This window comes from Myotis myotis, unplaced genomic scaffold (genome assembly GCF_014108235.1).
Source record: "Myotis myotis isolate mMyoMyo1 unplaced genomic scaffold, mMyoMyo1.p scaffold_m19_p_12, whole genome shotgun sequence".
NCBI classification, from domain to species: Eukaryota; Metazoa; Chordata; class Mammalia; order Chiroptera; family Vespertilionidae; genus Myotis; species Myotis myotis.
Genome location: NW_023416316.1, coordinates 26262469 through 26403783, shown reverse-complemented (window position 1 = coordinate 26403783; position 141315 = coordinate 26262469). Strand labels below are relative to the sequence as shown.

General features: G+C 47.7%; 5 protein-coding genes, 2 long non-coding RNA genes and 1 pseudogene across 15 annotated transcripts; 4 read left to right on the top strand and 4 right to left on the bottom strand.

Annotated features, from left to right (window-relative positions):
- The first annotated feature begins 12033 nt into the window (after window positions 1-12033).
- LOC118666888 lies at window positions 12034-13024 on the top strand. The gene is made up of 3 exons (XR_004971094.1): window positions 12034-12130; window positions 12765-12861; window positions 12955-13024. It is a non-coding gene; the product is annotated as an uncharacterized LOC118666888 (long non-coding RNA).
- A 25571-nt stretch (window positions 13025-38595) lies between these two features.
- GRHPR (glyoxylate and hydroxypyruvate reductase) lies at window positions 38596-50578 on the top strand. Its single transcript, XM_036330361.1, has 9 exons — window positions 38596-38750; window positions 40647-40777; window positions 41166-41238; window positions 43693-43809; window positions 45045-45133; window positions 46199-46303; window positions 47078-47213; window positions 48498-48628; window positions 50246-50578. Exons 1-9 carry the CDS (start codon window positions 38668-38670, stop codon window positions 50365-50367), a joined length of 987 nt encoding a protein of 328 aa, XP_036186254.1. The 5' UTR covers window positions 38596-38667; the 3' UTR covers window positions 50368-50578.
- Window positions 50335-51607, bottom strand: LOC118667308 (annotated as a pseudogene).
- A 425-nt stretch (window positions 51608-52032) lies between these two features.
- Window positions 52033-76560, bottom strand: ZBTB5 (zinc finger and BTB domain containing 5). 4 transcript variants are annotated; one of them, XM_036330358.1, is made up of 3 exons: window positions 76348-76470; window positions 58549-58719; window positions 52033-56517 (listed from the first exon to the last, which is right to left on the bottom strand). In XM_036330358.1, exon 3 carries the CDS (start codon window positions 56511-56513, stop codon window positions 54483-54485), a length of 2031 nt encoding a protein of 676 aa, XP_036186251.1. In that variant the 5' UTR covers window positions 56514-56517; window positions 58549-58719; window positions 76348-76470; the 3' UTR covers window positions 52033-54482. The 4 variants fall into 4 exon arrangements, with proteins under 4 accessions (XP_036186251.1, XP_036186252.1, XP_036186250.1 ...); XM_036330359.1 differs by lacking the exons at window positions 58549-58719; window positions 76348-76470 and adding an exon at window positions 76540-76560; XM_036330357.1 differs by lacking the exon at window positions 58549-58719 and having other exon boundaries at window positions 76348-76475.
- Window positions 76561-79997: 3437 nt separating this feature from the next.
- Window positions 79998-93491, top strand: POLR1E (RNA polymerase I subunit E). Its single transcript, XM_036330356.1, has 12 exons — window positions 79998-80159; window positions 80776-80879; window positions 82105-82181; window positions 83332-83417; window positions 84297-84355; window positions 85403-85547; window positions 87254-87361; window positions 87984-88080; window positions 88510-88643; window positions 89512-89593; window positions 90345-90476; window positions 91429-93491. Exons 1-12 carry the CDS (start codon window positions 80084-80086, stop codon window positions 91586-91588), a joined length of 1260 nt encoding a protein of 419 aa, XP_036186249.1. The 5' UTR covers window positions 79998-80083; the 3' UTR covers window positions 91589-93491.
- Window positions 93492-95161: 1670 nt separating this feature from the next.
- FBXO10 (F-box protein 10) lies at window positions 95162-125944 on the bottom strand. Of its 4 annotated transcripts, none has more exons than XM_036330351.1 (12): window positions 125825-125944; window positions 122779-122897; window positions 110863-111453; window positions 108871-109704; window positions 107735-107884; window positions 105670-105806; window positions 104489-104559; window positions 102964-103116; window positions 101701-101970; window positions 99441-99754; window positions 98284-98465; window positions 95162-97047 (listed from the first exon to the last, which is right to left on the bottom strand). In XM_036330351.1, exons 2-12 carry the CDS (start codon window positions 122851-122853, stop codon window positions 96873-96875), a joined length of 2952 nt encoding a protein of 983 aa, XP_036186244.1. In that variant the 5' UTR covers window positions 122854-122897; window positions 125825-125944; the 3' UTR covers window positions 95162-96872. The 4 variants fall into 4 exon arrangements, with proteins under 4 accessions (XP_036186244.1, XP_036186245.1, XP_036186247.1 ...); XM_036330352.1 differs by lacking the exon at window positions 125825-125944 and adding an exon at window positions 125617-125784; XM_036330354.1 differs by lacking the exon at window positions 122779-122897.
- LOC118667304 lies at window positions 96452-100278 on the top strand. Of its 3 annotated transcripts, XR_004971223.1 has the most exons (3): window positions 96452-96592; window positions 96879-97004; window positions 97319-100278. It is a non-coding gene; the product is annotated as an uncharacterized LOC118667304 (long non-coding RNA). The 3 variants fall into 3 exon arrangements; XR_004971224.1 differs by lacking the exon at window positions 96452-96592 and having other exon boundaries at window positions 96865-97004; window positions 97372-100278; XR_004971222.1 differs by lacking the exon at window positions 96452-96592 and having other exon boundaries at window positions 96867-97004.
- Window positions 125945-136155: 10211 nt separating the features above from the next.
- TOMM5 (translocase of outer mitochondrial membrane 5) lies at window positions 136156-140955 on the bottom strand. Its single transcript, XM_036330350.1, has 2 exons — window positions 140746-140955; window positions 136156-136666 (listed from the first exon to the last, which is right to left on the bottom strand). The coding sequence occupies exons 1-2, from the start codon at window positions 140864-140866 to the stop codon at window positions 136632-136634; spliced, it is 156 nt and encodes a 51-aa protein (XP_036186243.1). The 5' UTR covers window positions 140867-140955; the 3' UTR covers window positions 136156-136631.
- Between the last annotated feature and the right edge of the window lie 360 nt (window positions 140956-141315).

The following is a 141315-nucleotide window of genomic DNA, read 5'->3' as shown; positions in this document are numbered from 1 at the left end:
ACAGATACGCTCCCGTTAAACATTTCATGAACGTGGGGAACCTCAGTGAGATTTGGGGGCTAGGGGAGGTGTTACCTTTCACAGAGCACAGCTCCCCGCCATCCTTGCAGTCCCCTCTGCCCACTCTCCTTCTTCCCTCCATCCCTCTAGCACTGCCCACCCCACTGTCAAGTCTTGTCCCTCTCTTTTCTAAAGCCATTCTGCTGTGGGGGGGGAGGTTGGGGGTTAATGGGGGGGGGATGAGGACACATTTGTAATACCTTAAATAAAAATAAAAAAAAAATAAAAATAAAAAAAAAAAAAAAAAAAAAAAAAAAAATTGAACATAAAAAAAAAAAAAAAGCCATTCTGCTGCCCGCTCTGGAGCTGGGGACAGCCCACACCTGTGTCGGTAGATCCCAACCCACTAAGTAGAGCAGCGGTTCTCAACCTGTGGGTCGCGACCCCTTTGGCAGTTGAACGACCCTTTCACAGGGGTCGCCTAAGACCATCCTGCATATCAGATATTTACATTACGATTCACAACAGTAGCAACATTACAGTTATGAAGTAGCAAAGAAAATAATTTTATGGTTGGATCACAACATGAGGAACTGTACTTAAAGGGCCAGAAGGTTGAGAACCACTGAAGTAGAGTCTTTCTCCAAGAGTCATTAGAATCACAAGCCTTGCCATCAAATACTGTTACGAATAAATGGATGGCTGTAACAAAAGACGCTTGTCTACGCTCCCCTTTCCATCCTAAACTAACAGGATTCAGTGACAAGCACCATGTTTAAGCCCCTTTCCGTTGCACAGCACTGCATCCAGTATTACAAATAAACACTACTGTCCCCAAAAGAGCACCCGCCTGTGGGCAAGCACAGATGCCTGAACAAGTAATGACAAGTGGAGGGGGTGAGTAAGGCCATCCCTGGAGGCAAATACTCCCCCGCTGCGATGTGAAGGATGGCCCAACTCCAGGTGAACAAGACTGAGAGGGCAATCTCAGCAGGAAGGACAGCACGTGCACAGGTGACATTTTGTGCCAGGTGTAAGGCTGAAGGTAGAGAAGCAGTGTGGAGGCGTGGAGAGAGCGAGCAGAGGCCAGACGCCGCCAGGGCCCAGGGTCGGGGGCCCTGACTCCATCCTGCCCAGGGTGGCCCTGGACCACCCGTGAAAGCCCTGGTTTGAAGAGGATCCAGTATCACAGACATCTTCCCCAGAACCTGAGCCATGAGTCCCTCTCTGTCCATCACCAAGGCCCCAGGAAAATATTTATTCAGGACCTCACTCTCCAACAAACAAACACACGTCGGAGGCCACCATTTCGGAGGCTGTCACTGTAGGGCAGTTTCACCTGAACTTGAGCATCATGTAAATGGGATCATCCAGTAAGGACTCTCGTGTCTCTGGTGTCTGTGGCTCAGTGTGTCTGTGAGGTACACCCGTGTGCAGGATCTTTTAAAGTTTTGTTTCAAATACTGGAAGTTGTGGCACAAAACTTGGAGGAGCCCGAACTTAACCCAACAGTGTCCTAATCACCCGACCACAGAAGCAGGGCTCTCATGAAAATTAGTTTTTATCCTCTTCTGTTAAAAGCTTACACAGAACATAAGCCTCAGGGACCACAATGTATAGCAAACTCCCCCACCCGCAACTCCAGTCCCCAATTTAAGAGACTCTATTAAACCCAGGGTGGATTTTCTATGCCCTGTGGTTTTCCATTTTGTCTTTTAATTTTTATTTTAAGGACTTAATTTTAACAAAAGAGCCAAATTACCGCCACACTTTAAAATAAACTTGTTTAGGGGAGTTAAAAACAGGCTTTAGAATATGGAACTTTAATTAACTTTGGAAAACGGTAATTAAGCAGCCCCTGTGCCCTGTCTTATGCTTTGCAAAGGCAAAGAAGAGAGATCAGAGACTAGAAGTTCACACCTTGGCCAAAAAGGGAACCACCTGAAGAGTTGTAAGGTTTCTCCTGCCCAGGCTGCACCCCCAGACCAATGACATCAGAATCTGTTAGGTGGGGACCCAAACACTAGGGTAGTGTTTTAAGCTCTCAGGCAATTCCAATGAGCATTGAAGGTTGACAATTTCTAATTTAGGTTGATTGGCAGCTGTCAACAGTGATGCCATAAGAGACAGGAAGGAAGGGAGACAGGTGAGGCTGAGAGACACAGAGATCTTCACACCAAAATCCATCTCAGCTTTGGAAGGAGCCAAGGAGACCGCAACCAAGTCAAGTGACACCAAGGGACATTTCCAACCTTTAAGAAAAAGTTCTGTTATGGGCTGAACTGTATTCCCCCCCAGTTCCACACGTTGCAGTCCTAATCCCCTCAGGGTTTGGCTATATTTGGAGATCAGGACTTTAAGGAGATAATCGAGTTACCATGAGGTCACTAGGATGGGCCTAATGCAGTCTGATTGGTGTCCTTATGGAAGAGGAGATTATGACAAAGAGACACCATAGGGTACATGTCCAGAGGAATGGACCCTGTGAAGAGGCAGGAAGAAGGAGAGAAGGAGAGGGCCTCAGAGGAATCCAACCCTGCCAGCACCTTGATTTGTGGCTTCCAGCTTCCAGAACGATGACAAAATCAATGTCTGTTGCTTATGCCTCCCAGTGTGTGGCATTTTGTTATGGCAGCCTGAGCTTAATCCAAGTTCTATTTCAGCTCTTTGGCCTTATGTGTAGAGTCTTATAAGGGCTACTCCTCTAGCCAATTCTTTACTTCTAGGACTTTACCCTAAAAACTAACCAACAATGTCCTAGAAGAATTACCTACAAAGGTGTCCATTGAGTATTCCTTTTGTTGTTGTTAATTCTCAACTGATGATATTTTTTTTTCCCATTGATTTTTTAGAAAGAGGGTAAGGGAGGGAGGGAGGAAGAGAGAGAAACATCAATTGGTTGCCTCGCACACATGCCCCAGCTGGGGCTGGGGAGCAAACCTGCAACCCAAGTATATGCCCTTGACCATGAATCAAATCCATGACCCTTTGGTGTGCGGGCCAATGCTCTAACCACTGATCAACACCAACCAGGGTTCTTTATAATGGTAGCTATAGGAAATGTTTGACAGTGGGAGAACGGAAAAGCCAATGATAGTGACCAATTCAACTGAGCCTACAGAAGCCATTAAGCTATCAAAAGTTTTAAAGCTGCACATTCAGCATGGCCTCCCACCTGTGCACAAATGCACTGATCTTGATCTTGATCAAGAACCTTATCCTGAGATCTCCTAACCCCAACCTAGGATGCTCGACATGTGTCTACTTTCTTTGGCCTCCAATTTCTACAGGTAGCACCCTCTCCCCAAGGCACACAGACTGACAAGAGTCTTTTAGCCTTTCAGTTTGTGCCTCAGTTTGTCCCATCTGTATCTCAAACTCATGCATGGATGTATAAATATGGAAAAACGTATTGAGCTGTAACTGCACTTTATGCAAGTTATATGTCTTTTTTTAAGTACTTTTAAATGCAGTGTTACAAAGCTATACGTTAATATGGCACATACACAGGTGACTGGTACAAAGTCTGTGGAGCCGGGTGGTGTCTCTTACATAAGGCTCAAAGGTGAACACAAAATGAATGGGGGAGAAAGAGCATCTCAGACATGCTCATCTAAAGGCTCAGAGGATGTGTTCTAGGCCAGTGGAGGATGCATTCAGGTGGAGAGACTGGCCAGACTGGGCCTGGAGTGTGGTGGGGGAGGTAGCGGGACAGGGCGAGGGCATTGGGCTGCAGATGGAGTTGTCTCTTGTGCTGTTTCCAGGAACAATCCTAGTGTGGTGGTTAAGGGTGGCCTGTGTTGTCAATGACCTCCAAGGGGATCAGGCAGCCATGTCAGCTGGAGTGCGGGGGAGAGCAGTGGGGTGGATATGGAGCTCAAGAGTTCAGATGATGTGGCTAAGGTCCCAAGTTCTTGGGATAAAGATGGGAAGGCCAGGCACAGACTAGAGAGCTGGGCTGTGTGTGTGTGTGTGTGTGTGTAGGGAAGGGGGTACCAATAGGTCATTTAAACTTGGGGCACCTAAGAAGGTAGACACAATGTCCCGGGATGGGGTGAGGGGATCTCAGGACAAGATCGTGGGTTACACCTTGAACCCAGAGGGGGCCTTAGCTGCTCTGTTTTCTTCTTATTTGTGTTTTAAGATCAGATTGGGAAGGATACTTGGAGGTTACTCTCCTCATCTTATTTTAGTTTGCTGGACACCCCACCACCACCACCACCACCACCAACCCTTACCCCAGTTTACAGAGAGCAACACAGAGACCCAGAGAGGAGAGGAGGGTTGAGAGGGAGGGGGAATGTGGGTGGTTAGTGATGTGAACCAAGCACATAAGGAGCCTGGCAGGTGACTGGGCTTGGCCTGGGGTGGGCAGGCCATTCGGGCTCACTGCAGGGCAGCTGGGAGGAGGCCTTTGGGGGGGGCCGGTGTACCCCCGGAGAGATGCACAGGCCAGTCATTTCAGAGGTAGGACTGGAATGAGACGCAGATAGGCACCTGGCGTATTTGCACAGATGAGCAGCAGTTCCTTCTGAATTTCTGTGGGGTATTTTGGTTGGGTTTTTTTATTATTATTATCTAGATTAGCACAAGGTGAATTCCCGTGTTTAAAGGGTCCCCTTTCTACGAGACTAGCTGTCAAAGTGGAAGTGGATGCCAGCTGGGTTTGCCCACTTCCCCCTGTCTTCATTGGGAGGGGACAGTGGAACCCCCAAACTCCCTTCAGCTTTTCACAACTTAATTTCTCCTCACTAAGCACCACAAGCTTAATGCAACTCTCTCCTTGATGTTTAAGTACAGCACTTGCTTTCATAATGAGCCGGGGCCCCAATCACCAGCCCTCCCTCCCCCTGGGCCCACTCTGATTCCCAGTGCAGGAGGGTCTGCAGGGGTGGGTTTGGGGTCACTGGCGGGGGCAGGGGAAGCTTTGGGAGGGAGACAGGGAAGAAGGATGTGTTGTGAATCAGGACATGGGGACGTGGGTCTGTGCATGAGCTTGACAATAATGTGGGAGAGGGGTGAGCCACAGAGGGGTCACCCCCCCATTCCTTAACCTCTCGTCCCTTACCACTGGCATTGCTGTCACCCACCTCTCTGCCCAGCGAAACCCTGCCATGGTCAGCAGCCGCTCAGTGAAGCTGGCTGGGTGAGCGGACAGCACAGAACTCAGGCCCCCAGGCAGGGCAGCCCCCTCAGGACCACTGTCAGGACTCCACTTTCGGGCCACAACCAGGGCCACCTCCTTCGGGCACCAGTCCCTCGTCCTCTGTGGTCCCTCAGAACTTTGCACATTTTTGTGCTTTGTTTCAGAACAATAAGCATTAACGTTGCAGAACTAATGCACACTAAGATCCATTTTTTTAATAAAAATTAAATTGCCATTTTTATAGACGTGCATATAGATGGTTGGGAATGTGTGCATATTCATAAAGAATATGTCCTTGTATATTCATCAAAAGGACACACGCCACACCGTTCCTCTTGCTTATCTCTAAGTGGTTTGCTGTGAGACAGTCTTGTTTGAATCTATCACAAACATGCATTATGCTTCTAAGCTTTTAACCACTCTTTCTGACGAAGAGAAGTTTCCTGGGTTTGCATCTGTCTTCTCCCTACCTTCGTAATTATATTCTGGGGGGCCATACAGATGCTTGGGAACCTTAGGTCCATGTCCCAGGAGCAGAGGAGACATGAGCAGGGCCACAAACTACTCATGCGATAAGGAGCTCACACCAGAGAGGAAGTGAGCACACCGCTTCCTCCCGACAAAGTCTCGCTATGAGAAAAAGTCAGCTGAACTGAACTGTGTGCTTGGCCCTGGACAGTGGTGTACATTCTGGTTGCAGGCTCCTGGATCTTTCATGGAAGTATGACAGGGAAGTTGCAGACCGGCACTGGCCTGCAGGTCATGCTTTGAGTAGCCCTTATCTATGCAATTTCATTAAGCACGGGCGGTTACTGCGGTTACATCTGGGTAGATTTGGGGTTGGGTTTTGGAAGAGCATAACGGTCCCTCCCATGAGCCTGGCGCTGTACTTGGCCTTCCTCCCGCAGCCCGGTCCTGCTGCTCCAGCTCCGAGCGCTTCCTGGGCGCCCAGGCCTGTGCAGGTTGCAGATCTCCCGTGCACTGCTGTACACAGGCACAAACAGCCCCTAGAAGCAGGAGAGCCAGGGCAACTCAACCAAAGGGGCCTCCGTGACAGCTGGCACATTTCATAGGACCCTTAGTATATTGTTAAAGACAGAGCTTTTACAATGGAATTCCAGTTGTTCTCAGAAAAGGAAATAAGACCACCATGCTAAGGGAGGATTTTAAGCTGCACCATGACATGGGCAGGTCTGCATGTTAGAAGGAACAAACTGCGCTGTGGAGAATAGATCAAAGAGGGTGAGACCAGAGGTGGGGATGCTCAGGAAATGGTCAGGACCAGAGCACTAGCCTTCACCCACGGTACCCTCCGTGCAAACTGGCTGCGGCCTCAGCGCAGAGGGGTGTACTCTCCTAGCCCTGGGCTCTGGACTTGGTCTTGTGACTTTGGTCGATGAAATGAGGCAGAAGCAACTGGATGCCAGACTTGAGACTTGACTGTAAGAGGCCTCACATGTTTCTTATGCGTCTGCCATCACCAGAAAAACATGTCCGGTCCTCCCGTGTTCTTGGAGGAAGAGAGACGTGGAACAGAGCTTCCCTCCTACCTGCACGCTCATGAGCCAGCCCAGCTGAGGCCAGCAGGGCAGCAGAGCCATGAGAAAGAACTGCTTGTGGCTGTAAGCTGAGATTTGGGGCTGTTTGTTAGGCAGCAGTGCCCCAGCAGTAGGTAACTGATGCAGTGGGGCTGGAAAGAAGTGAACAAAGCCCAGGAGAACCTAGGAAAGCAGATGGAGTTGGTGGTTAGCTGGGTGTGTAGGTGTGACTGGCAGGGAGTCTGGAGGACTCCAGTTTGGGCCCGGGTCCTGGGAGGTGGAAGGTGCAGTGCGTGGATGGAGGGCACAGCAAGAGGAGGACAGAAGTGACCTCCCACATTACACTTACATCAGCAGCTCTCTCTCCTTTCCTCTGGCTCGCTAGGACCTGCGTCTGTCAGGATAAATTCCTTGGGGGCTGAACCTCTGAGCGGGGGTTTCATGTGTCCCCGCCACACTCAGCACCCCCACAGGCCTCTGGCTCTGCCCGGCCATCTCCTCCATTACAGGCCCATTGGGAGAAGCCCTGATTCAGACAACAGGCTGAACCAGACTGCCCAGCCACAGGGCAGAGGCCAGCCTATTCTCATTACCCCCATGTACTTAAAATACCTGCCTTCGCAGCAGTGAAACCGCCCAAAATATTCACTTCTTTATTTCCAGCCAGACAGTTGAGCTAATTTGCATTGGATAATTATTTTCCATTAAGTGATAACAATCCTGTTCCATTCAAAAATAATCTTGTCCAAAGGCCAAACAGTTTATCCTTTCCAAGGCACAAGGGGGCCGAGACAGGAGGAGACCTGTCAGCATGCCCTCCCCGGGGGTGGAGGGATGTCCCAGCCAAGTCCCTCGTGGGGCACCTGTGCCCCGGTGGGCCAGGTGGGACCAATGGCCTGGTCTGCCCTCTGGCTCCCCTGCCTACAGCCACTCTTTCCTGCTTTGAGCTAAGAAGGGCGAGTCTTCTGACAGCTGCCAGGTTCAAAGCTGCTGATGCAAAGAAGGGCCCAGGACAGAGGCAGGAGCTGAGTTCTGGACTCAGGATACCGCTCAGTACGGGAGCAGTGAAGTGAGACAGATGGGACTGCTCCGGCTCAGATGTTCTGTTTTGTGCTTCTGTCCCGGTCATCTAGAGCGACCTAGGTCTAAAGCCAGGTTGTCTGTAGAGCAGCGGTTCTCAACCTGTGGGCCGCGACCCCTTTGGGGGTCAAACGACCCTTTCACAGGGGTCGTCTAAGACCATCGGAAAACACAAATATAATTACATATTGTTTTTGTGATTAATCACTATGCTTCAATGATGTTCAATTTGTAACAATGAAATTGGGGGTCACCACAACATGAAGAACTGTATTAAAGGGTCGCGGCATTAGGAAGGTTGAGAACCACTGCTGTAGAGGAACCGGCCCATCAGCCAAGCCCTACTTCCCTGGTATTCTGTGTGCTGGTGAGATGGAGCTTCAGCAGAGGGAGCAGGGGCCCAAAGGTGGGGGATCTGAGAGCTTAGACTGGGGCCTTGCTGCCCTGCCCCCACCCTATGCGTGTGCGCGCGCGCGCGCGCACACACACACACACACACACACACACACACACTCAGCACTGGGCAGAGGCAGAGGGTGGAGATGGCCACATGGAGTGTTTCAGCAAGCCACCAGGACAGCCTTATAAGTGGAGCAAGAGAGCCACAGACGCAGTGTGCCCAGGAGGGTGCCCAGGCTCTTTGCCAGTCCCACACCACACCCCACTGTCCCTCTGCTGTTCTAGCTGTAGCTGGCGCTCCTCACAGCTCGGATCTGCCCTGAGTGGCGCAGGATGGGGAAGGGCAGCAAGGCCACCGGGGCTGTCGCTGCCCCCTGAGAAGGGCTCTGTGCTGGGTGCTTTCGTGTGTTCCCTGGGGTGCAGCTCTCCTACAACCCTAGGAACCAACCCTCTTGTCACTCACAGCTGAGGAGACGGAGGCTCAGAGAGGTTATGTCATTTGCTTAAGTAACACAAGGTGGAATGCAGACTGTGGTCTGATGTTTTGTTGATTTCAACTGACTTCAGCCCCAGGGTTCTTTTCTCTGTTCAGTGGAGACAGAAAGAACCGAGATGGCCCTGCCCGGTGTGTGCCCTCGGCTGGGCCTGGGGCCGTGAAGGGGACAGGAGGAGGGCAAGGAGAAGCCACCAGAGCTGCCATATCTCTCAAGTACAGTTTGCTATATTCAAATTAGATGGCGCAATCTCCATGAATACAATTACAGTTCCCAAAGGGATCACGCCCAATTTATATGTATAAGAGGCCAGGGGGGCAGGCGGGCTGGCTATTAGAACTGAACTCCAGTGCCATTTCTGGTGGGGTTCTGATACCATGTGAGCGGCACTGGGGGCGATAGAGGTGTCCTCACTATCCCCCACATGGCCTGGGTCCTCCGGCTGGCTGGGTGCTGAGGACCAGGTGCCCAAGAAGCTCTGGCCTGCTCTCCTGAGGTCAGCCAGACACCCTCCCCTAACCCCAGCCCCCCTGCTATTTAGCTGAGTAACCTTGACCAACGCTGAAGGTGGGGTTCCTGCTCATTTGAGGGGGGAGGTCAAAGTGTGAAGAAACATTTGTTTGCCTTTGGTCAATAGCTGGTCTCTGACCATAGCAGGGGCTTGTTCTGGTGCTGGCTCCCAGGTTTGGGTGGAGTCCATGGGCCCTGGCCGCCTCCAGCATGAGCGTCCTGAGTGCGACCAGCCTGCACTTCGTTTTATGAAAAGGCATTTCTATAAAAGTCACATAAGACCATCCCAGGGAATTTGCAAAAGAGGAAAAATAGTTACCCTCATCCATCCCTTCGTACCACCCAGATGTCGGTGTGTTTCCACCCGGTGTTTTCCACAGTGCAGTAGGCGAGGTCTGCTGCTCTGTCTCTTAGCTTCAGCTCACGTGGTAGTGATCATCCTGTCCCTTCACATTTTTATCCCGCTTTTCCCACTATTTCCCTGGCCCCTCAACAATACCTGTGAATCCATCCGCTATTGCTGAACAATAATCCAACTCAGAATTCATGGTCGAGAGCAATACTGATCATTGCTTGTGAGTCTGTGTCAAGTGGACAGTTCTCCTGGTCAGGGCAGGCTCAACTGGTCTTGATTGGGGTTGTTTAAGCATCTGTGGTCAGCTGGGTAGTCTGAAATGGGCTCATTCACGTGTTTTGTGGCTGGTGATCACCTGGTGATAGGAGGGAGGGGCACTGTGCCACGTGTCTCACTTCCGTGACATTCTGTTGGTCAAAGTAAGTGACAAGACCAGCCCAGAGTCAGAGTGGAAGGGACTACAAATTTCAGGGTAAAGGGCGTGAGTACAGGGAGGCCAGTAATTGCAGCATCTGTTACACCATCAGTCCACCATACTTCTGGTTGACATAGCTGTCACTTTTGATAGCAGCAGTTTTTCATAGATGTACCACTTTTCATAGATGTACCATTAAGTGGGGATGAACTACATTTAATTTGTTTAAAGTTTTCCTCTAATAACAACTTTGTAGAGCCTTAATCTCTGAAGTCAAGAAAAGCAATGTCTCCACCCTTAATCAGAAACCCAAGGTCAAGGGAGATTGAACCAAAGTGTTCCTGAGCCCCTTAGAAGCAGCGCCACCTGCAGGCCTTCTTATCTTCCTCATCTCACTAAATCCAAAATGTCTGACCAGGGTTCTCTGACAAGTCCTGGCTGTTGAAATCACTTTCAAAAGTCCCTTTCCCCAGCAAAGCCATCATTTAGAATTGAAGGTCAGATAAAGAGCTTCAGAGACAAGAAAAAGCTAAAGGAGTTCATCACCACCAAACTAGTATTACATGAGATGTTGATGGATATTCTAGAAGGAGAAGGAGAAGGGGAAGGGGAAGAAAAAGAAAAGAAGAAAAAGAGATAAAAAATATGAACAATAAAATGGCAATGAATACATATCTATCAACAATTGAGTCTAAAAAAAAAACGAACAAGGAATCTAATGAACAAAATAAACTGATGAATAAAGTAGAACCAGAGGCATGGAAACATGGAACAGATTGATGAATCCCAGAGGGAAGGGGGTCGGGGGCAGGAAGAGATTAACCAAAGAACTTATATGCATGTATGCATTACCTATGGACACAGACAATAGTGTGGTGAAGGCCTGGGACAGGGTGGGATCCAGGTGGAGCGGGGGTAAGGGGGGGGGAAGGGACACATCTGTAATACTCTCAACAATAAAGATTTTAAAAAGTAGCAAAGGGAATATAGTCAATAGCATTGTGATAATTATGTATGCTGTGAGATGTATACTAAATTTATCAGGGTGATCACTTCCTAAGTTATATAAATGTCTAATCACTATGTTGTAGATCTAAAACTAATATAATATTGTAAGTCAACTGTAACTTAAAAAACCCCAAACATTTAAAAAAAAAAAAAGCGTCCCTTTCCATATCTGGGCCTCAGTTTCCCCATCTGTATAACTAGAGGGTTGGACTAAATGCTTGCGGGGTGGGGGGTGGACCAAAACAATGTTTCTCAAATGGTGTCACTCAGGTCTTACAGCCAAAAAGATGCCAGTGACATCCTCACACGGATTTTTTAATATATGAGAAACACAGGCACACCCGCACCGTTCTCCCGCCTGCGGTGACCCGCCTCTAGGAGGGGGTGTCCTGTGCAGAGCAGAGGGGCCAGAGAGGTGGCCACCGGCATGTGCGGGCGATGTCAGATGCGTATCCAGGCCGGGCAGGCGTCACAAGGCTGCCGACGGTTGCGGGTTTCTGCTCAGTGTCTTGTCTTGTGATCTGAGCATGTATTTGTGACCTTGCTCGATGCTCATTGTCTGTTAAATACACTACCAACTTTAATCCCGTGGTGTGTGGCTGAGCGAGGGAGCTTTGACAAGAGAGGTATGGGCATTCTAGCTCATGAGCTCTTCTCACTTTTTAAGACTTTATTTTTCTAAAGCAGTATTAGATTCTCAACAAAATTGAGAAAAAAGTACAGAGATTTCCCATGTACCCCTTCCCCATAGGTGCACAGCCTCCCTCCTAGCCCGCCTCCTGCGCCAGAGTGCATCATTTTTAACCAAGGACAGACCAACTATGACACGTCGCAGTCGCCAAAGTCTGTAGTTTACATTAGGGTTTGCTCTCGGGGGTGTAATGACATGTATCCACCATATACTCTAATAGGGTATCTCCGCTGCCTCACACCCTGTGTTCCCCACCTGTCCACTGACTTCGTAACTTTAGCAATTACTGAATTGTCATCTCTCGAAAAGAGCATCCACTGAGTGGAAACTCAGTCCAAGGAGCAGCGCTCAGTACTAAGGGCAAAGGAGGTGTCACACAGCCCTGAACTCTTGCTTTAGGTTATAAAAGAGAACATTTGCAGAGCTCTCCTGAACTCACCCCTTCCGCCTATAAGAGCTAGGCCCTGGCCTGGACCCATCCAGGAGGCAGCTAGGTGAGTCTCTCCTCTGGGAGGTCAGGGGAAAGAAGGCAGGGACACAGTTCCCATACAACTGCGGGAGGAAGCGAGCATGGGGGTCTGGTGCAGCCAGAGGAGGGGGAGCGGGATCTGGAACCGGCTGGGCCCGTTGGGCACTGACAGTGCAGGTAAGGGCGAACATGAGCAAAGACGGAGGCTGGGCGGTACAGGTGACCCACAGGAATCAGCTAGGATTCTGTAGGGCTGAACCAGGACACAGGAAGCGGGCATTGGTGGGTGGGGCTGGAGAGGTGAGCTGGGTGGGGGGGACCGGGTGCAAGAGAAAAGCAGCTGGGCTCAGCCACCTTGCCTAGGACACCCCGCGGGCTCTGGGCCCCACTGTGGACCCTGCCTTTATTATTAATCTCTCTTGTGAATTCAGGTGGGAAAGGTCTGCTGAGAGTCATGCCAGAATTCACAGGAGAAAGATTCTGTAATTTCTTTGAGCTCTGTGACTCTGGACAAAGTATTCAGTATTAATGCAGCTGACCATGACGTCTTCTGTGTGTGCGACTGACAGACCAAATTACCTTTTCTTATCTCCTCGGAAGAAAAAAGGACCATTTATTTGACATATTTCATAATCATTTCACCTGCTTGCCCCCTACAGAGAGCACCCGCGACCCGCTCCCTCCCCTCCCACACGATGCAGGAGCCTGTCGGCTAATAAAGCCCTGTTTCTAAAGAATGTTTTTAATCTTGGAACAGTGAGTGTGATTGTCGATTGTTCTTTTAATTCTTTTTCTATATTTTAAAAGCCCACATTTCTATTCTCTCTCATTTTCCTCTTGCCTCATCAGATGGGGAGGGAGCTCGGACATCGCACGCTTCCCTCTCCTTGGTATCTGACAGGAGGAGAAGAAAGCAGGTAAGGACCACCCCTCCTCCGCCCCCCATCCCCTACCCCCACTGAGAGGCCAGGGAGCAAGCTGGGGCCTCAGGGCTCTGGGCCTTCAGAACCACTAGGCACAGTTCTCTAAGTGGCGGCATGGAAGTCCCCAGCCTTGGCAACTACAACACCCCAGAGACATGTTTTTAAATTGCGGTTAACACATAACACAACGTTTACCAGCCATTTTTAAGTGTACAGCTCAGTGGCATTAAGTGCGTTCATGTTGTGCAGCCATCACCACCACCTGCCTCCAGAACCCTTTTTTCTTATAAAACTGAAATTCCATGCCCATTCATAAATACATCTCATTGCCCCCACCCCCAAACCCTGGCAACGACCATTCTACTTTCTTTCTTTTTTTAAAAAATCCTCACCTGAGAATATTTTTCTATTGATTTTTAGAGAGAGTAGAAGGGAAAGAGACACAGAGAGAGAGAAACATCGGTGTGAGTGAGACACATCGATTGGTTGCCTTCGCACACACCCTGCCCAGGGCGGGGGATCGAGCCTGCAACATAGGTACATGCCCTTGACCGGAATCGAACCCGAGACCCTTCAGTCCGAGGGCCAATGCTCTTTCCACTGAGCCAGACCAGCTAGGGCCATTCTACTTTCTATCTCCATGTATCTGACTACTCCAGGTGCCTCATACAAGTGCAGTCATTCAGCGTTTGTCTTTTTGTGATTATTTTGGTGAGTATAATATCCTCAAGGTTCATCCATGTCATAGAATGTATAGAATTTCCTTCCTTTTTAAGGCTGAATAATATTCCACTGCAGGTATATCCGTCCATCCACTAAGGGACATTGGCAGCAAAAGACAATTCAAAAGAGTCAGAAGACAGATTAGGAGAAAAGGACTGATAAAGGACAGCTATTCAAAATATGCAAATGACTCTGAAAACTGAACAATAAGAAGATAAACTACCCGGTTAAAAATGGGCCTAAGACGATCAGACAGAGAGCTCACCAAGGAAAACATACAAATTGCAAATAAGCACATGGAAAGACGCTCCACATTACATGTCACCAGGAAAATGCAAATTAAAACGAGTGACCACTGCACACTCGTTAGGAGGCCAAAATCCAGAGCACGGCAACACCAAGTGCTGACAGGAGTGTGGAGCAGCGGGAACTCCCGTTCATGGCTGCTGCGAATGCAAAGTGACGAGTGATGCAGCCACTTTGGAAGTCTGGCTGTTTGGCAGTTGCTTAGAAAACTGAATATATTCTCAGCATAGGATCCAGCAATTGCACTCCTCGGGACTTACCCCAACAAGCTGAAAACTGAGGTGAACACAAAAACCTGCACACCGATGTTTATAGCAGCTTTATTCACCATGGCCAAGACTTGGAAGTAACCAGGATGTCCTTCAGTAGGCTAATGGATAATATACGGTAGTAATCCAAGACAATGGGATATTATTCAGCACTGAAAAAGAAGTGAGCTGCCAAGCCATAAAAAGACATGGGAGAAACTTAAATGCATATTACTAAGTGAAAGAAGCCATTCTGACAAGACTACATACTGTATGATTCCAACCCTATGACATTCTGGAAAAGGCAAACTATAGAGTCAGTAAAAATATCACTGACAGCCCTAGCTGGTTTGGCTCAGTAGATAGAGCATCGGCCTGCAGACTGAAGGGTGCCGGGTTTGATTCCGGTCATGGGCACATGCCTGGGTCACCGGCTTGATCCCCAGTGGGGGGTGTGCAGGAGGCAGCCCCTCAATGATTCTCTCTCATCATTGATGTTTCTTTCTCTCCCTCTCCCTTCCTCTCTGAAATCAATTATATATATATATATATATATATATATATATTTTTTTTTTTTTTTTTTTTTTTTTTTTTTAAAGATCACTGCCAAGGAAGGGCAAGAGGAGGTGTGGAGAGATGAATATATGGAGGGAAGAGCTGTGAAACTACTTTGCATGATACTGTAATGGTAGATATATGCCATTATACATTTGTCCAAACCCATAGAATATATAACACCAAGAGCAAACGCTAATGTAAACCATGGATTTGGGTGATAGTGACGTGTAAATGCAGGTTCATCCTTGGTTAAAAATGCGCGTGCTGGTGGGGATGTTGATAATGGGGGAGGCTATCTGGGCGGGGGCAGGCAGGAGCTATATGGGAAAACTCTGTACCTTCTTCTCAATTTTGTTGTAAATCTAAAAGTGCTCTAAAAATATAAACACTTAAAAATTAATTTTAAAAAGAAAAAAAAGGAAAGCTTGTTCAAGCTCTACTCTTGCAAAAGGGTACAGGCAGTTCTCAGATGAATCTTGTCAAAGTATCACATAGTTCATGCCTGTGCTGTTTAACCTTTCCAGAGTTTAGGGGAAAGTTTAAATGTTTCCAATTAATTTTAAACACTTAGAACAACTCTAATATCAAGACTTGATATGCCTCCCCCCCGTGCCCCCCCCCCCCTCGCCCGCCCAAAAAAGCAAAGTGCACAAGATAAAGTACTGCCCATGTGGCCTTTCAGGGACACAGACTCCTGCCTTTGGCTCTGCCAGCACCTATGATGTCTGCTAGGTCCTCTGACAGCGGCCAGAAGAGAGGCGAGGGTGGAATGGGAGGTTTTATGGGCCAAGCAGGGAAGCCCCATTCGTCCCTCCCACCCACAGTCCAATCACTAGGCCTCAGTCACACAGCCACACCTAACTGCCTGCAGGGGAGGCTGGAAAGTGTAGTCTAGCTTTGTGCCCAAGAGGAAAAAGAAACAGGCGATAATGCAGCATTTCGTAACGAGTGCCCCACTGTTGCCTCCTGGACGTTTTTACAAGTTGCCGATGCTTTCTGCACATTTTTATGTGTGTAAGGCAGACAATGCCGACCCACTGAGCACCAGCGACTGTAAACACATTACAATTTCAGAGCTTATAATGTGAAACACTTGGCATAAGTGAATACTAGACAAACTCATCAGAAAGGCTGTGTTTGAAAAAGCCTGTGGACGAGCAAGGGCTTTTCAGACAGAAAGCATAAAAGATAGACTTTGCTACATAAAAATGAGAAATCCTTCACATCAAAAAAGAAAATTAAAAGCAGAAGGACCCATGGAGGGGGAAATATTTGTAACATGTATGATAGACAAAGAATTAGTAGGCTTACTATTTTAAGAGGTCTTTACACAAATCAACAGTGAAAAAGATTAACCTCCAAGATAAAAATGGACAAAGAACTGTAACAGGAAATTCATCAAAGAAGAACTAAAGATGGTTAAATATACTAACTATGTAAAACTATTTGGCGGTCAAAGAAATGAAAACCACAATATGATACCTTTTTTAAATCATCAAACTGGCAGAGATCTGAGAACGGATCATGGTGTTTTGCAAGGCCTGGCAATGAGAAGGGGTCACCGGGTGGTGAGATTGGTGTACTCCTCAGAACTACGGCTGTGGGAGCGTCAAGATTGCCCATTGACCCAGCAAGCCCCCCTCTGGAATTTATTCTAGGAAAACAAGTTTTAAAATCTTAAAGATATACATATGAGGCTGCTGATCACAGGGTTTTGTCTTTGTTTTCCTTTTTCAGTTACAGTTGACATTCAGTATTATATGAGTTTCAGGTGTTTGCCATAGTGATTAGACATTTATATAACTTAGAAAGTGATGCACCCAGTAGGTCTAGTACCCACCTGGCACCATATGGAGTTATTCAATAGTATTGACTATATTCCCTTTAAATCCCCGTTGCTATTTTATAACTACCAATTTGTGCATCTTAATCCCTTACTCCCTCCCCCGTTTTTTGTAAATAAATTTTTAATGATTTCAGAGAGGAAGGGAAAGGGAGAGATAGATAGAAACATCAATGATGAGAGAGAATCCTTGATCAGCTGCCTTCCGCACGCTCCACACTGGGGATTGAGCCTGCCACCCGGGCATGTGCCCTGACCGGGAATCGAACCGTGACCTCCAGGTTCACAGGTCGACACTCAACCACTGAGCCATGCTGGCAGGGCTATCCCATCCCCCTTTTCACACAGCCCTCCAAGCCCCCTCCCATCTGAAACCATCAGTTTATTTTCTGTATCTATGAGTCACAGGGGTTTTTGTATATTGTGTGTGTGTGTGTGTGTGTGTGTTTAACCAAAGTTATACATATGCCCCATAATTAAAAAAACATTTAAGTTGGAAAATTCTACATGGTTTGTTATGAAAATCAGCAATTCCCTGAGGCTCCTCCTCCCCCACCCCCTCCTCTTTCTCAATCCCAGAGAAACTGCTTTCAATCCTTCTGGTATTTACTGTACTTTCTCTAAATAACGTGCTTATAATGCTACTTCTTCATTTTTGAGGTTTGGGCATTCTCTAGTGATTTCTCATCATGGAAAGAGAGGATAAACTTTCTCATCAACCCAATCCTCCCCCCAACACACCCCGAAAAACACATATGAGTACTCTACCCTCCCCACTCTCCCTTCCCATATGTAACCACTATTCATCAACCTCCCAGTATAGATATTTGTCATTTTGATTAGATCAATATTCATTATGGGCCTTTTTTAAATTTTTTTTTACTGTAAATCTACCATCAAATGAGCTGTATAGGCTACTACCATGTTTTCCTGTACATTTCATTTGCCTTGGAGTTAATAATTGACTTGTTTCTGTCATTGGCTTTGTCTGCTCATTTTTATCACCAGTTTAACTACAAACTCTTTTTTCAGAACATATCACTCCGTTGTGTTCTGGCTCCCACTGGTGCTATTAAAAAATCCAAGGTCATTCTGAGCCATAATCTTTTGTCTACAATCTATTCTTCCTCTACAAACTTGAAGGGCCTTTTCTCTGTCCACCCAGTTAACCAGATACTTGGCAAGCCTGGTTCTGGGTCTCTTCAAGGTTCAGGCTTCTTTTCCAAGTTTGGATTTGGCTTTCCTGGGCCTATTAAATCCTTCTTCATTTCAGCTTACAAAATGCTGATGACTCCTGTAGTATTCTCTTCTTCCTTATGGGTTTTTTCTTGTTTTATATCAGTTTACAAGAGTTTAGAGAGAAAGCAACATTGCTCCAAGCTTAGGCCTTTGGAGTCCTGCTTAGTGTAAAGGGTGTCCAATTAGACTCCCCCCACATCCCCGCATTGGGTTCTGGGCCTCCACCTCCACCCCCCTCAGCCCCACATTCACTCAAAACAGCTACTGTTCAGCTCAGTTCAGACGGGAGGCAAATACCCTCTGAAAGGGCGAGTCGTCGCGGGGCCTACATGGGCCCGCTGCCGGGCCCCATGAGGCACAGCCTGACCACGCTGCTGGCGGCCTCAGGCACCGACTCCCCAGCCCACAGCGGGAGACCGGCGCAGGCCGTCACCCACCCACCGCCCCCGGACCGGACCCGTGTGGCAGCAGTGGCGGCGGGGCAGGGCGCGTGCCCTCGCCCGAGGAGGTGGAGGAGGAGGCGATGGCCAGTGCCCCCGGGAACGAGAAGGAGGACGTGGACTTCCTGTCTGGGCTGGAACTGGTCGATATGCTGGACCCCCGGCAACCGGACCGGCCCCTGGAGCCCGGGCTCAGCTCGCCCTGGGCAGGGGCTAGGACTGCGCCCTCCATCTTGCCCTGGGTTCTCCATTTTTGGGGCAGCCGCCATGTGCTCAGGAGAGTACCTTCTTCCCGGAAGCCCAGGCCCCTGCTGGCCACGCCCGGGATTTACCCGACTCGCGCCTGGCCAATCTGCGGGGCCCACAGTCCCCTCCCCTGCCCTTACTATAAAACCCACAATCCCATCAGGCCTCTCTCTCTCTCAGCCACTGGGCTTACCGTTGCATCGGTGAGTGTGGTCGGGGAGCTGAACTAGTTCGAAATGAAGGACTCTTTGCTTTTGCATCGGACTGGCTGGCTCCCTGGTGGGCTTTTTGGGAACCTTGAAATCTGGGCACAACACCCTCAGGTCAAATTAGTGACCTATAAGTGTTCCAATCTAAGACTTTTTTAAAAAATGCAATAACCCACCCCCCTCCCCCCCCCCCCCGAAAAAAAAAATAGAAAGAAAAAGATGAGCCGTAGCAGGTTTGGCTCAGTGGATAGAGCGTCGGCCTGTGGACTGAAGGGTCCCGGGTTCAATTCCAGTCAAGGGCATGTACCTTGGTTGCGGGCACATCCCCAGTAGGAAGTGTGCAGGAGGCAGCTGGTCAATGTTTCTTTCTCGTCGATGTTTCTAGCTCTCTCTCCCTTCCTCTCTGTAAAAAATCAATAAATTATATTTTAAAGGAAAAGATGATAAACAAAATGGAATTCAATGAAACAGAAAACAAAAATGCAATAAGAAAGACCAACAAAACCAAGAGTTAATTATTTGGGGGGAAAAAGGGCAAATCTCTGGGAAGATCAATCAAGGGAATAAAAGATACAAGTAAATGACATCATACATAAAAAGAACAACATAACTACAGTTAAAACAGAGATTTAAAAGATAGTAACACAAAGATAGCCAACTGCCTGGAGATTGTATCTTTTCATGTGGCTACATTTGCAAATGAAAGATTACTAAGAAAACAATAGCAAGAGATGGGGGAAGGTCAATGGGGGAAAAAAGGAGACATATGTACTACTATTTGTAATACTTTAAACAAAACTTAAATTAAAAAAAATAGCAAGAGAATGCCATCAAAACCTCTATGCCAACAAATTTTAAGTCTTAGTAAAAATTTCTACCAGAACTAGAAAACAATAGATATTCTGAATAGTCCTAAAACTTTTAAAGAAATTGAAACAATAACTGAAAACATTCCCACAAAGGGGAGTCAAGGCCGAGATGGTCTTATAGGTAAATTCTACTAACATTTCAAGGAATGGATAATCCCAATCTTATATAAATTCTCCCAGGGAATAAAAAAAAATAAGGGATACTCCCAAATTCATTCTTGAAGCTAGTATAACTTCCTAGCAAAATTAGACAATGAAAGCATGAGAATGAAAAATTACAGGCCCATTTCACACAAGAGCATAGAGGTAAGAATCCTAAATAACATATTATTAAAATAAAGCAACTGTGTGTAAAAAAGATAATGTATCATAACCAAGTTGAGTTTATCCCAGCAATACAAAATTGACTTAATGTCAGAAAAATCTATAAAGGTAATTTACCACATTAATAGATTAAAGAATAAGAAAAGTAGATGCAGAAAAGGTATTTGACAAAAGTATGCACTAACTGATGATCAAACTCTAAACAGATTGGAAATAGAAGGGAATTTCCTTAACATGATAAAAGTTATCTATTAAAAAAATTTAGACAAAACATTACTTGATATGTAAACAATAGAAATACTTCCTTTAAAATCAGGAAAAAGTAAGGATGCCCCTGTTACCTTTTTTATTCAGCATTGTACTTTTGAATTTATTTTTCTTAAATATTAAAATCAATACATTTAATGGCAGAAGTTTTTACATAAAGTAATAAAATAAAGAAAATATTAATGGCATACATTTGAAAAGAAAGAAATAAAGTGTCATTATTTGCAGATAATTTATTTATTATTATTATTTATTTAGAAAACCCAAAGAAATCTACAGACCAATTATTAGTCCCCAAGATTAGCAGAGATGAAATCAATAGGCCAAAGTCAATGAAATTTCTAGTCATTAAAGAAGAAACACAAATGGTAGATAGACATATGCAAAAATGCTCTCTCCTGAGTGTGTGCAAAGAGAGATTTACAAGAATGCGTATGGCAATATTGTCTATGACGACCAAAAAACCTTAAGTATTTATTGACAAGGGAATGAGATGGTGCTTTCATAAGAAAGAAAAATATAATCGTGAGTAAATAAGCAAGATACAGAAGGATATGGTGGAACTTAAAATTGCAACATCCCACCTCCACATCTCCGACTTTATTTTTCCCCTTTGCATCTCCCACTCTAACATATTACATGATTTATCTATAATCCATACATTTTGCTTATCATTTGGCTCACCCACAGGGATGTACACACCACAAACACAGTGACCTTATCGGTGCTGCTCACCAATATTCCCCGAGCTTAGAAGGGTGCCTCACGTATAGTGGGTGCTCCATAAATATTTTTGAGTGAATTTGTGGAATAAATACAAGACAGTATGAAACCACTGAAAGTTTAAAAGCATGCAAAACAACCCGACTGGACATTCATGGACAAACGCCTGCTCTGGCCTGGTCACCTCTGTGACGGGCGGGGAGCGGGCTTGGGAAGGGACACCAGGAGCCTGCAGTTCCCTGCATGTGTTTCTTCCCTAAGCGGGGCCTGGAGGTGAGCGTTTGTTACGTCATTACCAGTTTTGGCACGATGGGAAATTTTCACATTACAACTTAGTTTCTTAATAGTAGGAACAACAAGCACCTGCATCGGGTGCTAGAGTGTCTGAGGGTTTTCCCACATGGTGTCATGGGTGTAGATGGGGCTTCCTAGAAGCCCAGCTCAGAAGAAGGTGGGGCCAGGGACTGGGCATCTTCCAAATCTCCCAGGGACGGGGTGGGGTGGGGCGGGGTGGGGGAACCCCAGCCTGAGAGAGAGGAAGGGCCAGCCCAGGGGCCACTTCCGCTGGATGAGACAGGGAGGGTGGGTGAGGACAGGGCTTTGTCTTGCACTGTCCTCGTTCGGGAGGTGGGGGCTGCCCCAGCTGAGAGGATCTCTCTTCCCGGCTCCGGGCTCTGGGGCTGGCTGCTGGGTCCCCATGTCAGGGTCAGGCCGGCTCCACGTTAGGAGACCCGGGAGCGGTCCTAGTTCCCAATCTGAGTCCCTGTGGCTTCTCACTGCTCAGTTTGGTTTCCTCCCTGGATCCTGGGAGACTGAACCAGGACCCTGCTGTGTCTGTGTCAAGGGGCTGTTGTGAGCATCAAACAGGGAGGAAAGAAAATGGCCCCGAGAGCAGAGACTGGAGTCTCAGTGCATTTCCCCTTTGACAGGAAACCTTTGAACGTAAGTATTACCTACGTTGTCTCTCCAAAATGACCATTTTGCTGGCTGACGAGCCAAGGTTGCAAGCATCACTCACTCTGTGGTCTCCATTGTTACGGCTGAGTGTGCTCGCCCTCCTCCCCCGCTGTGACCAGCACGGCCATCAGCATCCTATGGGCTTCCATTTCTGCTTTGCTTTGCTTCACGAGGACAAACTTCAAAGGAAACAGCTGGTCAAAGTGTACAGATGGTTTCTATGGCTCTTGATATGTTCTGTCAGATCGCTGTCTACCAAGGGGTTGGCCCTCGTGACATGCAGGTGTGTCAGGATCTTGCGCCTCCCACCAGGAATATTGCTAAACTCAGGTCTGCCCTTTCATTCATTTTCCAAAAACCTGAGCACCAATATCCTGCTGAGGAATAGATGGAATCCAAGATAATCCTGCCCTGGCCATGGGACTAAGTGGTTAGAGCATCAGCCCACCGGCACGGTCTTGGGTTCAATTCCCGGTCAAGGGCAGGTACCTGGTTGCAGGTTTGATCCCTACCCTGGGGCACATGTGGGACGCAACCAATGGATGTGTCTCTCTCTCACATCGATGTTTCTCTCTCTCTCTCTCTCTCTCTCTCTCTCTCTCTCTCTCTCTCTCTCTCTCTCTCTCTCTCTCTCTCTCTCTCTCTCTCTCCCTCCCTCCCTCCCTCCCTCTCTCCCTCTCTCCATCCCTGCTGGGGTCCAGCCCAGCAGGTCCAGGGGTCCCCAAAGGTGTGGATGGAGTCATTGAAGAAGGAATGACATGGAAACAGCGTTCAGTTGATCAGCAGCCTAGCCAGGATCTCTAGCCAAGTTCTGGTTTGGATCTCCAGCCAAGTTCTGGTTAGGATCTCCAGCCAGGTTCGGTCGCCAGATTCTGTAGCCAGGTTCTTCAGCCAGGTTCTGTCTAGGTTCTCCAGCCAAGTTCTGTAGCCAGGTTTTGTCTAGGATCTTTTGCCATGTTCTCTCGATAGGTTCTGTCTCTAGGTTCTGTGTGTTGTTGTCTTGTTACATCTGTATTTATACCAGTTGATTCCAATCCTATCAATCTCTATTCCAAAGGTTAGGGCGTTTCTTATCTCCATTCCAGGGAGTAAAGATTATGTAGCATAAGGGTGATTGTTCGTAGTTAAAGTGATTAACTACCCGCCTGGCAGTTAAGGGGTTTTATTCCCTCCCTAACTTCAGGGGAAAATCCCAACCTGGGGAAACAGCCTTTCTCAGAAAGGTGACCTTGGTTAAAACACGTAGCGCCAAGAAGGTGAGCAGACATATTAAGAACAGTATGCCATATATGCCAGGTCCCTTGAAACATATGCTGTGCAGATGTTTCTTCCCTGCAGCGACTGTGTCAAGCAGCAAGGATGGACCAGCTTCCGGCACATCCCTTTCACTCTCTCTTTAAAAATCAATGGAAAAATATCCTGGGGCAAGGAGTAACAATAACAAAAAAAGACTAATCCTGAAAAAGGACAGGAGGAGATACTTATATTTATTTACCAATTTTTAAAACACCCTATTTAGCAGTATTGTAAATCCAGTTTGTAGCTCACTTAAATGGACAGCTTTGAAATTATTTGTTTCTTGACATACATTTTAAAAGTTACGAGAGTTCAGATAAAATGAGAATGTATTAATATTTAACATTTGATAAAATATTTACCTGGCATGTTTAAAATGCTCACAAAATGCTGCCACACTGTGCTGGTTTTGCCACAACATCTCCTCCACTGAGCACTGTTATTATTACTTTTTTTCCTAAACAAATAGGTCTCTTCTAATGACCAAGTTTGCATTCCAGGCCTGGGAGATGCATTTATAAGGCAGGGAAGGAGGAAGCAATGTCATATATAAATATAAAATATATATACAGGGTGTCCCAATTATTATATATATATATATATATATATATATATATATATATACACATACATATATAGAATACTTGCAAAGGTGGTGTTTAATTAAAATACATTTCATTTTCAAAATGTAATAGAATCAGTTGATATATATATGCCTTTCCTGGAGCCAGTTAGTAATTATATGCTTCACTTTCTATTCTGCCAGGCACTTTTCTTGTACTATCTCATTTAATCATGGATCCTTTGACAGGCACAATTACCCCGACTTTACAGATGAGGAAGCTGAGACAGGTCCTAGGGATATAGCCATTATGAATGTAGTAGGCAGAGAACAAAGGTAGGACTGATGTCAAGAGGCAGGGGGCCCTGGTCCCAGCTCTGTTCCTAATTTCTGGCTCATAGTTCAACCCTTCTAGGACCAGGGATGGGCATGGTCATGTGACTTCCTCACATCCCACAGGTGGGTCCCTGGGACTCTGGAAGGGCGACTGCCTTTTCTTTCTCCGCACAGAACACCAGCGAAGCCGCGATCTCCCGGGCAGCTGAGCATGGATGGGCCACACAGATCATCCGGCAGCGACTGGCACATGCTGTGATTACAGCGTCTCCACCGCTCCCTCTGGAGTACTCAGGTATGCCCTTTCGTTCATTCACCAAAAACCTGAGCATCGACTGTGAACACAGCTGTGCTGCCATGAGGCCCGGGAGGCCACCTTGTGATGCCAGCCTCTGACCGCAGTTTCCTCATCTGTAAGATGGGGACAGTAATGACTACCTCAGATGGTTGTTGTGAGGCTTAACTAAGGAAAGGGGCGTGGCTGAGGCCACAGGGGCCGGAGCAGGTCTCCAGGTGTTCTCTGGGCATGACTCAGGGCCGCAGGGGAGCTCACAGACACCCAGTACAGATCTCAGGAGGACTGTGTCGGGCAAGGAGGGGCAGGACGGACTTTCCCTAACGGCTGGTAAGGCTCTGGGAGGGCTCCCAGGAAGAGGTGGTGTATGCACAAAAGGAAAACCAGCCCTGCTGAGTGACCAGAGCTGCCAGCTGTGCCGGAACATCCGAACCTGGACAGCAGATTCCACGCAGGAGGAAACGTGGGGCTGGCTCCACGGCTCCCAAGGGGACACCCCAGAACCTCTTGGGGAGTTCTGCCCACTGTCTCTGTCAAATGACAGGTGCACTTCATTCATTCATTCATTCATTCATTCATTCATTCATTCGATAAGTGTTTCTTGAGCCAGGCATTGCTGTCCATACTGAAGATGTCAGCAAACAGAACAAATCTTTGTCTCTTAGAGCTCACATTCTAGATCAGCGGTTCTCAACCTGTGGGTCGCGACCCCTTTGGAGGTCGAATGATCCTTTCACAGGGGTTGCCTAAGACCATCGGAAAACACATATATAATTACATATTGTTTTTGTGATTAATCACTATTATTTAATTATGTTCAATTTGTAACAATAAAATTGGGGGTCACCACAACATGGGGAACTGTATTAAAGGGTCGCGGCATTAGGAAGGTTGAGAACCACTGTTCTAGAGGGAAACTAGACACTGAACTACCTAAGTAAGTAAATAAAGATGAGGCTGTATCGGCTGGTGTGAGTGCTGAGGGTATAAACAAGGCAGGATGAGGGGAGTAGAGAATGCAGGTGGGGACGGGGTCGTGCAGCCAGGAAGTCTGTGAAGGGCTGATTTCTGGGTGGGATGTGTGGGAAGTGAGGACGCTTGTTCCAGGCAGAGGGTGCTGGGGTCCTGCCCCAGCAGGTCCAGGGGTCCCCAAAGGTGTGGACGGAGTCAGCGAAGAAGGAATGACACGGAGACAGCATTCAGTTGATCAGCAGCCTAGCCAGGATCTCTAGCCAGAATCTCCAGCCAAGTTCTGGTCTGGATCTCCAGCGAAGTTCTGGTTCAGGATCTCCAGCCAGGCTCTGTGTCCATGTTCTCTTGCTAGGTTCTGTCTCTAGGTTCTGAGGCCAGTTTCTGTCCAGGATCTTTTGCCATGTTCTCTCCAGCGAAGTTCTTCTGTCGCTAGAGAACATTCTGTGTAGGTTCTGTGCCTAGGTTCTATCTCTCTTGGTTCTGTCTTCTTACATCTGTATTTATACCAGTTGATTCCAATCCTATCAATCTCTATTTCAAAGGTTAGGGCGTTTCTTATCTCCATTCCAGGGAGTAAAGATTATGTAGCTTAAGCATGATTGTTCGTAGTTAAAGTGATTAATTACCCACCTGGCACTTAGTTAAGAGGTTTTATTCCCTCCCTAACTTCAGGGGAAAATCCCTACCTGGGGAAACAAACTTTCTCAGAGAGGAGACCTTGGTTAAAACACATAGTGCCAAGAAGGTGAGCAAACATATTAAGAACAGTATGCCATATATGCCAGGTCCCTTGAAACAGCAAGCATGGACCGGCTCCCGGCAAGAGGGAACAGCAAGTGCAGGAGCCCTGCGTGCTCTCCTGGTGAAGTATACACAGCAAGGACCCCGGGGAAGAGTGTGCACGGCAAGGACCCCGGGGAAGCAGGAGGGGCAGGGAGAGAGATCAGGGCATCTTGTGGGTGTGATGGGCTGAGGCAGGACACCTGCTCCCCTCGAGGGTGATGGGAGCCCAAGGAGCTCCTCAGAGGAGAGCTGTGCAGGGCCCTGGCCGCCTGGAGAAGAGGCTGATGAAACGGGGCCCGGCAGGAGCAGGGAGATGCCAGGAAGCCGCTGCAGAGGGGACAGCAGCTCAGACCTGAGCGGAGGCAGAGGCGGTAGCAGGAGGAGTCGGATTCTGGGAGCTTGAAGGCAGAGCCCAGAAGACTTTCTGATGCACTAGACCAGTGGTTGGCAAACTCATTAGCCAACAGAGCCAAATATCAACAGTACAACGATTGAAATTTCTTTTAAGAGCCAAATTTTTTAAACTTAAACTATATAGGTAGATACATTGTTATTAACTTAATTAGGGTACTCCTAAGGCTTAGGAAGAGCCACACTCAAGGGGCCAAAGAGCCACATGTGGCTCGCGAGCCGCAGTTTGCCGACCATGGCACTAGACTGTCGCCTCCCACCCCAGCCTCCGGGTGCAAGGTTCCCTGACCTCACAGCACCACCGGGGAGTCTCCTCATTCCCCAGGCGATTGGGAGTGAGGCCTGCGTGCTTCACTTTGGGCTTTTTGCTGAAATAAACCCCGTGTAATCACTGTAAGGAAAGTCCACCCCAGGGGCGCGCTCCCTCGCGTGGGGTGGAGGCAGGATTAGGTGAGGTTTGCAGGACTGTGTTGACTCGCATTTAGACGCTTCCCTGCATGAGTTCCAGAGGCAAAGTTGGAGACAAGGCTGGCGGTCCCGGACACGGGGCTGCAGGCCCTGGACGCTGCTGGGGCTATGGTTTCTGCCCAAGGTTTGCTGCTCTCAGCCGCTGCGGGCTCATCCCAGGAGGACTTGGGAGAGCATTGGGGTTTAGGGCCTTTGCTTGAAGGCAAGGGGGAGCCGTGGGAGCTGGCAGGCAGGGCAGGGACAGGACCAGCTTTGCTTTTTGGGGTCCTGAGCTTCTGTTAGTGCAGCTTCTTGGGGCCCAGATCAGGCCAGTGACTCATTTCTGACGGGTTGTAGCTGAAATAGACAGTTCTATCTTGCACCTGAGTTATTTGTCCCTCCTCGTCACAGTTCAAGGTTTTGGCCCCAAACAGCGGCACATGAGAAAAGGTTTCCGGTGGTTTCTGGGACTTTTGCTGAAATAGCTGAGTGAACTTCACCTGCAGCCGACAGGGCTCATGCTCCTCCTGGGCCCATCCTGCATCAGGCCTGGGCCTCGATCCCCTTCCAGATAGGAAATGCCAATTGTGTCCTTCCCCAGTGTGTGCCTGAGCTCCTCCCCGGGGCCTGCAGGCTCAGTCACCACACAGCACTCGGCAAGGACATGCCTCCTCCCCCAGGAAGCGGCCCAGACCTCCCTGCATGGTCCTGGGAGTAGGGAAGCCCAGCTCCGTACCCTGGGGTTTCGACAACCCTTCACTTCAGAGACCCCCCACAGAATCAGACCAAAGCCACCCTCTGCAGGACTCAGCCAGAAGTGGGGTCATTGTCCTCCCCCCTCCTCCTCTCCTGCTTCTGCTCCTCCCTGGCTGGTTCTGGGAGCACCTCCTGAGTAAGGCACTTGCACGGGAATCTGAGCCTTGGACTTGGGAACCGGCCCAGGACATGCTTTCCTCCATGCTTTCCTCCTGCTGTGCCCTTGTCTGACACCAGCCCCTTTACAAACTAGCATGATGCCTGCCAGGCCCCACACACCCTCTCCTTCTGAGTTCGGTGGGAATGGCCCCACCCTGACCTCCCCCGGTTGCTTTTGGCCAGCCCGGGTCCTGACGGCAGCTCCTCCCCTTGGCTCTGCCCTGCTGCACCCACAGGCCAGCCTGCATGTGGAATGGGGCTGCCCTGTAGGTCTGTGGGTCCATCTGCATAGCAGAGGTGCTGGGCTCGGCTGGTGTGAGCACTTCAGTTTCAGTCCTGGATCCCGGCCCCCTGCTCCCCCTGAAATATCTGAGCAAAGAAGAGCTGGCTCATTTAAGAATGAACAGTTGTTCCCTGCTCACAGACCCAGTTCTCCAGCTCTTACAGCTCATTACGGAATCTCAGCCATGCCCTGAGCAGGATTAAGGACCGGCTCTGGTGAAATCCCCAGCAGGAATAACGCCGTAGAAACCTGACCACGGTCATCTCCTGGCCTGCACATCCGGGGTTTGCACGCCAGCTGGGCCAGCCGCATCCGGCGCCCGCCTCTGCCTGGTTGGCAACAAACAGCCAAGGGTCCGGCCTTTGGGTGCACGGTCAGGCCTTCAGCTGCACAGCCCGCAGAGGGAGCCGGAGTCCCGACAGCAGGAGGCCGGGGGGCGCTGCTCTGCCTGGAGCTGCTGGTGACTCAGGCCGGTCAGTGTCCCCCCGACCTTCAGTTTTCCCCTTTGGAAAATGGGGGTGGTATCTGCCTTTGCAGGAGTTCCCTCGCAGAGAAGACGTGTGCTGTGTGTGCACCCTGGCGGGGTGCTGAGGCCCCAGAAAAGCCTTGGACCCTCCTTGTCCGGTGAGGTTGCTGGTTCAGGGGCAAGATGGACAGGGAAGGGAAGTGGTGAGGGTCAGAGGAGAGATGGGGTGTGTGGTGGGGACCATGTGAGCACAAAACTAGAGGCTTGCAGCCAGCACCCCAGGTGTCAGGGCAGCAGCGGACGCTCCAGGAGCTGCCCAACGTCAGAGGCCGTGAATGAACCACCAGCTGCAGGTGTGGCTGTGGTTTGTGGTCAAAAGCTTTGGGGTCACAGTGACCTGGGTTTGAGGCCCAGCTCAAACTTGGTGACCTTGGCAGGTCCTTCTCTGAGCATCCACTTTTCCTATCTGAAGGTGGGAATCAGCAGTGCCCACGCTGGGGTGTGGGTGGTGGTGAAGGTCGCAGAGTGAAGCCTGACACAGCTGGGCTCAGTCTGGTAGAGGCGGCTCCCCGTGCCCGTGGGGCCCCCAGAAGAGCGGGCCTCCCCGGCTGGGTGCAGGGCTATGGCAGGGATGCAAGTATAAGCGCTGTCCAGGGCCACTGCTGAGCTGGGGAAACTGGGAGGCACCCCTCCCTCTGCCCTGGTGAGTCTGGCCTCCAGAAAGCCTGTGGGGCAGGTCCAGCTAAGCCTGTCTTCCTTCCTCACGGAGGCCTTGGCCCCTCAGCCTGAGTCCACACACCCCATCCCCGGGGACACACCTCACTGGGAACCCAACTCAAACACATTTCTCTGGGGCCTGGCTGGCCAGTGGGGCCCAAATGGGCTCTCTGCTGATCCTTGTGGCCAGGGCTCAGGCCCCTTGTATGGCAGCATCAGCTTCCAGCTGCGAGCCCGGGCAAGGGCCAGGATGAAAGCCACATTGAGCCTCGCTTTGTGTCCATCACCAGGAAAGTTCTTTCCCCTCTCAGGGCCTCAGTTTCATGTCTGTATAATGGGCGAGTAACAGATCTCTGAGGTCCCTTTATAAGTCATTATAGCCATTGTGTTCTGTGGCCCAGAAAAGTGAAGGGAGCCCAGGCATCTGCTACCCAGGCTGGGGCTCTATGACCATTAGGGCGAGCAGAGAACCCCGAGTACGTGCTGTCAGGCCTGAGACTGTGAGGAGGAGCCAAGAACTCGGGCTCTGGGGTGCAGCCCCTTGCTTCCTGCATATGCTCCACCAACACGCCTCCCCTCCAAGCACAAACAGGGCTGGGCACTCCGATCAAGGAGTAGAGGACCAGTCAGATAATCTAGATCAAATCTACTCCTACCCCTTATCAGCTCTGTGACCTCAGGCCAGTCACTTGACTCATCTGTGGGCCAGTTTCCTCATCTGTAAAATGGGGGCCCTAGCCCTGGCCAGGGTGCTTAGTGGTTAGAGCGCCAGCCCTTGGACCAAAGGGTTTCAGGTTCGATTCCTGGTCAAGGGTATGTACCTGGGTTATAGGTTGGATTCTGGGCTCAGTCAACACATGCCAGAGGCAACCAATCGATGTGTCTCTCTCGCATCGATGTTTCTCTCTCTCTCTCTCTCTCTCTCTCTCTCTCTCTCTCTCTCTCCTCCTCCTCCTCCTCCTCCTCCTCTCTAAAAATCAATGGAAAAAAATATCCTCAGATGAGGATTAGCAAAAAAAAATAAAAAATAAAAATCTTATCTAATAAGGAGGGAATATGCAAATTGACTTTCACGCCATTCTGATCAAGATGGCTGCGCCCACAGCGGAGGCTGAGTTCCTGTAATGAGCCTTAACGATCAATCAGCAGGGACCTGAGGCTGCATGGTGCTGGGCCGGGGCACCTCAGTCCATGGCACCTCAGGATGTGCCCCCCACCCTGGCGCTGGGCTGGGGGACCTGAGGCCATGCCCTCAGCCCAGCGGGGCTTGACGGGGACCTCAAGGCATGCCCCGCCCCAGTGCCAGGCCGGGGCACCTGAGGGTGCAGTAGGGGACCTGAGGCTGCACCTCCCACCCGGCGGGGGTTGACAAGGGTGGGGCTGGCCTGATCCAGATCTCACCCAATGGGGATGCGCCTGGATTTTGAGGCACTGCAGGTGGGCAGGCACTAGACTCTGGGTCCCGCAGCGTGCCCCAGACTATGACAGGAGGGAGATTTTCATACACATTTTACTAATTTTTTTTCATCTCTGACACTTCTATTATAGAGAAAGGGCAAATAGCAATATTAAAATATTTCCTCTAATTAATCCCCTTTTAATGTGCATGAATTTCATGCACCGGGTCACTAGTATAAAATAAAACGGTGGCCCTAAACTCTGCGTCACTGGGCTTTGCAGGAGCAAGATGAACTCCTCTGTGTGTGAAGTGCTGGCACGGATCAAACACTCTCTAAGATCAAATACTCATTCCCTTTCCTTGGGCCTCTTCCCTTCCTCCTATGTCATTATCTGGCCTCATTTTCCACTGGCCATTCCAGCTGCTTCTACTTCTCTTCCCTTTGACACATGCCCATGCTTTCCTGCCTTCAGACCTTTGCTTATGCTGTTCATTCTGCCAGAAATGCCTCTTCTCCCTCTCCCATTTCCGCCTTTCCCAACCTCTCTGCCTGCGTTGTTCGGCTCAATGTCACCTCCTCAGGAAGCTCTTGGCCAAGGAGCGCTGGGCCCCAGATAAGAGCACAAACAACAGGGCCACCACCAGGGGCCGCTCTCCACCCGCAGTGGCCTCCTCTACCTTCAGACTCAAAACAAGTAGAGCATTTTTCTCTCCCACTTCGCAGTACATAATAGTGCCCACTAGGTGGGGATAAAGTGACACATTCCCCGTGGGGATGAGCAATGAGGGCAGCCAACCCCTGCCTCATTCATTCATTTCTTCAACAAATATTTACTGAGCACCTGCCCTGTGCCAGACTTTAGCACAAAGAAGGTCCGGGATCTCAAGGAGCTTATGTTCTAGAGGGGAAGAGGGGAAGGGAGGGGCAGATAAGGAAATAAATAAAGCAAGAAAAGCATGAGACAGAAGTGAAGTCCGTAAGAAGATGCTGGGGCCTGCTTGCATCCGGACCTTTGAGTGAACAGCGGGATCAGTGAACAGCGGGATCGATCACTGAGGCATAACCTGAAGGATCTCAGACACTGGCCGAGTTGGATCTCAGAGTGCAGTCCACGGACCAAAGCGTCAGCATCAGTAAAGGCTGATTCAGAACTGGGGGCACCTGCACGGGCCCAGCTCTGGCCGGCACTTTTCTGTATCTTGCCTCTTGCAGCCCTTCCGTGGCCTGGAGGCGGCCATACTCCCACCTGCAGCTGCCTCCTGGCGGTTGGATCTTCAGGTGTCTCCGGGCCTCTTGGCCGGGCTGAGTCATTCTGTGCGGAGTAGGTGTGGTGAGGGGCTAGGTTACAAGGCCAGCCTCGGGGTGCTGTGCTGGGACTCTAGCCAGGGCTGGGGAGCAGTGGGGAGGAGCGTGAGGCAGGTCTCTGGGGCCGCTGACTGGGCTCAGAAAGGTCGCGGGGCTGGCTCAGGCGCTTCAGGTTCCAGGCTCCGGAAGGCGGGTGTGGGGATCAGGCAGAAGCCAGATGCCTAAGGGCCAAGGAGGCCCCTCTGTCAGGCTGCCCTGGGTCAAGACCACTGAACTCCACACCCCCTGACCAAGGGCAGGAGGGGGCCAGGGCCTGGAGCAGGGGCGGTGGAGGGGGGGTGGGCAGTTCAGGGAGCAAGTACCACAGTGGTGGGGAGGGAAGCCAGTGAGGACGGGGAGGCAGGCAGTGCCCACGTGGACATGATTGGGCCCTGTTCCTTCCTGTGGCCAAAGGAGTGAGGTCGTTATTGTTCCCTAGGTACCACCGAGGCCCACCCTGCGCTCAGCGCATACCAACCACCACGACACCCGAGCTTGTCCCCCTTCTGTAGTTTGGAAACCAACAGTCCGGTCCGACAGAAGAGGCGCTTTGCCTGGCCGTGTTGTGGCTAAGGCGGAGCTTCTGAGCCAGCCTTGTTCTCACGGAGCCTCAGATGTGACACAAGCCACAGCTCCTACCTTTCTGCTTCACCAGGGGCCTCAGCGGTGTCCTCACTGTGTGAGTGCACTATTGCTGCATAGCAGGCGACCACACACGTGGTGGCTTAAAGCAACGCCCCTTTCCTGCCTCACACGACCAGTCACATATGACTAGGTAGATGGCGCACCAGAGCAGAACAGAATGCAAAGTTCAGAAATGGACCCCAGTAGACCCAAAGTTAGTATATGATGGCAGTAGAATTTCAAATCAGTGGGGGAAAGATGGATTGTTTCATAAAAGGTATTGAACAACTTGCTGGCTATTGGGGGGAAAAAAGAGAGGGAGATCAAAATCTCAGTAAAAATATAAACCATACAAGTACCAAGCCTAGAAAGCACGAGAGAGAGATTTTTAAAAAAACTAATCCCGGCCCTGGCAGGTGTGACTCCGCTGGCTGAGCGGCGTTTCGTGCACCGAACGGTTCCGGTCCCATTCCCAGTCAGGGCACACGCTCAGGTTGCGGGCTGTGGGCTTGGTCCCCTGTGGGGGGCATACAGGAGGCACCAATGTTTCTCTCTCCCTCTCCCTTTCTCTCTCTCTCTAAAAATCAATCAAAAAAATACCCCCCTCCCTTTTACTCTCTTGAAAAAGTCAATGGAAAAAATGTCCTTGACTGAGGATTTAAAAATAAACAAAAAAAACCTTGGGCCGGGGGTCAGGGTGCCAGGCTTGAATCCAAGCTCTGCCTCTTACTAGTTGTGTAACTTTAATTAAGCAAATGATTTCACCTTTCTTGTCCTCAGCTTCCTCATCTGTGAAGTGGAAAGAGTAACGGTATGTGCTTTACAGGGTGCTGAGACGTTTAAATCGTAGTGAGTTATTACGTATAGTTCTTAGTGCAGTGCCTGGAACTTGCTAAGAGCTCCACACATCTTAGCTATGTATTAGATCAGTGGTTCTAAGCCTGTGGGTCGAGACCCCTTTGGGGGTTGCCTAAGACCATCGGAAAACACATATATAATTACATATTGTTTTTGTGATTAATCACTATGCTTTAATTATGTTCAATTTGTAACAATGAAAATACATCCCGCATATCAGATATTTACATGATGATTCATAACAGTAGCAAAATTACAGTTATGAAGTAGCAACGAAAATAATTTTATGGTTGGGGGTCACCACAACATGAGGAGCTGCATTAAAGGGCCACGGCATTAGGAGGGTTGAGAACCACTGGGTTAGATGATCAGTTTTACCCAGTGAAACCCAGGTCAGACCTCCGATCAGATCTCCAACCACTTCATCCATCTCCTCTCGGGTCCTCAGCTGGCTCTGCACCCATCAAGCCAGCTGGGTGCTTTGCCCTGGGGGAGGAGACCCATTGACCTGTCGCGCCTTCTGCCCCTGGTGGACAAGCTGCCCAGTGTCCTCGCCTGTCCTGTGTGGGAGGAGCTGGGCCCAGGTGTCACCCCAATTAGCAGAGGTTAGAGCCACAGGACTATGCTGTCCCCCTGAGGTTCTGGCTTGGGGGACAGAAAAACATCTTGTGTCAATGTTTGAGGTATTTCAAAAAGTGTCCCTGAGGTGGCCTGGCAGTGCAGATAACGGTGTGTGGCTAAGATACTTATTAATGTGTCACTTAAGAGAGGGGGATGGCAGGGTGTGTACTGGCCAGGGATCCAGGCCTGCGCGCCAGCTCTGTTCCCTCTTGAGACTTGCCGTGTGGCCCTAAGCTGAGAGGTGACCTCTGTGCCTGTCCCTGTTTCAGATAAAATGAGCAGAGAAGAGAGCACAGGCAGGACTTCTGCCCTTTGGGTGCTCCCAGGCCCGTACAAGTACATGCACAGCCTCTGGCAGAGATAAGGCAACGGAGCTGAGGGGCAGGCCTGGGCCCTCTTACTTGTCCTGGGATTGGCTTCAGAATCTGCATCTCTGGCCAATGCCCGGCCCTGGGCACCAGCGTGTGGGTTTGTTGGGATGTGTTTCTAGTTGTTAAGCACCCACTAGGTGTGTTACATGCTGTCGCAACCACTGTGCTAGGTGTACCAGTTAATAATGCGGATTTTTTCCCCAGTAGATGGAGCTACACATATGTTGATATATATGCGATTTGATACGTATGCTACTTTGTTGTATTGACAACAACCTTCAAAACTTCACATGTCAAATTTTCTGAAGGTGTTAACATCATTGATACTTTTACGCTTAAAAATGTTGAATTTCGTGCCAAAAAAAAGAGCATTTGCTCTAGCCGGTTTGGCTTAGTGGATAGAGCGTCGGCCTGCGGACTCAAGGGTCCCAGGTTCGATTCCGGTCAAGGGCATGTACCTTGGTTGCGGGCACATACCTAGTAGGGAGTGTGCAAGAGGCAGCTGAATCGATGTTTCTCTCTCATCGATGTTTCTGGCTCTCTGTCCCTCTCCCTTCCTCTCTGTAAAAAATCAATAAAATATATTTTTAAAAAAAAAAGAGCAATTGAGGGAAATTTTAATTCATTATTTTAGTTTGAAGAAAAGTGCTGCTGAAAGTTATCGTATACTTCCGGAAGCTTACGGTGAACATGCTCCATCTCAAGATACTTGTGAACGCTGGTTTACACGCTTTAAAAGTGGTGATTTCGATGTGAGAGACAAAGAACGTCCAGGTCAACCGAAAAAGTTTGAAGACCAACAATTACAAGCATTATTGGATGAAGATGCATGTCAAACTCAGAAACAACTTGCAGGAAGATTAAACATCTTCCAATTTCCAATTGTTTGCAAGCAATGGGAAAGATTTTAAAGGAAGGAAAACGGGTGCCACATCAACTGAACGAAAGAAAGACAAATGGAAAACCGAAAAGTCATCAGTAAAATGTTGCTTCAACAGCACGAAAGGAAGTCTTGTTTGCATCAAATTGTGACTGGCGATGAAAAGTGGATTTATTTTGAGAATCCCAAAAGCACAAAATCATGGGTTGACCCAGGTCGACCATCAACATCAACTACAAGGCCAAATCGCTTTGGAAAGAAGCCAAAGCTCTGCATTTGGTGGGATCAGGAAGGTGTGGTGTACTATGAGCTTCTAAAACCAGGTGAAACCGTTAATACTGATTGCTACCGATAACAAATAATCAATTTGAACCATGCTTTGATCATGAAACCACCAGAATGGGCCAGAAGACACGGCAAAGTAATTTTGCTTCATGATGACGCACCATCACACACTTCAAAACCAGGGAAAGACACGTTAAAAGATCTTGCCTGGGAAGTATTAACCCACCCGCTGCATTCACCAGACCTTGCTCCTTCAGATTACCACTTGTTCTGATCGATGGCACACGCACTTTCTGAGCAGCACTTCAAAACGTACGAAGAAGTGGAAAATTGAGTCTCTGAATGGTCTGCCTCAAAACAAGAAAAGTTCTATTGGGACGGTATTCACAAATTCCCTGAAAATGGGGGAAATGTGTAGCTAGTGATAGACATTTCATTGAATAAAGCACTTCTGATGTTTCTCTTGAAATTATTGTGTTTTCTTTGATTACAAAATCCACATTATTAACCGGTAAAGGGTCAATTTGCATTTTTATCCAGTGGTTAACCGGCCCATTCTGGTGGTTTTATGATCAAAGTGTGGTTCAAATTGATTATTTGTTGTTGGTAGTGATCAGTATTAACAGTTTCTCCTGCTTTTAGAAGCTCACAATACACCACACCTTCCTGATCCCACCAAATGCAGAGCTTTGGCTTCTTTCCAAAGCGATTTGGCCTTGTAGTTGATGTTGATGGTCGACCTGGGTCAACCCATGATTTTGTGCTTTTGGGATTCTCAAAATAAATCCACTTTTCATCGCCAGTCACAATTTGATGCAAACAAGACTTCCTTTCGTGCTGTTGAAGCAACATTTTACTGATGACTTTTCGGTTTTTCATTTGTCTTTCGTTCAGTTGATGTGGCACCCATTTCCTTCTTTTTTTTTTTTTTTAAATATATATATATATTTTTAATATATTTTATTGATTTTTTACAGAGAGGAAGGGAGAGAGATAGAGAGTTAGAAACATCGATGAGAGAGGAACATCAATCAGCTGCCTCCTGCACATCTCCCACTGGGGATGTGCCCGCAACCCAGGTACATGCCCTTGACTGGAATCGAACCCGGGACCTCTCAGTCCGCAGGCCGACGCTCTATCCACTGAGCCAAACCAGTTTCAGCCCCATTTCCTCCTTTTAAAATCTTTCCCATTGCTTGCAAACAATTGGAAATTGGAAGATGTTTAATCTTCCTGCAAGTTGTTTCTGAGTTTGACATGCATCTTCATCCAATAATGCTTGTAATTGTTGGTCTTCAAACTTTTTCGGTTGACCTGGACGTTCTTTGTCTCTCACATCGAAATCACCACTTTTAAAGCGTGTAAACCAGCGTTCACAAGTATCTTGAGATGGAGCATGTTCACCATAAGCTTCCCGAAGTATATGATAACTTTCAGCAGCACTTTTCTTCAAACTAAAATAATGAATTAAAACTTCCCTCAAATGCTCTTTGTTTTGGCACGAATTTCGACATTTTTAAGCGTGAAAGTATCTATGATGTTAACACCTTCAGAAAAGTTGACGTATGAAGTTTTGAAGTTTGTTGTCAATACAACAAAGTAGCATACGTATCAAATCGCATATATATCAACATATGTGTAACTCCATCTACTGAAAAAAATCCGCATTAACCAGTACACCTAGTACATAGTTCATCCTCTCAACAAGCCCTGAGACAGGCAGGCACTACCCATTTTACAGATGAGGAAACTGAGTCACACAGACGGTTAGTGACTTGGTGCTGGTACATGGCAGAGCTGGGATTTCAGTCCAGGCAGTCTGAGCCCAGAGCCTGACCTCCTTTCCTCTCTCCTCCATGGCTTCTGTGTTTGATGAACACCCTACATAGTCCAGGATCCATGCAAATGTTGCTTGTTTAATAATCACAATACAATTACAATCTCGCAAAAGTAAGTGCTCATAACCCCATTTTGTAGCTGAAGAAACTGAGGCTTAGGAAGATGATGTGAACTGACCAGGACCACACAACGTGTAAATGGACTGGGATTCAGACCCAGTTCCATTTGACTGCAAACTCTTGGTCTGCCCATCACCCCACAAGGCCCCATCCATCACCTTGACCCTTGTCCTATACATGACCTGCCAGTCAGCAGGTGTCAGACAAGCTGGGGGGCCTATGACCAATTACCCGCCCCCCACAAAGGTGGGCTTCCTATAAGGAATTGCACCAAGTATTAAAGAGGCCATTCCTGGACTCAATGCCCTGGGCCAGCCTCCTGTGTTTACACAATAGGCCAGGCTCAGAGCCCAGGCCGTGTGACCATGATGGAACGACCTAGCGAGGACGGTGAGGGCACTGGGGCCCTGGGGATGGGGATGGTGCCTGACAGCATCCCCCACTCCTGGAGCAGACGCACTGACAGCCGTAGGCGCCCTGGCAGACAGCCCCACACACTCACACAGGACTCTGGGTCCCTTTACCCAGCTCAGCCTCCAGACACCCCGTCAGTCCCTGAGCCCCCGGGGCAGCGGGTGGTCACAGGGAGGCCATGGGGGCCCAAGGGCCAAGGCACCAGCCTGGCCGCATCACCCGGAACCAGCCCCCGTTCCATGAGGGCTCGATCACACACCCACAGCTGCGCGGGGCGCACACGTGGTGCCCCCGACACAGACACACTGTCAGTGCCTAACGCGCCGTTCCAGTCCCGCACGCCCCGCCCACCGGAGGCCCCGCCCCTCCCACCCGAGGCCACGCCCCCCACGCCGCGTCCCGCTTCCGGCCGGCGGCGTCCAGGTCAGTGTCCAGCGGCAGCGGGTTGGATGCGGCCAGCGCGACTCATGAAGGTGTTCGTCACCCGCAGGATCCCCCCCGAGGGCCGGGCAGTGCTCGCCGGGGCCGCAGAGTAAGAGCCGCCCCGCGCGCCCAGCTCTCGGCCGCCCCCCCCCTCCCCGGGCGCGGGGCCGGAAGGGGCTGCGACGCCCCGGGCTCCCCCCCACCCCCGGCCTCGGGCACCCCGCACGCTGGGTGACTCAAGTCTCCAGGAGCTACTTTGGGGGCGCCCGGGGCTGCGCCTGGGCGGCTGGGGGCGGCCTCCAGAGGCCCTCCTTATTTTGGGGGGAGAACCGGGCGGTCCTAGGGGCCCCGAGAACCGGACTTTCCCACCTGCGCGCGGCCGGGACGGTCTTGGAGTTTGGGGGAGGCTTAGGGAAAGTTCCCGGGGCCCAGCTTTCTCCAGGCCGTAGGGGTGGCGCCTGGACTGCACCTCCCGCACCTGCAGTGGGTGAGGGGAGGGCGGCTGGAGCCGTTCCCAGGGATGGGCCGTGGAGCAGGAACCTCGCGCATGATGCAAGGACCAGGCTGTTAATCCTTTACCTTCCAAGGTCGCTTGGCAAAGTCAGGGACCTCCCAGTCACTGATCCGGTGCTTCGGGCAGTTGGCAGGGCCTTTGGTGACACTTCCTCAATTGAACCCTGCATGCCAACCTTGCCAAACGCTTCGTGTGCATAAACTCTTTTAATCCTTGTAACACTTCGAGGTTGTGATTCCCATTTTACAGATGAGAAAACTGAGACTGGGAGAGGTTAAGTACCTTGCCCAAAGTCACACAGCTCTGCATGTGGCAGGGCTGGGATTTGAACTCAGCTCGCTCTGGCTGCAGTCGGAACACTGCATGATACAGGTCTGCACTGCCTACCCCAAGCAGGAGATGGGGGAGCCCCGCCTCAGAAACCCGTGCCCGGGGGAATGAGATTTGTTCATGTTTGTTCAGTGCAGCAGAAGCTTTGCTGAGGCTCACCGTGATGTGCCCGGCATTGAGGAGGAGGGAAAGGCAGAAGCCACAGCAGTGGTGGCCGTGGCTCGTGTGCTGCAGCACCACGCCATGCCCGTGGAAAGGAGGTGCCAGCGGCCGTCCTGTGTCCGGCACATGTAGATGCCCCATGCAGGTTGGCTGCAGTGAATTAAATGGCCAGGGCTGAGGGGCTGGGCAGCACCCTGGGAACATGCCCAGAACCCGTAAGTGCACCATCCATGCTGCATTGCTTTGGCCGTGTCCTTCTGGACAAAGTCCAAGTAAGGGCTTCCCATATCCTGGACTCACAGGACAGGACATGTACCTGGACATGGAATCCAATCCCATTTGATGCAGGAACCTCCCCCTCTCCCCCCCCCCCCCAGCCCCCTCCCCCCACACACTGGCCTTGCCAACACTGACCACCTGGGGCCAGGGAGCTCACGACCTGTGAGGCCTCCTCTGAGGGTGAAAACCTCTTCCCGTGTTGAGCTGAGAGCTGTCACTATGACTTTTTCTTTTTAAATGTGTCTTTCTTGACTTCAGAGAGGAAGGGAGAGAGAGAGAGAAACATCAGTGATGAGAGAGCATCATTGATCATCTGCCTCCTGCACGCCCCTTACTGGGTTTCAAGCCTGCAAAGTGGGCATGTGTCCTGACAGGAGCTGAACTGTGACCTCCTGGTTCATAGATGAATGCTCAGCCGCTGAGCCACTCCAGCCGGGCCCCATGACTTTCTACTTTCCGGTTAGGCTCTAGTCAGCCCTCCCTGCTCTGTGAAGCCCCTCACCCTTCAGCCACCCGCTCAGGACGGTTCTGAAGTCGCCCATACATGACCCCGAATCCTTCAGCCGGCTTCAGGCAGTCTGAGGCCAGAGCAAGCAGAAGGCACTGTTTCCTACTCTGAGACGGGGCTGCAGATGTGGCGGGGGGGGGGGGGGGGCTTTGGGAGCCCGGGAGTATCTGCGGGGTCCCCCTGCTTCTGAGTGGTCTCTCCTTCGCCCTCAGCTGTGAGGTGGAGCAGTGGGATTCAGATGAGCCCATCCCCAGGAAGGAGCTGGAGCGAGGCGTGGCCGGGGCACACGGCCTGCTTTGCCTCCTCACGGAGCAGGTGGACAGAACGCTGCTGGACGCCGCAGGTGTGTGCCCTGGGCAGGGCTGGGAGGGCCCCAGGCTCTCGGCCCGTCAGCTGCTGCTGCAGGTTCCCCCAGCAGGTGTGCAGTGGCCTCTGGGCTCTGAGGATGTGGCTGCAGTCGTTGGCCAGAGGGAGCGGTTGTGTGCAGCCGACCTCAGGCACACGCGTTGCTCCTCTCCGGCCTGTGAATCCTGGAGGGAGACCCAGGAAGGCAGGTCCTGTGCGGAGGCAGCAGGGTGTGGGGAGCATTCCAAGGCCCGGCCCTCGTCCAGCCCTGCCACAGCCTTGCTTTATGACCTCCAGCAAGGCCCTGCCCCTCTGGACCCATCCGGAATGTGCAGGAGGGTTTGAATCCTGAGGAAAGATAAAAACGATGCTTTTCTGCCCAATAGGAGCCAATCTCAAAGTCATCAGCACAATGTCTGTGGGCGTCGACCACTTGGCTTTGGATGAAATCAAGAAGCGGTAAGTGCAGCCTGGGTTCTGCAAGGGGCCTGGGAGGTGAAGGGTGACTACCAGACAGGGAGGAAGAGGAGCTGTGTGTTTGTTTTTATTTCGTATTTCTAACCACTGAGTGAGACTGAGGTGGCTGATGATGAAGTCTGTCTATGAGCACAGGCCAGTTAAAATAAGCCAGGGAGTTAGAAACAGGGGGTAAATATCTGACCAAGTACACCCTTTTACATCCGTTGTCTTTTTTTTTTTTTTTTTTTTTTTTAATTAAATCTTTATTGTTCAGATTATTACATTTGTTCCTCTTTTTTTTCCCCCCATAACTCCCCTCCTCCCAGTTCCCGCCCCACCCTCCGCCCTCACTCCCCACCCACTGTCCTCATCCATAGGTGCACGATTTTTGTCCAGTCTCTTCCCGCATCTCCCACACCCCTTTCCCCCGCAGGAATAGTCAGTCCATGCCCTTTCTATGTCCCTGATTCTATTATAATCACCAGTTCATTCTGTTCATCAGATTATTTATTCACTTGATTCTTAGATTCACTTGTTGATAGATGCATATTTGTTGTTCATAATTTGTATCTTTACCTTTATCTTCCTCTTCCTCTTCTTAAAGGATACCTTTCAGCATTTCATATAATCCTGGTTTGGTGGTGATGAACTCCTTTAGCTTTTCCTTATCTGTGAAGCTCTTTATCTGACCTTCAATTCTGAATGATAGCTTTGCTGGATAAAGTAATCTTGGTTGTAGGTTCTTGGTATTCATCACTTTGAATATTTCTTGCCACTCCCTTCTGGCCTGCAAAGTTTCTGTTGAGAAATCAGCTGACAGTCGTATGGGTACTCCCTTGTAGGTAACTGAGTTTCTTTCTCTTGCTGTTTTTAAGATTCTCTCTTTATCTTTTGCTCTTGGCATTTTAATTATGATGTGTCTTGGTGTGGTCCTCTTTGGATTCCTTTTGTTTGGGGTTCTCCGCGCTTCTTGGACCTGTAAGTCCATTTCTTTCACCAGGTGGGGGAAGTTTTCTGTCATTATTTCTTCAAATAGGTTTTCAATATCTTGCTCTCTCTCATCTTCTGGCACCCCTATAATTCTGATGTTGGTACGCTTGAAGCTGTCCCAGAGGCTCCTTACACTATCCTCGCATTTTTGGATTCTTTTTTCATTTTGCTTTTCCGGTTGGGTGTTTTTTGCTTCCTCGCATTTCAAATCATTGACTTGATTCTTGCGCTCCTCTGGTCTGCTGTCGGGAGTCTGTATAATATTCGTTATTTCAGTCCGTGTATGCTTAATTTCTAGTTGGTTCCCCAATATAAGATCGAGGGTCTTATTAGTTTTCTTGTAGATCTCATTAAGTTTATCGGCGGCTTCTAAACAGTTCTTGAGAGACCTTAAAAGTGTGGTTCTGAACTCTATATCTTCCATTGACAATTTTGTCCTGTTTCTTTGTCTCCGCATTTTGTTATGCTTCCTTGGTGCACCCCCTAGTGGTCTTTGTTCGAAGTCTTATAGTTAAATCTTGATTGTTGTAGCTAATTCCAGGGAGGGTTTGACCTCCAGGCCAAGTGGCTATGAGAATCAGCTGTGTCAGCAGTGAGAGAACTTCTGTCCTCTAGGGAGGTGCTAATCTGGCGTTTGCCTGAGGCTATCCGGCAAATGCCTGTGTGCAGGGCTTGGGCGGGGCGGGTCACACAGGATCAACAGGGTGGGCCAGAGAGAGCAGTTATGGCGGCTCTCAGTCCTGTCCCCAGGGGCTCTGCCTCTCTGAGTCCCAGCACCCGCTGCAAAGCTCAGAGAGAAAGCTGCACTCGCTCTGACCGAAGCCAGACAGTCCCGCTTCTCCCGTTTGAGTCTGGGTCCCTAAAGACTCGCCCGGATCTGGAGCTCAGAGTCTGCGACTCCCTCCCGATTGAAAACGCCAACCGCGCCCTCCGCCGCCAGCCCGCTCCGCACCTCAGAATTTGACTTCAGCACTGCGCCTCCTCTGAGTGTCCGTATGCGTTTCTCTTTCCTCCTAGTTGTAGGACTTCCACTCAGCCAGCGTTCCTGTGGTTCTGGGTGCTGTCCCTTCTGTTTTTTGGTTTCACTTTTGAAGTAGTTGATCAAAGCAGCAAACTCCGGCGTTAACCTATGCCGCCATCTTGGTTCTCCCCGTTGTCTTTTTTGACCCCCACAATAACCCCTTGATGTAGAAAGATTAAGTGTTGTTATTTCTCTGTTTAGATGAGGAAATTCAGAAAGGTTAAGTAGTTACTTGCCCAGACTTTGGCCCTGACCTCCCATCTTCATATCCTTCCCACAGAGGGAGATGATTAAAATGGAATAACGGGATGATGACCGTTCCTGCATGCTCATTTGCAGCTCTGAGCTCCCCGACAGGCAGCGCCAAGAGGGAACAGAGCAGCAGCATAGGAACTGGCGAGGGTGCTGGAGGCCGGTGTTACCACCAGATGTTTGATTTGTAGTGGGATCCGTGTGGGCTACACCCCAGATGTCCTGACAGATGCCACCGCAGAACTCGCTGTCTCCCTGCTGCTCACCACCAGTCGCCGGCTGCCGGAGGCCATTGAGGAAGTGAAGAAGTGAGTGGACACCTGGGTCACCTGGTGGGAAAGTTGGATCTGCTCAGTAGCTGGCTCCTGAGCACCCAGGGACACCCTGGCCCAGATGTGATCCCTGTCCCCAGATGTGCCCCATCTAGTGAAGAAGGGGGTAGACTAACCCAAAGTACTAAAGTACAAGCCAGAGCTGAAATAAACAGGGCCTGAAGGAAAATTGTGAGAGAAGAGGATAAGGGAGGTGGGGAGGTGAGGGGAGGAGTGTGGATCAGGGAAGACTTCCTGGAGGAAGCAGCAGGTGGGCGTCTTCTAGAGTGTGCAGAGCAGGTCTGCCACTCCTCATTCACAGTCAGAAATGCAAAAGCTCTGAAAACTGAAGGTTGTCTCATAAGTCTTTTGGCAGCAAAGTTTGACTGGAACTAACAGGAGGCTGCTCGTGGCTTCAGTTCCTCCTAGTCAGTGTGAACGTGCATGTTTTGCTGCAGATAGACAGGGTGCTTGCCACAGTGTGCTGCCCGCTGAGGTGGGCACGTAAAGTATAGCGTATGCACCAGGCTACCTTGCTGAAACCTGGGAAATTCTGAAATCTGGCCTGAGGGTTTCAGATCAGGGGTTTGAGTCTGTATATCCCGAGTGGGGAAGGCAGCCAGGTGCAGGGACCGGCCTGAGCAGATGCAGGCCCTCGGAGAATGGACGGGGAGCGTGGCTCCAGGCAGGGATGTGATGGGGCAGAGCTGGACAGCACCGGGGCTGATTAGGCCCAGTGCTGAAAATGCCACTTGCCCTTCTGTCTAGGGAGTCCATGTCTACAATGGAGATGACCCAAGACAGGCACAGTACCCGTCCACCCAGGGCAGTGGGGTGGGCCTGTGGTTTTATGTGTGATTGGTTCCCGGGGTGCTGAGAATACTGTTTTTGGAGTCCCAGATTTTGAGTTTGCAACCTGTTGCTCCCAACTCTGCCCTGGCTGGGTGACCTCAGGCAGGTCACCCTTTCTGGTCTTAGTTTCTCCATCTGCTAAATTGGATGAGAACTTCTCAGGCCCCTTCCAGCCTCGGAAGAGTCATTCCTGCTGCTTGTCCACAGGGCTGAGTGGCTGTGGGTACGGCTCATGCCACTCTCAGTCCTTTGGCCTGGCGGGCAGGGCCTGTGGCTGGGAGCACAGCCCCTGCCCAGGGCTGCTGGGTCTGTGAGTTTGCAGTGGCCCTTGCCTTCACCCGAGGCCAGGGCCTCTCACTCTCGCCGTCTCCCTCCCGCAGTGGTGGCTGGACCGCGTGGAAGCCCCTATGGATGTGTGGCTACGGCCTCACGAAGAGCACCGTGGGCATCATCGGGCTGGGGCGCATAGGTGAGGCCCTCCCTACCCCCTGGCCCACCCCGGCTCACAGGGTTTAGTTTGAGTCTCCAGCACCAGGGGTCTGGATGCTGACAGCCCTTCTTGGGAAAGGGTTGCCCTCACTGCGTGGCATTCTTGCACTTTGCACGCAGTGAGGCTATCTCTGATGAGAAGACACAGCTTCATAAAACACAGGCAAAAACAAACTAAAAAGAAACACAGGACTTCCTTAAGGACTTGCTCGGTGATAGGAGCAGGGTGTCGGGGCCAGGGCTCCTCATGACTGCAGCTGCGTACAGAACAGATGAGAGAGGCTGGCTGGGTCAGGGCCGTAGGAGTTTTTCTGTGGGGGAGCCCGTGCTCCCCAAGGCCTGAGTTCTGGCTCATAAAGCCTTACCGCGGGCACCAGCGGGTCCCGTGGGCAGAGCTGTTTTTCTGCCATTGGCCCCATTTGGAGAAGCCTGGCAGGAAGGCTTAAGTTTAGCCAGGCAGCTGCCAGTGGTTCTCTGGCATCCAACTTGGTACAGAGATGAGAGAGGGAGAGTGTGGATGAACTGGCCTGCTGGCAGCCCTGCCTCTTACGCTGCAGTGGCTTGGAGGGACCCACCAGCTTTGGGGCACATGCTGAGTCTGAACATCCAACTGTCTCAGGAGCAGCATCTGTGAAAGGCCTGCTAGCTTGGGGCAGGCTGGCAGTGGCAGTGCCACCAAAACGCCAACTGAGGTCTGGGGCCTCATTCACAGAAGCAGAGGGCCCAGAAGGATGGAAGGGGTGCCAGGTCCACTCCCCAGGGAAGGCTAACAGATGGACGTCAGGTGGCCGGACACCATGTGAGGACAGCCTGTCACAGAGGAGCTGTGGTGCTGTCTCCAGATCTGACGGGCTGTCAGACCCCTCAGGGCAGTGTGGGCTGGCTGGGGCTGGTGACGCCGAGGCAGGACCAGTTAACGTGGGGACTGTGCTAATGAAAGGCTCTGCCCCTGTCCCCACGGGCTCCCTGTCCCTGGAGCTGCTGGGTGCTGCCCCTGCCCTCAGGGGGGTTGGGGCCAAGCCATGACTCTGACTCCTTGTCTCAGGCCAGGCCATTGCTCGGCGGCTGAAGCCATTTGGTGTCCAGAGATTTCTGTACTCAGGGCGCCAGCCCAAGCCTCAGGAAGCAGCAGAATTCCAGGCAGAATTTGGTGAGTCAAGCATTGGTTTGCACAGGAGCCCGTCTGTGCTCGGTGAGAGGGTTCCCCTGTTTCTGTAACGGCAGCTTTGGCAGGCGAACACAGGCCCTCCAGGTGTGTCCAGGGCCTGCAGTCCCTCAGGGGTCATCTGATCTACCTGCCTCTGGATGAAGCCCACTCAGGGAGCACAGAGACTTGCCCAGACCAGCAGTGAGCTCTCTCAGGGCCAGGAGAGCGCTCCAGGTCTGTCCTCAGAGTGCCTGGTCTCCATTGCACATGGGATGGGCAGAGCAGCAGGGGCGATGGCAGCGGGAAGGAGCTGCTGGGAGCTTTCACTCAGTCTCCTCACACGGCTGAGCATTACTGGCCCCCACCCAGGCCGTGTCCGGGCGGATCCAGCCCGGCGGGGTGCACAGCATGGGGCGCAGAGAGCAGACTGAACCTCAGCCATTCCTCACCCCGTGGCACAGAGGACCCTGCAGTCAGTGAAAGCCCAAGTGGCCCAGATCCCACTGGGTGACCTTGGACAAGCCTCTGCCCCTCTCTGACCTCAGCGTCCCCGTCTGTTAGACCAGGGAGTTGGATGAATGGTGTAAGACCCCCGGGTCCCACGAGTGGCTGTTGACTGTACAGTTAGGAGTCGTGCAGGTAGCGGCAAGGCCTTCAGGAAGCATCTTGGGAGTTTCCATCATCGGGGGTTGGGGGGCGGGGGGGGGGGACCTGGCCTCCTACCGTCTCGCTCTCCGTAACTGGGACTCGCCTCTGATGGAGCTGTGCCCTCCCCAGTGCCCACCGCCCAGCTGGCTGCTGAGGCCGATTTCATCATTGTGACCTGCTCCTTAACGCCTGCAACCAAGGGCCTCTGCAACAAGGACTTCTTCCGGCTGATGAAGAAAACAGCCGTGCTGGTCAACATCAGCAGGTACCCGGGCACCGACACGCTGGGTCACGGGCAGGCCCAGAGAGGGGCTCCCTGCTGCTGTGAGCTGAGGCTTTTCTCCCCCGAGGGTTGTTGAGGAGACCTCAGACTGAGCTTGCCACGCTCCATAAACCAAGCAGCCAACTCAGAAATACACTAAAGGCCACAAGTAAGTACCCAGGCCAGGAGGAAGGTCCACGAGAGCAGGGCCTGGCTGGTTCCCAGCAGTGCCGCTGCCTGGCTCAGGGCCAGGCACATCGTAGCATTGGTTTAGGGAGTGAAGACATCATGGTATCGAGTTCCCAAGTACCCTGTTCCTCTGAACCACAGAGGGTTGGACTTGAGATTTAACAGCCTTCGGAGGCCGACCTCCCATTGCACTGAGCCTGGGTCTGTGTGAGTCAGTGCCATCTTGAAACTTCATGCTTCTGGGGACACAGACCCAAAACTCAAGTGGTCTTGGTTCCTCAAAATGTCCCCAGGTGCCTTCAGGCCACTGGGCATGTAATAGGGGCAGACCTTCCCTCTCTGCCTCTCCACACCCTTCCTAGCTGGTGCCTTTTGAACCTGCTTAAATCAGTTTGGAAGCAAACAAAGGTGAGGGAAGGGGTTGGATGAGGTCACCCCCCAGGGCTAATGTTTAGCTACAGAGGTGGTGATCTGGAGGTGAAGTGAACACAGGGCTCACGCTGATGGCTGAGTCTCATGGCTTCCACTTGCTGAGCCCCCACATGGACCCAGGACTGTGCTGGCTGCTGTTATTATTGCACAAGTGTTACTTAGTGCACAAAATGGCATATTAGTTCTTCACTTGGTGGTTGAGTGGCAGGAAGGAAGGTTGCTCACTGGGATGGGTGTGCTTAGGTGGATCCCGACTCTGCCCTTGGTTAGTCAGGTGTCTGATGGCAGAGCACAGTGGGTGGTCGGGGGAGCACCCAGATCAGAACACCTGGGCGTGCCCTGTTCATGCAGCAGTGATGTCAGTGAGCGGTAGCCTCCAGCACTCCTGGGGTTAGGCTCCCCTTATTACGGAGGAGGAACTGGAGACAGAGAATTTGAGACACTTGCCCAAGGTCGCACAGCTAGAAAGTGGCGGAGCGGGGTTCTCTGATGGCAAGGCCTGTATTCCTACTATACAGACATACTGTAAGTAAGGATGTAAGACTTCCTGCTTCAGAAGGCAGCGCAGGTGCCAGGTCGGTGGGGAAATTCATTCCACAGGTGGTTCTGCCGTAAAGGCAGCCTCGGTGCAGGGACTGGGGCACCCACATCACCACTGTGTTCCAGGGGGGACGTGGTGAACCAGGACGACCTGTACCAGGCCTTGGCCAGTGGCCAGATTGCAGCTGCTGGACTGGATGTAACAACCCCGGAACCACTGCCTACGAGCCACCCTCTGCTGACCCTGAAGAACTGTGGTAAGAACTGTGTCTTCGGTGCAGTCACCACTGCCTCGCAGGACCATAGTAGCTAGAGGGTCTGGAGGTGCTGTGTGTGAGCTGCCTGTGCTGTGTGAACACAAAGGGACACGCCCAGGGACCATAAATTATGCCAGGAGTGGCCCTGGTCCCTAACAACAGAGGGGAGGGGCCTCCTGAGCGTGCTCACCTGTGTCCCTAAAGGAATGGAGGTAGGGATGAGTGGATTTAACTGGGTGTCTTTTATCCATAGCCAGTCATGGGTAAAACCCATTGCTATGAATTGCTGTTACCAGTTTAAGTGTGAGAAGTCACAAGTACAATACCAGTACCTGTAACCTGGGCCAGGGTTTAAGCCCTTGGTGCAGTGTGGACGCTGCAGGCAGCCTGGCAGGCTGGAAAGCAGGCCCTGGCTCCCTCCTGCCCTCCCGGCTGAGTGGCCTGCAGCTGCCCGTCTTCGCTAGCAGCAGCCGTTCCTCCTGTAGTGGCCGGGGCATCTGGTTTGCAGTTTTCCCAACGTAGTGCCCCCCTCAGACAAACCACAGCCAGCCAGTGCCCGGGCCACAGAGGTAGGGGTCCGAGTTGCAGCTCCTCAGGGGCCCTTCCTGCAGTTTTCTGTTAACCCCACCCTTCCCCTCCGTCCCCCTAGTACTGGGGAGGCAGATGCTTCCGGCTCCGTCTCTGTGATGCCTGAGGGAACCTCAAGCTGTTAGGTTCCTCAGTCACCTGGGGGAGCAATCAAACAGGGGCTGGGCCCCAAGGGTTTCTGCTTCAACGGGTCTAGCATGCTCCTCGCCAATGCTGCTGGGCCTGGGGCCACGCTTTGAGAACTACTGCCTCAGTGCCCTCTTTTTAGCCTCCTGTTCACGTCCTACCTCGGTAACAGTACTTTATATTAAATTCTCTCGGGTGGGTTGTTTCCACTGTAACCGTGAGCGGTAAGGGTCTTGGGGTGTCTGGCCAGTCCCGCCTTGGTTCATATTCTGGCATGGAAACCAGAGAGAAGGTCCTTAGCTGCCTTCCCCACAATGAATGCTGCCATTACTGTAGCCCTGGAAGCTTTACTCGTCCTACCCCCCCGCCAGCCAGAAAGGAGCATTGTGCCCACAGCCCGGAAAACGGTCCCCATCCCCCAGGCCTGGGCGTTCAGCTCAGCGCTCACTGTGAGAACTACTGCCAAAGGCGCTCTGTGGGAACGTGCTCTGCTGTGCTGTCCAGGGTTTCACCTCGTCGTCATTTCTGTAGATCAGAAGCCCCGTGGCATCACTTTCAGGGCGCAGGGTCTGGATGAGCAGTTAAGTAGGCATCGCTCACTATCTGGTAATGGAAGGGCTGGGTTCTCGATCAGCTCCAAGACCCCTCAGGCCGGTGTTCTTACGTTTAGGAGACACACCCCTCATCACCCTTGCATCTGGGCATCCGGAACTTGGATTCCGGTTATTCTCACTCTGACCCCCCGCCTCAGGGGAGTGGAGTGCTGAGTGACAGGAGGGAAGGCAAATCAAGGAATATGAGGCCGCTCTTTATTCGTCTTACTGGCAGGCCTGACCCTGAGAGAAGGGCCCGCTGTAAGGCTCTTGAACCACCCTCTTAACTCCGTCTCCCTCTCCTTCCCAGTGATCCTGCCCCACATTGGCAGTGCCACCCACGGAACCCGAAACACCATGTCCTTGTTGGCGGCCAACAACTTGCTGGCTGGCCTGAGAGGGGAGCCAATGCCCAGTGAACTCAAGCTGTAACCAGACAGGAAGCGCCGAGGGCCAGGCAGACATGCCGGGATGCTGTCGGCTGTGCCAGGCTTGATCTGGACCCACAGGACAGGAGCCATGGAAAAGTCCGATCTGGGCTGATGCTGCAGAGGGAAGACTGGTGCTGGGAGATGTGCTTGCCACTCTTGTGGTTGGAAACATCTGCGCCCAAAGTGTGTAATTGTATTAAATAATTCTCTGACTGTGTTGGGCTGTAACTGGGAGGAGCTAATGACAAGAGTATCTGCTTTACCTTTTCTAAACCAGGGCATCTAGTGACCTGCGAGTTCAGCTTCTACCTCAGTCCTTACCCCCTCGAACTTGTCCAAACCACCTTACCCCTCGTCCTCTGCTCAGATTCCTTCGCAGGCCCCTCACTGAGAACGGACAACCAGAGCCCATGGTGACCTAGACCATTGGGACAAATTAAATATACTCAGCAAAGAGAACAAGGCAAGAATAACTGGAAGTAGGTGAGTTTTTTGTTGTTATTGGAATTCAGTTCTAAAAGTCCGTTGTAAAAACAACAGAATAAAAACAAACCAAAAAGAAGGGGCAGGGCAAATATTTTAAAAAATGAAAAAGGAATAGGAAAAAAAAAGGCAGAGCACTTATTGCTTCTCCTCAGCTTTCTCCTTGGTCTCGTCTTCGGACTCCTGTTATCTTCCACCAAAAGAGCTTCCAGCTTTTGCAGCCACTTCCTCAGCATTGCCATTTTTGCCCAGTTTTCCTTTCTTTTCTCTCTCTTCAGTCTCTTTCCTACATTCTTCAAACTTTGTCTTGAATTTCTGTGCATTTTCAGCATTGGGGAAGCAGATGGCCAGCTGCTCCAGCTTGGGGCACCCGTCAGCAAAGGTGGCAGGGTGTACCAGAGCCATGCATGGTCATTGCCTGCGCTTGGCTTCAGCTCCAGTCGGCATGATAGAGTGGTTGGCAAATAATTTCAAGGCCTTGTCCCCCCTCATGAGGAGGCGGATGGTCCCTTTTCCTTCTGCTCCAGAAGCTTGACATCACCGGTGCCTCATTCCTTCCATTCTGGGAGATCATTCTCTGAAGAGAATCAGAACAGCTTTGCCCACATTTTGAAAAGCTCTTCTTCGTCTTCCAGTGTTTTAATTTCTTGCTCAGGAAGAGAAACTATAGGTCAAACTGAGGGTTGTGGTTGGACTCGTCTGCATTCTCGGTGGAGGTACTGTCCTCATGGGGGTCCTTAGCGACCACCATGGTGGCATGGCTGGCTCAGTCTGCTGGCTCCAGGGCCTCCACAGCTCTTAATTTTTATTTTAAAATTAGTTTTAGCAGCATCACACTTGGCTCCCTTTGTCTGTCTTGTCCTCATCCCCACTCCCCCCAGGTGGATGGGTGCCCTTTTTCTAATCGCCACCTCACTCCTCCCAAAAGCCCTCCTCCTGCTGAGGCAGGCAGGTTCCAGCCCTCCCCACAGCCAAGCCAAACTGGCCAGTGGAGTTTTCATCTGGGAGGCAGGTAAGGGAGCAGCGGGGGCATAAGAGTAAGCAATAAAACTGGGTGGGCTGAGAAAACCTCACACATGCCCACGGCTCACAGACAGACAGAAGTAGGCAAGGCAGAAGGGACTAAATTGAAGGAATTACCAATAATGGTTATTGAGAGCATTAGATTTTCTAAAAGACTTGGTTAAAAAAAAAAAAAAGTATTGGCTGAAGCATTAGCAGAGAAAGCAATACTGCTTCCCTTTTTGTTTTAACCTTAACCTAAGCACAGAAAAATAACACATATTTAGAGACATGAATGTGACAAAATTTTTATTTCAAAATCTCAAATTTTGATTAGCATAGCACCACTGACATGGGTGCCCTGAAGGAACTTTATGATTTGATCACCAGAAATTATGCCAGGCTATAATTAAGGCTAACCAATCAAAATCCAGGTTAATTCAGGTAGAAATGATCATAGGATCCTTGGGACTGGTTTTCCAGGGAACCTCTGAATTATCCTATAAGCACTACAGCTTGTATGAGGACACTGGCCTGCAAGCTTGCTTCTCACATAGAAACTAACAAAGAGGTAGATGCAATTCCAGATTCCACCTAGCAGAGGAAAGGTAGGGCTCTAGCCACGGTACTGGAGATAGGCCAGAGCCAAGTCCATGTAAGACAGATGAGGTGAGGGGGAGCCTCCTGGCACCACCACCTCAAGAAGGAAGGGAAGGAGGGCTGCCACTGGTCTTCCCGTGTCACTGGTTCTTCTTCCCAGGCCCAGGCAGGGTCTCTTGTCCACGCTGCCTGCCAAGGTTAATCTCATAAGACTGGTCCCCACACTGTGTAGAAGGGTGGATGTAGAGCCTCCTCGCATCAAGTCAGAACACAACTGCTAACAATTAGCCACACACACACTGAATTTCACAGGTGACCCCGTGTCCTCCAGTGGTCTCTTTCCCACATCTGCTGGAAAGGAGAAAAATCTTAGAGTCTCCTTCCCTCCCTGGGAATCTGTTCACAGGAGATGCCAAGCCCAACTATGAGCATTCTGAGTTTATCCAGACAGGTGTGTAACTGCACACACTAGATTAAGAGGAAAAAACACGCTGATTTTTGTTTTAGGCTACACATACTTAGCGTTCTAAACACAAAAATGGAAGGATTTCTCTCAATTATGCACAATGGTTGGTGTCTAAGAAAGCTGTATAAAGAATGAACTCCTGTCCATGCATGAATGAAACTGACTTCATGAGCTCTACAGGCACACAGGAACGTGTGCTGTTTCCCTGGAAGCACACAAGCCAGGGCTCAGCCTGACACAGGTGCCACCAGCAGCCCTGATAAGAGGGTCAGGAGACCACAAGCCTGGCTGGGGAAGTGAGGCAGTGGGACCCAAAGAGGCCCTGGACAGTGACCCAAATGTTCCTTTTAACAGTCTCAGATGCTACTTGGTGACGTCTATGTTCTGGCTCTCCAACCCTCTTATAAGGCTGGAAAATATTGAACACTGCTATGCTTGGATTTCAAACATGCAGTATTGAGCTGGGGCAACAACAAAAGTTCACATTCTATACTTTAAAAAACTATAGTATATAACAGTAATAAATCCATGGTTTTTGGTTATAACTGAAAACAGCAATCGAGGCCCTGGGAACGAAGCCATATAGGGCGAGAGTGAAAAAGCGAAGCAGAGAACAGGCGTGGCGTGCCATTGGGTAAGATGTGTCAGGCTGGACTGGCCCTGAAGTCTGGATGGAGCAAAGCGTAAATGCGCCGTGAAAGATCCCACAGAACAGGACTCCACATCATCAGAACAAAGACAAACACTAGCTCTTTTCTGACTTCCAAACGTGGAACTGTAACATGTATACAAGTTGGTTAAAATACTGCTAAAACAGCACACACAGAAACAGTACCTTACTGGTCACTCCCTACAAGTACATACTCCATTTACAACCTTGTTTTTAAAACCAGGAAAAACTGTTAAAACATCTATCCAACAGTGATGTTTTCAAAAGTATATACACCCAAAAGCCCAGAGAATGCTCGCTCTGGACCCAGTGTCAGCACCATCAAAGTGCAGTGTCTGTGACTGCAAGTCAGACAAAAATAAAAAATACAGTACTTTCCGAGGCCTAGGACCAGCTCACGATAGGCTCTACAGCATTTGTGGCCGACAGGTGTGTCGTCCTCAAGGGCCTTTTCGACGGGCACAAAGTCGCCACTGGTTACACATAGGTGAGTTTTGCATCACTGTTCAGGTATATAATATTCCCATCAGAGGGTATAGGAATTTTAATTAAATGCTTCACAGAGTTTTACAAAAATTGCTAAAAAAATTTTTTTGCACTTCGATTTTTAATTTTTACATGTGCCATTTTTAATGTCATCAATTAGAAACTACTTTCTGACTACAGTCCTCAACCCTAAGAGAACTTGGCTCGAGGGCTGCGTCCCTCTCTAAAAGCGTGCATTTCACTCAGAAATGCAGCAGCACTAGTGCTACACATATTAGTTCTCTCTGAGCCACTGAAATTGGCAAGAGCCATTGGGCAGCCTGAAGCCTCAAACCCAAGGGTATTAGCTCTCAACCAAGAGATTTTCGTTTCCTACAACTGACATCGGCATCATCTCAAGAGGTCAGGGTTAGAGCAAAGTGCTGGGAAGACTGCTGCTCTGCCAGCGCAGGCAGGTAGTCTTGGAATGTTTATACAGGTGGCTGGACTGACTGAACCTCTTGCCGCACTTCAGGCAGGCATAGGGTTTTTCACCTGTGTGAACCCGGATGTGCTTCTTACAATCTGTCAAGGTCAGAAAAGTCTTGCAGCAGATTTTGCAGGCATACTTGCGAGCGCCCTCTACAACCAAGACGTTGTGCTCTGATAAGGCCTTCTTGCATTTGGACAGGACATCAGCAGAGGCCCTGGTCAGCTGTGGAGGGCCGGGCTGGGAAGGATGCCCATTTTCAAATGAGGACGTGGCCCCATTCATCATAAGCTGGGAGCTGGCAGAGTTTTCTGGGATCTGCGAGCTCCTGACAGAAGTCACAATTGGCATTTTGGGAGCGATGCGGCGGTAGTATGGAAAGTTACTGGCCTTTCCTCTTGAGGAGCCCATCATTACCCTGGAGAAGGAGGAGTGGAGGCCCAAACCAGACCTGGAAAAATCCATTCCAAACTGTTCTCCTTGATAGCCTGAACTCTGCACACAGGGCAGGCCCATGGCTTCCTGCATAGGCCTCGCAAAGTGGGAGTCTGCAGGCTCACTGAATGGGTTTTCCACATGAGAGCCAGTGGCCGAGGAGGGCCCGCCCACAGGCCCAGTCTCTGGACTCAACAAATAAGGACCCTCACACTCCAGCCTGCAGTCACTAGTGGTGTTTGGAATATTATCATCGTTGTTCTGATTGGCACTAAAGTTACTTCCTCTGCTCTTGTTAAGGAAATTTGAAATACTAAAAGTGGACTTATGATCCAAGTTATTTGTGACTTCTAAAATATGGATGTCACCTACCCTGTCAGTGCTAGACTGGGGATCTGAAAAACTCCGATCACTGCTTTCAGGGCTGAGGTCTATCTTCTCAGCACTGACCACAACTCCTTCCACTTCCACAGATTCGCTGCCTTCTGCCTGTGAGGTCACGTCGCTCACTTCATCCTGAGGCTCAGGAGAGCTCAAGGGCTCAGATTTCACCACCACTCGCATGTGCTCCTTCTCCCCAAGGCCAACCTCAGGATTTTCACACTGAAAACCACTTTTCTCAGTTGCAGCTTCCTGCTCAAAACTAGTCTCAACCTGAGTTGCACGAGAGGCCATGGACAACGGTGCCATGTTGCCAGCACTGTTGTCGGACTGGCTGGGCACCTGGGCATCTTCTTGAGCACCGAAAGACTGGTCGAACATGATGGCACTGTCTTCCTGGTTGTCGGTCATTCCATCGGCCTTAGGGTTATCCACAATTTTCAGAGAATCTGGCAAGAAGAATTCTTCTCGAGAATGAACCCCTGAAGGCCCGTTCTCTGGCGTAACATTGGAAATGGCAGACTCATCCATGGCAGGTCGGAGGCGCTGCCTGGCCCTTTCTTCTGCAGACTGCTTACGCTTATGAAGGCGTCTCATGGGGAAGGGCGTGCGCGGGTCCAGGTTATTGCGCATTGAGGAGCTCATGGGGGCTGGCTGCTCCTCGCCGCTCTGGTTGGAATTGAGGGCTGAGCTCACTATGCTTAGTCCCAGCTGCTGCAGCATAAAGAAGCGCTGCATGCGGGCGCTCTGTTCCTGAGCACGCTCACTGGGGGGAGACATGGGCAGTGTCCTTGTCGTTAAGTAATGCTTACACGCCTTAACAACAGAGTTCAAATGCAGGTGAGAGGCTGCCAATAAGACATCCATAACATTGCTCTCCCCCAGCATGAGGGTGGAGGTATACATCATGTCAATCAGTGCGGCGAAGGCCTCCGCTGTCACTACCTCGCTATCCAGCTGGATCATGTTCATGGTCTGATCGCCCTCTGCCACTGAGAACAGGGCTCGGAAGTGCGTGCTGCAGGCTGCCAGTACGGAGCGGTGGGCTTTAAAATGCCTGTTCCCCACTACGATGACACAATCACAGAGCTGGCCATGAAGTCTTTGGTAGTTCAGTTGCTGGAAGATCTGTTCAAAGTGTCCAGGAAAATCCATGATCCTATGGGAAAACAAAGAAAGTATTAAGACTTAGAAAAGCTTAAGACAAAGCCATAGCACAGAGGGTGTGATGAAGAGGCAAGGACAGCCAAGCTTGGATTTTAAAACCTTGTGATGCTTTTTATAATGGGCACAGACTAAAAACCCGTCAAACAAGGAGCAAATGCTGATTCAGATACAGCTCTGGAAGCATGCACACACGTGGGATCAGCTATGGCTGCTTACAGGCTCCCTCACTCTTCATATGACCCACTTTTGACATTTAACACTTAGGGCCCATGTTAGAAAAGGCCAACATGTGAGTAATAGGATATCTGCCCCACAGAAGTTAATTTGAGTTCTGCATTCCCCAAGGACAATGAATAAATTCCAGTCTTTCAGTAACTTAAGTGAAAGGGGTAAATCAACATTAGTGGGGAAGACTTCTAGTTATAAATAGTAGTAGATTGCACACATGTGCTTACCACTACTCTCCCGCCCCCACACACTCATTCCTGAGACTCCATTAAAAATATACTAGTTTTTTGGTTTTGTTTTTATTTATTTACTTATTTATTTAATCCTGACCTGAGGATATTTTTTCCATTCATTTTTAGAGAGAGTGGGAGGGGGAAGATGCGCGGGGGGAAGGGGGAGATCAATGTGAAAGAGACACATCAATTGGTTGTCTCCCACACAACCAGGAATCGAACCCAAGATGCTCTAACCACTGACCCACACCAGCCAGGATGGTTTTGTTAAAGGTATAAACCCAGAAGGAAAGAAAGAATTGGAAATAAGTATCAATAGCATTTTGGAAGCTGGTGAACAGGTAAATGAATGATTGCTAACTGACTTAGCATACCCAGAAAGCTAAAATCTTAAATTGGCAGTGAATAAAACACCCTGACTTAAAATATAAGATCTCCACCCACCCAAAGGCTCAGGAACTGATTGCTAAGGTACCAGGGGAAGTTGAATGGAGGTGATACTCAGACAGGAGGACTGGATGGAAATCTATTCAATAAAAATAACCCAATGGAAGCTCTGTGCCTATGGCACAAGAAAGGTAAGTCTATAGAAACAGAGAGTTATTGGGGGCTGGGGATAGGATCATGGTAGGACTGCAAAGGGGAAGAGGGAATTTGGGGGGGAAGATGGAAATGTTCTAAAATCAGATTGTGGTGCCCCAGCTGGTTTGGATCAGTGGATAGAGCCTCGGCTTGTGGACTGAAGGGTCCCAGGTTCAATTCCAGTCAAGGGCACATGCCGGGGGTTGCAGGCTTGATCTCCAGTAGGGGGTGTGCAGGAGACAGCCAATCAATGATTCTCTCTCATCATTGATGTTTCTTTCTTTCTTTCCCTCTCCCTTCCTATCTGAAATCAATAAAAATATATTTAAAGAAATAAAATTAGATTGTGGCGATGACTGCACAACTCATAATTTCCTAAAAATATTTGAACTGTACACTTAAAACAAGGAATTTTATGGTATGTACATTATACCTCAATGTAGATCAATAAATTATACCACAATAAAAAAATAATGGGGAAAGGGGAGAACAAGAGATGAACAAGATCCAGATTGGGGGGGTGGGGGATAAAAGACTAACTTACCAAATAAATGGCATTTCATTCTAGCATACTAATTTAAAAGGATAGTGATATCCTGGTCAATGTCTTCTTCAACAAGCAGCAGAAATATGATTATATGATTATATTTTTTGAAATGTCAGTCACCTTGAGTATAAGAAGAAACTACAACTCTTTTCCACAAAAGGTCATTCACTGGAATGCCACCTCTTAACCTTCAATCCCACTTTCTATAGAAAAAGCATAAGTAGCAAAGATATTGTGGTCTCAGAAGCACCATTTTGAGGAAATTCCCAGAGCCTAGAGACATTAAAGAAGAGACTCCTGAGATAGCAAAGCATTGCCCAACAAAGGCAGAAGTTGAAATAATACTGGAAGATAGGTAAACATCCATACAATCATTTACGCGCACCCGCCCCCTAAAGATCATCAGCCCTATGCTAGATGCCCTAACACAGACCTAGAGATCAACTCAAGTTCTTCTCACAACACTTCAGGGATGGCTGTAAGGTCCTGCTATGCATTGTTGTCAGGCCATCTTCAAGGCAGTGCAAAGGCATGCTTTTTCCTCTCTTTTTTAGAGACTCATTTGAGGATATGTTGTTGTTGTTGTTGTTATTATTATTATTATCTGAGAGAGAGAGAGAGAGAGAGAGAGAGAGAGAGAGTGAGTTGATATGAGCGGGAGACATAGATAGGTTGCCTTCAGTACACACCTTGACCGGGGATCGAACCTGCAACCTAGTATTTTCCTTGACTAGGAATCGAACCCACAACCTTTTGGTATACAGGATAATGCTCCAACCAACTAAGCCACCCAGCTGGGGCAAGGCTTCCTTTCTCTTAAGGGGCTCTGCAAGTTGTGAAACTAACATGGTAATATTAGAGATGATTAAAATCTAGAGAAACACCGATTCTCTAAGTTAGTAACAGTGTGCAATTATCCATTTAGCGATATCTCAATATCATTTCATTAGTCAATTTATGATCTTTTGATTTAGCAACGGAAATCTAATCCACCAGATCAAAGCTAATCGTAGCCATAAAGCTGGCTAATTGGATTATTCAATTGATCTTTCCAATATCAAGAGTGTCAAGCACTTCCGTATTAAGTCAGAGTTCTTAAATGAATACAGTAAGGTCCACTCCACTGTGATTTATGATTACAGGGTGTTGGGAAGGGAAGCTCACAAAATCTCCAGGAGGATAGGAGAGCTATACTCGAATGCCCCAGAGTGCCCAGCCACATTGTGGAACCGTTCCAGAAAATTCATTACTGCCACTGCCACCTCTACCACCTGCACCTCTGCATGGAGCTTGCCCTGGATTAGTGACTCAGAAAGAGCAGTAGACACTGCACCTTCGAGATCAGCACTACCCAGTAGAACGTTTTACAATAATGGAAATCATCAGCACTGTTTCTGTGCTGTCTGCTAGTCATCTATGGCTACGAGCACTTGACATGTGGCTAGTGTAACTGAGGAACCAAACTTTTCATTTTATTTAATTTTAATTAACTTAAATGGCTTGCCCTAGCTGGTTTGGCTCAGTGGATAGAGCATCGGTCTGCGGACTGAAGGGCCCCAGGTTTGATTCTGGCCAAGGGCACATACCCAGGTTGCAGGCTCGATCCCCAGTGTGGGGCATGCAGAAGGCAGCCGATCAATGATTCTCTCTCATCACTGATGTTTCTCTCTTTCTCTCCCTCTCCCTTCCTCTCTGAAATCAATAAAAATATATTTTAAAAAACACACAAAATAAAATAAATGGCTATCATATTGGAGAGTAGTTCTAAATGCTCAATATTGTTCCATATTGCTCACATCGGCATCCAAACCCACTCAAGTACATATGACCAAGGGAACCTTAGCTCTCATAACCATGATTCTACCTTGGGAAAGTGGGCTCACAATTTAAAGGCTACGCAGATGTAAAGGAAGGGGTCGTCAAAAGATTCTGGGCAGCTGCAAATGACAAATGTCCACTACAATGTCCCATTGACAGTTAGAGCCCCTCTACAGGCATGTCATGTACAGATGACTTTGGAAATGCATAGTTGTACTCAGTAACAGGTGATCATCTAGAAGTGAAAGAATGAGCCAAAACAGAAGGCCAGTGTTACAATACATGTGTGCAGGCACTGTAGACATCTTCAACTAGCATTTATTAAACCCTGACTCCTCTTCCACGGGCTATGATAAGAAACTAGGGTAAAATTTTAAAAGCTCTGGGGAATTTAAAACTGAAAATATTATAAAATATATATTTGTTAGTTTCCTTTAAAATAATAATAATTACATGGTAAACCACTTTTATATAAAATATATTTTCCCAACAGAATGAGAAGAGTGGCACTGTTTTACATTTTTGCATTAACGGAAGACAACTGGATTCTCCTATTTTCTTGTGCATTTAGGCTTTTGCAGTGTTACATATCACATGGCCTCTGGAACACACTGTACATTCATGGGAGAATGAGAGTGAAAAAAGCAAATAAGTCTTTGTATCATTATGAAAATAGTTTTGACCTCACAGATCCCTTGAAAACGTGTGAGGGGCCCCTATGGGTCCTTGGACTATACTTTGAGAACTGCTATTCGAACCAAAATTCTTAACTATACTGAAATGATGGAGGCAGGGAGAGTGCATTGAAATGCATATACCAAAACTAGAATTATAAGGAGAAATTAACAAATTGATAAAAAAATCTTATCTCTAACCAAGAGGAAGTCAATAGATAATGTCTAAAAAATTAAGTAGCTCTAAGTATATAATTTAGTGTATGCATACAAATATCAAAAGAATTACATCCGGTGTGGCTCAGTGGTTGAGTGTCGACCCATGAACCAAGAGGTCACTGGTTCGATTCCCAGTCAGAGCACATGCCTGAGTTGTGGGCTCAAGTCCCAGTAGGGGGCATGCAGGAGGCAGCCAATCAATGATCCTCTCTCATCATTGATGTTTCTGTCTCTCTCACTCCCTTCCTCTCTCTGAAATCAATAAAAACGTGTGTGTGTGTGTGGGGGGGGGGGAATTAGTTAAAAGCCTTGGGAAGAGAAAATGGAAAGCAGAGAGGCTAGGGCCTGGTGGTTTTCTTAACAAATCTTGTAGAACTCTTTGATTCTTAAGTGATCTGTACTTAGCAAACTACATATACTTTTGGCATAATTTGTTTTTAAAACCGAAAAAGAAGAGAGCTGAACAGACCATAACCGCACACATACACAAAATTAGAAAAATTTACCAAAGAATTACTCCCCCTCCCCTGAAAAAGCATCAGTACCAAATAGTTTTATAGGGAATATCTATTACATGCTATGGAAAAGATAATTCCTATGTTATTTAAACCATTTTAGGAGAGGAAGCTTTCAGTGATCCAATACTGAAAGAAATGGTTACTATCTCACATGTCATGCAATGTAATTAAATGTAGTATATACTGGCCAATATTTCTAAGTGGATCGATAAGGATGAGTTAGAGAAGGGCGATCTGTTGCTGTGAGTGCACCAATAGGCTTTTAAGAGAAGCTATTTAATATCCAGTAACACATGCATAACTCATTAAGGTAAAAGTACAGCCATAAGTTAAACCAAATGAGAAATGCTGCTGAAGTACTAGCATTTTTAAACGTATGTTTTGGCCATCCCAAAAATGCCATACCAAGAATGAATTGGAAATAGCAGGGCATTACTCTGATGCCCAAAAGTGATTCCAAAGACCATGAATATGAAAAAGGCTTAGATTTATAGCATCTTAGGTAAGTTTTCCCAGAAGCAGACCATGAGTGAAGGATTCAAGTGAAAGTGATTTATCAATGAGGTGCTCCCAGGAGAAACTGGGGGTGGAGAGCATGAGAGGAAACAGCAGCAGCCAAACAAGGGTGCGATTTGGGGCAAAATCCCAGCCTTAGCCTGGTCTAGCAGGAGAGCTCTGGAGTATAAATGAGTTTAAGCCACCTCAAGGCAAAGAAACTGGTCTGTTGTAGCCCTGCATTAGTCAGTCAACAGCTAAGAGCCTCTCCAGGGAAACAGCACCTGCCAAGCACTTCCAGCTCCCTGGGCCCATGCACAAAGGGATGCCTGTCACCCAAAGACCTAGTCCTCAGAAGAGTCACAGATGCAAGCCATTAGAAGCAAACGCATACAGAAGCTGCACGGCTGGTGCACAGAACCGATAAAAAGGATCATGGGGATCTGGTTAGAGCCCAGAGAGTATCTGCTACTCACACTATACTAAAGAATAAACAGACGACAGATGCTACTGTCTGTTAGGAAAGGACACTTGTATATATACTTACTATGTTTTCTTCCCAATCCCCCATTGCTATCCCAAAATTACTAAGTCAGCAAGGAATCTCAATTCAGTTCAACCATATAGACAACAGATGCTACTGTCTGTTAGGAAAGGACACTTGTATATATACTTACTATGTTTTCTTCCCAATCCCCCATTGCTATCCCAAAATTATTAAGTCAATGAGGAATCTCAATTCAGTTCTTTCATTCTAAAATGCCACTTTACATTAAGAGGTCCTGCTGTAGTAAACATTAGTAAACACTGTTTTAACAAGTCATTAACAAAATAATATGCCACAACGTAATTTTTAATTGAGCTTTCTGGCATAATTAAAGAAATCTAATTAATTTGGGCATAAAATAAAGCTAGCTGTTATTATAATGGGTCTGTCAGTTAAGGCTTTGTACTTAGAACCCACAGAACGCAACTCTGGCTTACTTAAGCAAAAGATATCTGAGAAAACAAAGACCTGGGAGGGTGAAGAACCAGACAGCTGTCAAAGGAACTTTGAAGGGTTAGGAAGCAAAATCCAGTCACACTGGTAGAATAGGAAGAGTCTCCTTCACAGCTACTGCTTCTGCAATAAAAGGCCTCCACCAGTTCCTTCAGAATGGACATCACATGCTCAAGATTCAAAGTTCCAGGGAGAGCTCCTATATACTGAGCTTAGGGACCCACCCCCACCCGATTGTGCTGGGAAAACAAAGAGGAAGGGTCTTTCTGTTTTTTACTTATGTAGTGGAAGGCTGGTTGCTGATTTATCCACCTAACAAGATTACACATAAAAGGGGTGGGGGTGTCAAGATAATTCACAAATAGGAAATCAGAGTGCTATCGGGAAGGGAAAAATGTCTGAGAGTTTTTTAGTAATACTATGACACATTAGGCAACAAAGTGATAAGGACAACCCAAGAACTGCCATGGCCTCATTTACATTCCATGTTCTGTATAAAAATAAGTCACAGGAAATAAGGCAATGTGTATAGCAGATTGTATTTTCCAAGATGGCTGGCTACATGAAGATCTCCCATCCTGCATGTTGTCTTACAATGTGCTATTTACACTCCTCTCACAAGTGATGGGACCTATGTTCACTCCCCTTGAAACAGACAAGTCTAAGACTATTACAGAAGTTACACTATGTAGCCCGACCAGGTGTAGCTCAGTGGGTGAGCACTGACCCATGAACTAGGAGGAGGTCACAGTTCGATTCCCAGTCAGGGCACATGCCCGGGTTGCGGGCTCAATCCCCAGTGGGGTATGTGCAGGAGGCAGCCAATCAATGATTCTCTCTCTATACATAAATGTATGTATGTGTGTGTGTGTGTATCAGGGATGGGCAAACTTTTTGACTCGAGGGACACAATGGGTTCTTAAACTGGACCGGAGGGCCGGAACAAAAGCATGGATGGAGTGTTTGTGTGAACTGATATAAATTCAAAGTAAACATCATTACATAAAAGGGTACGGTCTTTTTTTTCAATAGTTTTATTCATTTCAAACGGGCCGGATCCAGCCCGCAGGCCGTAGTTTGCCCACGGCTGAAATATACATACATATATATATATATATATATATATATACACACACACACACACACACACATATATTTTTAAAGTTACACTATATGACTTGTGAGCTAGATCATAAAAGATAACACCGGTCTTCACCTGGTCTTTTTGGCTCTCTCTTGGAAGCCAAACATCATGCCATGAGAAAACCCAGCTGAAGTCTAGCTGACAGTCAACACCAGAAGTGAGGTTTGCCTTCAAGATGACTTCAGCCCCAGTCACAATCTGACTACAACCACATGACAGACCCCAAGAGAGAATCATCTAGCCAAGTCCAGTCACCCCTAGAACTATTAGAGCAGCGGTTCTCAACCTGTGGGTCGCGACCCCTTTGGCAGTCAAACGACCCTTTCACAGGGGTCGCCTAAGACCATCCTGCATATCAGATATTTACATTACGATTCATAACAGTAGCAACATTACAGTTATGAAGTAGCAACAAAAATAATTTTATGGTTGGGTCACAACATGAAGAACTGTATTTAAAGGGCCAGAAGGTTGAGAACCACTGTGTTAGAGAATAAAATGATTTTTATTGTTTTAAACTATTAAGTTTTAAAGTGGTTTGTTACACAGCAACAAATAACTGCAACAATGTGAACTTAACATCTTTCCACTAAGCAACATTCAAATACTATCTCTAAGGAACACATTTTTTTGTCTACTAAAACTTTGGGGAAAAATAACTTCACCCATTCTTAGTCCATGTGGTTCTAACAGATCAGATTGCTCCAAATTTCTGAGTTCCATAAGTGGACAGATGATCCAGAAAGGCCTTGATTATAGAGACTGTTTCAGAAATGGGTATATGACCCAAGCCATGCCAATTAGAGTTTGCCCTCAAGACTTCTGCTGGTGCTATCTTCACCCAGATCACAATCTATGAGAGAGACATCTAAGTCTAGCACTGATGGTGCAAAGCAGTGCCAAAGACAATGTCCTGATGTCATCAACATCCTGGCATCCAGCCATGACTGTAGTTAGCATCACCCTAGGACTTCCTATTTCATAAGCCAATGAATTCCCCTTTTACCTTAACCTGGTTTATGTTGGATCTCTGTCACACGATGAGGCTCGAAGCACAATCTCAGAAAAACCTAAGTAACACAGCTATCTTGAAACCTTTTGTATCTAGAAGAGGTATTTAAAAAATTCATTTGGGGAGACACAAAATTTGTTACTCTGCTCTTATGGAAGGTAACTATAAATCTAGATCAAAAACTCTCAAAGCAACTCTAGCAAATTCAGAGGTCCAGCCTAAAAGCTATAAAATAGCTAATGCTGAAAGTGTTTTACCTAAAGATGCCAGTCTGAAGCCTTCAAATCAAATTTAAAAGTTTCACGTTTCTTTAACGATTTCAAAATATGACTCTGTGAGTCTATATAGTTGGAGGAGAAACAGCAACTATCAATTTGTAACTGTGTCTTACCCAAAGCAAGTATACAACACAATATTTACAATATTTGTTATCTGCAGGAACAGAGTTTTAGCAATTTCCAAACTAAATATAATTAAGAAAATATTTTTAGCCCTGGACAGTTTGGCTCAGTGGATAGAGTGTCAATCTACAGACTGCAGGGTCCCAGGTTCAATTCCAGTCAAGGGCACATGCCCAGGTTTCGGGCTTGATCCCCAGTAGGGGGCGTGCAGGAGGCAGCCAATCAATGATTCTCTCTCATCACTGATGTTTCTGTCTCTCTCTCTTCCTCTCCCTTCCTCTCTGAAATCAATAAAAATATTTTAAATATATATAATATTTATACCACTGCTCATTACATTAACATGGATAATCAAGAATTGACTGTTTTCTCTATGGATTTACTTTCCTAATAATGCTTTACTTAGACTGATTTTTTAAAAAGCTCATTTGTGTTCCAGGAGAACAAGCCAGTTAATAGTACATTTTAACTATTTGATTTATATACTGACTTACCCACATGCTTTTCATTAATATACTTAGTTCATAAAGAAAAATACACTCATACTCAAACATCATCTACCGCCACAGCAAGTGATTTACTGCCTGTCTGCCCGGCAGGATCTGCAAAGTTGCTACCTACAGGGAAGCATCTTAACATTCTAAGAAACTCTTAACATTCAATATCCCTAATCCAAATAAAATCCTAGCAGAAAAATAACAAAACTTTTCCTCCACTTGTAAAGATGATATAAATACGGATAAACGTAAGACAACAAAACCAGGCAAGTCCCAGTCAAGCAGGCTAGGACTTTTGACAGGGCTCCAAGTCTTGGAGTCCAAGAACATTCATCCATTGTTCTGATTTGACTAAGTAGAAATCAGGAAAGGCTTGGACAAGATAGGCATACAGATGCCCAAGGTTAGCCCCAGATACCAGATCTGTCAGCCTAATTTCATATTCTCTCTGGTTCTGCTCTGTCAGGGCTGGCTCAGAAACTGGACAGATGAAGTCTATTAAAAAGGGAATCTGGGCCCAGCTGGCGTGGCTCAGTGGTTCAGCATCGACCTATGAACCAAGAGGTCACGGTTTGATTCCCAGTCGGGACACATGGCCGGGTTGCAGGCTCAATCCCCAGTGGGGGTGTGTGCAGGAGACAGCCGATCAGTGACTCTCTCTCATCATTGAGCATACTACTTAGTCTCTCTCTCCCTTCCTCTCTGAGATAGATATATATATATTATCTGAAGAGAATCCGTCAATAAGTAAAGGTGAGCACCACTGGGGAAGTCAAGCTAATGCCAGAAGCCCTTACTGTCTCGCTCTACACTCCAACTCTCCCCAATTTGCCACCTTGTTTTCCAGTTCAACATTCCTGTGGATTAGCTGACCTAGAACTTTATAACTCAGTTTAAATAAGAAAAGGTATTAGTGTCCTATTATATATCTAGTGCAAATTCAAAATGCTTTTTTAAAAAAACTGAAATAGCTTGTTGAGGCCAGGAACTATATTTTCTCTCTCTCCCTTAAAGTGCCTCAATAAATTATTTGTTGGATAAACTTCAACTGTATGTTAATGAAATATAACACCATATTACTCAATAGTCATTTTTCTAAGAGCCCCAACTCTCTCCAAAAACAAGAAAAAGTCTCAGAATATCCAAAATAAATATTAAAACCTATGTATGAAAGATTTCCTCATAGGAAAATCTCTCAAACCCTCTTTTGTTTTAAACAAACAAAATTCAAGTTTTTCTAGTTTCTTAATGGATTAAAGATGAGCAATAGCAAATCTAGAACATGAGGAAGAGCTGGCTGCAGGTTAACAGCTGCAAAAAGAGACAGCTGACCCACTAGAAAAGAAGAGGCCCAGCAACTTAGAGCCCTAGAGATTTCAACAGCCCTGGAACATGCTGTGTATTTGGTATACAAATTCATTCATCCAAAGTTTTAAAGTGCTGGGGAACAGAGATTTATATGGCATAGTCCTGTCACAGATGCTTAGCAGAAACAAAGTCATACACAAATAGCCATTAAGTGCCACATAAGTGATAAAGTGTACATGATGGCTCAAAGAAGGCAAAGGTTATTTACAGCTTTATGGTGGATTTGACAACAGAGCTAGGTATTGTTTTGGATTAGGATAAAATGAGATATGAAATATATTCTAGACCAGGGGTGGGCAAACTTTTTGACTCGAGGGCCACAATGGTTTCTTAAACTGGACTCAGAAGAAGGAGCTGCAGCCGTGTTTCCCAACGTTGCCATGTTAACACTGCTGCTGGTGAAGGAGCCCAGGGGAGAGCAAGAGAACCCTCTGCTCTTTCGGCTCCGCGGGCCGGATAGAACAGCCGAACGGCCGGATCCGGCCGCGGGCCGTAGTTTGCCCACGGCTGTTCTAGACAGAGGTAAAGGTGGGGAGAGGTTTGAGGTGGGGGAAGCTATGTAATCATTCTGCCTGGAAAATAGGTAAGGGTAGAAAGGTAGGTATTGAATAGTGAATACTCATAACTGATGTTAATAATTACAGCAAGTTAGCATATAATTTTGAACTAGACTCACTTTTCAGATAACTTTTGTAAAAAGCACTTTAAAATTTAAGCACCGGGTCAGTCAGGGTTCTTGTTTGCAGCAACAGAAAATGATTCTAGCTAACTTAACTAAAAAGCAACTTGCTGAAAGGTCATTGGTTTGTTCACAGAATTGATGAGAAGGCTGGACACCTGACCTTGAACTAGGCCCGTGGTCAGCAAACTGCGGCTCGGGAGCCACATGCGGCTCTTTGGCCCCTTGAGTGTGGCTCTTCCTAAGCCTTAGGAGTACCCTAATTAAGTTAATAACAATGTACCTACCTAACTAGTTTAAGTTTAAAAAATTTGGCTCTCAAAAGAAATTTCAATTGTTGTACTGTTGATATTGGCTCTGTTGACTGAGTTTGCCGACACTGAACTAGACAGTAAGAACAATCCCCACACAGCCACTGCTACAAGAATGCTGACTCTATAGGGGATTTAATCTTACTTTGTCTTCACTATTGTTATTTAGTCATGATTCTTGAATACATTCATGCCTTTTTGATATTATGTGGGATGAAACAGGAAGTACACCTGAAATCATTGTGCTACATATTGAAATAAGATGTTGTCTCAAGGAAAATAACTTGTGCAATTTTTGAATCACAAACAGCACTCATTGCTTTTTTCATGGAACACCATTTTTACTTGGAAGAATGAGTGTCAAACTATGGTTATTCAGAGTTGAGTATTTGTCAGACATTTTCTTGGAAATGAAGAAAATGAGCTTGTCATTTCAAGGAAAACACCTAACAGTATTTCTTGCCTATGATAAAATCTGAGCTTTCAGGTGAAAATTTATAATTCTGGAAAATCTGTGTCTGTCACCGTGAGCTTGACAGCTTCCCAATGTTCAAATCCTTCAAATCATTAGTGATATTAATGAAATGTGATTTTTAAAAATATTATATAATAAATGTGTCAACATTTGAAAGATCTGCATAACTCTAGTGAATCAACATTTTCCAAATGACTAATGTAACCATGATGTTATGTTACAAAATAAGGTATGGGTAAAAAAGATATCCATTCAAAGTGCAAGATAAAAATTAATGTATTTTAATGTAACAATATAAAAAGTTCATTGATATAGTTTCAGACTCTACATTGCAACTAAACTGTTCTTCCATTAAACTAGACATTAAAGAGATTTGCAAAAAATATAAAACAATGCCACTCTGAGCATTCCCTGTGCACAGATGTTGGTTTCAAATACCATCTATGCTAATAAAAGCCTAGGTGGGCCTTGTGCCCTTGCGTGCGACGTCGTCACAAGATGGCCCCCACAAAGATGGCCCCCACAAGACGGCTGTATGCACAGTGGAAGTGGGGCCCAGCAGCTGCTCCACGCAGTAAGGCCTGGGGGTCCCACGGCTCTGCGTGGTGTGGAGGAGGCCAGTCCTAGCATCTCCGCTGCCTTGGTCTCTGCTGCCTCACGTGTAGCAGGTGGGTCGCGGCAGGGGAGGGCAGTTGTGGGCGATCAGGCTGGCAAGGGAGGGCAGTTGGGAGCGATCAGGCCAGCAGGGGAGCAGTTAGGTGTCAATCAGGCCAGCAGGGGAGTGGTTAGGGGGCGATCATGCTGGCAAGCAGAAACAGTTAGGGGCAATCAGGCAAACAGGCAGGCGAGCGATTAGGAGCCAGCGGTCCTGGATTGTGAGAGGGATGTCCCAGATTGGAGAGGGTGCGGGCCTGCTGAGGGACACCCCTCCCCCCCCATTCCATGCACAAATTTCATGCACCAGGCCTCTAGTTCGCTAATAAAAGGAACCTGGGCTCCTTGGAGAAATGGCTGATTCTAGGACTGAGGCAGGAAATATACAAGATAAGCCTGCAGAATCTTATAGTGCCAGAAAGTCAGGAAGTGCTTAAAAGAAACAAACAAATATAATAATGGGAATATATGAAAGGGACATAAGGCCCAACAGGAGAAAGTGCTCTCAAGGCCAAAGCTGGAACAGTTTGAGCAAAAAGATAGATAAAATAGTATTTTATTATAACCCAAAGTGTACAATAAATATCCATAGGTCCATCCTGATATAAATGGTTGATTAGATAAATGGGAGAGAAGAGACAAATCTCCTGCGCAGAAGAATTCCAAGTAATTTATGTAGCTACTCTGCCCTCAAGGAGATAGAGCATACTCCCCACTCCCATTTTTTTTTTTGTAGCTTTATTTATTTTTTTATTGCTTAAAGTATTACAAAGAGTATTACATATCTCTCCTTTTTTCCCCCCCTTGATAATCCCCCAGCCACCCCTACCCCCCAGTGTCTTATGTCCATTGGTTATACTTATATGCATGCATAAAAGTCCTTCAGTTGATCTCTTACCGCCCCCCTCCCGCCCCCTAACCCTCCCCAGCGTTCCAGCAGTAGTTTGACAATCTGTTCGAGGCTGCTCTGCCTTTGTATCTGTTTTTGTTCATCAGTTTATAATGGTCCTTATTATCCATAAATGAGTGAGATCATGTGGTATTTTTCTTTCATTGACTGGCTTATTCCACTTATCATAATGCTCTCCAGTTCCATCCATGCTGTTGCAAATGGTAAAAATTCCTTCTTTTTTACAGCAGAATAGTATTCCATTGTGTAGATGTACCACAGTTTTCTAATCCACTCATCTGCTGATGGGCACTTAGGCTGTTTCCAGATCTTCACTACGGTAAATTGTGCTGCTATGAACATAGGGATGCATATATCCTTTCTGATTGGTGTTTCTGGTTTCTTGGGATATATTCCTAGAAGTGGGATCACTGGGTCAAATGGGAGTTCCATTTTTAACTTTTTGAGGAAACTCCATACTGTCTTCCATAGTGACTGCACCAGTCTGCATTCCCACCAGCAGTGCATGAGTGTTCCCTTTTCTCCGCATCCTCTCCAGCACTTGTCATTTGTTGATGATAGCCATTCTCACAGGTGTGAGATAGTACCTCATTGTTGTTTTGATTTGCATCTCTCGGATGATTAGTGACTTTGAGCATGTTTTCATATGTCTCTTGGCTTTCTGAATGTCCTCTTTTGGAAAGTGTCTATTTAGGTCCTTTGCCCATTTTTTTGATTGGATTGTTTATCTTTCTTTTGTTAAGTTGTATGAGTTCCCTATAAATGTTGGAAATTAAACCCTTATCAGTGATAACGTTGGCGAATACGTTCTCCCATTCAGTGGGCTTTCTTGTTGTTTTGTTGGTTTCTTTTGCTGTGCAGAAGCTTTTTATTTTGATGTAGTCCCATTTGTTTATTTTCTCTTTAGTTTCCAATGCCCTAGGCCCACTCCCATTTGTTACGCGTGGCCTGAGCAATAGTGACTTCCTTCCAGAGTGCAATACAGAAAGGGAGGGGAAAAGAGTAACTTTAGAGTGGAGAAATCTGACACACACTATCTCAGGCAAGTGATCAAGGGCAACGTCAATGGTGATAAGTCACATTCATAGTATGCATGTTATAGGCGTCATGTGTTGATGTGATGAGAATGGCACTTTCTCTCTGTGGTCTTCCCCACAAAACCCCATAACCTCACTCTAATCATGAGAAAAACATCAGACAAATCCCAACTGGACAGTCTACAAAATAAGTTGGGTGGTAGTGGGTTAGTTGGTAGGATGAGTTAAATGCCTACTAAGAATCAGGTTCTGTAGGTACCTTACATCTTTTATTTCTTATGGATGATTGTCAAGCAGTGACTATCATCCCCATGACTAGGGCCAACATCATCCAGCTAATAGAGTAAGTGAAGGAGAAGAGTTATGAACCCAGGTTCAACTATAAAACTTCACTTTGCTGTAATGGGAGCAAGCCCCCAGTAAGACATGGGCCAGGTGGATGATGACAGAATACTCAGGAGAGAACAGTATGTAGTTACGAGTGTGAGCAAAGGCTAGGAATAAGGATTATGAGGCTCGAGAGAGTAAGGGGATGAAGCTGAAAAGAAAGGTCAAGAATTGGGGAGGGCTGTTTTAGAGTGAAAAGACAGGTGTGTAAAATAACAGCGAAAGGATTGAAAATTAGAGCAAGGGTTGTGGAAGAGGTGGCAGGAGGGTCTTTTCTTCTCCTCTTCTCTTACTCAAATCTTCCCTTGATACCAATGCCACATGCCACCACCACCGATCACATTGCCAAGCCTTCACCATGGCCAATAGACCCGTTTGGGAAGGTGAGGAGAATGCAGGATGAGCTATGCTTTCTCCTCTCACTGCCTCTTGCCACTGGCTCCTCCCCAATGCTGCCTTCCATGAGACTGGTGCAGAATAATGATCAGGGATCAGAGCTTCGGAGAGAAGGGGAGGGGAACAAAATATATTCCTGGTAACAGGCTCACCTGTCATATGGGGAAATCTTGGCCTGCCCAAGCCTCTCAGGGAGGTGGTCTGTCAGGGTGGTGGCCCACCAGCACAGAGTACTGTCTGGAAGATGGGCATGCCCAAGACAGCAAGTTACATACATGACCGACTGAAAAGGATACATTTAAACTTAAAATAATTTATGACAAATTTCACCGCTTTATCCTGTTTAGAATTTTACATTCACACTGTAACTGGCTTAGAAATTTCCCTTTCTTGGGTACTACATTTTCCTAAAATTTCAAAAGAATAATCAGCTAGCTGATTATCTAGATAAAAGAACATCTGTAGCCAGTTAAAGCTCTAAAGATCATACAAACTTCATAAAGGTATTTAAAAAAACCATAAATGGCTTCTTTTAGCTACTTATAAATATGAAACTATATCTATTTTAACATCTGTTTAAGAAGTCTAAATGTATTTTCCCTCTATTACTTATAAAATGTTGCCTGCCATCCCTCGATTACCGCCCCCTACACACACAAACTTCTCAGCAATTTAAAAAAGAGCTTTCTTTCACTGCCTTTTATCCTTGATAGATCAAGAAGCATATTCTTTTTTTTTTAATGTACTTTTTATTGATTTCAGAGAGGAAGGGAGAGGAGAAAGAGATAGAAACATCAATGATGAGAATCATTGATCAGCTGCTTCCTGCACACTCCACACTAGGAATAGAGCCCGAAACCCAGGCATGGGCCCTTACCCAGAATCGAACCGTGACCTCTGGTCACACCGGCCAGGCAAGAAGTATATTCTTAATGAATGACACTACTTTATCAAGAAAAAAGCCATGCCAAAGCTTTAAAGACACTGTTATTGATGGTATTTTTCCAGTAGGAAAAAAAAAGATTTAATTCATTTTCATACCTAGTTTACTTTCAAAGTAGTATATTCCTTCACTTCTGAATCATTTATCAAATCAATAGCATTTAGCAAGTGACTGACACTTTACCTGCTAAGTTGCTTTCGAGGTTCTACTCAAAACAAAGACTACAATGTATGTTATTAAATGTGTTTAGATTTTTGCACTATCTGTGGGTTTCCCTCAGAACCGAACCCCAAAACAGTGGGTTTTCTTCTCCCTATACTTCCTCAGATCCTCTCTGCTGTACTAGAGGCTAAAACAGGACTAAACAACTGAAGATCTCCCATTTTTAGAGGAAGACTGTTGAGCGGATTTTAAATTATAATCAACTAATTAAGATTTAGGGAAAAATCAATTATACCAGTTAACAATATCACGTTCAGAAGAAAAGGGGGAGCAATTCACCCTAATCATATTAAATTTAAGAACTTGGAAATAAAGCATTTGTAAACTTGTTATCAAGTACACAAAGTAACAGAATACAGAATCTAATTTCTAAAAGCAGACTCCACTCAAACATCCTTTAAGTTAGTAAAAGAAACAAAACACTTTGTTAACTTCCATTTATATAAGAAAAAAGTACCACTTCCATTAGGTACTTTAACAAACTTACTTCAGAGTACAAATTTGGAAAACTAATTGGTTATAATTACAATAAAGTTAGTGCTCCAACACAAATTCCTAATCTGTTTGAACTGTCAGAAAGATAAATCAGTCTTTAGCAAAATTATGTGTAATTATTCAAATAAAAGTCATCTCATTCCCCCCTCCCCCCATTAGTCTTGAGATTAAAAGCCACTATTCAGTGATGAAAATGATGAAAACAACTGTAAAAAGCAATAGTTCACTCAGAGACAGCTGGTCTTTTAGCATGAGAAGTTCACTGCAGTTAGTGTTACATTCCATCCCGCCTGCTACACTAACAAAAACCGGCTCTACTAGACAACATCCATATTTGAGAAATGTTAAGTACAGTAAAAATCATACGCTTAAAATTGACAGAAGAAAGTATTTGTTTACAATAAATTTACTTTTTTTTTTTTTAAGTTGACAGCTAACATCAAATCACTACCTTGGGTTTTTCCTCTTCCCTTCCAAGAAGTTGAGGCAGATTGAAGATTCTGCACTACAGCAAGCTTTGCCGTATCTGACTGTACACAGATATTAAATCCTACCCACACTAAAGAACTCAATAAAATTCAAGCTAAGTACTTAAATACTAAAACATTTACACACATTTTGTATCCAAGTGATTTTTAAAAAGTACTTCAACTTCTCATGATAGTCTTGGAACAAAGCTTTTGAGAGCACTGACCCATAAATCTAGGAAAACACTCCATTAGATGTTTTCCTTTCAAATTTTACCACTTTCAGAATTTTTCTAGAGGCACCTCAATGAACCAGAAAACAGCTTGCCAGTACCTCCAGCTAACGACAGTATGTTTTGACACAACTTTTAGGAGAAAAAAGGCAAATCAGAAAACAAGTTGATTTCAGGACTTTTTATTAGTCCTGGCTCATTTAAAATCTAAGGGCCCAGAACAAGTCTCCAACCTATTAGTATTACCTGGCAGCTCATCAAGCCGGCTGCAGGGCCCAGACCAGTCTTCCGAGTTTGCTGGGATTTCCAGAGGGGGTTAAAGCAATAATGGGAGGCCTTCGCTTGGGTTAGGGGCTTTTATCTGAAATTCTTTTTCTTCCCTCCCCATCTTATCTCTTCCCCCCACTCCTATAATTTTAGCTTATAGCCAACCACCCTCACCACGGAAATCCTAAGATTTCAGCATACAAAAAGCAAGCTCTCCAGAAAACAAGCACCCAGGCCACCTTTTTAAAATTATCTAAGGCACAAAAGCCCATCCAAAAGATAACAAATCATCAATGATGAGGAAGGCACAGCATTCACTTCAACCTCTAAAGGAAGATCCCAATGTATGTAGTATCTTCTATTTACTACAACTGAAAAGTAGTTTGGGGCAAATGTAAGTTTACAGGTGTTAGTATGGAAAAATAATACAATAATCTATATATATAATAGCCTAAGCCACCCTTAAGACCTGAGGGACAACCGGCTGGAAGCTATGACGTGCACTGACCACCAGGGGGAAGACGCTCAAGGTAGGAGCTGCCCCCTGGTGGTCAGTGCTCTCCCCCCTCCCCCCCTCCCCCCCATCAGGACTGGGCAAGACGCCCCAAGGGGCCAGGCCTAGGGGCCCCACCCGGGCGCCAACTCATGCACCGGGCCTCTAATTAATAAATAATACAGAAAAAAAACCTCTGTTCCGCGTTACTCACAATTGTAAATCTACTTTGGAAAGATTCCTGTTTAATTCTTGAATGCGAAGGATTTCTTCCTTCTCTAGTCATTCAAATTAGCCAGAACTTGAGCATACTACTTAGTAATCAAGACTTTTCTTTGCCTTTACCTAGGAATTTTCCTTCTAACTAGAACCTGTGTACCTTTCAGAAGTTCGTTTCTACAGTACCGTCCACTATGACAGAAGGCAGACTGACTTACTAACAATTGACCTTTTTTGGAAGGAAAAAACCCTGATCTTCAACGCCCCCTTCATTCCCCGTCTGATGTATTTACGTGCGAATCTGCCAGGGGAGGAGGTGGAACGGCCGTTCTCACCAAGCCTGGACGCAGTGGGCATCCAAGGAATGCCCACACGCACTGGAGTCCTCCGGCAACAGCGTGGGCCATTCCCCAACCCTGGCTCCACCCTCCGGGCCAGCGCCAGGTCCCGGCTCCAGACCGCGCTGGCCTGGCGGTGGCGAAATGAAACAGTGTCGCTCAAGGAGGCCCAGGATGAGCCCAGGCAGCAGGTCCGAGGCTGTCGGTCCGGAGACCTCTCCCGCCCCAACCCGGTAACCAACCTCTCCGCCCGCAGATCCGAGGGGGCAAGAGCCTCCGCCCAATCCCGCAGACAGACAGCCTGGCGTCAGGACACGGGGACGCCTGCGCAGAACCCGCCTCCCATCCTCCCGACCCCTCCGCTAGGAAGGGTAACAATACCCCCTCAGAAAGACGGGCAGGGCAGGCGGGGGGCAGCGGGACGCGTCTGCGCGCTCCCCACATGCTTGGTCGCGACCCAGCTGAGGCCGCCAGCCCAGCGCTCCTGGTGCCCAACCGTCTCCACCTGAGCGCGCCCGCGCGCGGAGCTCCCACCACTCGCACTGACAGGGTCTCCTCACCTGAGTCGGGCTCCGCCCCCCTCCTCGCTGGAGAAAGCAATGACCCTTCTCCGACCCGACTCGACAGTGTCGGAGGAGGCGGGAACGTCCAGGCTGGCGTCTCCGTGATGGGATTTCCTACCCCTTCCGCCCACCCTCCCCGCCCACCCCGCCTCTCGTTCCCCAGCTCCCACAGCCCGTTGGCCGCCTTACTCGGATAACACCGCGGCGGCGGCCGACAGTAAACGGAAGTGACGCAATGCTACATCGCCTACTCCACCTCCTCCCCTCGGGCCGAACTGCAACCAATCAGCAAGAGAGGGGCGGGGACGGAACAGGAGAGCAGCCAACCAGCGCGCGGAATCCGGAAGAATTTCCTAGGCTCCGGGACATTGGCCAATCCCTGGTCCCAGGAGTCTCGCTGTGTTTACTACTGACCGAATCCGCGAGCGCTGTGGCCAATCACCGTTTTCCTTACAACACGTAACACTGGTATCAAACGCCTTTAAGGCGGGATTCACCACTGAGCGGCTTTAGGTTTGGTTATAGAAAAGCTAATGTGTGTCACAACCAATCAAGACCCATTGTGGTTGAGGCGAGAGGGCGTTCTGTCTCTTTCCACCAATCACAATCGCGACTGCTCAAGGTTTGTTCCACCTTTCGCGGGTGAAGGATTTTTCCACTCCCCCAGCGCCGGCCCTTCCGAGACCAGCCGGCTCCCTGTTAGAAGAGTGCGCTTCGCCGGAGCCACACACACAGCGGTCAGAAGTTGATCTCTCACGTTGTAGACTTTGGAAAAAATAAAATTCCAAGAAGGTGTTTAGGTTGAATTAGCCGAAATCTAGGCTGCAAACGTTGAACCAACGCTATCGCAGTTGGGCCCGACAGCACCCCAAATCCAGTGCGAGGGGGGAGAGACTGGGGTGGCTTCTCGCAGCTCTGGCGCCGGAGGACTGACGGGGCTGGGCTTCCTACTCACACATGCTTCACATTTCGTGCCGTAGGTCGTAGAAGCCTACAATCTCCAAAACCAACTTCCTCCAAAAAACCCACAAAATTAGACACGTGGAATGATAGCGTGCTTTCGTGGGACGCTGTCAGAACAGAGCAAGCCCCCGAGATCCCAGGTGCACCCTCGGAGGGAGGGTCCGAGCCCTGAAGGGAGACTGGACAGGGAGCTCCTGTCCGGGAGCTCGGCTTGGATCCAAAGACAAGGGCAGGCTGGGGAACACCTCGGGTTTCTAGAGGAAGGGAAGGTGTACACTTTTAAATATCTCACTGCCTCAGAACTTAACACTAAAATATTATTAGAGCTGATGCATCTGTACAGACGTTATAGGTTGGAAGTATTACCATTTGGGGTTTCTTTCTTTAAAGCTTCAATGAAGTCTGATGGTCAATTCTGTTCTCTAACATTCCCTGACATTGTATAGCCCTTACAGATATTTTATTGCCACATTGGGCAGTAGAAGAAAAAGATAAGAGAATGCTGACAATAAGCCGGGTGGTGTGAGAGGTCTTTTCACATGTGACCCTTACAAAAATGGTGTGAGCTAGACATTTTCCCAAATTTACAACCTAGCAAAGATTTGTATATTCAGTACTTAGGAGTACTATAGGCCGTCTCCTATATTGTTGATGGAAGTACCAATGACACTGCCTTTGAAGATAACTTGATAATGTCAAAATTTTAAATATGAATTCATTCCCTCCTAACTGGAATAACTTTCTAGAAATGTATTCTGAAATGCACAAATTAACCTAGGTGAAATACACAAATGTGGGAAAATATATAGGAGGTTGTTGATCACAGCTTTGTTAATAGAAAAAAAGAAAAAGAAAAAGCTGAATGTGCATCAACAGAGGATTACCAAAAAAATAATATATGCATTTTATGGCTCCTTCATTACTAATGACAAAGTAGGATTTATCCCTGGAATGCAAGGATAGTTCAATACATAAAAATTGATCGAGCCCGGCGGTGTGGTTCAGTGGTTGAGCATTGACCTATGAACCAAGAGGTCACTGTTTGATTCCTGGGTTGCAGGCTCAATCCCCAGTGGAGGTGTGCAGAAGACAGCTGATCAATGATTTTCTCTCATCATTGATATTTCTATCTCTCCCTCTCCCTCTCTGAAGTCAATAAAAACATTTTTTTAAAAATTGATCGATATACCATGTTAAAAGAATGAAGGGGAAAAAAACCCATGATCATCTCAATTAATGCACACAGTATTTGACAAAATTCAAAACCCTTAAAAAAAAGAAAGACCACACACTCAACAAACAAGGAATAGAAGGAATCTACCTCCACCTAAAAAAACCCCACAAAACTATATATGAAAATCCACAGCAAATATTATATTCAATAGAGAAAGTCTTGAAGCCTTTCCATTAAGATCAGAAACAAGAAAAGGATGCCCACTTTCAGCCCTGGCTTGTTTGGCTCAGTGGATAGAGCATTGGCCTGTGGACTGAAGGGTCTCAGGTTTGATTCTGGTCAAGGGCACATGCCCAGGTTGTGGGTCGATCCCTAGTAGGGGGTGTGCAAGAGGCAGCTGATCAATGATTCTCAACATTGATGTTTCTATCTCTCCCTCTCCCTTCCTCTCTGAAAGCAATAAAATTATAAATATTTTTTAAAAGGGATGCCCACTTTCACAACTTCTATTTTACAGAATTTCTAGCTAGAGCAGTTGGTCAAGAAAGAGAATAAAAGGCATCCACATTGGAAAGAAAGAAGTAATATCTTTTTGCACATGATAGGATCCTATATTTAGAAAACCCTAAAGATTTTACAAAAATCTGTTCGAACTAGTAAAATTCAGCAAGTACCAGGCGACAAAGTCAACACACAGAAATCAGTTGCATTTCTATATGCTTAAAATGAACCATCTCAAAAGGAAATTATGGCCCTAGCCGGTTTGGCTCAGTGGATAGAGCATTGGCCTGCGGACCAAAGGATCCTAGGTTCCATTCCTGTCAAGGGCACGATATTTCCCTCACATCGATATTTCTCTCTGTCTTTCCCTCTCTCTTCCACTCTCTCTAAAAACTTTGAGCCTGGTAGGCCTCTCTCTGGGTCCATCCTTAAAGGGTTGATTGGGCCCCAGATGTATGCATGCCTAGGCCTGAGGAATGACCATGACTGGGAGCTGTTTGCACCATTGTGGATGAAGCTTGGATTTACGGACGGATGTCCACAGGTGTGTGTGGAGGCCCTGGAGAGCAACTGCTGTCTGCCAGCTGCCACATTTAGTTGGGGCTCAAGGTGTGCCTGTCAGAGAATTCGAAATTTGAACTTGACCTTTCAGGTTTTGGTAAGATATACTTGTCACCATAGGAGAGGCAGATCATACCCTATCTAGTCCGTGCTGAGCAAGAAGAAACCCCACATGACTATTGGGTAGAAACTGCAAGACTTTAGGAGTGTCGGACCCTTGTCCCCCACAACTCTTAAAGGTGCAGGCGGATGTTGGGTCGATCAGGTGTAGCGCCTCGGAGAGGCAGGCCAAGGCTAGGGCGATGCACTAAGTGGACACGACGCCACTTCGCGCTGAGGGGCGGGGAGAATGATGGGCGGGGCGGGAATGGCGCACCTCCCCGTTCTGAGCAGAGTGCGGAGGGGGCGGGGCCTTGTGGGGGCGGGGCCACGCGGCCGGCGACGTCCCGCCTCTTCCGGCCCACCGCGCTGCCTCCGCGTGTGGCAGACGCGCTAGTGGCTTTAACTCCTGGGCTTGGCGACCGGAGAGGGGCCATGGCGGCGGAGGTGTTGCCGAGCGCGAAGTGGCTGTACTGTGGGGAGCCCGACGAAAGCCAGAGAGCTGTCCTGGGTAAAGACTGCGGAGCTGGAGCAGAGCCCCCCATGACTCCCCTTTCCGTCTCGGTACCTTCAGAGCCCTCCCGCCGGCCCCTTTCCCAGCTGGGCCAAGACTCTTCCCCCAAACCCCCATCCCCTACCCCTCACCCACTGCCCCCCATCCCCTGCCTTAGTGCCCACCGCTACTTTGGTCTCGGCCAGCGCTCCCGCGTCATCCCACCATCTTTCTGTTTCCATCTTATACCTGGATGAGGACATCCCAGTCAACGCCCTCCCCAAGGGATTTACCCAGGATTTTGCCATGCCCTCATTCACCAGGTCTTAGAACTGCTCCATTTCCTCATCTCCACTGGGCAGGGATACCCCCCGTTTCTCTAGGCCTGGACGAGGCCGCCTCAGTCTGCCCCTTCCCCTAGTTATTCCCTCATGTCGCAGCCCCTCCACACTCCCCTCACCTCCGCAGCCCCTCTCCCCCGTGGACCAGGGGCTCCTTCAGTCCCACTTCCGGTCGGGACCTTGCCATCCTCACCCTCCCATCACTCCTTCCCACTCACAGCCCAGTTCCTCCTCCCCATTCTGCAGCGTGATTCTTTCTGATCGCATCTCATTCTTGGGCTGTGACCTTACAGTTCAGTTCTCCAATGGGAAGCTGCAGAATCCAGATAACATGCGCTTTAGCTTGTACAAGAACAAGGACTCCACCAATCCCAGGAAGAAGAGCCAGCGGATCCTGGTGAGTGCTGCAGTGGCCAATTGCCTCCGCTCTGCAGGCCTCCGTAGGCCTCCTGGGTGTGGTGGATGTGAGAGTGAGTGAGAGGAGAAAGGGGGGAGATAGCAAAGGTGCCTTTAAAGAACTCTTCTGAGCCTCAGCAGGTTGGGGTGTGAGGCAGGCTCCATTCAGTTTCGTACTTTTGGTGAACTGATGGCCTTTCATTCATAAGTTCATTCAGCAGCATTTATTGAGCACCTTCTGTGGCCCTGGGCCCTAAGCTGCTAGGGAAACAGCTAAAACAGACCTGGCCCCACTCTGTGGGTTTCTCAACCCTGGCGATATTGACATGTTGACCCAGGTAATTCTTTGTTGTGGGGGCAGCCCTGTGCATCATAGGATGTTTAGTAACTTCCCTGGCCTCTACCCACTGTATGTCAATAGCACCCCCTAGTTGTGACAACCAGAATGTCAGACATTCCCAGATGCCCCTGGAAGGGGGATTTCCTTGGGTTGAGAACCACTGCTCTAGAGAGTTCTTTGAGATTTTACCAAGCATGGTATAGAGAACTCTAGAGAGGTGAGAACTGGATGCGAGGGGCACTCATGCAAGTAGACAAAGCTCAGGGCCCGAGGGAGGGAAGGTACAAGGCAGAGTCTAAGTCTCTGCTTGCCAGAATGTCTTCCTGGGGAGGGTACATGGAGCTGAGCTCTGAAGGATGGAGGAGGGTTTGACAGCCGAGGCTTAGTATTCTAGGTGAAGCAGATAACAAGGATGAACATAGAGAAACAGCAAAGCTTGGCTGTATTTGAGGAGTGAATCGGCCATTTCCATGGTCCTACTAGTAAGACCATAAAAGGAGCAATCGTGGGAGAGGTGGGCAAATAGGTGTAAGAAGGGCTTGGACTTCCAACCCTGGAGGTTGCCTGCAGGATCATTTGATTGCATGTCTGTGAGTGAGGGGAGCCCAAGGCCTCTCTCCCAAGTCCTGTGGTGCAGATTCCCCAAGAACTTTCCAGACCAACTGGAAACCAGCACTGTCTGGGGCTTCCTTTCCTAAAGTCCTCTTGTCTTTCCCGCACGGGCACCCAGATTTACTGAGCGATGGTGGGGCCCGATCGTCTCTCAGAGAGTCTCTAGTTCTAATCCACTGTTTGGACTCTAAAGCTTTTGGCAAATGTGGGAAAGAGGTAAGATGCTTAATACCTTTCAACATTGGTTGTAATGGAGCTTCTCTCTGCATTTTAGGCAGCTGAAACAGACAGACTTTCCTACGTGGGAACCAATTTTGGGACTGGAGCACTCAAATGCAACACTCTGTGCAGGTAGGGACAGGGGACGGGGCAGCTAGAAGGGGAGGGGAGGGGAGGGGAGTGACAGTGGCTCTGGCACTGTGGTTCTCAGCCTTTAAGGGCAGTGGGAGGCCTAGAGAGGTTTACCAAGTTTCTGTGTTCCCAGGCCCAGGGGCCCTCACACCAGCATGTAGACGTTCGTTACTTATTTATTTTTTTTTATGTAGACGTTCTTGAAAAGAAAGTTGACTTGCATTTGTTGAATTTCCTAGAAACCTCACTTATTTGTAGTATTCTTAAATTTTTTTAAAACAATTATGATATAATTGACATATTAGTTTCAGGTATACAACATAATGATTATATATATATATATATATATATATATATATATATATATATATATATAATGAAATGGTCACTTAAATAAGTCTAGTTAACATCCATTCACCACACATAGTTACAAATTTTTTTTCTTGTGATGAGAACTTTTAAGATTTATTCTCTTAACTTTCAAATGTACAATACAGTATGAACTACAGTCACCATACTGTACATTACTTCCCCAGGACGTATTTATAATCTTGTTTCCAAAAGGCAGCTGTCTTAGCTAATATAAAATATATGATAATTATTGACAAAAATTTGCTTTAGGACTAACTATGGGAAAAGGATTTGGTAGTGTCAAAGGCTCTGGGGTTTCTGTCTAGCACTGCCTGCTGCTGATTGGCTGCCTTTGGGAAAGTTTGCCCTTCATTGATTCCAATTCTCTCCCTGCCCCATGCCCCCCACTCCCCTACAATGACGATTGCCCAGCCTGAACAGTCTATAACTGGCTGGGGCTGCCATAATGCAGACAGTGTCCCTGTGACGGTACACAGCAGTAAATCACAAACAAGGCCCTTTCAGAGCCCCATTGAACCACCCTGGTAGAAGTCAGGTTAATGAGTATATGCTTAAAACTGTTAACACTGCATCATCCCTTCACAAAGATTCTCCAGTTCAGACTAGTCTGCTTCCCACAATCACCAAGGCTTTACTTGTCTTTGCCTCCATAAAATTTATGTGTGCTGTAAATTCTAGTGTAATTCTGCATTCTTACATCCCAAAAGGGCTTTCCACTGCAGCAGTGAGCCCAAATGTGATCAGCTACCAGAATCACCTGTCGCTTTTTCTCCCCCAGACACTTTGTGGGAATTTTGAACAAGACCTCTGGCCAAATGGAAGTATATGATGCTGAATTATTCAACATGCAGCCACTGTTTTCAGGTAGGTCCCAGTCAGGGCTCAAAGAAATGCTGCATGCTTTAGGTTTGCTGGATGCATTGGTTTGAGTTTTTTATTTTAAAACATTTTATAGTTATTTTTTAAAGGGTGCCTTTCTGTTCGTTTTGTTTTTTATTTGAACAAGTTTTTGGTTATCCTCATTGGAGGATATTTTTTCCATTGATTTTTAGAGAGAGTGGAAGGGAAGGAGGGGAGGGAGCGAGGGGGAGGGAGGGAGACATTGATGTGAGAGAGATACATTGATTGGTTGCCAAACACACATGCCCCAATTGGGGATTGAACCTGCAATCTAGGTATGTGCCCTGACCGGAATTGAGCTGGCAACTTTTTGGATGATGCTCTTGAGTTCCAAAGCCCATCTGTGAGTTTCCTAGGGGACCATAGTCTCTAGGTTAAGAATTCCTTGCTTTGCAAACAACTGTAACTATATTTAAAATATCCAAATGCTTTTCTTTTAAAGACACAAAGAAAGTTATTCATTAACTTGTTGATTAAACAAATTTTTATTTTGTAAGTAAGAAATTGTAAATATTGGTTTATTATATCCAGCATATTGACCTGGGGCATGCCATTTAATTTGGAGGCCTAATTTTTCCTTATTGAAGAGGCTGGACCAAATGGCCCCTTCATTTGACTCCTTAATTCTCCAGATTTCCTAAGTGTATACTAAAGCTATATACTAAATGTTCAGTATACACTCATGTTAAGCTCTGGGAAGTCCTGGGGTAAAGAAATCTGTTTTTCTTAGATGAACTGTTAAACAAATGAATACCAAGCACTATTGCTATCTGTAGGCCTTTCAGATAGAAAATCTTTCAGTTTGCTTTCCCCCCTGTTTTTGTTTGTTTTGTGTTTTGATAGATGAATCAGTGGAGAGTGAATTGACACCAGAGAGTGAGAGCAAAACCTTTAGAGATAAGGTAAGTGTGATGGATCTGAGACGTGGGATGTTAAGCAAGTTAGGCCCTGGGTAAGGATTTCTCCATCAGTAAAATGAGCTGGTTGAACACAGTGTTCCCTCGCTGCTCCCAGCTCATTCATTCTGGGGTTGTCTGGATAATTTTATACCTGCACAAGCCTCATCAGCCTCATAGGGAGCAGTCCACCTATATGGGGTAGCTATACATGGTTCTGTACCAATCAATGTTTTGAACTGGTTCTCTGAGCTGATAGAGGTGTAGCATAACACATGTTTAAAATTTAATACAAGTTTCAGAGAATATTGATTGTAGCCTGGATATTTTCATATTAAACCAAAGTAAATCTTAGGATTTTCAATGTAGAATGTTCCTAAAAAGCTCATCTCGCCTCAAGATGGCAAATTGATTGCATTTGCAGTGCTGCCTGGAGCACTGTATTACTGTATTGAGAAGGGGTGTGAGGCTATCTTCTGGCTCAGAGGGAAAGAGTGAGAGCTCTGTTAGCAATAGCTGTTATGGGTGTAGGATTGGGAAAATGTTAAACTGCATGCCACAGATTTATCAACCCTAATTCTAGTCAAATCTTTACATTAAAATATATATATATATATATATATATATATATATATATATATATATATTATTGAATTTTAGAGAGGAAAGGAGAGAAAGAAAGAGAAACATCAATTGGCTGCCTTCAGTACAAAGCCCAACTAGGAAAAGAACCCACAACCTGAATATGTGCCCTGACTGGGCATCAAACCAGTGACTTTTCAGTGCATGGGGCGGTGCTCAACCAACTGAGCCACACTGGCCAGGGCAAGTCTTTACATTTTACAGATGAAGGCTGTTGATTTGTATATGGCCCATTCCTATTTACTAGTGCAAAGCAAGCTCTTCAGATCTGTTGCTATCATTTGATTCTTGTAACAGCTATAATTCAGCCCAATTTATAGGCTCAGAGAGGCTGACAGTTTCCGATAGTCACATAGCTAGGAGGAGCAGTGCCTAGCCTGACGCCAGTGATCAAATTTGTCTCTTGCACAGATGGACTCTTGCATTGAAGCCTTCGGTACCACCAAACAGAAGCGGGCTCTGAACTCCAGGAGAATGAACAGAGTTGGCAATGAATCTTTGAATCGTGCAGTAGCTAAAGCCGCAGAGAGTATTATTGATACAAAGGGTGTGACCGGTAAGCATCTGGAACTTGGGGTAAGAATCTGCTCACAGAGACAGTTTTCTCTTCTCTTGAGATCTTTTACCCGCCCCAGTAGATGGAAATGATGGGGGTTAGGGCTGGATTTCTTCCTGTCTCTCGCTGAGGGCCGTTGCGGGAACCAACTCAGGAGGTACTAAGAAACATCTGATGTGGTTTGCTCTCAGTGAGCTCACAGTCCTGGAGAGGAGACAGGCCAGGGAATGGGCATGTGCACACTGTTCCTTGGTGCCCGGGTTACAGCCTGCAGGGCACAGAGGAGAGAGAGGGCTTCAAGTCTGTATTGGTCAGTAAGGCTGGTGTGATGGTGAACTGAGCCTCTGGAGACAGTGTTTCACTTTGGGGTCAGTGGGTTTTTTTCTACTAAATTCCTTAGAAGCTTGAATATTTAATTGTATTATTTAAAATATATATTTATTGTTCAAATACATTATACGAACATAAGAGAAAGTTTACATAAGAACAGTTTTTCTATTAAAATGGAATTTCAGTAATTTTTGGAAAATCTTTCCATACCCTATAATAATAGAAATATTTTCCATGTTTTTGTTCATACTTTCATAATTTTATTTTTGCGTCTAAAGCTTAATGAAGAATACTTTTTTGGGCATATGGTACAGACCTAATTTTATGTTTTCCAAATGATTAGCTAGTCCCCAACTCCATCCTTTCTTTGCAAAAGAGAATTTAAGGCTGTTCGCCTGCAACGCTCCCTGAGCTGTGGAAGCATCGAGCTCCCTGCTGCCAGCCCGCCGCCTGCCGCCACCGTGCCCTAAATTAAAAGTCAAGTTTATCATTTGCCACATTCTGAGTTGTGTTTTGTCCCAGCATTCCAGTGGGCACTCGATTATAGTGGCCTCCTCATCAGTTTATTGTCTGACAGGGCAGATTCATCCTCCCCCACCTCCTTATTTTTCACAAACGTCTTAGTTGCTGGAGCAGGCTTTTTCTTCCAGGCAATCTTAAAGATTCTTTTGTCAAGTTCCTTCAAAATACAGTTGGGATTAATATGGGGAGAATCAACATCTTTACAATATTATATCTTCTCATCCAGGAATACAGAAATATGTCCCTCTGTTCATTCAACGACATATTTTAATGTCTAAGTAAATTTTTGTTCAGTTTACTTTCAGCTATTTAAGGAGATTTAAAAAGAAAAATAATTCACCTATTTTCTCGTCATTCTACCAGAATAACTGTTACAATTTTCCTGTTTTCCTCTCTGTCTATATGCATACTTAATTTTTACATGGTTATTTCTGTGTGGTAGTTACAGTTTTAGAATTTGAATTTTTTTTCATAGTATGTAGAGAAATTTTCTGGAAGTTAAGCCATTAAGGGCTTTTTTTTTTTTTTTTTTTTTTACTATCCCTCACTTTTAGTTTCTCGTGTTGTGTTGTAAATATTTATTAGCTCACCTCTCTCCTGACTGTCCTGCAAGTTACTTGAGGGGATACCACGTGGATGCACCTTCTCTAGGGCCCAGTTTGGTTTGTGTCATGAGTAGACATCGTGGTGCTGGAGCTGTCAGCCTGATGGGAGACCTGGCCTCATTGGCGGGAGCATTCAGATTAGAGATTTCTGGGCTGGTTATGATCCTGTGTGCACAGGTTGCAGAGCGTGTTGGGGAATCTGATGCTTAACAGGGTGATACTCACACTGACTCTTCCTTTACTGAAAAGCTCTGGTCAATGATGCCCTCCACGATAACTTGCAAGACGACTCCCTCTGCCTTCCTCCCTGCCACGCGGATGCAGCCAAGCCTGAAGATGTGTACAAATTTGAAGACCGTATCCTTCTTCTGGTGGAAATGCTACCTTATTTCACAAGTTAGCGTGTGCGCATGTGATGGCACAGCCAGGCTCTCTGAGGGGTCAGTGGTCTCATGTCATTCACAGAAGCTACATCCTGACCTTTGCAGTTGCCCAGTGCTGTTGCTGGGAAGTCAGCTATGCTTCCTGACTAGCTGAGGGTCCTGCTCCAAATCAGCTCCTTGGCCCTTGGGATTCAGACCCATTCTTCAGCAAAATGCCGAACATCCACAGCTCAGCCCTGTGGGGATCACTCTGAATAGTCCAAATATGACTTTAAGTCAGCCAATGCCCAAAGTCTAGGGCAGACTGGTTTTGTAAAAGGAAGGATTGAAATGTAAAATTCCCCTACTTGTGGGTCCAATGAGATGGAAAATGCTTACAGTGGCTTTGTGATGAGAAGGCAGGAAAGCCCAGACAGGGATTGAGGTCTGGGCTGGGAGCCTGGAGAGCTGAGTCCCTGAGCTCTGCCCTGAGTGCTGTATGATCTTCCCCTCTCTGAGCCTCAGCTTTCCCACCTCTAAAATGAGGCCTCTAGAAGATGATCTAGCTCGTCAGATGTTTCCATCTTGGTCAGATTGTGCTCTTGACCAGTAACTGGTTCTTTCCCCTGCGGAGTATGAAGCTCTTCGGAGCCCATCTGAAGCTTTCAGGAATGTCACATCAGAAGAAATACTGAAGATGATCGAAGAGAACAGGTACGCTGACTTGGGCGGATGGAGTGTCTGAGGGAGTGATGTTGGGACACAGCAGTAGTCAGACATGAGGCAGCCCTTTGGGTATCAATCGTTGAGGATCAGTGTGTGTTCAGCATTTGAACATGAACGAGCCAGTGTTTTCAAGAATGTTGGGGCTTCTAGACCGGTAGTCCCAAGGCTGTGGATGGCATTCAAGGGAGAGAGTTGCCCTTTGAGTGCATGGAACCTGTGGCTGCGCAGAGGGTGGCGAAGCCTTATCGTTGGGCTGGGAGCTCGAGATGGACTGTGTCCCCCAATGTTATGCTTGGCTTTGATTGTCTCTGGGGAGCCCAAGTGCTGGCCTGAGAGTATATGTGAGGGGTACCAGGTGTGAGGGGTGACAGAGCCCGTCTTACAGCACACATTCTCTCCTCCCCTCCCTTGTTTTAGCCACTGCTCCTTTGTCATAGAAGCGTTGAAGTCCTTGCCATCAAATGAGGAGAGCCGAGACCGCCAGGCCCGGTGCATATGGTTTCTGGACACACTCATCAAGTTCCGAGCACAGAAAGTGATTAAGCGGAAAAGTGAGTCCGCGTTAGACGTTTGATTTTAGTTGTTTCCAATTTGTTATTTGCCTATAATTCGTAGGCCAGAAGAAAATGGGAATGTGGGTTGGGTGTTTATTTTTAACGGTGTCAGTGAGATTCCTATTGGTACGACTGACATGCTGAGAGGACTCTGCAGGCTCTTCATCTCCACATGGGGGCAGGAGAGGTTATGTGATTGTTCAGAACTGACATTCACCTCTGTTCTGCATGAGGCAAAATATACTATGATATCAAGTGAAATTATAAGGGACTGTTAGACAAACATCAGTCAAAGAGGGTGAAATTGGCCTTGCTCATGAAGGCTTATGACTGATTTGTGTTGTGTCAGCTTATTTCTGACTGGGAGAGGAGAGAAATGTACCTGTAACCCCAGTGTCCCCTACAGCTAGAGCCATGGCTGCCACATCCATCCATCCAGAGTAGGAAAGGCAGTGGGCTTTTAGGTACAAGGTGTGTGCAGTTTTACTTCTGTGATTGGGCATCGGAGTGTCTGTCTGTTTTTCGGTACTCGGTTAATTCTTATGTTCACATTCCAATTTCCCCTGCTTTCCCTCTCCCTGGGCTTTCCCTACCATCTACTTTGTTTACATTTTATGAATTCTGTGTCTTTAGGCCTCATTTTTCTTTCTTGTTGTTGCCCCTTCACAAAGGTCTCTCGGGCAGTTTCATTTGACAGGAGCATATTTTCATTGGAAGGTGGCCATTTTGTTTTGGGGGCCCTGCTTCTCTTGCCACATGGCTTTGTTAATAACACTGGCGAACTGTTGGCTTCTTCTCCCAGCTCATGGAGGGTATGTGGCCTGAAGGTCCTGACAGAAAATGATCCAACTCCTTTGTGTTGTAGGTGCCCTGGGACCTGGAATTCCACACATCATCACCACCAAACTGCTGAAGCACTTCACCTGCGTGACCTACAACAATGGCAGGTCAGGGGGGTGAGGTGACCTATTTGGCTTCTGCCAGTAAAGGAGAGAACAGACTGGGAGGGTGGGGAGAGTGGGGAGTGGGAGCTTGGGTGAAGGCCACATCCACAGAGCTACTGTGCTGAGGAGAGCACTGCCATTTGGGGTGGTCCTGGGGTCAAGTAGGTTTAGTAAAGACTATACAGCACGTCCCCTCCTCCCCTTGGAGAAGTTCACGTCCCCGGGGGATGCCCAGCAACAAAGACTGGCTTCACTTGACACACTCCTTTCAGGGAACCCTTCCTAATGTCCCAAGAACTGGTGTTCTTGGACAGGCAGTGTTGCAGGAGATGATAGGCCTATGTGGTGATTTTGGGAAGGATCCCCAAGCAGTGCACCTGGGTTTCCCCCCGGCAGTTTGCTTGGAACGTGTTTCCTGCTCTGAGTGTGCTTGGAAGAATCGTCAGCAACTGAGTGTGGCTGACTACTTTCCTGGCAGCTCTGCCGAGCAGGCAGGCAGACGCGAGGGTCTCTCACTGTGCTTGGGGTGGTAGGTGTGGCCTTCTCTGTCCCCCTTGGAGGGAGCACTGGGATTGGCTCACTGTTCTCTTGGGCACCTTGAAGGACAAGGAGTCGCTCGAATTCATTTCTTCTCCCCAAGATGGGGAAGACATTAAGTACCTATGGGAACGGGTCTGGATGGTTTTATTTTGCTTTTGGAGAAACCATCTTCGAGTTTAATTTTTGGTCTCTTTTATTGTCACTGATTTTGCAGTTTACGCAACTTAATTTCCGATTCCATGAAGGCAAAGATCATTGCGTATGTGATCGTACTCGCCTTGCATATAAACGACTTCCAGATTGACCTGACGTTGTTACAGAGGGACCTGAAGCTCAGTGAGAAAAGGTGAGCACACAGAACAGAAAGCTCGTTAGGGTGCCTTGCTGTATTCCTAGTACTGCTGGAAAGCACGGGGCTCCAGCAGGAGAACTGGGGACTTTAGTAGGGAAAAGATCTGGGACTAGAGGACAGTTGTCAGTGAATGAATGATTGTAATAGATGAGGTCACACAACCCGGAAGGGGAATTGTTGGGCTTCAGACCTGAGCCCACCCACGGCATTCTGTCCCTATGTAACCAGGCAGCCTCCGGTCTCCACATACCTTTCTCTGGGAGATTCTGTATGGTCCTGAGGGTGGAACCCAGGGGTGGAAGTTACAAGAACCCAATTTCATCTTAGCAAAAAGACCTTTCTCAGAGTCAGATGGAGGGGCTGCCAGGTGGTGGGGCCGCTGTTTGGCAGAATGTCACACTGGGGCTGCTCTTACTGGACTGGGAGAGTTGGCAGAGATGACCTTTCAGAAGGGATTCAGGCCGAGTAGAAGCAGGATTCCGAATGATGGAACCTGTAGGGGCATCTGACCCCCAAGGACCCTGATGTTCAGGAGAGCCTGTGAACACCTGCCTGGGCCTAGCAGTCCACAGAGGGATTATTCCGAGGGCTGTCCACTGGTGTTGCATTCTCACCCGCAGCGATGGTGCAAATCAGAAGGTACTTAGGGGCTGTTTTAGCACACTTCTAGCAAGTGTTCAATCCTGGTTGTAGGCAGTAAACCAAGTTTATTAACAGGAGCGAGATAGAGAACCTGGGTTGTAATCACCTATAAGGTATTTTCTAAGGGCCACACAGGAAAATGAAATTGTCCGTTTGAAGACTCTCAGGGGATCTCATCTGCCTCTCGTGGGGGTCACTTTGGGGATCTGTCTTCATAGCCTGGAGCACCAATCTGCTGCTCCCTGCCCCCCTCCCTGAGCAGTGACTTTGAGGAGACTCCATTTGTTTTGTGTGTGTTCCTCAGGATGCTCGAGATAGCAAAGGCCATGAGGCTGAAGATCTCTAAGCGAAAGGTGTCTCTGGCAGCCGGCGGGGAGGAGGAGCACAGACTGGGTACTCTGTGCATCCCGCTGCCTCCAGCGCAGACCTTGGACCGCCAGTCAAAGCGGAGGAGACTCACGTAGAGGTGTGCTTTCCAGACAGAAGCTTGGCCACACAACAGCCACTTCCTCTGTTCATTTCCATTTTCATTTTTTAAAAGGGGGAAAAGAAGCCTTGCTCTGGCATGGGTATGAAGCCACAAGCCAGCCTCTCAGTCATGCTTGTCTTAAGCAAAAACATAAAGTGACCACCATATTGGACTTTGTCTCCCTCCTTCAGTGTTGCTGTGATTATAAATGGCAGATGGTTCTTGTGTTGTTTCACATGTGGCGATGTGGGAGGTGGGGCTTGGGAAGCCAGAGCCAAAAGATCTCCCAGAAAACAAATTGTACCACATGATCTTAAGAAGAAAGGAGCTGAATACATGGGTAAGCTGTAAAGTTGTTAGAGGGGTGCAGGAGTGGGAATCAGGAGGTTGCCATCAGAAGTGCTCAGTTCAGAACACACTGCTGGGTTGCCATCCAGGCATCAAGAAACCACTCCACCCCACAACTGCTTGAATTCATGAAGCTGTGACTGGACACCGAGTTCAGCCACCCACGCTTTTAATACCCACATTCCCACCCCCTTGCTGGTCAGCACAAGTAACCAAAAGATCAAGAAGCTGCTTTCCATGTTGCTTCCTTCTGTGAGTGCTTATGTAGGAACCTAATTTGCATCCAGAATCCTAACAGCAGGGGAGTCTTGAAAATAGGTTTCAGCTCTCCAGCTTCTAGTTACAGAAAGGCATACTTGAAGGAGATGGGAATGGATTCTGTCTGCCCCAGGGGAGATGGAGAAGTCAGTGTCCTGAGGGGTGCTGTGAGGAATGGGAATGTGATATGGAGGCTTGGGTATGTGGCTAACATTCAGACTCAGATCTTCAAGGCTTTTCTGGGAGCAGCTAAAGTTTGTGGTGCTCAGTGCTGGGGAGCGAGGAGCAGTGAAGGAAGGAAGACAGAATTCATCTCTGAAAATGAGAAAGGGGGAAGTCTATGCAGCAGCTGGGCCATCCATCAGGGAAGAGGGTGGAAATGAGTCCTAGATGACTCACTTGACAGGCGGTCCTTGTATTTCTTCGAGCTCTGGGATGCTGCTATGAGAGCCCCTTCTGAGCGAGGCCACGCCTACAGTGTGTATTTTTCATGCTCTTCTCCGGTTTGTCTCATTCGTGTCTGATCCTAGGTAGTGGGCATTTGTAGCATATGTTGTCTCCTGCAGAGGTGTGAGCAGGCAATCTAAATGCCGCTTGTGTTTCCTGATCTAACCTGTTGTGAAAATCAAGTATGTGACTCTGCATTCCTGATCTGCCTCTGGGAAAAGAACTAATGTGCTTATAGGGTAGAATGTGTTTTCATGCATGTTTTTTAGATTCTGAGGGGCTGTCACTTGGAATTTCCAGGAATGATTGGGTCACAGCATGTGACCAGGCCTCTGAACAACCTCTGTCTCAGAGGAAGCAGCCTGTCTTCAGTGACTCACAGAGCAGTGGTATCGATAGGGAAGAGTCTAGGATGGCAGGTACTCGTCCTGGGTGACAACAGGTGTAACCTCACTAAATGTAGGCGGTGCATTCGCAGAGGCTGAAAAGCACATTTCTGTATATAAGGCGCTGGTGTGTTGAAAGGCTCAAGAGGGTCCTTGTTCCACTTGAACTAGTCTCCTGAAAGCAGCTAGCACAGTGCCTGACGCAGGCAGTGTATGTAGAATGAGTCATAGTTCATGAACTGCACCTTCTTTCCTTGGCAGGGCTATTCGGGGGTAAACACTTGCAGAATAATGGAATCGTATTTATTTTTTTATAGTTCTAAAAAACCATTTGTTTACTAATAAATCCACAGTGGATATCTTGATCTCACCAAGTGTCCTGCCATAAGGTCTCCTGCTGTCCTCTTTGAAGAAAGGGAGGCTGTGGGCTAGAATCGTACCCTTAATAAGACTTGCAGTTTGTGGCATAATCTTAACCTCCGGGTGCTGGCTAACTGTAGACGTCCTGGAGGAAGGTCTCTGCCTGTGGCCCTGACTTATTGTACATTGTTAACAGGGATGAGATCAAAGAGGATATATTCAACACACTGGCAGAGGACCCCTTTAGTGTCTTTTAAAAACTTTATTTTGATGTCATACTTAGAAAACAGTTGCAAGAGTAGTACAAAGATGCCCTAACCGGTTTGGCTCAGTGGATAGAGCATCAGCCTGTGGACTCAAGGGTCCCAGGTTCGATTCCGGTCAAGGGCATGTACCTTGGTTATGGGCACATCCCCAGTAGGGAGTGTGCAGGAGGCAGCTGATGGATGTTTCTAACTCTCCCTCTCCCTTCCTCTCTGTAAAAAAAACAATAAAATATATATATATATATTTAAAAAATAGTACAAAGAACTTCTATATATCTTTTACCCAGATTCTCTAGCTGTTACTGTGGTGTGTGGTGTCCAGCTGTGTGGGAGAGCAGGCCCTGCCCAGTGAACCAATGAGGCTCCTGCAAAGCATTCTCAACTTCCCCGCGATTCCCCAGCCACAGAAGAGCTGGGATGGGTGCTCTGGTCCACTACTGCCTCCAGGTGACCTGGAGGACCTGGTGTGTCTCAGCTGCTCCTTTTTCTGCTACCAAAGCCCTAGGTAACACCTGTCCTACCTACGTGCTCTTAACCTTTGATGTAGTGAACTATCACCTCCTGGGTCTTAACCAGCACCACCACTCAGGGCCTCAATCCCTTCTGTTAAAAAATGGGTCAATAACTTCCCAAAGTCGGTGTGTAATGTACTGCAGGTGGAACAGGAGGTGGTTTTAGTGGCACAGGGATATATCAAAACACAGGTTTACGCTGGTTAGACTAAAGGGCGGTAACAGATTCCCCCAAATGTCACGTTTCAACAAAAGGTTTACTTGCTTGCGGTATTGTGAATATCTTAATAGTCTGTTTTAGTATGAATTAGAAAACACTAGCTTTTCATTTATAAGTAGTGATGCAAACATTTCTTTTTAGTTCGGCAAAGTTAAGTGTCCTGGATAGGATCCTGGAATGGAGAAAGGACGTTAGGGAACAACTAAGAAAATCAGAGAAAACCATAGACTTTGGTAAATAATAATGTGTTCAGTATTGGTTAATTGACAAATGTACCACACTAATGTAAGATGTTAGGGAAACTTGGGGAGGAGGGTAATATGGGAACTCTGTACTACCTTATCTGCTCACTTTTTCTGTAAATTTAAAACTTCTTTAAAAAAGTCTTTAAAAAGAGGGTTTAAAGAAGAATATTAAGTATTAACTTTCTCCTCTGGTGACATGTGGATATAGCAAAAACTAAGATGCTGAGTAACTGAAGTTGGGAGAATGTGTTCCTGAGTCTGCCCACACCCAAGACTGCTACTGTTGATCTTCAAAAAGGCCAAGGGCGGAAGGCAGGGCTGCAACACCCGCCCCCCCCCCCTTCCCCCCGCCCCGCCCCCAGCGATGCACTAGGAAACAGACCTTGAAACCTGGAAGGACAGCGTGGGCCTGGGATTCCATTCCATCCCCTTCAGAGGAAGCCTCAGGAAGGCGAGCGGTGCAGTCTGCATCCAGCTGCCTGGGAACGCCAGCATATATCCAACCAAGGAAAGTCCCCAAAATTCCCTCTTTTAAAATATATAACTTTATTTTAGTTGCTGAGATTTTCATAAGCGCTTGGTTCACAGAAAAGTCATTTCTTACAAAATAATAAAGGCAGCATTTTGTACAGCGACTCACATTGGGGCCACCAGAGAAGTGCAAAGGACAGTGGGGATGGAAGAGGCCAGCGCTCTTGTGCCTAAAGTCCTCAAGAAGCCCGCGCTCCTGGCTCCCTCCAGCCCCCTCCCACCCTACCTGGGACCTGGGAGAGCAGCACCAGAGGGCCTGGCAGAAGTAGCCTGGGAAGCCATTGGTGAGGTGCACGACAGCGACCCCAACAGGCTGGTGAAGGCCTGGCAGGAAAGGCCGAGTGGGAGGGGATTGTTCAGGTACAGAGGCTCCTGCATCCAACCCCGTTTCTCAAGCAGCTAGGGCAGGGTCTGAGCCCGCCTAGAACCTTGACACTCACAGTACAGCGCAGTGAAGCCCTTTGGGAACTGGCCTTCCTCTGCCCACTCGGGCTACAGACCCTACCTCAGACCTAGGCTGGGTCCTGGGAACAGAGACAGTGAGATGGGCCTATGCGGGTGAGTGGGACAGGGACGGGCCTGGAGACCACCAGGCGGAAAGTGCTCCGTACGGAGGGGCTGGGAAAGGGGGTGGCTCAGCAGGAAGAGCTCTGCCACCTGGGGGAGGGGAGCGCTCGGTGGAGATGGCAGTGTCTGAGCTCATGTGAATGGTGGGACCTGGACAGAGGGAGGGAAGGGCATGCCGGGAAGGGGAGAGCATGAGCCAAGGCACATAAGGGCCAGCAAAGGCAGCTGGTTGTCCGTGAGAACGCGGACACAGACGAGGGGCCCTAGGCAGCTGCACCTCTCCCAGGCTGGTGCCCAGGAGGGGGCGGCTGGTGTGGCTGTGCTTGTGGGATGGGAATCCTTGTGCAGCAGGCACCAAGCCAACGTCCTCCCGAGTTTGGGAGCTCCTGGCGGGTAGAGGGGAGTTGTGTGTCCCTGCACTGCCCAGCCTGGCACCTGAGCCACTGCAAGGAAGCCCCTCCTGTTCTCCACATGTCCCTTGTCATCCCTAGGTCAGCCTTTTAAGAGGGGCTCCCTGTCCTAAGCCCCTCGTCCATCACAGGCCCATGTTTAAGTATAAAACAATGTCCTTAAGGAAACCAAACTCAACTCCTCCAGCCCCTGCAGGCAGCTGGGAGGGGGTGTGGTGTCCTGGAGGGACAGAGGGAGTCAGGAAGGGGAAGTCCTGGGGCAGCTGTCTCCACCTCCCTAGAATTTCTCCCCTCACTCAGGAGTGCGCCTCTTCCCTGAGAGCCTGCTTGGTGTGTGTAAGATGCCGTTAGCTCCCTGTAACTCAAACAGCAAACCTGACCGCAGCTTCAGTACTGACTTTCCTCAACTCTTCATAATCCACAGGAGCTGGAGGGACTGGAAACCCAAGGTCTGTTCCTTTTTCCTTTGAGAAGCACTCACGTGCCTTCCTACTGAGGGTGGTGGAGCTGAAGGGTTTTGGAGGTACCTTGTCCTTAGTCCCCAGGAGGCCTAGGAGCCTGCTTCCCAGGGGCGTGGTGAAAGGGATCCGGAGCCTCCTCAGACTCGAAGGCTCTGCCATCCCGAAGGCCTCACCTCTTAGCTCAGCTGCACTGTCCGCCTGAGCCTGAGAATGGTGTGTGGTTGTTGCTCCCAGAGTCTCTGGACAGCGCTCTAGTTGCTCTCCATCCTCACAGGATAGTGCAGAAGATGCTGCGGTTGCTGTGGTACCCACCTTCCACACGGGCCGTGATCCTGGTCGCCATGGCCGTCACCTTCTGCCCACTGTGGGCTGCGGAAGGGCCTCGGAGAGAGTTTTCAAGGTGAGGGCGTGCTGGTGGGTTCATGAGCCGCCATGTATCAGACCTGGAGATGCAAAATGATACTGAGTGCTTGAAATCTGACCTTTCGCTCAAGCTCACTGGATGCAGGTGTTTACATCTAGATGTAGTTTCTGTCTCCCAAGCTGGTGACGCTAAAGGGCAGAAGTCCTGCATTCTAGTTCCACGTGTGCCTTCAATTCTGCATGTGATCTTGGACAAGTTCCCTTTAGCAGCCCTAATCTCCCCTCTTTATAAGGATCTGGATAAGATCAGTGGCTTTTTTTCTTTTTCATTTTCCCTTCTCTCCACTCCAGCTGTATAACCATGAAAATTGACAGAATCTTTATTTACAATCACCACAAACTAGAAACTACAGCTGATGAATGGATAACCAGTATGTATTATACCCCTACAATACATCACAACTGAGCAAGAAAAAGAAGGAACGACAGATGCGACACCATTGGCAAATCTCAGGACATTCGGCTGAAGAGACTCAAAAGGCTACATTCTGTATGATATCTATATCTGTTTTAAATCCTCATCCAAAGATATGTTTTTATTGATTTTTACAGAGGAAGGGGGAGAGAGAGAGAAAAATACATTGATGTGAGAAAGAAACATCCATCCGTTACTGCTGTACACGCCCCAACCAGGGATCGAACCTGCAAGCTGGGTATATGCCCTGACCGAGAACCAAACCCGCAACCTTTTTTTTTTTTTTTTGGGGTGTACAGGATGATGCTCCAACCAACTGAGCCACCTGGTCAGGGCTAACTAGATTTTACTAAGGCTCAGAGATATTGAGAACTTGCCCGAGGTCACATAGCCAGTAATTGGCAGAGCTGAGATTTGAAATTACATACCCCTTGCTCTGACAGCTTGTTTCCTCCCAGGCAGTCAAGTGCAGCTCCTCAGCCCAGGCCTTGATCTGGCCAGAGCCAAAAGCTGGCAGGACTGCAGGGAGCAAGGGCAGCCAGAACCACTGGGCCTGGCTTCTCTAGTGACCTCACCGGGGTTCTAGAAAATTGGTTTAGGCCCTTACTTTTTCTTTTTTTTAAAATATATTTTATTGATTTTTTACAGAGAGGAAGGGAGAGAGATAGTTAGAAACATCGATGAGAGAGAAACATCGATTAGCTGCCTCCTGCACATCCCCCACTGGGGATGTGCCCGCAACCCAGGCACATGCCCTTGACCGGAATCGAACCCGGGACCTTTCAGTCCGCAGGCCAACGCTCTATCCACCGAGCCAAACCGGTTTCGGCTAGGCCCTTACTTTTTCTTGAAGACCAAGAACTTGTTGTTTTGCATGATGCATTCTCGATTGTTTGAGATCTGCTGAAAGATGGTCTTGTTGGTCTTTCCCTGGAAGAAAATGTTCTCCTGCACCAGAGCCTTGGTGCGGCCCCGCACTGCGATGCCGTAGGCCCGAAATGAATGGATCCGGTTCTTTATTACCTGGAAGAGACAGACAGCTTGTCACACTGGTAGGGGAGCCAGGTAAGTGTTTCACCAGTTATAAAACGGAGGTAAGAGCATGCTGGGTCGGTGAGCAGTGAGCCACGGGAGCTCAGGGAAGGGATATCAAAGCAAACGGGGTGGGGGGAGAGGGGAGCAGGGAAGGCTTCCTGGAAGAGGTGATGGGTAAGCTATAGGAGTTTATCAGGTGCAGAGCAAGGTAGGGATGTTCCAGGAAGAAGAAAAGGCCTGGCAGAGAGGCGGGGTGGTGCCAGAGGCCAAGGCCCACGGAAACCCAACTGAGGCAACAGCTTCCACAGCTCAGACTCAAAGTCAAGGACTTCTTTACTGCTTGCCTAAGTCACTAGTCATGAAGCCACACAGCTAAAGCGGCCTTGGGATCATGATTCACACGGGCAGGAACGGGCTCAACTTTGAAAGCCTAGCACCCGGCACAGTGCTTTGCATAAAAAGTAAGCTCAGAGCTCACTGTCCCATTGGGAGACAGACGAGCAAAGGAACATTTACAAAGCACCGTGGGAAGTGCTCTGTGAGGTAGGGGTGGGCATAAGCACCTTTGAGTCCAGAAAAGGGGTGCCTCAATAGTCTGGGGGCTCAGGGAGGGCTTCCTGAAAAAAGCCATAGCCAAGCTGTAGGACTGAGAGAAAAAGGGGGGAAAGTGTCCTGGGTCTACAGGGAATAGCACATACCGGGTCCTGTATGAGATTATTCTGTGAGCAGAAATCTAGAACAGCCCTGACCTTAGCCTGGAGACCCAGAAGATACCCCAGGGGGCATCCCCCACCCTAGCTTCCTGCTGGTAACTCTGATTCATCCTTCAGGGTCCAGTTATATGTCCCCTCTTGTGTGAAGTCCCATTTTTGTCTTCCAGGCTGAGAAGGCAAGAAAGCTTTCCCAGGGCTGTGCCATGGGATACACACACACACACACACACACACACACACACTCACTCACCTTAGTGTCAGACCTGGGCAGCAGCTGCAGCCCGCTGCCCCGATTGCCAATGATGTCATTTTCGATGACGACGGTGCTGTCACCCTTAGTGATGATGCCGTGGCCTCTGTTGTCATAGATCCCATTGCCCCGAAGCTCTACCTTGCACTGGATCTCGACCTTGACCCCACTCTGGCGGTTGCAGGAGATGCTGTTGTTAGCCACACGGGTGAGCTGGCTGCTCTGGGCTACAGTGATGCCTCTGTCCCCATTAGCGTGGATCACATTGGTGATGACGTGCAGTGCCTCACTGCTCTGGATGTAGAGTCCTGAGGCTGCAGGTGGAGGGTGGGGAGCAGAGAAAGCACAGGGTGGTCCCAGGGTCAGCCCTGACAGCACCAGTCGGAAAAGCCTTCCTGGAGCTGTGCCCCCAGGAGAGAGGCAGGGAAGAGAGAGCAACACTCAGAACCAGCCCTTGGGAGCTGCAGCTTCCAAGCGGGCTGACACCCAGAGCAGGAGGAAACCTGGGAACATCAAGAAAATGCTGTTCCTCCTGAAATGAGTCCTCATTAAAGGTGCCAGGGAAACGGGATGCAAGATTCCGCAGGCTCAGCTGGTCGTCTGGCCCAGGCTCCCATCCTGTACTGAACGCCACCTACGTCACAGTTCTACCGCCACGTGCACCTCTTGTGCTGGAGCCCTCACCACCCCTTCCAACTCCAGACAGGCCTACCTGCTGGAAAGTTGCTGTTTTGTTTTCTTTCCCATACTGACCTAGAATCTGCCTCCCTACTGTTTGGAGAAATTTGTTTATATGGGAAATTCTATAATTTTTGAATAAAAAAATTGACTAAAGTAAGTAATATGTGTCTAAAATGTGTTAGAAATTTTGGAAAGAAAAAGCTGTTTGGGATATTCGTAGAAAAAAAGCACAAAATGAGCAGGCTCAGAGCTGCCAACATGGTCGGGAAGGGACAGCACGGCAGATGGACCCGGTGAGGAGGAGGACTCCCAGGGACTTCCAGCCACCACCAGAGCAAGCGGTCCGGGGCAGTGCGGGAGGAGTGCGGGGAGGCCGACGATGGGGTCACATGGGAGCAATCTGCGCTGCGAGTTCAAATCTCTTGGTGGTACCTGCCTGTTGCTTCTCCTGCTTGGTTGAGAACAGCAAATATAAATGAAGAATCTGTGGATACATGCAGCTTTTCCTGTCCTACACAGGTGGCCACACATTTCCCTGACTCTGCCACCCAGAGGAATGAGCTTACCAGGCCTGGTAACCTCTTTTTTTTCCCTTTATTGTTTAAAGTATTACATATGTCCCCTTTTCGCCCTACTGACCTCTCCCTGACCATTCCCACCCCTAGCACGTGCCCTGAGTCCCCTACTGTTTCCATGGGTTATGCTTACATGCAGGCATACAAGGCCTTTAAGTTGCTCTCTTACCACCACCCCGCCTCCTGCCTTCCTTCTGAGGTTGGATGGTCTGTTCGATGCTTCTATGTGGTAACTTCTTTTTAAGCCTCTTTTTAACAAGCCTTCCTCCATTAGCCGCTCAACAGTGCTTCTGATAATCAGCCCAGTTAGGAGTCCTGGAGTTAGATAACTCCACAGTAAGTTTCGTTTTTGTTTTTTTTTGTTTTTAATTCAATAAACATGAAATACCTACTATCATCGTTTTTTGTTAAATGAAAGATATCAGATTTAAAACACACTTGTTTTTCTATACAGCTAAGAAAAATCATTGCCAATTAAACCATGATATGCCATTAATTGGAAGACACATCTCATCAAAGATGTTAAAATGTGAAAAATGTGTCTCAGAATTGGTTAGCAATGTGCCCGCCAGGTGTGGGTTTGGCACTGCAGGGGAGAGGGCACCAACATGGGTGGGATTCCGTCTTTGCCTCAAGTTCACAGCCTATCAGAGTTGATGAAACAGCTCCAGACACAAGTCCCCCTAACACGTGCCACTGGGGTGGGGAGGGCACGGTGCAGAGGAGGAGAGGGTGCTGGTGCGTCGCCGGTGGCTCTGAGGTTCGTGCTGTCCGGGCTGTGTGAACGGGAGGAAGGGAATTTCAAGCAAGAGAAGCAGCATGAGCAAAGTCGGGGGCTGGGGGACAAGAAAGGGTGGATTCAAGTCTGGGGACTGGGGTATCGGGTGAGTGGACAAAAGAAGTGGCCAGTGAGGCCGGAGGGCTGGAAGGGGAGCCCGTGAAGGGCCATTAAGGCGTGAGACCTCGACGGCTCTGGAGCAGGGGCGGAGGGCGAGGGGACTCACCTCCGTTGTGATTAATACTGTTGGACTCCACAAGCGCGATGGTGACGGGCTGGCGCAGCGGGTCGTCGTCCTTCTCCAGCTCGGGCTCCCAGAGGATGGCATCCCCATCCTCGCTGAAGTTCTCCTGGGCCCCATGGCCTCCAGGGAGCTCCCTGGAGCCCTCCTTCTGGCTAAACACCGCCACTCCGTACAGGCCATTGTAGCTGACGTGGTTGCTGGTGACGTGGGGCAGGCTGGACGACATCATCCACACACCACAGCCCTTATTAGCTGGGAGAGTGAGAGCAGCTGGTCACCGACACAGCAAAGGGTGACAGCCTCCAGCGTCTCCCACGAGGGGAAGCAAAAAACGCACTGGCCCGGGCCACAGAGTCCCTGACTTGCTAAAGGCCTGGGACAAGTCACTGTATGGCTCTGGCTGCAGGCTCCTTCATACGAGAGGGCAAGTAACAGTCAGGATCATCTTTCAACTAGGATCATTCTGTCGGGTGTAAAAGTGTTCTGAGAAACGTCAAGGCCACACTCCAGATCAGAAGCACAGAAGCTCATAGTGACAGGGCCAAAGGGGTCACGGAGTTCATCTAGCCCCACCCCTCCCTGAAGAGACAGAGGCGGCTTCAGTTTGAACCTCAGCCCTACCACTTCCGAGTTATATGACTTTGAGTCGTTAATGGAACCTCTCCATGCCTCAGTTTCCTTGCCTTTAAAATGGGGTTAACTATCTCAGAAGGCAGACATGAGGATTAAATGCAATAATGCATAGAAAGGGCCTTGCAGTGTTGGGTCGGAACAAGTTAGCTGCTATCATGCTCACCATCCTCAAATACACAGTTCAGAAAGACGAAGGCTTTAACCCAAAGTCTGAGTTAGTGAGAACAGCTTGCTTTCTATGATTGTCCTGTTTCTCTCCTATTACTTTCAGTTGTCTGGGTCACAAGAAATGATGCTCATGTATCCAAGCTTAAGTGGCCCTGTCCTTACACAACACCCGACTCCTGCCTTCTGCTGTTTTAAATGGAGACAAAGCTCTCTGCTTTGCTGACCCCACGGGATCGCTCTGATTACATGGCGATTTGCCGGAGGCTCCTGAATGCTGAGAGGGGCTGTGTAACTGTGGCCCGAGATCAGTGCTATCATTCAGACGGGTCTCTGAAGCCCAGGGAAAGGCTACAACTTTATCAGACCCACAAAGGAGGGTCCTGGGCTTCCAGCCTCCCAGGCAGGACTGGACCTCAGACCCCTCCCCCGGAAGGTGCTCCTCACCGTAGATGGTGTTTCCTTCTATCAGCCCTTTGCCTTCATCTCCCACGACCACGCCGTCCGAATAGCCAAAGCAGATGAGGTTGCTCCTGAGGACGGGGACCCCTCCGCGGCGGATGTCCACACCTCCCCACTGATTCTCACGGATGACGTTTTCTAGGGAGAAGCAAGTAAGAGGGTCAAGACCAAGGCCACCTGCAACGCTAGCAGCGACGACTTGGGCAGCTGAGAGGAACGACAATCCGGACCAGGAAGCTCGGGGCTTACCCAGTCAGCACCCCAAACCTTCTTTGGCATTTCAGGGACTTGTTTGCTATCTGCTTTCCCCAAGGCAAGCTCTGTGTCTGTCTGTGCTCTCCTACATTCCCAGTTCCCACTGTACCCAGTGGCCTTGGGAACTGATGACTAAGAATAATGGGCACTGGAGTCCCTGAGCCAGGCCACGCAGGGGATGTCTGCCCTGGGTGGGCAGGGGGCGCTGTTTCCAGAAGGGCTGAGGCAGAACCCAGCCATTCTCCCAACAACCTGAGGAGGCGCTAGCTTGTCCTCAGCCTCAGCTCTGGCTGACCTCTCCCGCCCCTTCCCCAGCCCAGGAGTGGGCTGGCGAGTCCCAGCCAGAGGGTGGTCCTGGACCATCTGCGCCAGCACTGAGGCAGGGCAGACGCTCAGCCTGATGGGACTAGAGGGCAATGACTCATGAGACCTGTGTGACTGGCCCTGTCCTGCCTCTGTGACCCCATCTCAAACCCTCACACCTCGTCCACCACACTCCAGTCACACACGTGACCTCCCTGTGCCTTGGGCATGCCAGGTCTGTTCCCACAGGTGGCCCTGCATGGAACCCAGTCCTTTTCCCAGGGTCCTTCTCATCATCCAGGTTCTGGCTCACAAGCCACCTTCTCAGAAAGGGCTGCCTGACCACACAATCTAAATGCCACAAAGTCCCTCTAGCTCCTTATTCTAACTATCTGTAGAGCACGAATCATCCTCCAATAGGCCTTCGCCTGCTTGCATATGTATGCTTTTATTTATTTACTTGCTTCCCCCTCCTAAAATGTCAGTTCCTGGAACAGGGATGGTGTCTGTGTCGTTCAGTGCTGTGTCCCCGACTCCTGGTCCCAGAGAGCAGGGCTCCTGGGTACAGTGAGTGTATACTAGTATGTGTATAAGAGGAGGTCTGGGCAGGCTTCCCCGAGGAAGCGACACCCAGGCTGAGACCTGCAGGGTGAGCAGGAGTTGGCCAGGCAGAGGGGAAGGGAAATGGGGATGGGTTTCCAGAGCAGGCAGGAGCCCGTACAAAAGCCAAGAGGAGGACTTTAGACATTCTGTGTGGCATCAATGTTCCTGACAGCATGATGCCAGCCACCCAGTGAGATCCTGTAAGCACTGAGCCAGCATCGCCGAGTTACCCACTACTAGCAGGAGGCCAGTCTGTCCCGGTGAAGGACTGGGGGCGGGATGCGGGGGGTGGGTGCGGGTGAGGCAGAGCCCACTACCTGATTGGCCAGGCTCCAGCATCCCCACCTACCTGTGATGAGGCCTTTGCCATTCTCATTCACAGCTATGCCGGCTGCACGGCCCTTGAAAATGTGGTTCCCACTAAAATGTAAGGAGAATAAGACAGGTGAGACCAGACCAATGTCATGCGTCGAAGACAATGCCGACTCAAGGTGACTGCCTTCTTTTGTGGGCTTCCCCAGATGGCTCAAGTCCACAGCAGCATACAGCGCTTCCTGGAGTCCTAGAAGCCGGCATTTAGCAATCTTCGGTTATCACCGACCAAAAACTAAGCCTATAGCTATGCCATAGAAGCACAAGGCTCCGTGGCCTCTCTTGACTGGCATCCACATACAAACAACATTTTATTTATTTATTTATTAAAATATATTTTTATTGATTTCAGAAAGGAAGGGAAAGGGAGAGAGAAATATAAACATCAATGATGAGAGAGAATCATTGACTGGCTGCCTCATGCACGCCCCCTACTGGGAAATGAACCCGCAACCCGGGCATGTGCTCTGACTGGGAATCGAACCGTGACCTCCTGGTTCATGGGCCAATGCTCAACCACTGAGCAACACCGGCCAGGGCCCAATGCCACCTTTTTAATAAGGCCTTCCCACACATCCCCTCTCTGGGAGCTGTGCATTCATTTACTTGTTGCTATGGCACAAATAGCAGAATGGCTCACACCCTCTCCTGATACTTTGATAGATTTATCCCAGTCTGTCCCGTACGATAGCTAGGAGGGCAGATCCATGGTCTCAGTAGTGCCACCGCCCCTTCCACCTTCAGCTCACACCCTGACTGATCTCGACGTGCTTTCATGCTGAGGTCAGATGTAGCCTCCAAATCTTAGCACAGCATCCCTGTGGCCACGATCAACTGACCGGAGTTAAAATCTCTTCTGGGCACATATGTCCCCCAGACGAGAGTAAGCTCCGGGTCTGGCCCTTGCTACCTCTGTTATCACTGTTAGAAGTGCTCAGTAATACTTGCTGAATAGAATGGCCACATGGTTAACTGGAAGGGAACACAGAAACACAAAAGTGGTTGTGCTATTGTGGGATTGTGGGTGCAGTCTATTCTGTGCTTGGTCTGCACAGTTGCTTTAGCAAACAAAAATATTTTCAAATGGGGGGAAGCTGGGAGTAGGGAAACAGATGAGAACCATGGTGAGCAGGATGGTCTGGGGACAGCAGCACATACCTCACCACTGGGTTTCCATGGTACAGGATATAAATGCCAGCCTCCTTATTAGAAAAGATTTGATTGTTCCGGATGATGCCTTTCCCATTGCCAAGGACGACGATGCCTGAGCGAAGGCCGTGGTGGATCTGGTTACACTGCAAGTGACATGAGATACCTCAAAGGACAGATCAGATAGGCCAGCCAGAAGCAGAGTGCTCACGCTGCCCCACAGCAGGCCGGGACGAATACAGTGGGGAAAGCACTGTCCCTGGAAGAGCCCTAGCACACGACCAAGTGCACAAGCCCCGCTGCCCTGCACAGGTACACACATGGAACCAATCAGGGAGACCCTGAAGACAGGAGCCTTCATGGCCTCGCCTTTGAGACGCCGTGGTGCTGGCCCTACCGCTGCGGGCTCTTGCTTGTCACTGGCAGGCAGGCTACTGGAACTTTCTGAGCTCCCACACGCAATCATCTGGCCATGCCACACTTCCCAGGGTCAGGGGAGCCTACCTTCAGGAACGGGCAGCACCCCAGTACACGAGAATGTTGGCTAACCCAAGGGGGCCACATCCGGGGAAGGGTGAGAGCCATGTGGCTTCTAGTCCACAGTTCTTGTTCAGGGGAACGCTGGAGCAAGGTACGGCTCTGGGGAGCTTAGCTATCCCATGGGGCATGAGGTCATAGGTGTGTGAGCTACAAGGAACCTTGGAGATATCCTTCTAATTCCTCGTACAAAAGGGCAACAGGCCCAAGGTCATATGTTTGTGGCAGAGCCTGATTTGAAATCTAGTTTTTTCTGTTTCCCAGTCAGTTAGTTGCTATTGCCCAGTGACAAAATTTTTAGATTATAATAAATTACAATAACATTTTTTCACTCTAATTGTTAATTTACAGCCCCAAATACAATCCCATACTTATACCAGGAAGTTAACTATTTCTCTTTCACAGAAGGTTCCAGTTTGCCTAAAGTGTCCCATGTTGCAAACTCTCCTATTCTTACTTTTCAGACTTTCTCCTGACGGGTTGGGCCAACTCACCAGGGCAACCACGGCCTAACAAAAGTCCCCCAGGGTTGAAAGCTCTGTGAGAGGGGTGTATGCGATGACATTTCCATCCACATCCTTTCACAAAGCCAGGACTGACATGCAACACCCCCTTCCCACTTCCACCTGATAACTGGCCCGCCCCCTCTGTCCCCGGAAATACTTTCTAAGCCATGGTCATGCGGCAAACACCAGCTGCATGGCAAAAACAGTGAGAGGAGGAGTTTGAAAGAAGACACGCTAGGCATGTCTCTTTAAACACAGTTAGGATTTTCCTTTTTCTGCATTTCAAGGGCAACTTAGATATAATGGGTTGAGCTCATCGACCCTGAAAAGACTGCCTAGGTTCAAACCTCAGCTCTGTCACTGGTTTGGAAAGATCCTCAGACTCTGTGTCGCAATGTCTCATCTATAAAATGGGGATAATAAATCTATCCCACAGGGTTGTGTAAGGATGAAACCATAATTAAGTACATATATATACAACGTTCTTAGAATGACCTGGCGTATAATGAGCACTCACAGAAGGGTGGGTATTATTTTTCCAGGTCCGTAAAAAGTCCATCACATTCCCAGTTTCTCGGAAGCCTGTCTCTCGGGAAGGCTGGGGCGGAAAAGGGGCTGGTCTCAAGTCGCTGGTCTCATGGGCTAGGATTTTAAGTGGCTTTCACACTGGTGCAAAACCACACTCACCATATCCATGAAACAAATAACCTTCAGAACTAAATATCCTTTTTATAGCAAAGAATGAACTAACTTGGTGTTTTATTTCTGATCCACGTGATTTTTAGGGCAGACATCGTCATCTTTAATTCTTACCAAAGTCACAAACCAACGAGAGCCTATCAGGGCCCTGTGAGTGTTCCCTGTGACTGGACCTCTTCTTACTGACGGGGAAACTGCAGGGAAAAGGACAGGGAACCCTTGTACACAGAAAGCACTATTTTTAAGATGGCAACACTGATGTAAATATCCCCAGAAATGGTTTCTGAGAAGCAAGAGCCACCCTGAGAAGGCGTGAAGACAGAGAGGAGTACCAGAACGAGCGGGTTGGACTTCTTCCGGATGTCCACGCCAGCCTCCGCGTTGTGGTAAATGTTGTTGCCGGCGATCAAGCCTCCACCCTCCAAGCGAAGAAAGATGCCTGACGCTTTGCAGCGGTGAATGTCGTTCCTGAGCATGACGATCTAAGCAGGGAAGAGAAAGCCATTTGTTTTCCTGTCACAAAGGATTAAAAAAAAAAATCACTCAGGGACACCGATTCTCTTCCTTAGAGTCTGGTCTGTGCTGTGCCGCCTGCAGGCGAGAGGCGCGCCTCGAGGTCACACGGCCGGCCGCTCTCCAACTGTGTGTGCCCAGGGCAAAGCCATCTCCGTGCCCTTCCTGGCTGCCCCGGCACCAACCTCACACCGGTTCTTTAATGAAACCTGATCGGAGCTTGGCCCTGGGCTCCATAGTCACACCTTTTGAGCAGACTAACTGGGTGATGGGATGACAAAGACCCTTAGAGAAGATGGGATTCAGTGGTCCTCACACTCAACATGCATTGGGGTCACACAAAGATTCCCCAGAGGTCCAAGGGCACAGCTACAAATGGAATCAAGTTCCAGATCTACCACTTCCTACTGGCCTTCGCAAACAGCCCCCTGCCTGAGAAAGCTGAGAGTAAGGTTCTTTTCTGGATCAGGCCTTGCTCCTGGGCACAGGGACCAGCTCAGTAAGCCCTGCATGCCTGCCCGCAGCCCCCTGCTTGAATTAATGCCACTTAGCATATAATTATGCTCAGGATACACCATGGAGATATATATATATATTTTTAGTCAAAAACTCTGACTATCCATTTTTCAGGTTCCTGTCCAGAGACTCACTAGCTGCATAATTGATTCAATGGCAGCACAATTCCTGCAAAAAGTCCTGAGGCCACAGTTTAACAGGGTTACAACTAAGGCTCTATAATGGTGTAAAATGATAAAAATAGCTACTGCCTTCCCCAAATCAGATGATGGAGATAAGGCAAGTGTATTATCAGTTTAAGAAAAAGATGATTAAAAATATATATGCAAAATAGCCCCATCAAAGCCTTCCTCTGCATATAGCCACAAGAGACTTCTCATCAATCAATCATGTCCTGGTGACTCGCGAGGCCGCATGGCATTGTGGCCCATGACAGCACCTTGCTATTGTGTATACACCGCACTGCGTAAGTCAGGTTCCGGAAGATGTTTCCTTCCATCTTGGCTCGGCCATAGGAGCAAACGAAGACGCCTCCCTTGCCGTCCCGGAAGAGGCACTTGCGGATAAGGCAGCCCTGCACGGAGCTGGCCAAGGCCATGGCCTCCTTGTCCTTCTGCAGCTCCTGCTGCAGTGAGTTCAGCACGAGGCAGCTGGGCAGCTGAATGGAAGCTCCTGGCAGAGGTGGGCCCAGGAAGGAGCCCCCCAGGACAGGGCGTGGGCCCTGCACTTGGTAGGATAGTCTGTACGTGAGCTGCTCCTCATCCTCATCCTCACCGCTGGGACTCAGACCTCCATCGCTGCTGTCTGGGGTCTGGGCCAGCCTTTCCCCATCACTGCCCACCTCTGCCTCCTGTGAACTAGCCTTGGAGCCTGGCTTTGGGGAGCTAGAGACTGGGCTGGTAGGGCTCTGGCTGCCCTCAATGACAATGTCACAGGTCCTTGGGCTCCAGGCCTGGTCCCTGCTCTCCAGGTCTAGGGACATTAAAAAGTCAGAGTCCTCTGTGGGGAGCACACTGGGAGAGGACTTAATGAGCCCCAGTAGATACTTGTAGGCCCAGTTCTTGTCTGCAGACGGGTGGCCCTCAACTGTCACCGAGTTGTTTTCGCTGCCCACAAATTCACAGTTTTCCAGGACACACAGGGGCACATTGTGCAGGAAGACATGGGTGTTTTTGAAGGTGCAAAACTTCACTTGGCAGGTGCCTGGGCCATGGACCTGGATGTGCCCATTTTCAAAGTTGCAGTTGTCAAACTGGACATGACCTGATGTTGTCTGGGGAATGAAAAAGAGAAAGTGAAGACGACAGGGATAAGATCTGTTTAGCTGGCCAGTACTCTAGCTGCTCGTTAAGGAGGGTGGAGCATGGAGAGCCATTTGCCCTGCTAATCATGCCCCCTTCCCCACGAGGGCATGGGCCAGCTGATGCCAAGAGGGACCTGGGAGCTGCTCTGCATCAGAGGGAAGACAGATAATTTGGAGTTGCCTGCCCTTCCCTCCATCCAATCCCAAAAGGTCAGGGAACAGAATGGAAACGGATAATAGCAGAAAAGCTCACCTAGATTATGAACATAGACTCTGGATTCTATCTCTGTCCCTTAATAAATCTGAGATCTGGGTTTGTCACTTAATCTTGTTGAGCCTCTGTTTGCTCGTCTATAAACCAGATAATACAACCCATCTTAAAAATGGCTAAAACACATGCCCAGCACACAGTGAGTGCATCACAAATGATTGTTGGTATGATGATCATTACAAATCTGAGAGACAATTCAGCGGGCATTGGTGGTAAAGTGGCAATATACTTTTTATTGATTAAGTACATAATCCAGGGATTGCAATTAGTTCCTAGGCAATGGAAAACTGCAGACTCTCTGCCAGAAGCCACCTCGGTACATGCTTTGCTATGAACACAACTTCTCTCAGTGTTCCTGGGAGGAATGTTTTGGGACTGGTATTTCCTGACCCCCTCTCCAGTCGCCCTTGGTAAAAACCTGGTCTTCCTTGACCCTCACAGGGTGGGGCTGATGCACTGGAGGTCGCTGGCCTCCCCTCTCTGGCTCCCTCTGGGCATGCTGCCACAAAGTGTTCTCTGCTTTCCGTCACCATGTGGCACGCTCCAGAACCTGGATTTCCTACCTACTTGCTGCAGCTTGGCTTCAGCTGACCCAGTTTGGAAGGGAAGAAATACACAGCCACTTCAGACTCAAGTCCAAGGCTCACTTTTAATACAGCTTTGCCAGGAACAAAGCAGAATGTTAATCTCTATTGATCCTGTGCCTGCTTCTCAACTGGAGCAGAACTCAGAGGAGTGTGTTAGAGCAATAACAAATAAACTCTCAATTCCAACAAAAGAGGGGTTACAAGCCCACTGAGAAGAGGTCAAACTCAGGGTCAGGGTGGAAGAGGCCATCCTCTGATGGGGGTACCCACCTTGAACATGAAGGGCGAGAACCAGGCTGGCATGAAGACGAGGTTGCACAGGCGTGTGGTTGAGCAGTGCTGATCGATGCTGGCGAGCAGGGCCACCTCCCCCAGCTTCCCGTGGCCGACAATCTCCACGGGCACCTTCAGGATGACTTCGCCCTGCTCTTCGTACACTCCGGGGAACAGCACAATGCGGTCATACAGGCTGGCCACGGCCAAGGCGCTGCCCAGGCTGTCGAACTCACGGCCTGGCCCGACGCTCAGGGTACGGCGCTCCCGCCTCCGGCGAAAGAGAGAAAAGCAGACGGAGGACTCCAAGTCCAGGGCATTCTTGGTCCACGTCTTGGAGGCAAGGTAATGCTGCTTGAAGGCCTCCCTCCAGGACTCGGGCTCCACGTCAGGCTGGTTGGGCCAGTTGGGGTGGCGGCACTCGGTGCAGCCCAGACACAGCTGCCGCCAGCGGGTGCTGTCGAGGCTGAGGACCAGTTCATACCAGGCCCTGCACACCAGGCTGCAGCGGCCCAGGTCGGGGAGGTGCAGGTAGGCTAAGATCATGCGCCACAGCTCCAGGGGGAGCCCGCCAGTCTCCATGGTCACCTGGGGAGACAAACACAGAACAAAAGAGGCTTTTGCTGACCCTGCTTGAAGTCCCCTTACTTTTTTTTTAAATATATTTTATTGATTTTTTTACAGAGAGGAAGGGAGAGGGATAGAGAGTTAGAAACATCGATGAGAGAACATTGATCAGCTGTCTCCTGCACACCCTCCACTGGGGATGTGCCCACAACCAAGGTACATGCCCTTGACTGGAATCGAACCTGGGACCCTTCAGTCCTCAAGCCGATGCTCTATCCACTGAGCCAAACCGGTTAGGGCTCCTTTTTTTTTTTTTTTTTTTAATAATCCTCACCTAAGGAGTGAGGATATTTTTCCATTGATTCCTCAGAGAGAGTGGAAGGAAGGGGGAAGGTCTCCCTTCTTAAAATACCCCCTGCCTTCTCCAGACCCGAGGGGTGAGCAAGGGAACAAGGCCCAGGCAATCGTAGGACTCCATCCCCTCAATACTTCTCTGGGATTTTTCTACCTGAAGACTCTTCTCTTTGGTCAGACAGGGGTCTGGGTGTGATCCCGGGACTGCTGGCAGCCACACGCCCCAGAGTACAGAGGACACCTTGTGGTCCCAGAGCCAAGCAGAAATCAGAGATGAAAGATACAAATTGAAAAAGGGAAAGAAAAGAAGTGAGCACACGTGTGCGTGTCCTGGAGGCACGGATTCCAGACTCCTGCAGGTGCCCTGGAATCTTCAGTTCTCCCGTCAGTCCTGTGAGGACCTCAGTGGCCTTCCAATGCGCTCTGTGCTCGGGCTGGTTTGAGCTGGTTTCTGAGACGGGTGACTAAGAGTTTGGACTAATACGGAGGAACCTGCCTTTGGCTGTGCCGGCTCCAGAGCTCGGGATACCTGCACTCCCAGGCAGGGCCTCTATTTCTTCACACCGATAGGGAGGAGAACTGAGGCAGTGAGCGTCCATGTGACTGTCTCTCCTCATAATGACCACTGCTCCCAGGTGAGGCAGCCTCAGGAAAGGCTGCGGCCGGAGCAGAGGCTGTGGGTCTCGGTCCTGGCTCTGCCACTGGTAATATACTGATGGAACCCTCGCGTCCTAAACATCTGCTGGGCTGGCTGCACAGCCATCTGCCCCCTTACTTTTTCCTGGAAAATATTCTTCCTTCCTCCAGCAATTTATACCCATGGATACAGAGGTAGGGCTCCCGCAGCTGTGTGTGTACAACTATGCCGACCCAGTCCCTTGGCTGCAACGGACTGGACCCTGGATGGCTCCAATTTGTCCACCGAGACCTTCTCCAAAGGAACATGAGTTGTGATTCTTCTAGAATCAGGTTGACTTCCTGAGTGGAGGGGAATGGATCACTTCTTTCCTAAGCTATAAACTCAGGAATGGTGAACATTTTCTTGATGGGGGTGGGGTGGGGGGGAGGGAATGGTGCACAAGAAGCTGGTCTAAAATGAGAGAAGAACGAATCAGAGACAGAAAAAAGCAGAGAGGGTGGAAACAAAGGGCATTCCAGTCATGGCTCCAGGCTATTCTCAAAGCTCAGCTTTATCCTTGCCTTTTGAATTCCATCAGCTATCTTAGTACTCTTATAATAAATGTTCCTTTTTGCTTAAGCTGGCTTCATTGAATTTTTGTTGTTTATCTCTACTGAAAGCCCTCTCACTGATGAGTGTCAGTTTCTCCACCTGAAAACAAGGGATTGTGTTAGTGCAACTTTCAAGTTTGAAACCCTATAAAGTCTCTAGACAACTAGGAGCTGAAACTTCGAAACAGGGCAGACTCCACAACCGACTTTAGTGTCTTTATTAACCTCCAGGGCCTCCTCTCAGCTTTACGAAAATGATGATCATACTTGCCAGCTATTTAAGCCCCAGGAAGGCTAGAAGCACAAATGTATGATTATGTCTGGAAGGAATTCTGAGCTTCCTCAGGACAGATGTGGCTTTAATGCTAAAGACTGGAATTGGAGCCTACGTATGTGGGTTTCTCTTTAATGATCACCCGGTGAAACTTTACAAAGTCTCAGGGGCACTGGAGAAAGCCGGTCTCTGGGTTGGTAAGCATTACAGATACGGAGAAAATAGGCTCCTGGCCTCCTGGCAGCTGTCTCTCCCCCAGGTGAGCCATTTATTCAAGGTGGTTTCTGTGACAGTGATGGCTCCTGTTCCTCACCTACTTCTCTAGCTATGTCTGCTCACGTTTTTTTAAAGAGGAAAATGTTCTTCTACTCCTTCTCTAACCGTTCTGTAGCTAAGTGAGCACATTCATTCTCTTGGCTTTAACTCCCACCGAATTTGTGACTACAGAATCTGAAATCTCCAGTCCCGACTGTCTCCAAACGTGAACACCCTATGGCCTGCCTGTCGGGCAATTCTACTCGGATGTCCCACAGATACTAACACCTCAGCAGCGTATCCCAAACTGAACCTCCACTTCCACTTCCACGTCAGGCCTTGACAGAAAAACTGGAACTGGATTCACTCTTCTGCCATTAAACAAGTATAAAGCTGAACAAAATATGCTTTCAGGCTTTGAACAGCCAGCTGCACAGGACTGTGATCTTTGAGAGAAGGGAAACATGGGGGGGTGAGTGCATGACCGCCCCACCTGGAGTCCTGAGGCACCTGCTTACTGGGGGAGGGAGGGAGGCAATGGAGCCCAGGCAGAGTGGTCGTCTCAGAAGAGAGTGAGCAACAGATCTGAGTTCTGCGCTGCAGAGGTGGCTGGAATCTCTGAGGCAGGGCGCCAGGATGGAGTGAGCAACAGAGAGTGGTGGGCAGTTTCCTGGCTGAAAGCTGGACTGCACTTGCACAGGGCAAGACTTCATCGGGCCTTGTAGGGATTGCCTGCTACGGGGTAAACGGTGATACCAGAGATCACACAGAACCGGGAGGCAATGGCATTCCAGCCCAGAATATGACCGCTCATGATGAGACTCAGAGGATATGCCATGAAGAATAAATTCAAACTGGAAGAATAAAGGCAAGTCTGATGGGACCCACCAGTATCTTAATTGCCTGCTAGAATAAAACTTAATACTCTTAAAAAAAAAAAAAAAAAAAAAAAAAGACAGCATATTCTAGACTCCCTCAACAAGTCAGCCACAAGACAGTGTGGTGTTGGCCTAAGAAAAATAGAGTTCGGACCCCGTCTGAGCTGAGGAGGGTTTCCTTTTATTCAAACGTCATATCCCCGCTTGTTCCATTTGGCTTTATTTACTACAGCTTTACACTAATCCACGGGGATCCAGGCGGCTACAGGGACTTCTATAACCAAGTAACACTTTTTAAAAAATGTGTTCAAGCTTTGTCCTTCCTTTTTGCCATCGGGGCCTCTGAGCTATGGAATTAACAGTAACGAATGTCCCCCAGGGCCTGTGCACCTGGCGTGTGAGCCCTGCGAAGGGCTGGAGAAACAACAGCGCCTTGCGTGAGACGGGAGAAGGCAGGTCCTGAGGAAGGCCTGGCGCTGTTCCTTTGTGCACAGGTTCCCGGGAGTGTGAGAACTCGGGGTTTCCGTGTGGCACCTCCTAACAGCCCTGTGGAGGTATCCACGTGCTTCCAGGTCCCCTAGTGTCCCCAGCCTCAGTAGGCGAGGCCGAGGCTACCCTCTGGGGAGGTGAGTCCCACAAGACTTGGCTCTCAACAAGCGGCTCTACTGCGTCCCAGCCCTGTGACTTCAGGCAAAGCCTTTAACCCCTCTGAGCCAATTTCCTCATCTGTAAACAGGCTAATGACGGCTGTCCTGCTACATCTCATGAGGATTTTGAGAATTTCCAAAGGAAAAAAAATCATTTATTCAACGAATATTTGTTGACTGTCAACTGTTACCATTGTTCCAAGTACTGAGAAGCAGTAAACAGGACAAAGTCCCTACCTTCAGAGACAGACAATAACTTTTAAACATAACATAGCTATGAAGCGAAATAAAGCAGGCTGAGTGTGCGTCTGTGTGCATGCACACGTGTGCTCTTTTAGAGAGGGCTGTTAAGGAACGTCTCTAAGGAACTGACATTTAAACAGAGACCTGAATGACACTTAAAGCCTTGGGATGGGTTGAGATCACTAGAGAGAGTGGAGAGAGAGGAGTCTGCTGACCAAGTCCTCGCCAGCCTGCCATGTAAAAGGCGTGAACTGAAAAGGACTTGCTAAGAAGAAACTGGGAGTGAATACGCTCAGTACAGAAGTCTAGTCAACATAAACAAGGAAGGGCTTCGGAAGTAAAGCTTGGCTCTGTTTTGTCTCCAGACTCCAACTGCTTCCGAGAAGGTGGGTTCTGTGGGCCATTTAGTTTGCTGAGCATCACAGTGGGTAGGCAAGCCAGGAATAAAATCTCTAGTGACATCTATCTAGCTCACCAATGCTTTCGTTTGAGTGGATTTGTGGGTTAGTGAAGGGGACATGAGGAAGTACCATGTCACACCATAGGGACTGTCCATGTGAAAAGTGAGAGCACACACAGCTGCAGAGTGGCCAGGTGACACTGTGCCTGGACACCTAACATGAGGAAACACTATGATGAGTCAGACACATCCTCTGCCCTCAAGGAGCTTATCATTTTATATGTAACTAGTGGCCCGGTGCACGGATTCATGCACATTGAAAGGAAAATTAATTAGAAGAAATATTTTAATATCGCTCTTCACCCTTTCTCTATAATAGAAATGTCAGGGATGAAAGAAAATTAGTAAAATGTATATGAAAATAATATATAAATTGATTAATAAACAATAACAACATAATATAACAACAAAGACATGATTTAAAAACAACAAAAACATGATATAAAAACAACATTGATACAATGACTGATAAATTGATTAAACTTATTCTAATATCTTCCTGTATACCACATTAAGAGTAAAAACACTTTCAGAGTACTTGACTAATTTCCCTTGTGATGAAGTATTTACAACTTAAACTTGAACATCACTTGTTCTTCGAACTCGAGAGAAAGCAACATATAACTGACCATGTCCAAAAATGGGTTCAGATAGGAATATTCCTACTCTGTCTAGAGTTTGTCCTTGTGATTTATTAATAATCATCGCAAATGCTGGCATCACGGGAAACTGTCTTCAATTTAAATGGGAGGCCAGTGTCAGATGGGACAGATCAATTCTTGGAATCAGAACAACCATGTTTGACAATGACAGATTGAAACACATGCATGCGATTGGTGCCAGCGAGAGCTTTACATGTATCGCACATGTGTGAGTCAGCGTTTATTTTTAAATTGCCAGTGCGTGTCATATAAACTGGCCGGTTGGTTGGTCAGACGGTCGGACAGACGTACAGTCGGTCACTTAACCTTTTATATATATAGATTCACTTTATTATCTGTCTCCCCTAAGTATGATGTAAGCTCCTAATGGCAGAAACTTTGTATCATACTTTGTATTATGTCAAGAACTATGCCTGGCCCGTAGTAGGTGCTCAATAAACATTTACTGCATGAATAAATAATCCCCATCATCGTTATCTTGGGCATTAGTAGAGCTGAGACTATTCAAACCATTAGCTATAGAATCCCTACTGTTACACAGATCTCCATGGAATGAGAAGAAGCAGAAAGAAGAAGAAGAAAGAAGAAGAAGAAGAAGAAGAAGAAGAAGAAGAAGAAGAAGAAGAGGAGGAGGAGGAGGAGGAGGAGGAGGAGGAGGAGGAGGAGGAGGAGGAGGAGGAGGAAGAAGAAGAAAATAAAACCCAAGTATGTAGTCAACACTTGCTATGTACAAGGCCATGTAAGCACTGTTAGGGAGTCAGGAAACAGATAAAGACTCCACCCTTAAGTCTGGTAGGAGACAAAGATATCTTTATCAAAAAAAGCTCCCCTAAATAAAAAAGAAAGAAAGAAAGAAAAAAAAATCCCAACCCATAGTGTAAGGGAAAAAGTCTTAGTGCCATAAAAGAGGGAAAGCCCTTGTTTAAAGAATAAAGATGTGCCCTCCAGCTGGAGAAATGAGCCATTAAATAATAATAAAAGGCAACAAAACCAGCCGCAGCTGTCATTCGCTAGGCAAGACTATTTGAAGGGCACAGATAGTAAGCACTTTCCTGCCTCGTTTCACTTCATCCTCCCAACATCTCTCCCAAGCCTTGCACTCCGAATGCTGTTCCCAGGACCTAGGAGTTGGTTAGAAATGCCGACTCTTGGGCACCTGCTGGATCAGCACTGGCATTTCTGCAAGATGACCGGGAACTCATGTGCTGTGCGTTAGAGAAGCACTGATTCGAAATAGTACTGTCTTCATGTTACAGATGAAGAAACTAAGCCTGAGGGAACTTACCCCAAACCACTCCGCTAGAGACCGGTTTTTAACCACTGGGGGTTTAGCCAAGCTTCTTGAAGAGCTGGCACCTGAGTTAGACTCTGAGGGATGGCTGAGAATGGGGCCAGAGACGGGAGGACAGGGGAAGGCAGACCGAGGAATGAGTGCCAGCAAAAGCCCCGAGGTAGGAAACATCCAGCTGGGGCTTAGGACAGGGTAAGAGACTCCGTCTGGCTGCAGCTCCCAGCGTCTGACAGGGTCAGGGAGAAAGGCCAGCTGGATCAGTTCACAGAGCTTCATTAATTTGGGGGGCAGTGGGGAGCTGCACCAAAGGCCCTACCCCATGCTGAAATGACTCAGACAAAGGGACCCAACAGGCTTCTAGTGTGGACTCTGCCTCTCCCTCAGGGGCAATCTTGAGGGCAGGAGCCTTAATTCTGTTCTCATAACCCATGTTTGTGTAATGACGAAAATGCACTTACTTCCTACCTAGGGAGGTCATGTCAGTGTCAAATTGGCGGGAATTTTGCTTTTTTTTTTTTTCTTTATTGATTTTTTACAGAGAGGAAGAGAGAGGAAGAGAGAGTGAGAAATATTGATGAGAGAGAAACATCCATCAGCTGCCTCCTGCACACCCCCCACTGGGGATGTGCCCGAAACCAAGGTACATGCCCTTGACTGGAATCGAACCTAGGATCCTTCAGTCCGCAGGCCGACGCTCTATCCACTGAGCCAAACCGGTTAGGGCGGGAATTTTGCTTTTAATAAAAAAGTAAGCAAGACATAAAAAGTATCCAGGGCAGCTCAGAACTCTACTTAGTCCCAACAAAGGGATAAAAAGATATTTTCTCCCCAATTACCGGGTGTACAAAGCTCCATGGCAAATAACTACAAACTGTATTAACTAAGCAACTGTAATGGGTTAATGATTTTAGATCTTTCTTCAAATCAAAATAAATCTCCCTAAAGTTTTGTGCATCTTCGCTTCAAAATACACAGAGTACAAGACTGTGAGCCACGAAAGAGCCCTGTATACATACATACCTACACACATACACACACTATTGGAAACGAGACAACTTAAAATTCTGAAGATGACAAAAATCTCAGCTGGGCTTTTCATTTCTTCAAGCCTTAGCTCCCTTCAGCTGTTTCTTATTTTCAGCTTTGAGACCTGAAGACAGACCAGAACACGGTTGCACATATGGTGCTTTCCGAGTGTGGCTGGAGCCATAAGGGCCCTCTCTCTCTCTCCCTCCTTCAATGCACTGCTCGTTCCCTGGGGTTCACCTAGGAGAGCACACTGGGTTGGGAATCCCAAGACCTGGGATTTCGTCCTGACTTAACGCTGCCCCTCGAGGGGCAGTGACTGTGTGATGTGGACTCAGTAAGTACCAGGTACTTTTCATGTCATCTCAGTGAGCACATAAACGACAACCCCAGTGGTCGTGGTCTTATCCCCAATTCCAGGAGTAAACAGTTCCTCCCATTTTTTGTTCCATTACTTAGCAGCACAGCGGAGTGAGCCCACAGCCCCTGCACAGGTCCCTGGAGAGCCTAGGAACTGCCTGTTGTTGGGTCTGATGTCCATCTCTGGTCCAGTAAGTTCTGACTACTAGCCGGTAGGAATAGAGCAAGATTTCATGTAGAAAACATGACCGTCTGGGGCTTTCCCCAGCATGAACAGGAGTTGTGGATGTAGAAGTTTCTCTTAAAAAGGACTATGGGACTAGCAAGCGCCATGGCTGTTATGCTGAGTAAACCTCCACATGCTAGAGAGCCCCTCCACTCGCTCCCTCACCTCTGCTGCTGTGAACCACCTCCATGTCCTCAGCCAACAAGCCAAAGTGCCCAGTGGCTGGTGGGCAAAGGAACTGTTCAAACAGACCCTTCTTTCCCTTTCGGTGGGCTCATGAACATGTGATGTCCTCCTCTGTTTTTCTTGTACCTGATTAACTAAGTTCATTCCAGTGACGACCTCTCCAGCCCTCTTCTTCCTTTGCCTCACTCTTCCAATCATTACTGCAGTGGACTGTGGGAGCTTTAACTTTTGTCTGCCTGGCACCACTTCCCTCTCTGGTTCCTTAGAGGACCTCCGCCCCCATTCCATTTAGTCCTGACGGGACTGTCATTCATAGGGCCTCAGGCCTCTAGCACACAGGATGGATACTTGACCCAAAGTAGACAATCAGAACATCCCATTCTCTTTGCCAGGATGGGAGCAACTCAGAAGAGTTCATTTGAGGAATGAAGCCAAGTTAAGACAAGCAAGATTGGGCAACTGGGAGAGATGGAGACGCACACACACAGAGCCCTAAAAATATTTTTTGAGCCCCTGGATTTAGCTCTGCAGTTCAATAAGCCAACAGACTTTCTTTTTAAAGTTAAGAGTCCGAGCTCATTACCTGCAACCAAGAGTCCTGACAAATGTACATAGTTTTCTCAAGTAAATTCTTTGCTCTCTGACTTTTTCCTCCCTCATCACATTTGTTCCATCTGTTGGTCCTTAAATGACTGTAATCAAAGCTGACGCAGGGCATTACAACTAGTCTACCACTAAGTGGGAAGCGGACAAATGGGATTCAAGTGGCCTAAGGTCCCTGTACAGTCAAAAGAAGAGTGGGGCTATTTATCACTTCTACTTTTATCAACTTTGGTTAAAATAAAATTTCAGGGACAACCATTAAGAGATAGTGCATAACACCCAAACTAGTAAAAAGGAAAACACCTGAATGATTAACCACCCCCGCCCCCCAAGGAAAGAAAGCTAAAATGAAATGAAGAACTGGCAGGATAAACACATTGAAAGCATAAAATATGAAGGCATTTAAACCTAAATACATCAGTGGTTATATTAACTAAACAGGGACTAAATGGTCCAGTTAAGAGACAATGACAGGCTATAAAAAACAAAAATCAAATTATATGCTGTTTATAAAAGACATGTCTGAAACATAGCCACAGAAAGGATGAAACTATAAAGGTGGAAAAAGATATAACGTGCATAGATTAACAACAACAGAAAGATGGGATAGTTATATCAGATAAAATAGAGTTTAAGGCAAAAAAAAATTATTTTACTAGGGATATAAAGGGCAGCTTCAAAATGATAAAAGGTTAATTCACCAGGAAAGTATAACAACTTTAAAATAGTATGCACTTGATAATAGGGCCAAAGATATAAAGCAAAAAATAAAAGGTGAAATAGACAAATTCATAGTTACAGTTAAATATTTTAACACAGTTCTCTCTATAGTAGCTAGAATAAGCCAAAAAACAATCACTAAGGATAAAGATTTGAATATAATTAATAAACTTAATCTAATGGCATTATGTACAACACTGAACCTAATAACTGTAGAATACATATCACTTTTGAGCACATATCCTATATAATAAAGGGCTAATATGCAAATTGTCCCCACGGGCGAAGTTTGACCGACCAAGAGTTAGATGTGCGCTGATCACCAGAGGGCAGCAGTGGCAGGCACCCAAGGGGAAGGGAGGCCCCAGCCAGCAGCAGATAGTCATTAGGGACCCTGCCCACGCACAATTTTCATGCACTGAGCCCCTAGTTAACCAATAAAAAAGTGCATCAGTAGTAACCAAGGAAAGAAAATTAAAACCACAGTAGAAATCGTTACACACCAAGAATAGTTAAAAAATGTAAAATTGACAATACCAACTATTTGCAAGGAGGTGAAGCAACTGAAACTCTCATACACTACTGGCCAGAAAGTAAATTGGTACAATCGCTTAGAAAACTGGCATTACCTGGCAAAGCAATCGCACTCTGACATAATAACCTAAAGAAATCTGTTCACATACACAACAGAAAATTGTCTAAGGCTGTTGCTGTTGGCACTGTTCTTGATAGTCAGAAGCAACACCGGTGTCCATCAACTACAGGATACATTGTGACATATTCATGTCATGAAACACTGTTGGCAATAAAAATAAATGTGGTCATCAAATGGATGCAACTCACACACAAGCTGAGCAAAAGAAGCAAACCCAAAATGCACACAATATGATTCTATGTGTACAAACTTTGAAAAGTAGTGAAAATAAACTGTATCGTTTAGGGGTGTAAACATAGGTGACAAAAATACAAAGGAAAGTCAAGATAGTTGTTTCTTCTGGAGAGGACGTTATGACTTAGAAGGGGGTGCTACTGAGTATTGGCAATATTCCATTTCTTGACATGGGCGGTGGTTACAGGTACATTTTCCTTAGAATTGTTAAACTATACATTTGTGGGGGTTTTCCTGCAGGCATTCTTGTTATATCTCATATTTTTATTTTTTAAAAAATATTTTTATTGATTTCAGAGAGGAAACATCAATGATGAAAGAGAATCATTGATCAGCTGCCTCCTGCACACCCCACACTGGGGATCGAGCTCGCAGCCTGGGCATGTGCCCTGACTGGGAATCGAACCATGACCTCCTTGATCGTAGGTCGATGCTCAACCACTGAGTCACACCGTATTTTTAAAAGTTTAAAACAAAGACAATGAAATAAACATACGAATTATTGTTTGATTCTTATAAAAGTTGAAGGAACTGAAAATCCTTCATTTTTAAGTTAAAACCTTGTCCCCCAAATATCTAACAGGGTGTGTGCAAACAAAGCAAGTAAATTTTCAAGAATGCCTACTTCTCTTAGGACTATAGGAGGAGACACAGTCTCTTGGGAGCAGATCTATGCTTTGCCAAGTCATAAGAGGATCCTTCTTACATATGAAAAGCAAGGTGAGTAGGCACCCAAAGTTCTAGGGGAGTTGTCTTGTTGAAGGCTGCCTGCCATTCCTGAGAATCCTTCGTAGGCAGAATTCAGGAGAGGAAATAGAACCCACTTGCCAAAAAATGTCTTGGATTAGGCTTAGGAAGAAAAAGGATTAAGCCTCCAAACCCTGATACAAGGTTTGAAAATGGTGTGACCCTCTATGCCTCCAAAGAGAACTCACCAGGCGACTGGGAGCCCAGCCTGGTGACAGGCTCAACGCACAGCTCAGAGTGCAGTGTCTTGGGGAGAATGGCTAAGCACATGAGCATAAGCTGAAAAAGCTCTAACCTTGGAATCCAAGCCTGGGATCAAGCTGGCAGGAACCTGGTCCAACAAGGGTGTTGAACAGCAGTGACCACACATCCCTGGACCGTGCAGGACAGCTCTTCCAGAGTGATACCATGTAGCTGTGTCAGAAATAACAAGGTGGGTGGGCTGCTCAAGACTCTGCAGTTCTCCCTCCTTTGCGGAATGGAAGTAAGATTGACTTTGCACTGCTTAAGCCCCCAGGGGGCTTGGAAATGGGAGACATTGGGATTACTAATCAGGGTATTACAGGACTTGGAAGATTACTTGGAAAAATAAAGAAACCCAGTGATTGCATTAGAACACAACTGGTGAAATGGGGCACACAGATAATGAGAGAAACTAGCAGTCTTTTCAAACAAAGCCTGTGATAGATGACTTAAGAGAAGGTTCATTCATTAAGACAAAGGGAAAGAACAAAATGCTTCTTGTAGTACCATCCATTATCACTATGCAACTGAGACAAGGAAAAGGAACTTGTTTATTTTACATCTTCCTTGAAAAGCCTCTCAGTATGTGATGTCCAGGACACTATCCTCTACACCTATCAGAGTCCCATTGATTTGCCCCTTGCATTTCCCCCAAAGGCTCTGAGGTCCCTAAGCCCGGATAGATAGATATAGTTTTAATCTTCACCCGAGGACATGTTCATTGATTTTTAGAGAGGGGTTAGGAGAGAGAAACATTGATGTGAGAGTAACATAGATCGGTTGCCTCCTGCATTTGCCCCGACCGGGACTGAGGATCGAACCCGCAACCTAGGTATGTGCCCTGACGGAGAATTGAACCCGACATTTCGGTGTATGGGACCACATTCCAACCAACTGCTACACCAGCCAGGATGGGTCTATGTATTTTTTTTAATCTTTATTTGTACTTATTCCCACTCCTCATGATCCTGCCACCCATGCATGTTAAAGAAGGAAGGAGGGAGGGATACAGGAATGGATAGTTTTGCAACTGAAAATAAAAATACAGATCTACCACCAGAAAACAGAAACCCACAGTGAACAGGGGACTGCTTGACCACGTTATTGGTTAACAGCTACTTGTGCTATCATAAAAATACAATTCATCCAATAACCATGGAAACCAAATGAAGGCACTATGGTGAGGGTGGCAGCGAATTTCAGAAGTCTAAAAACAATTAGACGCCTGAAACCAGAAAGACAAAGAAATCCAACTACTCCAAGCCAGAAAGAAATCCTTTCCTAAAAGCCCTGAAAAAGCAGCCTTTTCTCCAGTGTCTAACATCTCACCAGGCTTCAACAAGGGCTCTGGGGCTGCTAGGACGGATCATGAAGTAATTTAGGCCTCTCTCTATGTGCTTCTGTCCCTTGGGGCCAGCTGCTATGAGGCAAGCTCACTGGGAGCTGAAACTTACTGTTATTATAAAATGTACTGCGCCCTAACCAGTTTGGCTCAGTGGATAGAGCGTCAGCCTGCGGACTCAAGGGTCCCAGGTTCGATTCCGGTCAAGGGCATGTACCTTGGTTGTGGGCACATCCCCAGTGGGGGGTGTGCAGGAGGCAACTGATAGATGTTTCTCTCTCATCAATGTTTCTAACTCCCTATCCCTCTCCCTTCCTCTCTGTAAAAAATCAATAAAATATATTTTAAAAAAATATAAAATGTACTGAGAACCAGCAGAGAAATAGTACATATATATTATATTCTCCTGCTCCTAGGTGTACAAGCACACAGGAGGTGCTCCAAAAATACTTACTGAATAAATGAAAAAATTGGTTAAACTCAGGGAAAGCACAGTGTCTGGTAAACTGTATGTTCTTTCCACCATGCAATGCCAACATTCTGTCGGTTCCTGAGAGAATCAACGTCCCATTCTCTTTGTGGGTCCGGCCTCTGCATTTGCAAAAGGGGACAGCTGGATTTGATGGTTTCCTAGGCACCTTCCAGCTCTGACAGTCAATCACTGGACTGTGTGCTTTTTTTGGTGGTAGCACAGGCCTGGCACTTCTCTCCCCGCTCAGAGGGAATCTGATACCCATCTGCTCCAGCACATTAATGTTCCCATCCTGCCTGACTCATTTGATAGGAACAACAGGTTCGCATGCCAATCGTTTTAAATGAGAACCACAGGGGCCCAGAAAGAGAAAAGGGGAAAGGATCTCACTCCGATCCTTCCTTAGGAAAACAAAACAGCACTCTTTTAAGGACTAAACATATAGAAACTGACACGTGAGTATTCTAAACACCCCTCACGTGAAGCTTAGTTACTTAAAAAACTTGTATTAATAGCACTTTCTTTGAGCACTTCTGTGCCTGACACTTCGCTAAGCTCTTTGAAACTTAATCCTTATAGCAACCTTTAAACTAAGTATTATTATTATCTGCTTTGAACAAAGGGGGGTTCTCTATGGCTCAAGGTCACACAGCTAGTAAGTGGCAGAACTAGAACTTGAACCCGGGTCTAACTACCTCCGGAGTTCTGACTCTTCAAACGGTTTTTCCTTCTTCACTGCAGTCCTGTGAGGGAGGCCGAGCAGAGATCATCACTTTTGCTTTAAAGGTGGAGAAACCGAGTCTCAAAGAGGCTTGCGATTTGCACAAAATACAGGAGACCCTGAGTACGGTGCTCGGCCCAGACTCTCGCTCCTGCAGTCCTAGGTGTGGGCTCTTCCCGTCCTAAGAGTCTGCTTCACCCTCTTCCACTTCACTTACACACTCGCAACACTGAGGGCTGACGGCAACCGCGGAGATCGATACCTTCCCGGCGCGGTCGCTTACGGGAGGGGAAACCAAGGCACAGCTCTACCTCCGCGCGCGGAGCCTGCGGAGCGCAGGAGCAAGGGCACCCACCTCCATCCCGCCAGGGCCAGATGCTCAGCCTCCGCCGGGACCCAGCGGCGCCTCCTAAGCCGGCCGCCTGCCGGGCGCCCAGGTCCCCGCGAGCAGCCTTCAGGCGCCCGAGCCCCTCCCCCTGCTCGGGCGGCCCCGGCCTGGGGCTTCCCGGGGATGCGGATGGAGTAAGTCCGCCCGCAGCCTCCGCGGGCCGCCCGCCTCTTACCTCGCCGCGAGCTCCCGCGGGCGCTCGCCCGCGCAGTCGGGGCCGCGGGCGCTGGAGCTGCAGCGGAGCCGCGAGGCGTGGGGCGGCCCGACGCGCCGGGAGCCCCGCCCGGGGGCGGACAGCGGCTGGGCCGGTGGGGGGCGGGCGCCGTCACGTGACGCGCGAGGCCGGGGATGCTGGGAGCGGCGGCGGGGCCGGGCGGCGGGGGCCCCTCTCCTGGACCACCGCGGCGGAAGAGGAACGTGGAGGCGTCTGTGCGGGAGGGGCTGGGAGGGAAGAGGAGGGGAGACGCATGGGGCTTCGGTTCCGCGGTGGAGCTGGTGGGAAGACAATGAAGGCTTGTACTGCTTGGCCCCAAAAGGGGCAGAAATAGAATCGGTGGGTGGAGATCGCAGGCAGGCAGCTGGGGTCAGTCTAGAGAAGGCTCTTCCAATCACCAGACGCTCTCTAGTTGGGCTGTTGCAGATGGTGGTAAGCAACTTGTAGGTGTGCTCCTAGGGGCTGGGTTCATTCATTCAGCAGACTGACCACTGGCTATGCGGCGTATATAAACGTATTACAGATACAGCGCTGAGCACAGTACCTGCCACGTAGTAAAATGGTAGTTGTTGCTGCCGCTGCTGCTGTTGGGGGCATAAAAGTGAACAAAGCAGATAGGTTCCTGTCCTCGAAGTTAATTCTCAAGTGGAGAAGGTAGTTGTTAATCAGATATAGTTTAAATGTGTATTTTAAGTTATAGTAAGTGCACTGGAGGAACTCTGATTTAAAATTGGGGGATAAGGGAAGGTGGTCAGGGACCTCTCAGAGAAAGGTAAGGAGTTAACCAGATGTCAGGAGGGGAAGCCAGTGTGAAGACTCAGGTGGGGTGGCGCAGGGCGGAGGAAAGAAGATTGCTCTTTGGGTGAATGGAAGATGTCCAGTTTGTCAGAGCTTATTGGGTTAAGGAGAGAACAGGATAAATGAAGTCAGAGAGGTAGGAGCTAGAGCTAGACCATGCAGCACGTAGTAGGCCATGATGAGGATGTAAAAATTTTATGTGAAAGGAAGCCACTGACAGTGTAGAGAATGTCGATGAGTTGATACCTTTTTAAAAGAGAGTATGCCAGCTACTAAGTGGAGGATAGACAAAGCTAAGAGTGGAAGCAGAGACCTTGGTTAAGACTTGGACTGGAGTAATGGTGGTGAAGATGGAAATGGATTAGAGACACGTTTTAGGGGGTAGAGTCAAACTTGGCTCGATATGGGAAATTAGGGGGATTCTCAGAATTCTAGCCTATGGAAGTGCTGTTTATTGAAATGGTAACTATTGTAGGGGAACATATTTGGAGGTGGAGGGAGATCAAGAGCACAGTTTTGCACCTGCTAAATTTAAGATGCTTCTGTGTCATCAAATGAAGCAATAAAAAAGCCAGTTGGATATAGACTTCTAGATTTTAGGAGAGAATGTCAGCTACAGAAATCTAACTTGAGATTGCTGTAAAAAAGAAATTATCACACCGGGCTGAGGTTTGTAATAGCTGACCCCTGTGGTCCCATTGACCTGTCAGTCCCTGAGTCTATAGAATGTATTCTATAAAAATGTATTCCATCTATTATTATTCTGAGTGAAGTCCAAATTACCATGCAGCTGCTCTCTTTTTATACATGGGTGGGGAGTGTTCGTGGGGGAGGAACCACCCTAAGCCTAAAGCCAACGGTGTATTTTAAGCAGACACAAAGCTGTGCACACAGTAGCTTGATACAGTAGAAACACCTCTCTGACTTAGGTCAGGTCAGATCAGAACAGGTTATGATTTATATTACAATGAGTTTGATGGTTTACTGATGACTGGAAAAGGTATAACATTTAATCCTTTGAAAAGTACCCCATTGTGTGAAACTGGAAGTCTAGATGTCTGTCAGTAATCAAAGGCCTGAATTTCTGGATTTGTGCCAGCCAACATTATCGTTTTGGCATTTCTATAAAACAGCTAAGCCTTTTATATTTATTTATTTATTTATTTATTTATTTATTTATTTATTTTTTATTATTACTAGGAGCCCAGTGCACAAATTCGTGCACTTTGAAAGGCAACTGTGGGTCTCAACCCATCTTCCGTGCCCCTGCCCGGTCCCTCCCACTGTGGCCCCGGATCCCCCATCTGCTGGCAGCCCTGCTCCTGCCTCCACCACTCCCACACACTGAAGGCGCAGGCCCTGCTTGTACCACTGACTGTGCAGAGCAATTGGGGCCAGAGCCAGTAGTGGGTACAAGCAGGGCCAGTGCTGTCAGTGGATGCGAGAGGTGGCTGCTGGCCCCAATCGTCCCTCAGGAGCAGGGGGAGGTGGAGAAGCCCTGAGGGGCGATTGGGGCCAGCAACTGCTGCTGGCACCCACTGACAGTGCTGAGTGATCGGGGCCAGCGCCAGGTGCCAGCAGTGGGTGCGAGCGCTGAGCGGGACCACGGTGCATGGGAGCAAAGAATTTTCAGTGACCACCAGAGGCTCACCCCGATGACAGCGACCAGCGCCCCACCTTGGTCTGGCGCCCCTGCTCACCTGCTCCACCATCCGGCTGTGGCCAACGCCCATCACATTCTGTGCTCTGCCGCCTGCTGCTGACGCCCGCCATGTTCCACATGTGCCCCCTGGTGATCAGCACACATCATAGCGACCAGTTGTTCAGTTGTTCTGCTATTTGGGCTATTTGCATATTAGCCTTTTATTATATGATTGTTTTTTAATCCTCACCTGAGGATATTTTTCCATTGATTTTGAGAATTGAAAGGAGAGGAAGAGACAGAGAAACATCAATTGGTTGCCTCCTGCACACACCCGGACTGGGGCCGGAGATGAGCCTGCAACTGAGATACATGCCCTTGACCAGAATTGAGCCCAGGACCCTTCAGTCTGAGGGCAGACACTCTATCCACTGAGTTAAACTGGCTATGACCAGCTAAGCATTTTAAAGGAGTTTCTATAAGAGTATGCTGTCTGCCCTAGCCTGCTTGGCTCAGCAGGTAGAGTGTCGACCAGCAGACTTAAGGGTCCCAGGTTCAATTCCGGTCAAGGGCACATGCCCAGGTTATGGGCTTGACCCTATTGGGGAGTGTGCAGGAGGCAGCTAATCAATGATTCTCTCTCATCATTGATGTTTCTATCTCTCTGAAAATTAATAAAAAATATGTTTAAAAAAAAGAGTATGCTGTCTTCCTTAGTGGTGCAAGCATCACTTGTTGGATGGAAAATGTGATTTTACATATCAGTAGTTGGACATAAAAACATTTGCAAACTGCAGTTGAGTCCACTTCTCCCTACCCTCATCCCTCCTGCGCATGCCTCTATCCTGCCACTTGCTGTGGATTTTTATCTGCCATTACACAGAGCCAACTTGCTCAACTTTGCATCCTGGCACATAGTTGATACTTATTGTGGGATGAGAGTAAACATACTTAACAGCCATGTGAACTTCATTTACTTCGCTTCATAGAAAAGTGAGAAAGTGATTTTTTCATGGTAAACACAATTGACTTCCGTCATCCTTTTTTGTCTGCCCAGGATCTAAACTCTCTTCCTAATATGGAAGTTCGTCATCTTATAAGCTTGTTGGGAATCGAGGCATGCCTTCCCTATAGATGCTGAAATCCAGATATTTTCTCCACTTCTCCACGTGACACGACAAATTAAATGTTCTCTGGATTTTGAATTGGGAGCCAGAGATACAGCAAAGTAGCGTCATGGAATAATTACTTGGTGGCCATGCAAATGCGGCAAGATGAAGTTCTTAGACCAACACTGGCTGCCGTAATAGCCCAGGGTTCTGTGCCTGTGGCCTTGGTAGCAAATGGTGGCATCTAATCCTCAGCAGAGATAGTGTCTTCACTGTACCAGGTTGTGTGGAGTGACCATGTGACAATGGGTGACGTTCCAGTTGCCTAGTCTCCAAGCCTGATTCTCTAGGCCTCCTGGTGATGCTAAACTACCTATAATTTTTTGAATAAGTTACTTTTATCCTTAAATCTACCAAGGCTGGATTTTGGTGTTTGCAAGTGAAAAATCTGACTCATATAGTCACATAGTAGCAGAGCTGAAGCTGTAACCCAGGACTTTCAACTACTAATTCTAGTGCTCCTTCCTAGCATATAGATTCTAACAACCCATTTTTCATATTACATATATCTCTAAATCACCTTTTGTTCACCAAACTTACATTTTTAATGTCAGCTGATTAATGAATATTTCAAGTAACTGCATCGTGTGGCAGTTGCCAGTGGAACATTGTTTCAAATGCAGCAGTATTATTGTCGATAGCTGTTTATGTAATATTAAATTTTTTGCATGTCTTTTATAGACATTGGAATATGAAAATACTAATGTGACTGAGAAAGAGGAAAATTATCAGACATGCTTTAAAGCAGATTTTTCACATTACTACAATGCTTATTGGACTAAAGCCAGCTGTTTTATTTACAAAGGAATAATTTAAGAGCATTTCATAACTGAAAACGTTTCATCAGATATTATTTAAAACACAGAGTAAGTGATTTTGTAATGTTTTACATCTCAGTAAAAAGTCTGTTCAACTTTTATAGATATGATTTCTATATAAGCTTTTCTGAACTTGTACAAAAGTAGGCAAATGGCACCACAGGCATGTATCTGTAATATTGAGTGCATGCAAATAGCATGTAAATAACAACTGTTCACAGTCTCCGTGTGACAGACATATAGAGTAAGGAAAAGATCTGGTGTTTTATTTCTAATTTATCATTGTAGCTTCAAAAAAATAGGTTATTAAGATTGCTCTTGTGTAATGAAATTTAGAATTGCAGTATATTCACTAACCAGCAGATGTCAGAATGGGATCTTCTTTAAGACTAAAGTTTGAAATACAACAGGAATTTCTAGAAGGACTGAAGGTTTTTTCTCTTCTGGGCTCAACACACTAGTCACACTGGCATTTATTCCTTAAACACATCTACTTTAACACTTTTTCAAGGGTTCCTTGCTCTTTTATTGGGCAAATTCCTAGTCATCCAAATCTTACTTTAATATGACTTTCACAGGGAGCACTCTATGCTTCCTTCCCAACCCAATAGGTCAAGGGCTCCCCTATGCCTTGTTTTCAGTTGCCTATACTTCACACTCCTAGCAATTTATATTAATACTAGAGGCCCGGTGCACAAATTCGTGGGGTCCTTCAGCCTGGCCTGCTCCCTCTCACAATCTTGGACCCCTCAGGGGATGTAGTAGTGGGGCCTGGCGCCATGCTGCTCCCACTCATCTCAGCCCCGCTGCACCTGCCACCTCTGCACTCGGGCACGCAAGGGGAGTGTCTGCGAGAGAGGCTTGGGCCACCACCGCAGCTGCACTTGCCAGCCCTGAGTCCTGCGTCTGGCACCCATCAGTCAGTTGAGCAGTGCTCCCACTGTGGGAGCGCACTGACCACCAGGGGGCAGTTTCTGCATTGAGTATCTGCCCCCCTGGGGGTCAGTGCACATCATAGCGACCGGTCAACTGGTCATTTGGTCGCTTAGGCTTTTATATATATAACTAGTAGCCCGATGCACAAAGATTTGTGCAAGAATGGGCCTTCTCCTGGCTGCCGATACCGACTTTGCTCCAGGCCAGAGCTGCCTTCCCACCTTTGCTCTGGGCTGGAGCCACCTTTCCACCTTCCCATGCTGCCCAGAGGCCCGGAGCAGCTGGGGCTGTGTGGAATGCCTGTATTGTCGCCATGGTGCCTGCATATGCAAATTAACCCACCAGCTTTGTTGGGTTAATTTGCATACTCATTCCTGATTGGCTGTTGGGCATCATGAAGGTACAGCCAATTTGCATCTTTCTCTTTTATTAGTGTAGATGATTAGTGATGAAATTATGTAATTCTGACTCCCCTACTAGATTGTAAGCCTCTTAAAGATAGGTACCATAAATGAATTCTGCTCTGCTGTATCCCTCACCTACCTCAGTACCTGGCCCTGTGTAGGTAATAAATGTTTGTGAAAGCGAACACCTCTATCAGAGAGGTTGGGAATATTTTTCTGAGGCCTAGAATGACGGGTAGTATCTGAAAAGTTAGCATTTTTTCACCTTCAACTCAGCAGTCAATGTATTTAGCCCCTTCTTTGTAAGGATAGTATGTGGGACAGAAAAATGTGTGAGATAGTACTTCAAGTAGTTTTCAGTAACGGAAAAGAAATGACAAACTTTCCCCATAGTGGCAAGCCCTACTACAGAAAATCCATGTTCAGATTCTGTTTGCAAACCTCCTCCAGTGAAGAGCCCCTTCCACAACCCAGTCCACGTTGGCCACAGTAGTTGAGCTTTCCAAACACTAATCCTACCTGCCTTCTGGGGCAATTGTTCTTCCTTTGACACAACAACCCTTTTAGTTATTACAAACAGCTCTCAGACTCCTACTATAGGTCTTCTCAAGGCTAAGTACCTTTACTTTATTTTTTTTTAAATTTTATTCATTTCAGAGAGGGAGTGGTAGAAACATCAATGATGAGAATCACTGATCGGCTGCCTCCTGCATGCCCCCTACTGGAGATCAAGCCCGCAACCTGGGCATGTGGCCTTGACCAGAATCAAACCTGGGACCCTCCAGTCTATAGGCCGACCCTCTATCCACTGGGCCAAACCGGCGAGGGCTAAGCACCTTTAATTTTAAAAAATTATTTCCGAGAAGCATGATTTCCAGACTTTCATTTTCCAGGAACTTAAGTACCTGACAGGTGGGTTACTTTTTTTTAATCCTGACCCGAGGATAAGTTTTTAAAATTTATTCTAAAGAGGAAAAGAAAGGGAGAGAAACATCGATTGCCTCCCGTACATGCTCAAACCAGGGATTGAGCCTGCAACCTGGATATGCGCCCTGACCGGGAACTGAACCTCTGACCCTACGGTATAGGGGACAAGGCTCTAACGAACTGAGCCACATGGACCAGAGCAGGCTGGCTATTCTTGAAGCATCTGTCAGACCTTAATGTAATTTTATTATTTTTTTATTTTTAAAAATGTATTTTTTTATTGATTTCAGAGGGAGGAATAGAAACATTGATGAGAGAATAACTGATTGACTGCATCCTGCACGCACCCCCCCGCCGGAGATCCAGCCTGCAACCTGAGCAGAAACTAACTACCCTAACAAGAAATCCAACCAGCAACCTCCTGGTTCATAGGCTGAGGCTCAACCACTGAGCCACATCAGCTGGGCTAAAGTAATTTTATTAATACAACCTAAAATTGCTTTCATTTTAATTCTTTTTTTAAAATATTGATTTTAACTGATATCCAATGACTATCTAATGCCTTGATTCAGGATTTCTCTGAAAGGCCACCCTAGCATCAAAGATACCTTTGGAATTGACGAAAGCTGCTATTGCAACTAGGGTGACCAACCCTCCCGGTTTACCCAGGACTGAGAGGTTTCCCAGAACACAGGCGTTTCAGGGCTAAAACTGGGACAGTCTGGAGGGTTCGTCACCCTAGTTGCAGCTGCATGATAGTTCAACTTCTCCTCCTGACCAGACTGTTTCACTTGCTCTCTTATTTGTTTTCCCCCAAAACACTCTTCCCAACACCCCTGCACAAAATCTCAGCATCTTCTCCAGGGAACAAACTGGCAACAGGGCTTTTTAACAAAATTCTTTTTTAAGAGAGAAGGAATCATAGTTCTTTGTATGCTATTGGAAACGATCCAACAACAAAAAGAAAATTTGACAAAGGGAGAACTGCAGGCAAGATCCATGGGTAATTAATGGGGTGGAGGAGTTGAGTGCACCCGAGACGGGACTGACCTTAAATAGGAGCATTTCGAACAGGAGGGAGGGTACAAATGCTGGTGTGTGGGTAGATATCATGGGGTAAGTTTACGAAAGCTTTCTTCTGGATGCTTCTATGTTCTCAGGGAAATATGAAGCACATCATCAGCTGAGCTTAAAGATTAGAGGAGATATGGGAATTCTGAGGCAAGAGAAGATATGAAATGTGTAGAGAATAACCTGTGGAAAATGTGTGGTCCTGCAGGACCCAAATGAAGAGGCATCATTTTCCAAGTGGCTTCTGTCAGCATGTGTTTTTCCCCAGCCACTTTCAACTGCACAGGGCAGGCACAGAGCAGGCAAACAGTTGGATTTAGGAGGGTTGAGTTTTACCAGGGAAGTACAATGAAGTTAGAGAGAGGGAAGGAGGGTTGAAGGTGTATGTCAATCGTGGCTAATGGAATCTAAGCTGAGACATGAGGCAGGTGAAGAACAGCAACTAGTTGGTAGAGTGAATAGACTATGGTGCCAGGTGGGGCTAAATTATCAGTACTGGAGAAAGGCACTTAAAGATAGGGTACAATAAATAAACATTAAAATTCCCGCCCTGGCTGGTTTGGCTAAGTGGATAGAGCATCAGACTGTGGACTAGAGGGTCCCAGGTTTGATTCCGGCTGAGTGCACATGCCCAGGTTGCGGGCTCAATCCTCCCCAGTAGGGGGTGTGCAGGAGGCAGCCAATCAATGATTCTGTCTCATCATTGAAGTTTCTCTCTCCCTTCCTCTCTGAAATCAATAAAAAATATTGTTTAAAAAATTCCCAAGCTTTGGCCAGCTACTATTTATTAGTCACTGAAACTCCTAGAGTCTCAAACTCCCTATCTGTAAAATGGCATTAACATCGATTGGTTAAGGCTGTTTTAGGTAATGAATTTAAATATCCAGTAATTTTGAAGTCTGTGTACAATTAGAAGATAAGCATGCTATCTCATAGCACCTGGAAACATGAACAAATGTGTGAATGCCAGCACAGATCACTTCTAAGCACCTTATACCAAAGACTAACCATTAATAACTACCATTTACCAAATGCCAGGCACTGTGCTACCTGCTCTACTTGCATTCTCTCACTTCACCCTTATAACACTTTGAAATAGAGATGTTTCTATATGCTAAATTTACACATAAAGAAAATGAGATTTAAAGGTTCAGTTGCTACAAGTCCTGCAACTCGTAAGTGTTGGAGCCAGAACTCAAAATCAAGTCTGCCTGTCTTCAGAACCAGTGTCTGTGACCATGGTACTATATCATGCACCTCTTTAAGTCAGGAATGGACATAAATCACCAACGTGGAACACAGCACAAGAGGGTTAAAAATATACACTCTCCGGCTCAGTGGATAGAGCGTCGGCCTGCAAACTAAAAAATATACACTCTCTGGGTAAAAATGGTGGATTGAGAACACACATCTACTCCCACTCTCTCCTGAAATTCTATTAAATGACAGCAAAGATTTTTATTTGTTTTAGGGTATAAACCTAAGAGGGAAGAAGAGAAGAGACAACAGCAACAAAGTTAGAAGTTGGAAAGCAGATGGACAAGTAGTAAATAACATAGCAGACCCAAGAAAACTGAATCCTGAGTTAACAGTAAGAAAAGCAAAACAACACAATTTACATTACAGAATCCCTAAAAGGCTCAGGAACTGGTGGCTTCATATGCTTGTGGAAGTAGGAGGTGAAGGGGTAGACATGAAAATAAGAATTGGTTGAAGGTTTAAATAGGCAGATGCTCTCTGCAACTCAACATCGCTAAGAAGGCTCCTTGCCAAATTAGATGTTCCTTTTCTGAAAAGGGTAAAATAGCAGATTTTCTGGATTTGGGGATGCTAGGCAGTTATGGACAGGGTACTGTACTCAATACAAAGATTCAGTGAAAAATGAACACTGGACATGAGATACAGAAAACAAGAGCTCCAACATGGGAGAAGAGGAAAAGGAATTCCCAGGATGATGGTGAAGAGAGCCCAGAGTAGTCATACATCAGATATAGAAAGCTGTGAGTCTGAGGCAGGTCAGAAGGCTCCTGGAAAAAATCAGCAAGATGAAACAGCATATCTAATGAAACTGAACACAGGGAGCAATGGCGAAAAGTTTAGTTGATTTAGTGGTAAATTCATAGAAAACGAAGCCTAGGAAAAACAAAAAGATGTGCAGGAAACGAAAACAATGAACAGCACCTGGAATTCTACCAATATAAATAACTAAGAAGAGGTGAATGTAGTTGCAGTGCCTCCGGAAGATTAAAGACCGTCCCCTTCCCCAACAAACTTGGAGAACTATCTGACTTTACAAATACACGGTTTTTTCCTTTGGTGGTATTACATATCTTCAGCACCAAGCAGCAATGATGCCTTCCACAAAGATTGCTTAATAAAACAATGTTGCTTCATCAGGATTAGCAAATTCTCCATTCCTAAACAAGAGGAACTCAATTTCATGCAGTTGTAATAATCACAATATTACAGTAGTCTCATCAGTGATTGATTTGCAGCAAAAAGCAGGTTTAGAAGAAAAAACACACAATTTTTCTTAATTGGTACATTTATTAAAAATATAGACTAATGGTCCTGTGCTTAAATGTCGTTGTGGATGTGTGCTGGCTTCCATAAAACATAGCTAGGCATAAGGAGCTCTTCAGTATACTCCTGACAGAAGTAAAAAGGTCACTAGAAATGACTGACAAGGCAGGGCCACTGCAGACATAATTCCCTTATATAATTAATAATTGCTAGAAAATGGAGTTTGACATTATTTACAATTATACCAACATTCATGGAGGCTGAGTATCACAGGCACAAGAAACGTGTTTCCATGTTTCCCAAGTAGTTTTCTGTTTTAGCTACGAAGGTCAGTTACTACAACCAAACTTGTTCTTAACAAGTAGAAATTTTATGTCCATTCAAGCAGAGTCTCTTACATCTTTCTGGGCCTATTCATTTGCAGAGTAGAAACTGTAACCAGGTTCTTCATATCATGCATTCACATGTATTGTCCAATCTTTATATGCTGTCCAATTTCTTTAAGATAAAAGGAGCTGAAAGAAAAATAAAACAAACTGAGAATTTGTTTTCATTAGCCCAAGTGACATTATGAAATTAGAAGGTTGGGAACAAATCTATAGGATTAGATCAATACATTTTTGAAAACAACTGCAAGTGATGGCCAAGCCTGACTGTACAACCCATCAAAAGGGACTCACTGTCTCTCAAGGTGGCCCATTCCAGTGTCAGGCAGCTATGACTGACTAGAGTAAATCCAAACCTCTTTCAAATGACAATCCTTTACTCTTCGGATTTCACTGTCAAGGGCACAAAACTCTAGAAGAAACAGACGGGCATTTATTTACCTTTAAAAACGCATTTGAAAGAAGGCAGTGGGTGGGAGTAGACACAACAATCAACTAGGACAACCAGAAAAGCCAATCACACATTTTTTGTTGTTGTTAATCCTCACCTATTTTTTTCATTGATTTTTTTAGAGAGCGGAAGGAAGGGTGGGAAGGAGAGAGATGGGGAGACACACACACACACACACACACACACACACACACACACACACACACCCGCCGATTGGGTGCCTCCCGCATGTGCTCCTACCGGGCTGGGGATTGAACTTGCAACTCTTGACCAGAATCGAACCTGAGACCCTTTGGTGCTGGGGCTGATACTCTAACCACTGAGCCCACCAGCCAGGGCCAGTCACACATTTTGATTCCCCCACCAATAGCTATGCCAGACCACAACCCTACTTCAATTATAAGGGCCTATTAGGATAGTGTTGGTAGAAATGTCTAGAAAACTAGTAAGTGTCATAAGTATCTAAAGAATATTACTGTTCTGTATAAAAGTGCTATGGCCAAATAAGCACATGAAAAGATGCTCAACAAAACTAATCATCATGGCAATGCAAATTAAAACTATAAGGGGATACTACCTCACATCTATTACGATGGCTACTATAAAAAAAAAACTGGTGGCAAGGATGTGGAAAAACTGGGACTTTTGTAGTCACTGTTGGTGGGAATGTAAAATGGTTATAGCTGCTATGGAACACAATGCTGGTTCCTCAAACAATTAAAAATAGAGGTATTTGTACAGTGATGTTCACAGCAGCATGTAGCTAAAACATAGAAGCAACCTAAGTGTCCAAAAATGTTTGAACGGATAAGCAAAATATGGTATAAAATGGAATATCATTCAGCCTCAAAAAGGAAGGAAATTATGAACATATGCTACAACATAGATTGACCTTAGGACATGAAATAAGCCAGTTACAAAAAAATAAATACTGTATGAGTCTACTTATATGGGGTATTTAAAGAGTTCTGGAGAGTGCCCTGGCCAGTTGCTCAATGGTTAGAACATCAGACCACACACTAGGGATTGTGGGTTTGATTCTTGGTCAAGGGCACGTACCTGGATTGCAGGTTCCATCCCTGGCCCTGGTGGGGGTATGTGCAGGAGGCAACCAATATATGTCTCTCTTTCTTTTCTTTTTTAAAATATATTGTTATTGACTTCAGAGAGGATGGGAGAGAGAAACATCTGTGATGAGAATCACTGATCAGCTGCCTCCTGCACACCCACTACTGGGGATCTAGCCCTCAACCCCAGCATGTGCCCTAACCAGGAGTCTAACTGTGACCTCCTGGCTCACAGGTAGACACTCAAGCATTGAGCCACACCAGCTTGGCTCGAGGTGTCTCTTTCACATTGATGTTTCTCTCTTTCTCCCACCCACCCTTCCCCTTCTCTAAAAATCAATGGAAAAAATATCCTCAGGCCGAAACCGGTTTGGCTCAGTGGATAGAGCATCGGCTTGCGGACTGAAAGGTCCCAGGTTCGATTCCGGTCAAGGGCATGTACCTGGGTTGTGGGCACATCCCCAGTAGGAGATGTGCAGGAGGCAGCTGATCGATGTTTCTCTCTCATCGATGTTTCTAACTCTCTCTCTCCCTTCCTCTCTGTAAAAAATCAATAAAATATATTAAAAAAAAATATCCTCGGGTGAGGATTAACAAGAAAACAAAAACAAGAGTTCTGGAGATGGATGATGATGATGGTTGCACAATATTATGAATGTATTTAATGCCACTACACTGTACGTTTAAAAAAATAGTTAAGATGGTAAATTTTATGTGCCTTTTACCATCTTTAAAAACTTGGGGGGGAAAGAGCTATGATGAAAAAAGCTGCCAGAATCTTTTCTCAGTAATCATACTAAAATAATAAAGTATCTCGTTTTTTGTTTTTTTTAAAATATATTTTATTGATTTTTTACAGAGAGGAAGGGAGAGGGACAGAGAGTTAGAAACATCGATGAGAGAGAAACATCAATCAGCTGCCTCCTACACACCTCCTACTGGGGATGTACCCAAGGTACATGCCCTTGACCGGACTCGAACCTGGGACCCTCCAGTCCACAAGCCAACGCTATCCACTGAGCCAATCTGGTCAGGGCAATAAAGCATCTTGTTAATATCAATCTGAAGATGGTGAGAGCGGTCAGAAACTGACAGCTGTCTGTCATCTTTTCTACTCATTCTTATCAGAAAAAAAAATCCATCAAGTGAATGGATAAGCAAAAGGTGGTATGTCCATACAGTGGAATCTTATTCAGCAATGAACAGGAAGGAAATAACAACACATGGAAGGAAATAATGCATGCTACAATATGGACGAACCTCGAAAACATTATGCAAAGTGAAATAAGCCAGATACAAAAGGTCATGTATTGTGTAGATTAGCGGCTGCCAAGGGCTGGGGGAGGGGTTAAATGAGGAATGACAGCTAAGGGCATGGAGTTTCTTTTAAAGGGAAAGAAAATGTTCTAAAATAGATTGTGGTGATGGTCGTACAACTCTGACTACACTAAGAAACCACTAAATTGTACACTTTAAAATGGGTTAATTGTATAATATGCTAATTGTATTTCAATTTAAAAAGTGATTAATACAGAACGGTATTCTGTCTGTTTTTTCAAAGCTGTCTCATATCAAATACAAAGGTCATCGAGAAGCAAATATTTTACTGGCAGCTAAATCAACAAAAAAATGTAAGCGGAGGAAACAAGTTGGGAGCCGAAAAAAGCTGTTGAAGAAGCAGGTGATTTACATTATTTGGGAGTTTCTGTTCACCACGGCTCCCTCTCCCCGGGAAAGAGAATAGTACCACCGACAGTGAAAGGACACCTGGCCTCCGGGAGCTGTGGGCGAGGCCCCATACGAGTGTCTACTACAGGATGACCTTGGGATGGCCTTCGTTTACCCGAATCGTCTCTGCTTCTCCTTGCAGACCTGACAGCCATAGACAAGGAGCAAAGAAGAGCACTGAACCGAGAGGGAGGCGGGGGCAAGTGACTTCCGAGATTCCTATCTAAAACTAGGGACGTCAATTCTAGCTCTAATATTCAGTGCCCCTGCAACGTTTATGTTTTGCATAAGCCCCTCCCCCCGAAAGTCGAGTTCAAATTAATAAACGGGGTACACAGGATCTCAGGCCCCGCCTCCCTCAAAGGGTTAAAGCCAAGACCAGATAATGCAGACAAGTTTCTGCCAACTATAAAATCAAATAAACCCTCGGGTATTATCACTAAACCCTATAGACTCATACCCTTTTCTTCTCACTCTTTCCCCGCCAAAAGCAATTTTTACGTACAAGTAAGCCAAACTGTTTGGATAACAAGGTCAGCAATGAAGTAAGCAATCCTGATTCTGCGTTAAGAGGTCTGGATCCCAGGTCAAGATCACTCACTGAATTGCTGAATGACCTTGAGCCAGCCATTCCTCTGCTGCAGATCTCAGTTTCTGTCTGCAAAACGAGGGAGATGCTCTAGGTTATAACCCTTGGAGCTGATTCAAATGCTTTCAAAGCAGGGCGAGGCGGGACGATTAGCCATGCCGTCCGCGCCACCGCGTGCAGGGCAGTGCCCCGACTCTGAGCCGCAGACTCCAAGCCGCGCATGCGCCGCGGCCCTGGACGGTCCGGTCCCTCGCTCCCGGCGGTCGCTGAACTCAGTCCAAGGGCCCCCAAAGGTTCGCAGACCCAGAGCTGGGCGGGAGGAGTCGGCGAGCTCCCTGCCGGTCTCACTGCTACAGCCTGGAAGGACACTTACTGACTCGCAGCAGGGCTACATAGATGAGGAAGTTCCGTATGGAGGAGATCACATCCTCGCGCATCTTCCGTTTCATCTCCTCGGGGTCCAGCTTCGGCGCGAGGCCCTCGATACGGAACATCGCGGCTCTGCCTCACCGGCTTCCACCAGCCACGCTCGGCTCCTCTCAGCCGTAGCCTCGCGCCCGGAAGGAGGCTCAACCCTATTTCCGGTCCCCGCCCCTTATGGTCGAGCGCGGCAACGGGAGCCTGCGAGGGACAATCCTCGTCCGAACCTAGAGGTTCTCCGAGGGCTGCCGAAAGGGGGCGGCCGCAATCTTAGCAACGCAGGCGTGGGCTCCTGCAGGCTGTTTGCTTAATAACCTCCGTGTGGAGCTGGGAGCGCTACGCTGTGAAGTGCTTTTACGCCCTGGAGCACATTGGTGCCGCCATAAATAGTGGTAATTGCTAACATTTATTGGGTACTCAGTACAGTTCTACCCAATGAATTAGATGTTATAATCTTCATTTCCTAAATGAGAACATTGAAGCACAGGAATCTTTAAAACAACCATTTGCCCAAATGTGCTTT

Excerpts from the sequence above, each read along its gene's own strand:
- GRHPR (XM_036330361.1), top strand. The coding sequence starts at position 38,668 with ATGCGGCCAGCGCGACTCATGAAGGTGTTCGTCACCCGCAGGATCCCC. Across the intron at positions 38,751-40,646 it reads GTGCTCGCCGGGGCCGCAGA|CTGTGAGGTGGAGCAGTGGG; the intron begins GTAAGAGCCGCC and ends CTTCGCCCTCAG. Across the intron at positions 41,239-43,692 it reads TTGGATGAAATCAAGAAGCG|TGGGATCCGTGTGGGCTACA; the intron begins GTAAGTGCAGCC and ends TTTGATTTGTAG.
- ZBTB5 (XM_036330359.1), bottom strand. The coding sequence starts at position 56,513 with ATGGATTTTCCTGGACACTTTGAACAGATCTTCCAGCAACTGAACTAC.
- POLR1E (XM_036330356.1), top strand. The coding sequence starts at position 80,084 with ATGGCGGCGGAGGTGTTGCCGAGCGCGAAGTGGCTGTACTGTGGGGAG. Across the intron at positions 89,594-90,344 it reads GTGACCTACAACAATGGCAG|TTTACGCAACTTAATTTCCG; the intron begins GTCAGGGGGGTG and ends CTGATTTTGCAG. Across the intron at positions 90,477-91,428 it reads CTGAAGCTCAGTGAGAAAAG|GATGCTCGAGATAGCAAAGG; the intron begins GTGAGCACACAG and ends TGTGTTCCTCAG.
- FBXO10 (XM_036330351.1), bottom strand. The coding sequence starts at position 122,853 with ATGTGTGGTCACTGCTGTTCAACACCCTTGTTGGACCAGGTTCCTGCC. Across the intron at positions 109,705-110,862 it reads TCTCGCCCTTCATGTTCAAG|ACAACATCAGGTCATGTCCA; the intron begins GTGGGTACCCCC and ends TTCATTCCCCAG. Across the intron at positions 104,560-105,669 it reads CATGGAAACCCAGTGGTGAG|TGGGAACCACATTTTCAAGG; the intron begins GTATGTGCTGCT and ends CTTACATTTTAG.
- TOMM5 (XM_036330350.1), bottom strand. The coding sequence starts at position 140,866 with ATGTTCCGTATCGAGGGCCTCGCGCCGAAGCTGGACCCCGAGGAGATG. Across the intron at positions 136,667-140,745 it reads TGTAGCCCTGCTGCGAGTCA|CTCCTTTTATCTTAAAGAAA; the intron begins GTAAGTGTCCTT and ends TTTTTCTTTCAG.